This window comes from Phyllostomus discolor, chromosome 13 (genome assembly GCF_004126475.2).
Source record: "Phyllostomus discolor isolate MPI-MPIP mPhyDis1 chromosome 13, mPhyDis1.pri.v3, whole genome shotgun sequence".
In the NCBI taxonomy this organism is placed as follows: Eukaryota; Metazoa; Chordata; class Mammalia; order Chiroptera; family Phyllostomidae; genus Phyllostomus; species Phyllostomus discolor.
Window position 1 is genome coordinate 53,114,834 of NC_040915.2, and position 142,148 is coordinate 53,256,981.

The 142,148-nt window shown below is 54.5% G+C and overlaps 1 protein-coding gene across 1 annotated transcript; it reads right to left on the minus strand.

Moving 5' to 3' along the window:
* Positions 1-12,901: 12,901 nt before the first annotated feature.
* WSCD2 (WSC domain containing 2) lies at positions 12,902-109,822 on the minus strand. Its single transcript, XM_028528332.2, has 9 exons — positions 108,860-109,822; positions 57,111-58,045; positions 48,317-48,431; positions 45,788-45,972; positions 36,774-36,895; positions 33,518-33,692; positions 27,884-28,048; positions 22,459-22,659; positions 12,902-14,980 (listed from the first exon to the last, which is right to left on the minus strand). The coding sequence occupies exons 2-9, from the start codon at positions 57,493-57,495 to the stop codon at positions 14,628-14,630; spliced, it is 1,701 nt and encodes a 566-aa protein (XP_028384133.1). The 5' UTR covers positions 57,496-58,045; positions 108,860-109,822; the 3' UTR covers positions 12,902-14,627.
* Between the last annotated feature and the right edge of the window lie 32,326 nt (positions 109,823-142,148).

The window sequence follows — 142,148 nt, forward strand, 5'->3', positions numbered from 1 at the left end:
CAATCTGGGTGTGTGAAGAAAATGCACTTTCTTTGTCTGGAGCGGATCCGGTGTTTTTGGCGATCCTCTCAACCCCTCCCAACTCCACCCTGCAATGTGCAAAAAAAAAAAGGCCCTGGCTGGCGTAGCTCAGTGGATTGAGTGCAGGCTGCGAACCAGGCATCACAGGTTCGATTCCCAATGAGGGCACATGTCTAGGTTGCAGGCCATGGCCCCCAGCAACCGCACATTGATATCTCTCTCCCTCTCTCTCTTCCTTCCCTCTCTAAAAATAAATAAATAAAATCTTAAAAAAAAGAACAACAAAACCAAAAACAAACAAACAAACAAACAAACCCCCCCCGCAAAAAACCCAATCTAAAAAACAAAAAACAAAAACATTAAGCTTTATCCATGTTACGGGCTGAATGGCGTCTCCCCAGATTCCTATTTTGACATTCTGGCCCCCAGTTCCTCAGATCAGGATCTACGTGTTACAGTGTAATCAGGTTGAGATGAGGTCTCTGGGCTGGGTCCTCTGATACGACTGGTGTCCTCATACACAGAAGTTTGTGTATAGACATGGACAGAGGAGAGAGGATAAGAAGAGACACAGGGGGAAGATGGCCGTCTATACGCCAAGAAGAGAGACCTGGGGCTGATCCCTCCCTCAGAGCCTGCTGACACCTTGAACTTGAACTTCCAGCCTCCAGAACTGAGACAGTACTTTTCTATCGTTTACGCCCCCTAGGCTGCGGCATTTCACTACAGCAGCCTTAGCTGATCTACACAGGCTCATCACTGTAGTCCCAATGTCAGTTTTAACTTGGTTCCTGAGCTTAGGTTCCCCCAGATACATACACAGACTCCACTGCCTCCACGATGCTGCCCTTCCCTGCTCTTCTCCTGGGGTGGTCTTGGGCGTGTGGAGGGTGGGGCCTGGGCGATGGGGAGGTGGGGGAGGTGTCTGTAGCACCTGAGAGCCCTCTGCCCTCCCCAGTGTGGAAAGATGTCTCCCTTCTCCCTGGTCCTGTGTGAGTGAGCGGACAACCGTGGAGAGAGGCCTTTGCTCTGGACTTGATTGATAAGCTTCCCTCAGCTCCCCCAAATATAACCCCCCCCCCCACACACACCTCAGTTGCCCTCTTCCCAGCTAGAATGGGGATGGGGCAACCCAGCTGGTCTGAAGGTCACCCGTGTACCTGGAGCAAAGCTGGGAGAGGGAAGACCAAGCAAACACCTGGCCAGCCCACTCCCCAGAACCCTTCCCCTCTTCTCCTCCTGCAAAAGAGGCCTTTCTCCCCATCCCCACCCCCGCCCTCCCTCCAGGCTATACTCTGCAGTCACCTGGTGGGAGGCACTGGCATTGCAGAGGGGAGAGGTCTGTTCCTCACCCTGGCAGAATCGACGAGCCCGTTTCTGGGCACGGCGTTTGTGTGTTAAAGGAACAGAATAAGGGAAGTTAGAAAACCCGCCCTTAAGACCGAGACTGACTTCAGCCCACAGCCTCGCTGCACAGCCCCACCGCACACGCGAGGGCAGAACGTCCCTTCTCCCTCCCCTTCGCTAACAGACCCTGCGCTCATTTCCAGGAGAGACACCCCGTGCCAGTACTTCCTTCCTGACTGTTTCTGCTGTTTCTGCTGCGACAGGCTTTGGGGCTTAAAAATTGGCATGTGTCCCAGTGATCACCCATAGGGTCAGTACTAACAACCTGCCACAATTACTGGCCATTTTTTGCACATCTCAGAGAGGAGGAAGGCAGGCTCGGGGAGGTGAGTCTGCTTGCCCACGGGGGCCAGGCTGGGGACCCGGTAATGCTGGTGGGAACCAAACCCACCCTTGCCTGACTTCGGGCTGCGTTATGCCCATCGCTGCAGCCCGGGGTCTTGGCGCTGCTGTGGTCCAGCTCCTGTGCGCAGTTGCCTGGGATTTTCCCGCTCACCTACGTGGAGTTGCTTCCCAGATGTCTGAGACCCTGGGGACCGCTGGCACGGTGGGGATGGAGAAGCTCCTCGGAGTGGGTGCTGCTTTCTGCGATCCTATAAGGTTGCTAATGTATCTGTAATAGGATTAGCATTGCCTGGATCTTCTCTCCCTTCCTGAGCTGTGTCCCCCGGGGCTCAGGGCTGCTGGGAACTAGGAGCCTACCCTGGGTCTTCGGATATGTCAAGGACAGATGCTCAGGCCCCTCCCCAAACGTCCCCTGAGCAGTGCTGGCACAGGCAGTCCTGGGTCACAGGGGGCTCTCACTAGCCTGACCTCACTCCACCCCAAATGCTCACTGAGATGAGCCCCCCATTTAAAGAGGCAGAACCAGGTGCTTAGGGAGGTCCAGACACATGCCCAAGCCACATAGCTAAGGATCAGCGGTGCCAAGACCTGAGTCCAGGACACAGTGGCTGCCGAGCTGAGGGACCCTGGCCACTGAGTGCCTTCTACGCATTGTGCCTCAGTTTTCTCATCCGTAAAATGGAGAGGCAGGCAGAGCAGGGCCTGACTCGGGATGCCAGCCTAGGAGGCCGGGGACTTGTCTTTGAGTCCCAGCTCTGTCATGGGATTTCTGTAACCTTGAGGAGGTCACGTTTTTCTTCTGGGTCTCAACCTTCCCTTCTGAAAAACGGGGAGGGGAAGGAGATGGATTTTGACAAGAGTGCCACTGACAGACCTCAGCACCCGACAAGTACCTACAACAGGCCCGTGTGGCCTTAGGCACACGCCATTCCCTGACTCCTCCCCCAGGCCTGCGGGGCTGGCGTGGTGTCGCTTTAAGGATGGGGAGACTCAGGTGTGTGTGTGTTTCCAGAGACTCCCTCTCGGCCAGATGATCCCTCGGGCTCTGACATTCCAAGATTCTCCGCCCAGGGATTAGACAGATCGGGGCTCCAATCCTGCCTCTGCCACTTCCCAGTCGTGAGCCCTTCTGGACAAGGTGCTTGACCTCTCCGAGTCTCAGTTTCTTCATCTATAAAGTGCGTCCAACCATGCCCACCTTCTGGAGTCGCTGAGACAGGTAAGCGATACACTACATTTACCCTGGTCTGGCCCAGGGGGAGTGGTGCCTCTTCTTGCCCTTTTCCTGCCCACACTCCGACTGCTTTCAGAGGAGCCGGCAGGGCAAGATCGGATCTCTCCCCAGCAAAACCCTGCCCTCCCACCTCGCCGCCGCTCTGCGCCGCCACCACACTCCGGTTCCAGCAGCTGCGTTTAATTGGATTTAACTTAATAGCTTTATCGATGCCTTTGGTTCAGGGGATGAAGAGGCCTCTGGGTAATTTACACATTTTTAACAAACCAAATAAAGAGCTGATAACCATAAACAAGTCCGTTTTAATTGGATTAAGGGGAGGCTTGACTTGGGGACGGAAAAATCACAGAGGAGCTGGAGAAAAAAATGGTTCAGAGATTTCAGATTTTCTGCTTCCTTGGGCCCCCAGAGCCCTCGGCACCAGGCGCTGCGCTGGCTGCCTTCTAACAAACTGTGCGCCGGAGTAATGGTGTCCACGTTTCATTTCGTGCAGGAGATGGTAGCATGTCCTTCCCCCGCTCCCCTGCCCCGGAAGTTCAAGTCCTGGCTCTGCCTCTTTCATGCTGGTGTTGAGCAACCCATTTCTTCCCTGAAGCCTCAGTTTCCTCATCTGGGAGAGGAGACTGTAGGGGTTTCTATCCTTTAGGGTTAGTGTGAGAATTGCTTGCTGGTAAATCACCTGCCATTTAATACAGTCACCAAAACAGCGGCCACGAATAACAGCAGTCAAGATGAGGAGTCACAGCACCTGCTCCCTCGGGGGGTTGCCCTCTCTCAGGGGATCCCAGCCAAGTAAAGAGGCAGCAGCCAGAGGGTCACCTCACCCAACCCAGGGGCCCTGGGGCAGCTTCCCAGGGGAGGCAGGGCTGGAAGACGGAGTTGGCCAGGGCTGCACGTCCCACGCTGGACTGCGCATGTAGGTCCCTGGGGTCTTGTTAGGATGTGGGTCCCGATTCCCTGGTGCCATGTGCAGCCTGAGATGATGTGTTTGTAGCCTGCGGGGCCGTGGGGGTGGAGGGAGGATACCGGCCGTCACGAGCCGGAACCAGCTTTGTGGGGAAGCAGTACCGTTCTTCAGCGTGACAGTGAGGGGGGTGGTGTGGCGATGTCACAGCAGTTACATCTCATCCAATTGTATACCCGGCGTTCGCACGTTTTGTGGTGCATAAAACGTGCTTTAATGAAGCTGATCCAGAAGAAAACCCTAAGCGTACAGTGGAGGAAGTGCTCACACTGACAACAACAGCTGAATCTCTCTAGTGGGTCAGGCACTCCGTGAGCTCTCTCCTTTCCCAGACGAGGGACCTGATGCTCAGAGACACGAGGCAACATTTTCCGAGGGCCACGCGTCTGGGAAGTGAACCTGAACTTGAACCTGGGAAGGTGAAGGCACGGCCTTTGCGTTTTCCCCAGGACCCCTCGTCCAGGCTTCGAGACCCACCAGCCTGCCATCCTGTGGCTTGGGAACCAGGCCCATTGCTGGGGGAAGATGCAGCCCTACCGTCTGAGGAGCCCCAGGTTTCTGCTTGAGAATGGGGCGACAACTCCTGAGTCTATGCCCCCACTGAGGCAGAAAATGGCCTGTGGTAACGAGAGCTGGCACGAAACACCACTCTTTACCATTAGCTGAACTATAGTAAAGCTGTGTTTACTATTTTTTAAATGGTATTTTCAATTACAGTGGACTTTCAATGTTTTTTGGTATTAGTTTCAGGTGTGCAGCATAGTGGTTAGATACCTGTGTCCTTTACAGAGAGGCCCTTGGATGTTTCCAGTGCCCACCTGGCCCCAGACAGAGTGACCACGACATCACTGACCGGATTTCCTGTGCTGCGCTTACTGATGGACACGGACTATTTCCAAATCACAGCGATCGTAAGGAACACCGTGGTGAACACGGGGGTGGCTACATTCTTTCAAATGAATGTTCTGCATTTCTTTAGATATACACACAGAAGTGGGTTTGCTGGGTCACAAGGCAGTCCCTTTTTTAATTTTTTGAGGAAACTTCATACTGTTTTTCGCAGTAGCTGCACCCATCTGCACTCCCACCAACAGAGCATAGGGGTTTCCTTTTCTCCACATCCTCACCAACACTTGCTTGTTGATTTATTGATGATAGCCATTCTGACAGGTGTGAGGAGATATCTCGCTGTGGTTTTAATTTATATTTAATTTAATTGGATGGTAGCGATGTTGAACATCTTCTCATTATGTCTATTGGCCATCTGAATGTCCTCTTTGGAGAGGTATCTATTCAGGTCCTTAGCCCATTTATTAATTGGGTCGTTTGTGTTTTTTTGGTGTTGAGTTGTATGAATTATTTGTATGTTTTGGAGATTAACCCCTTATCAAATGTATCATTGGTGAATATCTTCATCCTTTCAGTAGGTTGTCTTTTCATTGTGTTCATGGTTTTCTCTGATGTGCAAAAACTTCAGTTTGATAAAGTCCCATGCGTTTATTTTTTCTTTTGTTTCCCTTGCCCGAGGAGATAGATCCACAAATATACTGCTATGAGAAATGTCAGAGATTTTACTGCTTATGTTTTCTTCTAGGAGTTTTATGGTTTTGAGTCTTATATTTCAATTTTTAATTCATTTCGAGCTTATTCCCATATATGTTGTAGAAAAGTGGTCTAGTTTTTTTTTTTCTTTGCATGTATCTGTTCAGTTTTCCCCAACACCATTTCTTGAATAGACTGTCTTTCCCCCATTGTTTGTTCTTGCCTCCTTTGTCAAATAGTAATTGACCACGTAGACATGGGTTTGCTTCTGGGCTTTCTATTCTCTCCCACTGATCTACATGTCTGTTTTCATGTGAGTACCATGCTGTTTTGACTACTACAGTCTTGTAGTATAGTTTGATATAAGGTCATGTGATACCTCCAACCTTGTTCTTTCTCAAGATTGCTGTGGCTCTTTGGGGTCTTTTGTGGTTCCATATAAATTTTTGGAATATTCGTTCTAGTTCTATGAAATATATAGCATTGGTATTTTGCTAGGAATTGCATTGAATCTACAGATCGCTTTGGGCAGTATGGACATTTTAATGATGTTAACTCTTCTTACCCATGAGCACAGGGTGCCAAGACAGATCTGGTGTCTCTTCCTTTTTTCATAAGGGCCCACCCTCATGATCTAGTCTAATCCTCCTCACCTCCCAAGGCCCACCCCTTGTATCAGCACGTTGGGGATTGGGGCTTCAACATGGGAATTTGGCAGGACAAACCTTCAGTCCACAGCCGTCCCTGATCCCTCTGGCCAGCCAATGGCAGGCACCGTTCTGAGTTATTACAAACTGAGTTTCTCCTTTGCGAAACCCTCCAAGACACCATTAATCAAAACAGTGATGATAATGAAAATAATACCCGTGCTCTTTTTCCCTCCGTGTGTACACAGTGACAGTGCCTAGTATGACCCCCCTCGTTGTTGTCCTCTGTGGTGATCTCCACTCTAGAGACGAGGAATGTGAAGCCCAGACATGTCTGGCCACCGGCCGAGGACCGCACAGCTGAGTGAGTCAGGTTCGTCTGCTGCTGGAGGGGCTCTGTGACTGCTCCCTGCCCGTTTCACTGAATGGATGAGTGAACGAATGAATGAAGAACCGAACCGACAGCCCCCCTTTTACTGCACTGCCCTGGGTCTGTCAGCATTGGCACTGTGGGTATTTGGGGTCAGACCACCCCTTGCTGTGGCAGGTTCATATGTACTTTTTGTGGGGTGTCGAGCAGCATCCTGGGTGTTTCCCTGCTAAATGCGATAGCACTTCCCCCTCCCTCCGTTTAAAGAACCAAACGTACCTCCAGACGCTGTTCAATATCCCTGGGACGGAATCCCCCTCCCCCACCCGGATCGAGAACCGCTGTTTCAGAGATTTGGGTTTCACGTTCGGTTTTGATGGAAGACAAGGTTCTGCTGCCTTAATTTGGAAAACGCTGGATTGGGTGGTTTTTCATTTCCTACTCTTGGTCCCAAGAGGTCTAAATGCTGCTTGTAACTATATGCAAAATTCTGTGTGTGTGTTGGGGGGGGTACGCGTGTGCACACATTTTCCTGGGGAGACAATTCATGGTCTCATGAGATGTGTCAGCGGGTCTGGGAACCCCTTTCTGCGGACCCTCCCGGTCTGATGATCGGACCTTTGAGGTTTGAAGCCCCTCGTTCTCTTCTCTTCCGTCCATCCCCCTCAAATTTCCCTCCCCCGTTGTCATCATAAAAGGGTCTCAGGTCATCTTTTCTCCCCTGGCACAGTCTCTCCTGGGGAAGAAGCTGTCACCTGGCCTCCATCAGCTGGGAGGAGTGGCAGTGCAAGCAAAAAGGAAGGAATTTCTAGAGGCTCAGCGAGCTGCGTGGAGTATGAGATTATGGCTGGGCAGTTGCCATGGGAACCTATAAACCAACCCCCCTTGCGGCTCAGAACCCAAAGTCATCTGGAGCACCCGCTCCCAGCCTGGGAGCGATGGCCTTGTGTCTCCATTTGCACTTCCTCCCGTGAGGCCTCGGCCCCAGAAAGGCCCCCTGTGTGCTCGAGGTTGGGCTCCTTCCCTCACCCTGTGCTGCGGCAGCCTTCTCCATGCTGCCTGGCCAGACCCGCCCCTTCCTTCTTGGCTCTGGGCTCATTTCTCCTCCTGGGAGACGGCGTGCTGGTGAGACAGGTGGACCCTGATGCTAGACCGCCCGAGTTCAAACCCCAGTTTTGTCATTTCCCAGCTGTGTGACATTGGGTGGGTTACTTAACCTCTCTGAGCCTTGGTTTCCCCGTCTGTCACAAGGGAGACTCAGGGTCCCTACCTGCCAGGGTGACGATTCCGTGCTGTTAGACACGGGAAGCTCTGTGCGCAGTACCCAGCGTGTAATTAGTACTCAGGAAACATCAGCTGCAGTCATCACTGTGGGTTGTTTCACGCTCCCCTGTCTTCTCGGCCACTGTCTGGGCAGGTGGGTCCTCCCATCCATCTACCCCAGCGTTTGCAAGAGCTGGGAGAGGGGTGGGTGGTGTTAACTGTAACTGATATATTCATTCTTTGATTGGCTGAACATTTGCTGGCAGGTGGAGATCCAAAGGTGAAGACACGGTTTCTGCCCTCACAGAGCTCATGCCTTGGTCACACACACACACACACACACACAGTGGATTACTGAAGTGGCCACAGCAACGGCCGTGTCCAGAGCTGCGATGGAGAAGGTTAGAGAAGTCGCTGAATTTGGTCCTGGGGCTGGGGGCGGGGCTGCCTGGAAGAGGAAGAGACTGAGCTGAGTCGTCTCGAGGGGGCAGAGCCATCAGCCGGAATGAGCTTTCCAGGTGGAGGGGACGCTGCGAATGAAGGCACAGAGAAGACAGGATACGGCACGGTGTGCGTGTGTCTGTGGGCTCTGGGCAGTTGTGTGCTGGCGAACACTTAACAGCCTGTGTCAGCAGCCACCACCAAACCAGAACAAAAACCCTGCCTGATGTGTAGCATTAGCCAATTTCTGTGGTGTAAATATTCTCACCACAGCCAATTTCGAGCTGCCAAAGTGACGTAACTGAATGTGAATTTGAGCGTCTAGGGGCGTACCTGGCTCCCGCGCCAGCGTGAGTGGGCTGCACCACACCGCGCCTCAGTCTCGGGGCTTCCAGCAGCGGGTGGGGGTGGGGAAACCAGGCCAGGGCCACTGAGGGGAAGACCCAGGGCAGCCAGGGCGTCACTCAGGCTGGCGTCAGCTGATGACTCGTTGCTTTTCTCTGAGCATCCTTCCATATTCCTGACTCGCTTATTCAGGAAATCAGTAAGCATCTCCCAGCACCTACTATGTGCCAGGCACTGTGCTAGGGACGCACTGACCACAGTGCATGGAGAGCCATGGACGTGCTCAGGATATTGACAACTTTGTAGGCCGGTGGTCACCAACGAGGCCATTGGTGGGCCTCCCGGGGCCCCTCCCACCGACTGCTGCCCTTCAGTTATTTTTTTTTAAGTCTGCTTTCGAAGGTCTGGGATAAGCATTGGGCATTCTCTGTTTTGTTTCTTTTAAAAAAGATTTTACTTATTAATTTTTAGAGAGAGAAGGGAGGGAGAGAAACATTAATGTGCGGTTGTGGTTGCTTCTCTTGCGCCCCTACTGGGGACCTGGCCTGCAACCCAGGCGTGTACCCTGACTGGGAATTGAACCAGTGACCCTTTGGTTTGCAGGCCCGTGCTCAATCCATGGAGCTACACCAGCCAGGGCCTGTTTTGGGAGCCCAGGTAACTCTGATTATGGGCTGGGCGGCTAACTCAGCTCTCAGAAGAAATTTTGGTCCCCGGGTTGCCTCCCCCTCCCTCCCGTCCCTCACTTCAGGACACAGCCGTCTCCTCTCCACCGAGACCCACCGTTTCTCTCACTTCTGGCTGATGGTTCGTGCCCCGTAATTGTTTGGGAAATGACTCTGAACACACAAAAGTCATTTTGTTGTAGCACATTCCCTTCCATAATGACCGTTCACTTCAATTAGCTCTCCGCGGCCCAACACAGAGACGCGGGGCCCCGCTCAGGTAAGTCACCGCCTCGGTTTGAAATTGGACTTGAGGCAGCCGGGGTGCCTGCCGGGGGTGGACGGAGGGGGTGAATATTTTATCATTCCCTCCTCCCCGACCTTCCGCCGGTTTGCTCTCGTTTCCATGGCTCTCCCCCTGCGCACGGGCAGATTGCAGACTGTAAATTTGAGGGGAAATTGTAAACGTGCAAACACGATAAATAAACATGTTGCTCTTGCGAGGACGGATGTTATTATCACCCAGATTTACAGCTCGCCTTGCCTGTGCGTTTTGTTGCATTTTGGGAAAAGCTGAGCGAGGTTTTCATGTGTCACATCCACCAACTTTCTACCCTTTGCCCCCCCCAATCCCCCCATCACCCCCTCTGAGTCATTTAAACATCCACCTGAAATGGGGGCGCAGTTTGTCTCCCTGGGAGAGGCGAATGCGTCGTAACAGGTGTTTTCTTTGGGGACAGTTATGCATAGCTGCGAAAGCTACCGTACCATGGGGTGCTTTTGTCTCCTCCCTCCCCCTTCTCATTTCTCTAACACGGAATTTATTTGTGTTTTCCCAGTAGGAAAGGGTACCGAGTCGGTGATGTAAAATAAATCTCTCTCTCTCTCTCTCTCTCTCTCTGCCTCTGTCTCTCCACGTTTCCCACCCTCTTCTGTCTCCCGTCTCTGGGACGGCCCTGGATTGTCCCCTCGTCTGAGTCCAAGGGTTGCCACCAACTCCTGTGCCATCTGAGCGAATGCATCACCTTCTCCGAGCCCCTTAGCACTCTCGGAGCTGGGCTCGATCTCTCGTGTTCCTCCTTACCGGTTTATATCTTATTATTTTTTTTTATCCTCACCTGGGGACATTTTTTCATTACTTTTAGGGAGAGGATGGGAGAGAGGAAGGAAGAAGGAGGAACATCGATGTGAGGGAGAAACACTGGTGGGTTGCCTTCCAGACACACCCAGACCGGGGATTGAACCTGCAACCTGGCTATACACCCTGACCAGGAATTGAACCTGCAACCCTTTGGTTATGAACAACTCTCTAACCAACTGAGCCACACTGGCCAGGGCCCTCCTGACCAGTTCACAGGGAGAACTGAATGAGATATTTCCGTCTGTCTCCGCCTTCCACCCCCGCCCCCCGTGCCTCCCCTACTAGACGGTGAACTCCTAGGGACTGGGAGCTAGGCTGGCTCACTGCCTTTTCTCCCCCGCCCCCACTCTCCGTCTGTCCAAGGGCCTCCTCCCAGGAGCTGCACAGGCAGAACCTCGGTGGCCTCTTTGCCTTGTCACCTCCTCCTGCCCACATCCAGTCTGTCATTAAGTCCTGTGGATTCTTCCCTCAGCTGTCTCCATGCTGTCTGACTCTCTCTGACCCACCAGCCTCTCTGGGTTTTGTGTCCACAACGCCAGGTATGGAGCTGGTCTCTGACCACTGTCCCCTGTGAAGGGATCACTACACAATGTCATGACTGACTTCCCCGTCTCCAGGCATGCCCGCCCCACCCGCCCAGGATGTACTGTAATAGCTAAGGGATGGGGCAGTGAAGCACGTGCCTGCAGATTCTGTTGCTAAGGAAACCACTTCCTTGGTTACTGGCCTGGGTAGCATTTGTTTCTCTGTGTCTGCATCCCACTGAGTTGCTCCCACTCTCCAGGAAGAGGAGGAGGAGGAGGAGGACTGGGGAGAGGACATTAGGGGTGGTGAGGAAGGAAAGAAGGGAGGGAGCCAGAGACAGGCGGAGAGACAGAGAGCTCAGACATCAAGAGAGAGAGAGAGAGATGCTGGTGCACACCGAAGCGGAAATCAAGAAAGAAATAATGACAGAATGAGGGAGAGAGAGAGAGAAGGACAAGAAAAAGGTTTATGACTAGCTGGAGGAAAGAACTGAGACCACAGAAGGGGAAGTTGAGAGACGGAGGCAGTGTCAAGGAACAGGGAGAAAGGGGGCGGGTGGGGAGAGGACAGACCAGTGCAAGAGCAGCAGGACCTCTGGGAGGAGATGGGCCCCCGAAGGACCTTCCAGCCCCCGCCTGCCTCCCCATCCTCCCCCTCCCACATTGCCCACTGGAAACACATCAGCAGCAGCCTCCAGGGTTACTGGAGGGAGAAATCAGGGGGAAATCCCAGCTGTTAGCAGATGCTGGGCCCTGCCTGCCCGTCTTGCATGCTGCAGCCTTGGCAGGAGGGCGCCCAGGCGTCCCAGGCCTGTCCCTGCACTGGAAGGCAAAGCTTTCCTTTCTCCTCAGGTGCAAGGGTGCTTCACAGCACCCTTGTGAGTGTGGACTGGGTGTTTGGGAGGTGGTCCCGGCCGGGGTCCCGGCCCCAGTTCTGTGGTGGGCCTCTGTGGGACTTGGGCCAGCGTCCTGCTGAGTAACGGGGTTGATTTCCCCCTGGGGTCGGTCAGGAGCCGCCCAGGTCCTCCTCCTCCTTTGCGCCATCTCCCCCTGAGCTTCCCGACCGCCGTCCAGTATCTGCTCAGTGCTCGGTGAGCATGAACTCTGCAGGGATGTATGCTCCGTCTCGGCAACCTTACACTCCTCTTTCTGGGGGCTTTAGTGGCCCAGGACTGGGGAAAAGACCTCCCCCCACCCCCAGGCCTCCTGAGCTCTCCGCTGGGTGAGGAGAAGCCCCTCCCTCCCCCCACCCTCGTCCCCTGCCTGTCCCAGCTGTTCCTAGCCCCTCTCCCCCTTACCATCCACTTGGCAGGACCTGCACCCATGTCCCTCCCTTGGGCAGGGACAGTCCCTGAGCACCAGCGCCTTTCCACAGAAAGCCCCTCTGTCTTGTGCAGAGAGAGGACATAGGGTCCTCCTTCAGGGTATTTGGAGGTTTGAGACTCACTCCACCCACCAGGGAATGGAGGGGCCTTCTCTGTCCCTTTGTACTCTCGGTGGCTTCCAAGCAGGAACACTTACACCTCACTCTAGTAATCCCTCCCCACTGGCACCCCCTCCTCACACACACACTCACACACACACACACACACACACACCAAGGACAAAAGGCACGTGCAGAAGACAAGACATCCCTCCACAGGACACAGGCCCCTGCTCATGCCCAGGGCTCACGCTCACCAGCCGTCTCCTCCTCTGCACATGCATGACTCCACACGCGGAAACCTACACAGTCACATCAGAAACAGGACGGTGTCACACCAGTGTGGGGGACACAGACTCGGGACATAGACTCGGGACACAGGGGGTAGGTGACCTCAGAGACTGTTTCACACCCAGAGGCACGCCGTTCCTCACGGGCGGCCCCCGCGGCACCCGGGCACAAACACGGTTGCGCATTGCAGGGCGTTCTGTCCCTCACACACGCGGACGCACCCGAAAGCCACCCCGCTTGTGAACGCGCCCGACACAGCACTCCACCACAGGAGAGAATTACCAACAAAACTTACTTTTAATGATGGTGTTGACCTGAGGAATCTTCAGACAGGGGCTTGGGGCCTGAGTTGGCCGCTGGCAAAGAACCGGCCCCGGGTCTCGGCCCAAGAGGCTCCCAGAGAGAGCTGGCCTTGGAGGGACGGGGGGCTAGGCCCTCTCCTCTTTGCAAAAGAAGACTAGAAACTAGCCTGCGGCCGGGGGAGGGAGGGAGAAACACGGTACAAAATACATTCCGAGCCCCCCTGGCTGGGCCCTGGGGGAGCCCACCTCCCACGGATGAGGCGGTCCATCCGGGAGACCATGGCGGGTCCCACTCCCTGGCCCCTCCTCTTGCACGGCCAGGCTCCCAGGGGCGAAATGTATGAGTCATATTCCTCTTAAAAAAATAGATCTCTTCACACTCGCCTTCTCCATAGTGTCTTGGCTGTTTGGGAAGGAGCCTTTGCTTGCAACCCAAGGCTTCAGAGGGGCTGCCTGGGGGCAGGGGTGGCTCCAGGCAGAAGAGTAAAGAGCGGAGGCCTATGGCTTTGCATCTACACGGTGGGGCAGAGCAGGCGTGCAGGTGGCCGGTGTGCAGCCTCCGGTCTCCGGCGGCGGCGGGGGAAGCGGAGGGATCCTGCACCGATGCTGTCTGCCGCCGAGGATCGGGGACCCAGGCCCTCGGGAACCCTTTGGTTTGCTGTCTCAGCCTCGGGGCAGCAGCATTTGCGTGGCAACGGAGGGCCACCCCATCTGTCTCACTGTCCCTTAAAGGACTCCCAAGAGAAGCTGCCACTTCTGAACTGTGGTCACAGGAGGGTGATGGTCTGTGAAGGCAGCGCGGGGGGGTCTCTTTTGGGTTTGGATCCGCCTGATCGAGAGCACCCTGGCTCTGCCCTCTCACCTGGCCAGCGAAGGGCCCACCGGTGGGGGCAGAAGGCAGTGTAAGATCGATGTGTCGGCCCCCCCACCCATGGAATGATGCATTCCTAGGGCCCTCGTTCCTACTTGGATTCTGCAGGCGGCGCACGGCCATCCTAGTGGAGTCCCTGTCGGTGCCTGACGCGCCCACGGCCACCTCCTGGGCCCCATGGGGGAGGAAAAGGGCAGAATTCTGACCCTAGAGGTGAACAGGCAACTGACCTTTTCTCAGGAGCAGTGTGACCTGGGGGCGGGCAGCAGCCCCCCATGGTGGTGACCGTTAACCTGCCGTGAGCACCAGGGCTCCCCCACCCCACCGGGTGTCAGAAACCTAAGGCTACAGAGAAAACTTCCCTGCAATCCGTGGCCTGCACACACGAGCAGCCTGGGGAACCCGGGTGCCCCTTGGGTGCAGAGACGGGGAGGCTCCGGAAGCCCAGCCCCGGAGGGCAGAGCAGCCGGGGTTACCTCCCTCCTCCTGCCCCTTCGGCTCCTGTGTCTCAGCACCTGGGTGAGGTGCCCATGCCTCCAGGACCCCCACGAGCCCTCCCTCCCACAGCGGAACCCGGAGTGGGGGGACAGGGAGAGACGGAAGAGGGTCTGTGTGGTGGGAACGCCCCCACCGGCGGCCTCCTGCTTCTGTAAAGGGGACTGTGAGCAGGTGAGGGTCGTGCCTGGAACCTCCTCCCTGGAGGCTCCTTGGTCATGCAGGAAACTCATCGAAGGCCAGCAGCAGCCAAGGGGATGTCCCCATGCCAGAGAGAGGACAGAGGGGCAGGGGTCCCCGGGGGCTCGGTCGGGGCCCCCTTCCCCAGCCGACCCATCATCTGGGGTAGTAGTCATCGGGCACGCCCGTGAGGTTCCTGCCTTTCAGGGCCGCGTCTACCATCTTGATGTAGGCGGAGATGGCCTTCTGCATGTCCGCCGTGTAGGGGTCGTACTCCAGCTTCCGGAGCCCCGAGCGCTTGAAGTTGCCGTCCTTCTGGCTCTCCACGCAGAGCAGCCGGTCCTCCCGGACGGCCACGCCCAGCAGGCCCACCATCCGGCCCAGCTGGACGAACAGGTCCTGCTTCAGGTCCTCGAAGTGCACCACCAGCACCTTCCTGCCGAACTTGAGCCAGTCCAGCGTGTGAGTGGCCCACCACGGCGCGTAGTTCCTCACGAACTCCGGCCACTCTGCGGAGAGAGGAGGGCGGGCTGAGTCCGAGGGGGCGGGGCACGCGGAGAGAGGAGGGCGGGCTGAGTCCGAGGGGGGCGGGGCACGCGGAGAGAGGGGGGCGGGCTGAGTCCGAGGGGGGCGGGGCATGAGGAGAGCGGAGGGCGGGCTGAGGCCGAGGGGGGCGGGGCACGGGGAGAGAGGAGGGCGGGCTGAGTCCGAGGGGGGCGGGGCATGAGGAGAGAGGAGGGCGGGCTGAGTCCGAGGGGGCGGGGCACGGGGAGAGAGGAGGGCGGGCTGAGTCCGAGGGGGGCGGGGCACGCGGAGAGAGGAGGGCGGGCTGAGTCCGAGGGGGGCGGGGCGTGCAGGATGCAGGCCGGGCGCCGCTGGCCGAGGTCGCCGATTGATTTGCGGCAACAATAACACCGCGGACTCCTTTTCTCTGCAGTCGCTGCTGATACCCCCCCGCCCAGTGCTGCTTCTGCTTCTGCCTGGGACAGTCTCAGCCCTCCCTTCCCTTCGGGGACAACATTTGTTGGGTGCTTGCTACACGCCAGGCACAGATGCACATATAATATCGGCTACTGTCTCTTTATATCTTAGCATATATTTATGTTAATATATAAAAGTATATGATTATAGCTATTAATTCACTTATTCTGCACAACAACTCTAGGAGGCAGGTGTCACCATTTTTTTCCTCCTTCAACAGAAGAGGAAACTGAGGCACAGAGAGGGCAAGGAGCTTGCCCAAGGGCACATCGTTAATAACTGGCAGAGCCTGGACTTGAACCCACACATTCTGGTTTCAAAGTCTGGGTTTTTGACTACCAGACTGTCCTGGGCAGTAACAGTTGTTCTGGGTAGTAACCGTCACCCTGTGTGGTGAGAGTATCTGCTCACGGGGTAATAATAGGGCTGTTGTACGAAGTAAGTGGAAACGCATGTGAAGTTGTCAGCATGGGGCCCTGTACCCAGTAAACGCTGTTACTGTCACTGTCACTGTCACCATTACTGTCACTGTCACTGTTACTGTTATTGTCACTATTACTATCACTGTCACTATTACTGTTACGATTACTGTTACTATCACAGTTACTATTACTGTTACGATTGCTGTGCTGTCACTGTTACGATGGCTGTTCCTGTTACTATTACTGTCACTGTCACTGTTGTCGTTCTGGTCCCAGGCATGATGTTCTCTTTTCTGACCCCCCAGGCTCAGGCAGGTGTCCTGCTGGGCCTCACGGCCCCTTCACACCCTCCGTGTACATGTACCCTCCGTCTGCCCAGCGCTGTGGCCCGTCAGATTATTGTTACCTTTTATCCTGTCTGTCCCACCTTCCTTTCTTTACTTTGCATTACAGAATTGTGTGCCATTTGTTTTGGCTATTCATCTGTTACCTTGCTGTGGTAAATGACAGGACGGAGTGCCACCAACGTGCGAGGGTATGTTTGGGGCTGGCTGCCTTGAAAGTCAGGCCCCAACACAGTGCAGGGAATTCCCCGGGGAGCCCTGGAGAGGACCTCGCAGAGCCAGCCTGCCAGCCCCCAGGGCTCCCAAGGGGAGCCGGGGAGGAGTCTGGGGACAGAGGCAGGGACTCCAGTCTCCGCTCCAGCTCCGAGCCCGGCTGCAGAGTCACTGCACCGGCTCTCCGACACCCTGAAGCCAGACCTGCTGCTCTTCCCAGGGGCAGGGCCCCGGGCGCCCTCCTGAAGGGCCTGTTACTGCACCAGTGTCGGTGCGTCTCCCAGGCCAGTCTGGGGAGCCCAGCTGGTTCTTAAGAGCTAAATCCTCCTCCCTGGCTGGGTGATGGGTACCCATGATCTCACTTAATGTTAACGACCACCCCGAAAAGAAAGGACCACTATTCACTTATCACCACGGAGGAAACTGAGGCTCAGGGAGGCGAGGGGACTGGCCCAAGGTCTCACAGCCGGGAAGCACTGTCAAGACCAGGCTTACCAGGTTCCAGGTTCCAGTCTACCCCAGGTACCAGCAGCCTCGCCCACACTGCCTCCCACTGCCGCCCACCCAGCAGGGGCTCCATAAGTAGTTGTTGAATGTAATTGAAATCCCCAGCCACCACGTGGCCACGTGATAAAGGACTCCTCCTTCTGTGCAGAAGACATCGGAATCGGTGGTGGGGCTCCTGCTCCCCCAGAGCCCCCCGCTGGGTCTGCTGGGGAAATATTTATGCTGGGGATAAGGACATTTTTGATCCTTAAGACAGATTATTTACAATGTATCCGGCTAATTGGGCCCATACTGTTATAATGGGTTAAGACCAGATGTATCTGGGTGATTAGAAAAAATTTAGCATGTGTATAGTCTGTTTTGCTTTTTTTTAAAAAAAGGATTTCCCCATTCCTGAGTCATCTCCCAGCGTCTCTGGTGACTCAGGGCAACTGCTGTTTCTGTGGCAGAAGACCCGATGGGTGGAGGTGACGCTCTGTCACCTGGAGACACACAGATCCGAACTTCCAGGCTTGGCCACCGCTGGCCACCTCAAGTAGTTGCTGGAAGGGGGCTGCAGGGTGGTACCCAAAGAAAGGGAAGGGGCCATTCTGTAGGGTGGTCGGGGTCCCCCCCGCTGGAGCCCTAGCCTTGGACGCAGAGGGGATAGAGATGACAGGGCATCCTTGTCGATTGCAGAGCTTCCTGGGATGGGAGCTTGCGTTTCCTAAGCACCTACTGTGTGTCCGGGCCGTGTGGGGCGATTTGCATGCGTTATCTCCCGCAGGGCCCACAAGAAGCCTCGAGGGCAGGAATGACCGGCCCCATTTGACACACAGGGGCAGGGGCAGGAGGTCCCTCGCCCAAGGCCCCTGAAGGGATCGAGACCCAGCCACTCCTTTCAAAACAGAAACGAAAACAGAATCTAAAGCGAAGACAAAGTTCAAACACATGAGCAATCTCAAACTAAATCCTCTGAAAGGAGGGACAGGGACGCCAGCCTTAGGATTGTATCTCACACCCACTGGCAGCACAGATAATCCTGCCGAGGTCCAGATGGCGGAGACAGAAGTTTCCAGAGCGCAAAAGATGGCAATGACCGGACCCAGCCCCCCCGGAAGATAAGAAAGCGAGCAAAGAACAGCTGGAACCAAAGGTTTGTTTCAGACAGACAGGAGAAGCCTGCTGGATCCCTCCGGAATGCAAAAACACTTCACGAGTGAGTGTTGTTTCCATGGCAATGTATTTGTTTGTGTGGATCCGAGAGGAATCTGATTTTCCCCCGACAGGACCCAAAAAGCCAGTTTCCAGTTGCGGGAAACAGGACACAGAGATCAAGGGGAGGGGGTTGGAAAGTTCTCTGTGTGCAGATCAGCCCTGTGCATTCTGCTAAGGACCTGGGAATGGGTCCATGGATGGTCTGGGGTGTGTCATCCTGGCTTTACGGCTGAAAGTCAGCGAATGTCCCGGAGCTGCCGGGATGACTGAAGGTCGGAGCCTGTATCTTTTGAAGCTGGTTCCTAAAATTCTTACACAAACATGCTGTTTATCTACAAGCGACTTATCAGTCCGAGTCCACACTTACAGAAACAGTGTGAAAAGAATGGCGGGTGGGTGACAAGGCCCCGCTGCTACATATCCAAGGCAGGATTCGAACTCATGTCTACGCTGGACTGAGCCTGGCTCCTGTTCTCCTAGCAAAGCCTTGGAGGGCTCCTGATCTGGTCAGCTCTGACATTCTCCTCTCCGGACACTAAGACACGTGATCTGTTCACAGATGACTTGGGAGTCAGGTGACCTGCGTTCAAAACCCAGCTCCGCCCCACATTAGTGGTGTGATGTTAGGGACATGGGTCGATCTCCTCGAGCCTCAGTTTACCCATCTGCAAAATGGTGACCGTGCTAGACCTGCATCCCAGCTGCTGTGCAGATGAAATGGGAGGAGATTCGCCAAGGCCCCGGTAGGGGGCGTGGGATACGGGAGAGGCCTGAGAAGTGTGGCTCCTGGTACAATTCTTCTTAGGCTGTGCCTGCCCCACCCCGCCCCCGCCCCCGCCCCCAGCATCTCTGAGGTGCCAGCGCTCTGGTCAGGGCTCCCCCCACCCCTGCTACACCTCGTCGGGCACCCAGGCTGTTCCAGCAGCAGGAGTGCCCCCCTGCTCCCCCTGCCCCCCTGCCCCCCCACCCCCCGCACGGCACAGATCCCTTGCCTGAAGCTTCTCTATCGCTAGTTGGGAAGGAGAATAAAACTTAAAAACAAAAGCCTTTGATTAGCTCAGGATTTCCGGTACGTGCTCGCTGCCGTCAAAGTGGGTAACGGAGGCACACTGAGCCACGGGCACAGGGCTGGTTCCCTCTTCTCGTCGCCGGCAGGAACTGGGGTCTGATTAATAGCTTAACTGTTCTTAATTCCCCACGGAATCATTAAACACAGCCTCTGTTTCATTAAACAGATCCAGGACAATTCACCTTGTGTAATCATATCACATAAAACTTTGCTTTGGACCCACTCCAGGGACATTGTAAAATCAGCGTTACGGAACCAAGTATGTGTGTGTGTGTGTGTGTGTGTGTGTGTGTGTGTGTGTCGGGGGGGTGGGCATTACAGGAGCCTCCACCCAGCTATCGCTGAGAGGGGGCCACGGGCAGGGTGGGGCAGACATGCTCCACAGCTGGGTGACCTCTGCTCTGAGGGGGGTGACCTCATATTCTAGGCTGAGGACAACTGAAAGCTGAGATTCTCAAACGTTCAAGGGCACATGAAGCTTGTTCAAATGCAGATGCTGACCCAGTGAGCCCAGGAAGGGTGGGGGGAGGTTTGCTTTTCTAAGAATCTCCCCGGGGGGGTTGGGGGGGGGGAATCGATGCAGCGGTTGGTCCCCAGGCTGCCCCTGGAGCAGCACGGATCTGTAGCAGCGTTTCTGCAACTGGAGGGCGTGTCAGAAACAGCTTGGGGATCGCTGCCACACGGAAGGACGGAGGGACAGACGGACAGACGGCTGGGCTCTCCCTCGGGTTTCTGATTCTTCTGCAGGTCTGGGGAGGGGGGCCTTAAACTTGCGTTTCCAACCAGTTCCCAAGTGAAACGGACGTGGCTGGTGTCCAGGCCCGCAGGGAGGTTAACGCAAATGAGCAGGAAGGGCTGGGTGGGGGTGGGGGACTTGGGTTCTTTGGGGAAGGCGCTCAGCCAGAGCTCCTGAAGACCTGGGCCAGGCTTGGGAGGGGACACTGGGAGAAGCTTCCCTACCCAATTCCAGACTCATGTGGGGCCCCCAGACTCCCAACGTGAGGTGTGTGCTGGAACCCCCACTCTCCCCTCCCTGAAGTCTCTTGGTGGTTGACTCTCCCTTCTCTGTTTTTAAAGCTCCCAGCTGTCCTGAATAAGAGAAGAGAGGCTCCCGGGCATTAAAGTGGTCTGAGCCTGAACCTGAGACAAGGCTGTGCCAGCAGAGGAGAACCTCCGGAGGCACGGGAAGGTCAGCAACGCTGCCAGGTAAGAGAGAGCCCGGTGGCTGATGCCTGGGTTAGAGCCCAGCTCGGTCCACACCTGGGGCCCCCGCCACAGGACCCACTCCCTCCCGGGGCTGCAGTTCTCACCGTGAAATGGAATTTAACAATGATTGCAGCGGCCTTTATCTCCTCCGAAACTGGATGGATTAATGAGGTAATGAAGGCTAGGTGTCTGTTTCCCCCTGAGCTCCCCAAGTGAGTCCCTCCATTTTCACTCGGGGCACCGGATGCCTGGGGCGTGGACAGCTGGGTTCTAGTCCCGCCACCGTGTGCCTGAGGGACCGTGGCAGGTTCCTGCCGTTCTGGGCCTCGGTTTCCCCACTAAGAAAGAGAGGGCCAATCAGCCTCTCTCAGTCCGGCCTGTGCCCTGGAAGCCTCTGGGAGCTTTAAAGGGGCTGATGCCCAGGCTCCGCTCCAGGAACGGCCCGGGGTGTGGCCTGAGCACCGGGGTCTTCCCACACTCCTCTGGGGATCCTGATGGGCAGCCGGGGCTGAGGCAGGCCCACGGCATTCAGTGACCTCACGGGTCCCTTCCAGCCCGGCAAGCAGAGGGTCTGTTCCCGGGAGGGGCTCCTCAGCCTGGCCCTGACAGGGGCTCACTTTCAGTTGTTCTACAAATAAATAATTCAGAGGCCTCATTCCTCCCGGGAATAAGAGAACAAATGCCGCCACCTGTCCAAGGGCTCGCCCCCTCCCTGAGAGGGGAAGCGAGGCAGAGGGAGGCACAGATGGGCGAACAGGAGCCCGGCGCACAGTTGCTGAGGCAGGCCCGAGGGTTTTCAATCAAGGACATCAACGTGGTGGAGGCCGAGGCCGTGATTGGTGGACCGCTGAGTTACCGCATCCAGCCTGCGCTCCGGGCCTCTCTGGGCGGGGACCAGAGCTTGGGAGCAGCTGGGAGCCAGGGGGAGGGTGGGGAGGAGTGGGAAGCACTGCCCACCCCCCCCCCCCACCCCCACCTGGCTTGGGGCTGGAGCAGCCTGGCTCCTAGGTGGAGTGGGGAGGAGCTCACGTTAACAGATACTTGAAACTGGGTGATTCTTGCTCACAGACGGTCCACCTAACCCGTTACCATGGGATAGCACCGTGGTTAAGAGCAGGAGCTCTGGTGGAAGGCTGGCTGGGATCAAACCCCAGCTCTCCCAACTTCCTGAGAAAGCTGCTTCACGCCCCCAACCCCGATCTTAGCTCGTCCCATTTATAAAATGAGTTCATTGTGGGACGTTAAAGTGCTTGCTGATGTGATTCCTTTACCGTGATGGAGGTACAGGTGATCGTTGATAATGGGCTTTTGAGACCCAGTAGGGTCAAAGGTACTCAGGATGCCAGAACTTGGGCCAGACTTCAAAGTTCCCGCCGCTACCCCAAGCTGCCACCTGCTTGTAAGTGTCACAGTCGAGTCTCAAACCCAGATGGTCTTAATGCAGTTCAGCGGTTAGGGGCCAATGCAGTCACTTTCCAGCGGTGACTGGGGACAAGGTGTGTATGGTCTCTGAGCCTCTGACCCAGAGTTGTTGGGATTGTTCATTAAAGGGATCTCCTGGGGCCTCCTAGCCACTCAGGGCCACTCAGCTGTTGGCCTGGGTCTGGATGCAGGTCCCCTAACTCCCAGGAAAGAGCTCTTGAACCTGCTCCAATCAATTCATTTCAACTTGAGGACCTCCATTTCCATCATGCATCATGGGTCACAGCTACTGAGTGGCTTAAAGGGTTAAATTCTATAGAGCTGCACTTACAGATGGGATGACCTACATTCAGGGAGGTTAAGAAGCTTTACCCGGGAAGTGATGGAGCTGGGACTTGAACCAGGCAGGTCTTGCTCCACAACCCATGTCCTTAACCACTTAGCTGACTCACAGAGGATCACGTGATGCCAGTGAGAGGTGGGATGTAGGAAGTGCATGCGCCATGGAGGATGTGCTCCTGGATTCCTTGCAGGAGACAGCAGGGGCCCAGCGCACTGTGCCCTGCAACCCAGAACCCCTCCGCTCCCTTCCCTTCTCTCCTTCCCCCTTCCCGCCCCAGCCGTACCTTTGCCCTTCCAGTGGGCATGCGCAGCAAAGCCGATGTGGCCACCGTACTTGCGGTTGAACTCGGCCATGAGAGCCTTGTAGGGGTTACGGATGAGCAGGATGGCGGCGTCGAAGGCCTGGATCTCCTTCTGGCCGCTCTCGTGTGTCTTGATGCAGATGGTCCTCCCGCTGCGCCAGTGGTCCCGCTCACCTTTAAACCCTTCCCGCAACCGGGGGGCGGGAGACAGGACAGGTGAGCTGGGGGAGGCAAGCCATCCCCGCCACCCCTTGCTGGGCCTCTCTGGGAGTCCTCATACATTAACTCCCACATTTACGCCATAGTGTTTATTGAGCATTTACTATGTGCGAGGCACGGTGATGGGAACCAGGGATAAAGTGATTTGCAAAAAGATCCATGGGTCTTACTGTTACTTTTTTTCTTTAGATAATATTTGTTTCCCCCATACCATCTGCCCAGTTCTTAACCTGGGCTATCCAAACACCTGAGCTGTGGGCTCCCCAGAGGCTGAGAAGGGCCCTGCCCAATCTGGGCTGTTGTCTCAGCCCCTCCTTCCTCTGCCTGGCCTCCCTCAGAGGCCCGGGCTCTGGGTCCCGGCAGCCCACAGAGCTTGAGCCCGCACTTGGGGCTGCAGAGATCGGAGAGGGGCAGGGGGACAGCAAGGGAAAGACGAAGACCGGGGAGAGGGAAGAGAAGGACAGAAACCGACAGGTGTCTGACAGAAAGGTGGTTGCGACAGAGGGAGGGAGAAAAGGGGGCGGAAAAACAGACCTAGAAACAAAATAGAGAACAAAGACACGAGGAGAGGAACAGAGAGATACAACGAGGCAGAGAGACATGGAGAAAGACAGGAACAGAGAAAAAAAATCAAGAAAAAGACACAGACAGGCAGATGGACAGCGTCACAGAGAAAACCGTGCTCAAGTGGGACAGACGCTTGGATTCTGGGAGGGAAGCTCGTTCGCTTGTTCACCGAGTCCCTCCATCCTGGACTGGACAGCCCTTTGCAGGGGGTGCGCCTGTCGCCAGGACGAGGGAAGAACAGGTTGCAGAGCAAGTGGAGGCAGAGGAGAGAATGTCAGGCAGCCTGCAGACTCAGGAGGGTGCTGGGGGATCCCTGCACGGCCTGTGCTTGTCACAGAGGAGGAATAGGGTCTCTGGTGGAGGCGGGGACGTGCCCCCAGTTAGTCGAAGGGATGAGGGAGGAACTCTGAAGGACTTAAATAAAGCACCGAGAGGCACGGCAGATCAGCTCATATAGAAATCAGCCCCTCCTGGCCCATCACTGAGGCCCCTTTCTAACTACTGACCCCTAAATGTCCCTCCCCACTGCCCCCTTCTCCCCACCATTGCTGCTCCCTCCCCCCATGATCCTGCAGGCTAAATGTCCCCCACCCAACCTCTGTGGCCAGAGAGGTGTATCACCCGTTTGCACACCACTTCTTGGCCAGGACTCCTCTACACCCCGCTCCCCCACCCTGCCCACCCAGTGCCCCCTGGATACTGTGCACGACTCTCAGATGGGCGTTTCAAGGGCTTTGCAGTGTCCAGTCCTGGCTGCCCCTCCTGCCGCACGCCCCCAGCCCTCACCCCCCACCCCCTTCACGGTCAGACAGCCTTCAAACTGTTTCCATTCGCCAGTCACGCTGCGGCACTCTCCTTGCCTAGGCTCCGCCCACTCCGTGCCCTCTGCCTGGAACTCCCTCCTCTCCTTTTGGGTAAGTCTTCCCCACCTTCTGCACGCACCCCGCAAAACATATAAATCACCGGTCACAGCGCTGGGCCCATGGTAGACATCCAATAAATGCCCACGATTATTAGTATTATTAGCAGTGACATGAATACATGAATAATAATAAGGGCCGTGATGAAGGAGTGCCCTGGGTACAGGGAAGATAAAGGAGAAGGACACCTAAGTCCGTCAGAGACCTTGTGGGGGACTGTGCCCTGCGGCTGGGGGTGCAGGTGTCCAGGCAGGTGAGTGAGGACAGGGTGGCGTCAGGGCTGATGTCCCAGGAACAGTAGACAGCGTGTGCCGTGTCTTCCAACTACAAATCGCTCTTTCTGCCCGGAGTCTGATGCGAGAGAGAGGGGCGGCTGAACTGCCACCCCCTGGGAGCCAACCCGGGCACAGCGAGTTACTCCCACCTCTGGTCCCGGGTCCCCTCCCCGCCCCACCCCAGGCTCCAGGGCCCCGGGGGTGTGGTTTCATTAAGGGAGGCATCTGTCAACCACAGAGGTGATGCAGGAGCGAGTTGGGGGTTTGCCAGATTGACCAATGCTTCTGCTTGCACCCCACTGCCAGCCCTGAACTCCCAGGGAGAGAGCTCATTGTCACCTGCGAGAGCTCAGGCCACAGGAAGTATTTTTAAGCCCCTAGTGAAAAGGCAGCTGCACTCAAAGCGCCAGGCGCCTGTGACCAGCCCACAGACCTCCGCCTTCCTCGGTGGGAAGGACATCCCACAGCTGGGGCTCGGGGACCGCCGGGGAGGGCTCATGCTCGCTTGCTCTGTATCTCTTCTGTGTTCCATTTCTTCCTCTCGCCTTTCCTCCCTCCCTCCCTCCCTCCCTCTCTCTCTCTCTTCCTCTCTTCCTTTCTTTCTTTTTTCTCCCTCTCTCTAGCTAAGGTTTTAGGGACAGCTCTATTAATTCTCAACTGTTGACATTCCCCAGGACTTGAGTATAAAAGCCATAGAACCAGGACCAATTCTGGGAATATTGTGGGTCTGGTCGTGAGAATACCGGGCTCCTGGCCCAGGGCCAGGGGTCTCTCACTCTGACTTTGCGTGGGAATCATTTGGGAGCTTTTTGTGTTTTTTTTTTAAAATTCTCACCCAAGGATATGTTTATTGATTTTCTTGATATTTTAGAGAGAGAGAGAGACAGAGACAGAGACAGGCAAACAGAGAGAGAAATGTCGATCGTTTGCCTCCTGCACACATTCTGGCCGGCCAGGGGCAGAACCTGCAACCTAGGTGTGCGGCCCGACTGGGGACCCAGCCCGCAGCCTTTCAGTGCATGAGGGCGATGCTCCAGCTGACTGAGCCACCCGGCCAGGGCTCACTTGGGAGCTTTAAAGAATTACTGATGTCCTGGCCACTCCCGAGAGTCCGATGGAAATGGCCCTGGTGCAGCTCAGGCACCAGGATGTTGAAAGCTCCCTGGTGATTCTGATGCGTCGTGAGAAACCAACCCCTGTTGCCTTGGACGGAAGAGTGGACTGTACCGGTCACACGTCACTTAAAAAATAGCGTCCGTATTATACCACAGCCTCACACATACTATTTCACACGCATTATCTTGCATTTTGTTCGAAACCCCTGTGGGTTCAGCATTGACATCCCCAGATTAGAGATGAGGACATAGTAGCCTCATAGAGAGGACCACTTTGCCCCAAGTCTCACGGCTGATCAGCAACAGAGTTCAGGTGGACGATTCCATGTCCAGGTTGCACCTGGAGATCCAGCCTCCCTCTCTCCACAGTCAGGAGGCTGGGGTGGAGGGAGACGGTAAATACGTGGCCTGTGGACCATTCTGCCCCTACACCCTCAGCGGGCATCACTGCTAGGTGAAGGCACTGCATTTCTCAGGGAGAACAGAACCTCAGAGGCCTTCTTCACACGTCATCCTAAAGCAGGGATTCGCTGGAACTGACTCGTGGAGTGAAACCTCTTCGGATCCCTGAACAAAATGATGCTCAGGGGCCCTTCTACCTGTGACCTTCTGGGGCTCCCTGAGCAGGGCTGCCGCTGCAGCCAGGAGGGTCAGAATGCGGGCCAGCCCCGGGATGCTTTCTGAGCCCGCTTCCCCCAGCCACTGCCCCAGAGATTCCAGAATGTGCTTGGCTCCTCCCAGCAGCTCCCATAAGGCAGTGCGGCTTAGTGGTTAAAAGCAGAGGTGCTGGTGACAGCCAGGTGTGGGCTCAATTTCTGGGATAAGTTTGCAAAACACTCGGTTTGCAGCCTTGTACATAACAGGTGCCCAACAAATGGCCGCTGAAGCCAAAAAATGAATTAATAGAAATTAATAAGTATACAAAAAAGCAGGCCCCGAAGGCAGGCCGCTTACACCAGCCCTCGCCAGCCCCACCCTTTGACACGTCTCTCTTCACTCTTCCTGCCTTTTCTCCCCCACTCTCCACCTCCCTCCTGCTTCTTACACGTAGATGGACCTGCCCCTGGCTCTCCCTGAGCTGGGATTCAGGGGTGGCTCTCTGTCAACACCAGGCTGTGCTTGGTCAGTGCCTGGTACCCAGACCGAAGGATTCACAGCCTTTATTGAAGAGTTATTATGTGCTGAGCATGTGGCAGAGATCAACCCGTGAACCTTCAGAACCACCTTACCAGGCGCATGCTGTTATCTCTACTTTGTGCATGATGACACAGGACCAGAGAGGTGTAGTAACTTGCCCAAAGTCACACAGCCATGAAGTGGTCATCGTTTTGGTTAGCAGACACAGAGACCCACGGACAAGGGCTGTTTCACACGGAAACTCAGAGCCCTTCCCAGGCAGAGCTACGGCCTCCCCGATACCCCCGCCGTGCCTGGAAGAGGGCTTCACCCCCCATGGGCACCTCACCTGAGACTTGCAAAACCCCAGGGACTTCTTGCCTGCGTGGTGAGATGATGGATGTGGGCTTCAAAGCGAGAAAACCCTGGGCTGTGACCCCCGATCAGCCCACTGAAAAAGATCTGTGTGACCTCGGGCAAGTGATGTCTCTCCTGTCCCAGCCCCGGTTTTCCTACCCGGGAAAAGGTATCAACAACCTCCCTCGCTGGGTGGCTGCGTAGGGTTAAACAGACATGGAGCACCTGGCACAGCTCCGGGTGGGTGGCCAAGAGAACGTCTGTGGCCACCGGAACCTCCACCAAGTCCCTGGCCCACAGACGGCACTCCACACATGCTTGCTGGGAAAGTGAGCTTGGGAAGTGCGTTAGGACGTGGCACTGTTCCGCCAACGTCTGTGGACAGAGTGAAAACAAAGCAGCCATGGAACCGATGCCATTGATGTAAATGCAGATGAGACACTGACAAACAGCAGTCGATACTCGAAAAACGTCTTCAGAGTGAACCTAGTTATCGGACCTCTGTGTACAGCAGAGTTGCTGGTCAGTGAGGGTCTGTGGTGAGGTTCCTGCACAGAGTCAGTGTTCAAGGAAGGCTTGCAGTGATCTAAATGGAGGGAAGGTACCAAGCACATAGTAGGTACTTGATAAATGCCCATTACTGAATAGAGACAAGTGTGATACTCAGGACATGAGGCTCTGGAAACGTTTGTGGGATATAAGCAAAAGGAAGGTACCGAGCACATAGTAGGTCTCAATAAACATGGCTGGGTGGGCGGAGCAGCACATAGTAGGTGCTCAGGAAGGGTATTCCCATGCCCTCCCAGGGTGCCCTTTTGAGCCCAGGCAGCCTCCTCACCTTTGTTGTAGAGGGAGCCATCGAAGTAGTAGCTGCCGGTGTAGAAGCCAGTGGCCAGCTCGATGAGGTGGCGAGCCCATGTGTTGCCGGCCCCTGGGAAGCTGGCCAGAGCGATGAGCTGCTTGGACTTGGCCGGGAGGAACCTTCTGTCCATGCAGCGGTTGTCTGCAAAGGGTAGGGCACGGTCAGGGTCAGGGTCAGACAAAACCTGGGTGTGAGTCTCGAGCATGCTGCTTCTCGGCCTTTCAACCCAGTGCACGTGATGGAACCTCTTCTGGGCCTCAGTTTCCCCATCTGTAAAATGGGGGAAATGGTTCCTCCCTTATGGGGTTGACGTAAGGTAAGGATGGGATGATGGGATTAGCACATAGTAGGGATTCAATAAAACTCAGCTAGGAGAATGAGTCCTCTCTACTGCCTCAGTTTCCCCCATTGCTGTAAGTCACTTTCTCCCGTCCCCAACTTTCCTCCAGATTAACCCCTTGACATGGCGTCCATCTACATATGAGCCAGCCCAAGGTTCCTGCCTCGGCCTCCAGGCCCTGTGTGGCCCGGCCCTTGCATCCTCCCAGGCTCATCCCATTCATTCACCCGCTCCCCCTCCCGCCCCCCACCTGCCAGCCCCCTGCTGTCCCCTCCCTTCCCCACCCGTGCTCTGCTCCTTCCCCACTCAGCGCCTTCAGGCAGCTGTGCCCTTGCCTGCCCTCACCAGGGGGACTGCTTCCCATCCTCCCACTCTCTGCTGAGTTGGTGCCCCTTCCTCCCCCGACCCCCGGGCTATCATTAGTGGACTGTGTCCATCCCCTTCCTGTCGCTTATCACAGCAGTAATTCAAAAATTATTTGTTTGGTCAGAAACCCCGCCATACTGTGCTTTGATGACTCCCCAGTACTTTCCACAGTAGCCGGCATATAGCAGAGATAGTGAGTGTTTCCTGGATGGATGGATGGATGGATGGACAGATGGATGGATGGAGAGATGGGTACATGGATAGATGGGGTGGTGAATGGGTGGTTAGATGGATGGATGGATAGGTGGATGGATGGACAGACAGACGGATGGATGAGTACATGGATAGATGGGGTGGTGAATGGGTGGTTGGATGGATGGATAGGTGGGTGGATGAATGGGCAGGTGACAGCTGGGTGGGTAGCTGGATGCAACAGTGATTGGATGGATAGGTGGGTAAGAATAATGTCTACATTGTACGGATCTTGTAAGAATTCAATGGAATAATGCATGTAATGTATTCACACACTACAGTGCTCAAAAGGGGTGGTAGTTATTTCTATCTGGCCCTCAACTTCCACATCTGTAAAATGGGTTGGGACGGGTGAGCACCATTCTGCATTCTGATCCTCTTGATTCTCCGCCTGTGCTGTCAGAGCCCGGGGGAAGGGTGCACCTCAGCACCCCCCGGGCAGCCCCTCCTGGAGCTAGAAGGCACAGGGGTGGTCAGCTGACGGGGCGGCCAGCGTAGGGGGCTTTGCGGTGGACAAGGAACAGGAGAGAATCCTGGAGTTTCAGTCTCAGTCCTGCTTTTTCACTCTGGGCCACTGACCTCCGTCCTTACTGAGCATGAGGGGGATGCAGGCAAATATCCCTCCCCTGCCCCGGCTTCCACACCCCTGAGCTCACAAGACTGCTCTGCCCCACCTTCTCTTCCTCCCCTGATCCTCACATGCAAGAGGGGGCTGTACCCTGCTCTAGCATCCCCACTCCATCTTCATCCCCTCCCTGGTCTCCTTGCTCCACTGGTTCCCCCCATCTCCTTTCCCTCCCTCTCAGTGGGCCCCATCACGTGAGCGGGCAGACACGAGCAAAGGGCTCCATCACCGAAAACCCTGTCCTAGCAATCATCCTCCCCTCGCCCCATTCCCACTCACACCGCTAGCCGAGCTGTCCACGCCTCCACTCCGTTTCCTGCCATAGTCACCAGTGGCCTTCAGTCTGTCCCCCCCTCGCTGGGCCACTCAGCACATCTAATAGCACCCATCACTCTGCCCTTCTTACAGTTCCTTCCAAGGTGGTACCCCGGTACTTCCTGCTCTGTGTCGTCTGTCGCTACTGGAATCCTACTTTGATTATGCCGATTTCTCACGGCAGCCTTTCAGGGGAGCAGTTAGAACTCCTAGATTTAATTTCCAATACTACCACTATTTGCTGGGAGACCTCAGAAGCAGGATGGGTCTGAGCCTCAGTTTCCTCACCTGTGAAATGGGACTATGGAACGATCAGTGTCCTGGGGCTCTTAGGGTTACATGCGAGACAGCGCGTTGAGCGTTAGCACGGGGCTCCCAGTGGGAGCGCCAAGTGACAGCAGCCGCCCACCAGGGGCCCTGGCCCCCTCCCACTGTGCCCCCTGTCTGCTCGGGGGAGAACAGGCTTCGGGAGAAGTAAACCAAGTCCTCTCTGTCGGAGGCAAGTGGGCGTGCGGGGCTGGCGTTGACGGGAACACGCCTCGAGAAGGAGCCTAGATGCGCAGCGTCCTGGGGGACGGATCTGGTGAGCGTTTGATGAGGCCGCGGATTACTCAGATGTCACTGAACAACGCAGCTCAAATCCGAGCAGCCGGCTCTGCGTAAATGCGACTTCAGAAAGTCATAGGCGAATAGTGAATGATAATTAACGGCACGTTCACAACTTACTTCGAAGCGCTGCCCAAGAGTGAGGACGGAGAAACGGAGGGACAGGAAAGGGAATGTAGCAAAACGCTGACAAATGTCAGATCTATGGGACAAGCACGCGAGTGGTCGCTGTGTAATTCTTTCTGATTTTTCTGGAGGTTTCGTGTTTTGTCATAGTCACATGCTGGGAAGGAGGAAGATGCTGGGCCCTCAATGTCCCTGGAACACAGGATTCTCCTTCCCAACACTGCCCGGGAGGCCAAAGCCAACTCCAGGGTAAAAGCTGTTGTTCTCAACACTAAAAAAAGAAAGTTAAGTTGGCTCTTAAGCTCCGCAAACCAAAGCAGTGCCAGAGGCAGTATTTTGTGTAGCTTTGGCATCAGACAGACCCGGGTTTCAGTCCAGGGTTGTCACGGCCTCACTGTGTGGCATTGGGCAAGGCACTTCACCTCTCTGAGCCTCAGTTTCCTCGCCTGTACAATGGGGCTAGTAAACTTTACGGGATTAAATGAGTAATGCATGGGAGGTATTTGCAATGTATGTTGACATGCTGTGGTTACGAGTGAAACCTTGGGTCCCAGATTGCCTGGATCTGAATCCCAATTCTGCCCTACCTTTGCTGTGTGACGCTGGCTGAGCTGCTTAACCTCTCTGTGCCGTGCTGCCTCGTTTGTAACATGATAACAATAACGGCCCCTCTCTCACTGGACTATCGTGAAGATTAGATGAGTTAATTCAGTCTAAGTAGTTTAGACAGTACATGGCACACAGTAGGTGCTCCATAATTATTTTGTTTCCCCCAAGAACATCAGGGAATGTTCTTGGTAAAAGCACTTTTTTTAGTGTTCTCAGCACTAAAAAAAGAAAGTTAAGTTGGCTCTTAAGCTCTGCAAATCAAAACAGCGCCAGAGGCAGTATTTTGATACACAGTGCCAGTGCCAGAGGACTTAGCACACAGGAGGTGCTCAATAAAGGCAGCCACGGTGCACCAGGCTCTTGCAGTCTGATGACGTCACATGACCCCCAAATCTCCCAGTGCGAGGCCCTGGCCGGGTAGCTCAGGGGGTAGAGTGTAGTCCCCACTACTAAGGGTGCGGGTTAGATCCCCCGCCAGGGCACATACAAGAATCAGCCACCACCAAATGCACCAATAAGCAAAATAGCAAATCGAAGTTTCTCCCTCTCTCTCTCTCCTCCCCCACCCCCTCCACATCCCCAGTGCAAGGCCTGACACAGAAAAACTGAAGGTCAGCGATGACCTGGGGGCAGGGCCCTGGGAACGAGCAGACCCACTGATGAGGGCCTGGTTCTCCGCCACTGACAGGGCTGCAGTGTCTGTTTTATCCACATCAAACGGGTCATGGGATAATTACTCTGTGCGGGACCCTCCCCCCAGGCTGGGACAACCCAGTTCCCAGCCGCACAGGCCCGGCGACACTTCTGGAAGCTAGGGACACCGCTGCTTCCTCGCCGCAGGGGGAACAGAGCCCTGGGCCGTGCCTGCTAAATAAGCCCTCACCGCTCAGCGGGATCGTGGCCACATGGGAAGCAGCCACGAGGGCCCATCACTGGGACCCCCCTCAGGCCAAACAGGGGATGGACTATGGGGGCGGTCTCTAGGTCTTACAGCACATTTGGTTTGTGAGAATCAGAAGGCGCTGCCTCCTTCCCTGGGCGGATGTGCTCCTGTGTCTAGGGTGCCCCCAGTGACGGGCAGAGCAAGTCCGGCCTTTGGGCGCCTCTTTCCCTGCAGGCTGTGCCTGTGCGGTGCTCGGCCTGCCCAGCCGTGTGCACGGCCACCTGGTTCCTGGGGGTGAGGAGGCAGTCTAGCCCCGTGGGGTTTTGCTGGCTCTCCGGGCTTCAGAGGGCGTGGGGAGTGTCCTCTGGGCAGGGGTCGGTAGCAGGGGCGGTGGAGCCGGAGACCTGAAGGCGAATCGCCCTCATGGATGTGCTACTGTGGCCGGTGCCACCGCCGCTGAGCTGTGGTCCTACCCCCTGTGAACGGGAGCGACATCGCCCCGGTCCTAGGCTGACTGTGGGCTTCGGAGCACCGGTGAGGCGAGGCTGGGCATGGGCCCGGGGCACAGTCCATGGTCAGTGTGTTCAGATACTGGGGTGCTCCTTTGGGGTTCCCTTTGGGCTGAGGGTGCCGACAAGGCACCTCCAAAGGGCCCCCCACTTTTTGTGATGCCTCCGTCAGGAGAGAAGGGTTTCATCTAGACATCGTATAAACAGCCTGACCTCAGGCATGTCCCTTAACTGTTCGGGGCCTCAGTTTCCCTCCCCGTAAAGTGGGCATAACGGTGGCTCCCACCCAATAGGAGGGCCGAGGGGGAAAAAGCAAACAGAGGGCTCCACACATGCTCGGTGTGAACGGAGAGCCTCAGAGACAGCCCTTGAGAAACCCAGATGCCACCACCGCCACCAGTGCCAGCGCCATCATTATCGCGGCCTGGTGGCCCCAAGAGACGGAGGAGGAGATGGGCAGTGAGTGTGGGTTCCACTAGCAAAGGAAGGACAGAAGCGGGAAGAGTGACCGAGAGAGAGAAAGAGAAAAAGAACTTACAGGTGCATTTACAGAATCCTAGAATTGCAAGGGCCCTTGGAAGTCAACAATTCACAGGCACAATTCACACAGGGAGACATTGAGGTCCGGAGAGGGGAAGCGACCTGCCCAGGACGGTGCAGTGGGTGCGTCTGTGCTGGAGACCCAGGTCCCCCCCTCCCAGCCCAGATGTCTTCCCACGCAGTGTCACCGCCTCCATTTCAAGAAAAGAGCCACCAAGGGGGCCTCAGTATGAGGGGGACTGTTGAGGGTCCTTAGAACCCACACCCTCTTGCCTGGGACCCTCTGTCGCGCATCCAGGGTCTCTAAGTCTGGCCAAGGTCGCTGGCTCAACCCTCCGCCCTCCGGCCTGCGCGGTCTGGGCGGTGTGACATGGACTGACCAGGGCACCTCTGGGCGGGAGGGGAGCACCTGGGGGCCTGCGCGGGCGGCCTGGCCTACCTTGGACCTGCGTCTGGTACACCACGAAGTAGCTGGCGGTCCCGCAGCTCTCGAACTCCTCCGCGCTGCACTTCTGGGCACAGAGCTGCTCGTCCTCCCTCTCGTGCAGGGGGAACCGCGTGGTGGGGAACCCACAGTGGCAGGCGGTGCCCGCCAGCGCCGCCAGCGGGTACTCCTGGGGGCGGACGGGGCGAGGAGGAGGAAGAGGAAGGAGAGGAAGAACACCGCTCAGTCCCCAGACGGCCAGACGGTGACCGTAGGGCAGCAGCTGTATTATTCCCTTCCCTGTCGCTCTCCCCAACCTGAGGGTCCCCAGACTTCACCAGCGAACCCAGCTTTCACCATTTGGCCCCATCGCCGTAGCTTCTGCATTATTGTATGCTTCCTGTTTCAGCGAGGTATAACTGACAACCAAAAATTGTGTACGTTTAAGGCAGGGGTGTCAAACTCATTGTCACCGGGGGCCACATCAGCCCGAGGTTGCCTTCAAAGGGCCGCATGTAGCGTTCCCTGCCCCTAGTTAAGGAGTAGTTGCATTGATACAGTCCTGAAATTACGTTCGGCCCTTTGAAGGCAACCTCAGGCTGATGTGGCCCCCGGTGACAATGAGTTTGACACCCCTGACTTAAGGTGTACAACTTGCATTCTTGATGAATGTATACACGGCAAATTAAGCAGCACCATTAAGCTAATTAACATACACATCACCTCACGCAGTGACCGTCTCCTTTTCTGTCCCCTGTGCTACATTCATTGACTTGTTTCCTCTAAGTCCACTCGCCTTTTGGGACTTCACATTCCGAGGAAACTTTGTGTCGCTCCCACAGGGAGCACCTGGGGACAAGCATTGCACCTCCCTCATTTCCATAGTATCCATGCAAACACTATAGACACACAACAGCGTAATTAAATTCTAACTAAGGCACTCCGCCTGCCAAGACCGAGCCCCGTGTCAGCTCCTTTCTTCCTGCGAGAGGGAGATTAGTTGCGGGAGGAGAGGTGTTAAAGACACTTTGGCACCGAGATGAGCTTTCCGCTGGAGGACTTGAAAGAAACTGGAAAGCGAATGCCTTTCTCACGGTGTGTGACCCCCACGGTCAACGCCCCCGGTCTGACAGCGAGACGAAACCCACGCCTTGGGAAGAGCTGTCTGAAACCATTCTTTCAGGCTAAAGAGGATGCAGGGACCTTGGCGCACCGCCGTCTCTGTTGGGAGAGAGGCTCCTAATTGCTTTATTTGTTCTGTGGAACAGCTAAGTGGCAGCAGGAGGGACCTGGGATCTGGAGGGCGGGGGACAGTCCTTGGTCCAGCCTGCCTCTAGCCAAGACCCACAGCCCTGCATTTCCCCCAGAAGCTGCTCCGGGAATAATCTGGTAACAAGCCAAGGTCACTCTCATATGGCCAGGCCCTGTGAGTTTTGCCAGAGTAGGTTTGGTGTCTTGTTTAGCAGGTGTTAAATATGAACTGTAGCTCCTAGCTGAAGAGGAGGGGAGGGGGGGTGGAGGGAGGGGGTGAGGGGGAGTGGAAGGCATGGAGGAGGGGAGGGGAGGGGAGGGGGGAGGAGGAGGGTCAGCTTGGGCCCCAACCAAGGATGCTTTCTTACTGCTGCAACACACTGGAGTCTCCTGTGACTCTGTAATCCTCGGACCCTCCACCCTGGGCACAGCAGCCCTGCTCCCCCACCCACATTCGGTGGACTGACCACTCCACGTCTCTCTTTGCCCTTAAGGAGACCGGAGAAAGCTGGAAGGGGGCGCTCTGCAGAGGGGCCTTCCTGCCCGCCCACAGCCCCTCCGGTCCTGCACGCGGCAGGGCCTTCTGACCCTTCGTTACACTGGTCTGCCCTGTGACCTCACTGTCCCACGTGTGTTTGTCCCCCACCTCCGGCTGATCTGTAGGGTTCTTCAGGGCCTCAGGGACAAGGGATGCCCAGCAGGGGGCGGGAGGGGGATGCCGTGGTGGGTGGTAGAGGAATTCCTGCCCAAGAGAGTGAGCTGGACCTTATGATGGTCAAACCTTTAATCTCATGAACTTCGTCCCCACCTTCCAGGGCGCCTCTTAGGAGCAGAGCAAGTGCTCAGGAGATGCTTGGTGGCCTGATGTCACCGGCTGCCCCTGAATGGCTCTTGGAGCCTCTCTGCGGGTCTCTGGGGTAGCTCAGGAATGAAGAGCATGGATCTGGTCCCAGGAGGCGGTCCCAGCCCTGCCCCTCGCTGGTGCTGTGAGCTTGGGCGAGTGACTTCACCTGTCTGAGCCCTGGTGTTGCCAACTGCCACATGGGGATGAACACACCCAGCCCCTGGTCTTGTTGTGAGAAAACAGTGACCCGTGGGGCAGAGGGTGTGCTGAGCAGGTGCTCAGTGCACAGCCGCCTCTGAGACACCACGGCCTCTCCGTCTTCTCAAGAGGGGCTTTGTGGGGTGGGAGCCTCCGGGACAGTGACAACTCGGAACAGGTGGGGGCGTTCAGGAGTCGGGGTGTGGGCTCAGCACCCAGGAGGGGCCACAGGCAGACCCCCAGCACATGCCAGCATCCTGAGGATAGAGGCCGCAACCTGGTTGACTCTGCATCTCCAGCGCTGAGCACGGGGTCTGTGACAAAGTAGGTCCTCATTCAACACTTGCTGAGTGAGTGAATGAAATGGGCCATCGTGTGGTGGGGGAGGGGCTGCTCTCCTTTGGACCCTCCTGCACTTAGCTCATCTTGAGCGAGGAAGGGGGCTCCTCAGACATCATGGCGGGTGACGTGCCCTGCTCTGTGCTGGGAATTAGGGGGTGGGGCACAAGGTGTTTAAGGCCCCGCCCCCACTCCCCGTGGAGTTCACTGTCTGGCAAGGGAGGAAGAGCACACAGTTGACCATCAGAGATCTTCAACTGAGAAAGACCCCACAGATCATCCAGGCCAACCACTCTCCAGTGCTCAAAGTTCTGGGCACCATGCCTGCCCTGCCCGGCTTGCACACCCCCAGTGACGGGGACCTCACTCTGATCCAAGATGGGATGGTCTTTGCCTTTACCTGGCCATCTTCTACTCATGCTTTTAGACCCAGTTCAAATGTCACCTTCATTCCTGGGTGTTCCTCACCATTGGAACAAACGCACCTCCTCAGAGGGCGAGAACTCCTACCCATTGGACCTACAGGACATGAGCACGCCCCTCTCCCATGTCACGGATCTCAGCCGTGACCTCCCTGTCCAGCCAGGCACCCTGCTCTTCCAGCCATCCCACACTGCGCCCCTGGGGTCCCCGTCTCACCTTCTCCGTGCAGAAGTCCACGCACTTGTCCACGGACATGTTCGGCATGGCGGCCGTCACGGGCAAGGCCAGGGACAGGTTGTCGGGCCTGTGGAAGCAGCCTCGGAAGATGGCGCTTCCATCTGGAGGGCCAGAGGGAGAGGGCGTCATCAGATCTCGGCTGGGAGAGCCACCTTCCGACGGCGGCACTTTACACTCAGGCCCAGATAAGGCAAGAGTCTTGCCCAGGATCACACAGTGAATGAAATGGAGGCACGTGAGTGAGCTGAGTCAACGTTCTCCTCCATCCTGGCGTCTCTGTCGGCAGCCCGGGCCCCTGAGCTGCTGGGCCACAGTGTCCCCCATTCGGGGAGCCGAGAGGTGCCTGGAGGACTGATGTGATCTCATCAGGAGAGGGTGGAGCACCTGACGACGGAGGGAAGCCCAAGCCTGGCCTGCCCCTGCTTGCAGCCCCAGGGTGGCCCTCCGCTCCCCTCATCCTAGGCTTTCGGGGGCACCCTTGGGGCCTCGGGAGTCTGCTGAGCACCTGCAGGCTCCCAGGGACTGATGGGTGGGAGGGACTCCCTTTGAAATAACCCAAGCTGGAAATATGCCAATTGGTTGACTTTATGGAGATTTCCTTCAAAGAGGTGGGTGGGCCTCACCCAATCAGTTGAAGGCCCTAGGAGCCAAAGTGGAGGTTTCCCAGAGCAGAAGGGTTTCTGCGTCTGGACTGCGGTGTCCACCCCTGCCCGTGTGGCCAGCCCGCTAACCGGCCCTACAGCTTCCGGGCCTGCCAGCCCCCCGTCATGTGAGTCTGCTCCTTAAATAAATGTAAACCTCTCCACTGTCTCTCCCTCTGTCTGTCTGTCCTTCTACCTAATGTCCTTCTGGTTCTGCTTCTCTGGAAAACCGCCAACTGGCAAGAGTAGGATTATAGGTGATTTTCATTCTCATCATTTTCTGAAGCTTTTCTTTTTCTACAGTGAACATGTATTTTTTAATGTAATAAAGACAAACTGCAAAAAAAGGGGCCCTCCTGTCAAATTTATGGAAAGGCTCATGAGGCCCATTTGAAACGGGCTCCATTGTTCTCAGAGGGGAGTCGTACCTACCTCTCCAGAGGCACAGCTTTCGCGTAAAACAGCGGGCGCTGTTGGCGCAGCGTGCATCAAAACTAGGAGCACTAAACAGGTGTGTTTATTGAGCACCTACTATGCGTGACCCACTCTGCTGAGACCTTACCAAACATCACTGACCCTCCTGAGAACGCTGCAAGGTCTGCAGTCCACTCTCGCTTTACAGACGAGAGAAGCGGGGCTTCGAGAGGGGACGTTATGTGACAAACCTGAGTCCCTGCCACTTGCAAAAAACCCTCTGGACAAACTGTTAACCCTCGGAAACAACTGCAGTGAATTGCAAAACCATATACCTCTCTCCATCCTGTGTCTGGGTGCCTCTGTAGTGTAAAACACGTTTTTAGCATGTGCATTCCATTATATGCGTGTGCAGAGTAAAGGATAAGGGATTTCTAAGAAATTACTGCCCTGGGCAGAAAGATCGGGGAGGAGAGGGAGTTTAGGAAGGATAATTTTAAACTCCAGCTGTCAAAGGCATCCTAGCGATTATTCCTACCACCTGGCCCCCAGTAGCCTGAAATGGTTCATTGTGGAGGCCAATCTAGCAAAGACATCTGGAACTGGGGTAAGCGGCTGATTTCCAGAACATGCTGGAGGCTTCGCACATCCAGAGCTATCTCCTCCACTTTCCCCACGCCCACCCAGCTCCAGGCTGGTGAGAGGTGGGGGCGGTGGAGGCTGTGGCTGGAGTGGTCAGGGCATGGCTGACTCAGTTTCCCACATATGAATGGCAGGGCGTGGGGGTTGGGCTGCACAGGGATTCTCTCCCGTACAGGACAGCTCTCCACTCTCCCCCAGATGAAGAACTGTCACACCCAGAATGCCACTCATGCCCCGGGGGCGGGACAAGGGACAAGTCTCCTGTCTCATGGCCTGGGGTGCTCAGAGGGAGGCCCCGTATGTTCATCAGTCACCCCGAGGATCAGTCCCCTTGAGGAAGAGGTAAGGCTGCTCAGAGAAGGCACCACACAGAGTGAGGGCGGGGAGGTGGGAAGCCCGAAGCAGCGCTGGTGAACCTCGACAAAGCCCCAAGTCTCAGCTGGATGCCAACAATGGCCACTGGGTAACGTGACACCAGCTTTGCTCTCAGAAGACCAGCCTCCGGCAGACAGGAGCTCTGGTCCCTCCCTGGCTTCTCGTCCCGGAACGCAGCATCTAGTCTACCCCTCCCAGTGTCCACAGCGGCAGCCCCTCCCTTCCTCACATTTCGACCTTGGGCACCGGTTTTCTCTGCTTTTGGAGCTTTGGTGTTCTCATCTCTAGAATGGAGCCGTGAACACAGAACGGTATGCTCGGAGATGGACTTGAATGGGCCTTGGGGGCTGCGAGCACAGCGGAGGGGCAGGCAAAGGTCTGTGACCCTGTCCCCTGGCCTGCTGCCCTCAGACTCCAAGGAAAAGGAAGGGGAGGAGGAAGTGAGTCCCTGCTCCAGCCTCTCCTCTCCCCACGGGACTTCTCTCCTGCCCGCCCGGACAGCAGAGGCCAGGCTGCCAGGGTGGGGAGGAAGGAAGTCTCTTAGGCCCGGCTCTGCTGTGGTGGGTCCTCCTCCGGCATTTAAGCGTCTGCTGAGGAGCCCCTGACCCTCCCAGGTTAGAGAAGAGGGCTGAGCGGAGTGCTCTGAGTACCAAATAAGGCGAGGTTTTCAGAAGTCTTAAAGGGCCGGAGATGGGGAGGAGGGATCCAGAGCTACGGCTGTGGAGTCTCTCTCTGGTCAAGGTGTGTGCTGGGGCTGGGGTGGGGAGGGGAACAGGTTTGGGAAGCTGGTTCCAGGAGCGGTTAACCTGTTGGCTGTGGGACCTTCCTACAGTCCCTCCCGCGTCTGCCGTTGGGAGGAAACCGCCTGATTGCGGAGGCTTCAGGGTGTCCAGCAGAAAGGCTGGACTCCAGGGGACTGGGGCAACACGGTGAAGGCCATTTCTCTCTGCAGGTCACCCTCCGTTATGGCTTGGTGGTCAGGACACGGAGCATATGCATGGCGGTTAGGATGCTGAATCCTCCTTCTCCCCTCGCTTCCTCCATCTATAAAGTGGGTCTCCTGGTTCTCCCCACCAGTGTGAGAGGCCCCCTCATCTCTTGTGGTGGCAAACAAAGGAGAAGCGGCCAGCCTGGATCCCTTGACCTTCCCAACTAACACTGTCTGTGATAGAATGTTGAATTTCCACTGCAGTGAGCAGACGGCTTGCTGTTGGCAACAGCTCTGCTGCCCAGCGGAAAGGGCGTTGGTTTTAAATTCAGACCGACCCTGGGTGGGCCACTTACTCAGCTCTGTGTCCCTGGCAGGTGTCTTCACCTCGCACCTCCTGAGCCTCGGTTTCCTCATCTGTAAACGGGGATCATCATATCTACCCTGCACAGCGGGGCTGGAAGGACATCGCTCGGACCCAACCAGGACTCAGTCAGCACCTCTTCCTACTTCTTTCTCCACGGCTTGTTCGTGACGTGTGGAGGGCGGCCAGCTCCTACGCAGCAGACACCAGCAGTGCCCCAGCAGCATGCCCCTGGCACTCACCACCCCTGTGCAGGCTGACAGAGACCCTCAGCACCCACCCAGGACCCGGCCTTGGGGCCTGTAGAAAGTCGATCACCCTGGCAGCCACCCTCAGCCGGTGACGACAAAGAGAAGATAAATACCTCGGGCTTCTGCTCCCCACAAGGGATACTTCTGGAGCACAGCCTCCACCATCTGCCAGGGTTTCCCAGTGGGCCGAAGCTTCGGTTGTCTTTAGCAGTGACCTTGAATTGGCTTCTTCCCTCCCCTGTCTCACTTCCCCGCTCCCCTACCGGTGCGTCCTGGGGTCACCTCTCAAGCAAACCAAGGTCCGCATCCTTGCCTCCAGGGCAGCCCAACCAACAACATCTTGGGTCTTCGAGCATTTTTTAACCCACGAGGGAAATCCTGCACGGAAGCCGGGGCCACTGTTCTCCACGGCCCCCCAGTCTGTCCGGCTGTGCAGTGCACAGCCCTTGGGCAATAACAGTGACCCTGAGTATTGTCTTCCTACTGACCAACACTCACTAAAGAATAACAGCACTAGTTAAAATAGCAGCTGTTCACCATGTGCCCTTCATGCTAAGTGCGTTCCACACACCGTATCTCAGCTAATCCTCACCACAGCCTACCCTGGTTTGCAGGCAGAGACCCTGGGATGGAACAGGACTCATTCACTTTTCCGGGTCACACAGCCAGTGAGGAACAGAGTTGGGGTTTGACCCCAGTCTTGCTGGACATCATATCCCCGTTTCCCACCTCTCTGCTCTTCTGCAGGGGCCAGCCCAACTCTGCCATGCTTGAGCTCCAGAGATCCCATGCCAGCTGCCTGAATTTCCCAGAAACCCTGTGCCCCGCCCCCCCCCCCCCCCCCCCCGCCACAGGAGAGGCCCATGGATCACGAAAGGCCATGCCCCACATTCTGACAATGTCACCGCTTCATGGCCAGCAGCTTGGGTTTTTTATTAGCAAGAGGTGAGCAGAGCAACTGTTTATCAACTCTCTTTGCTGGGGACAGATAAAGAATGGCCCAGAATCAGCTGCAAGTGTCTCTGAAGTCCTATCATCTCTTTGTTCTGGGTTTAAAAAAAAATGAAGTAAATGTCATCAGGCATTGGCTCAAAGGCGGGTGTGGAAGAGTTCTCCTTGGTGTGAAAGAGGCCACCACCCCCCAGGTAATTAGGCCAAGCTCAACTGGATTAAAGATGTAGGTGAGGAAGAAAGGCAGCGAGCTGGGAGCTGCTAACAGCTCCCTATAATCAGAGACAGACTGAATTACACAAAGAGCCTGTCTGAGGAGAATTCAAACCAGCCATTTTTAGGCACCGCCAAAGGCTCCTGTGGGCTTGTGGGAGTTCAGATAGCTTGAATTGGGTGCTGCTCAGAGTGAATTGAGTTTTCATTTTAGGAAGAAGCAGCGGGATAGGTCATGACTACTCCACATCAGGTACTGCACTAGCCGCTTTCTCCATGGCACCTCACTGGGTGGGCACAGCGGTCTTTAAAGGTCAGAACTGTCCCCATTTTACAGATGAGGCCTTTGAGGCTCCAAGAGAATACACGGCTTGGCCAAAGCCAGCACAGCAAGTATGTGAGACAGCTGACATAGAAGCAATGCCTCATGTCAGATTGTTCTCACAGCCCCCCTGGGTTTTGCTTAGAGGGGGGAGAACAGCTGACCAATTCTCCCCCATCATGAGGGAACAGGAGAAAAAAAACTTCTAGAACTCCTCGTTGTCATCTCCTTGGTTCTACACAGCACAATTCATGAAGGCCCATGTGAATGATAAAACTCCGGAGTCCCAGACATACATCAAGGGCAAGGAGAGGCCTCCAGGCCTTGCAGGGGAGGAGCTAGACTGGGTCTATTCATCAAACTGTGACTTTCCGTGGTCATCAGAGGCTCCCCTCAGCAGCAATGGTTAGCATGGAGTATCAGGGAGCATAAATCTCAAGCACTGAACAAAATTGCCCCTTCTAACTTTGGAAGACAAAAAAAAATTAAAATAAAACCCTGCCAGAACTAACAATGGCACACAAAATCCACTATTGTGAATTGTGAACCATAGGTCAAGGATCTATTTCTTCCCATGATAGTGTAAGCTTCATAATACTTTCACCAAGATAGAAAAGAAAAAAAACACAAACAACAACAACAACAAAAAACAAGAGGAGAAAGGGCTGAGCCCTGGGAGAGGCTGGTCTGCAGTCCTGGGGGCCTCAGGCAATCCCGAAGGGTGGTCAGCACCATGGACAGCCACCCCCGCAGGCCTGACATATCGGGGTTCTGCATAGTGCTAGCGAGCCTTGCAACCCAAGTCTTGCAAGAATCTTTCAGGCAAATGATATTTCTTGCAACCTCCTATAAAGCCATAATGTTCTCAAAGCACCAGCAGGCCTCTGCCCCCGGGAGGAAAGCTACACTTGCTGACACATTTAGCAAACTGCTGTGAAAAATGTAATCCAACCAAGAAGGAAGTCCATTTCTCGGTTCCTTTGTAACAAGGGCAAAGAGTCCACGTGCCCCAGAGGCTGTGTCGAGGCAGAGCAGCAGGGTGTCTCCAGGCATTCGCGCCGCTGGCCTTTTCATTCTCTGGCTGCTGCGGGAGCACTCCGGCCCCTCCCCACGGAGGAGGGCTGTCCCCCACCCGCCCGAGCGGTGCTTGGGAGACACCCAGAATTCCTTCGAATCCTCACAATCATGAAGGGTTCTGTGCCACTGCTCAGGGGTGCACAATTACAACCCAGGGCTAAAACCAGCTAATGACCCTACAAGCTGAATCTGGTTTCCCTCCTACTTGCTTCCTGCGGTGCCTGCTCGTTCCTTTGACTGATGGATTACAAGCCGGTGTCACGTGCCAGTGACTCGGAAGCCTCCCTTTCTCATTTATTTGTGTATAGATCAGACCCCAGGAACAGGAAGCCTGGGGTGCCCCTGGGTCAGAGCAAACACATTGGAGATTCCGTATTGTTTAGAGTCAGGAAACAAGGCAGAGGAGAAATCAGGGGTCAGGGGGAAAAGGGGGTTAAACTGGAGCAAGAAATCCCCCCCCAAGACAACAGTGTGGTGATGGTGGGGGGAAGGGCTGGGTGGGGGTGGAGGAGGGGGTAGGGGAGATAAATGGTGATGGGAAAAAGTAAATAAATAGATTTAAAAAGATATTCTCCCAAAAGAGAATCCAATGCAAGAGGCCCAGGGGTCTACAGGCCTGTTGTGAGTGAGCTCCCAGCCAGAAGTCAGAGACCAGGGTTCCAGCCCATACTCAGCCTCTAAGAGGCACCGTGGCCTCCAAAAAGACACGCCTACCCGTCACTTCCAGAAATCACCCCTAGACTTTGCACACTCTGTTTTCTTTGCCTAGTCTGTCTCCTACCCCTGGTAACTTGTCTGGAGTCCGGATATCCTCCTTCTCTCCATCAGGCAAAATCTTAAGTGTCTTTCAAGGCTCTAATCAAACAGCCGTCCTGTGGGAGCCTTCCCCAAGGAGGCTCAGTTTAGCCACTTCTGCTCTCTGGGCCTCAGTTTCCAAAATGGTGAAATGGGACATCAGCAAGGAAGGTGCTTCCAACACGGCATTCAACACCTGATCTTAGCTGACCCTGGACTTTTTTGCTCAGGACTAGAGTGCATGGCTCCCCCCTTTCACCTTGACACCTCCTTAGTGTAAGGCTTGCCTCCTGCAGAGTGCATCCCCGCAAACCCCTGTGCGTACCCTCTCTGCCCGAACAGAGCCCAGTGGTCCTGGGCCTGTCTCCACTGGACACTTTAGGGGCTGCTCGCCAGCAACCACCTAGCTCTTTGCATGTCGACATATTTCAGCTTATTGAAAAATCTCGGATGCTCAACGAGCATGTTATAATTACAGGTGATCTTAGTAGTTCAGCCAATCTGAACGCTAACCAGAGGGACGTCTGGCTAATATCTGGCGAGTGGCACACACAGCTCCGATCTTGTTATCTGGCTCAGCCTCATCCACTAGGACGTTTCAGTGGTGGCCGCCTTCCCTCTGAATACCCACGAAGCCAAGGCCATCTCTTCAGATGGTCAAGGTCACCGTCAAAACAACATACATATTGGCATAGAGTCCAGTGATGAGGATGATAAATCTGCCATCAAATTAAAATCTCGTTACACGAGTGGCCAAACCAGGAACTTGCTGTGTGAACATTCTCCAGCCTGGATGTACATGCCACCTCTGCCAGCTGGGCTTTCAGGCCCGTGGGGAGGTGGGCGGGGCCTCCGTTTGCAGAAACGGCATGTACTGGCCCCTTGGCAAACTGGCAGCCTGCTTGACCCTGCTGCAGAGCAAAGCTCGAACGGGCTTCAGAAACACGGCGCTTGAGAAACAGAACACATTACCGAGCACACCAGCGATGGAGTTTCATACACTATGGCATTCACAGGGAAGAGACCTCTCTGCGTGCAGGCGGATGTGAAGTTCTGCCAAGCCCGAGCCCACCTTCCGGGCAGGCCTTGTCGACTCCACTGGGGCCTGAGGCCTTACTATTGATGGAAGTGTGGTCCCTGGACCAGCAGCCTGGCATCACCCGGGAGCTCCTTAAACATGCAGAGTCCCACCTGGACCCGCTGAATCACAACCTGCATTTTCACAAGATCCCTGTGGGGTTCATCGGCAACCTTCAAGCCTGGGAAGCGCTGGCCCCAGGGTTAGCGATGGGTCGTGGATTCCTGTGCCTCTCCTGGCAGCATCAGAAGGGCGACCAGGAAGATCCTCCAACGCTCTTTTTATAGCTCTGAAGGTCACCTTTAATTAGACTGTGGCCTTGGGCAGGTTTACTTAAATCCACGAAGCCTCAGTTCCCTCACTGCAAAATTTGCAATGGGATGTTGCAAACATGGGACGTTACCCTGCCTGGAAAGGCTGCAGGGAAGGTAAATGAGGCAGATCCTGCAGTGGGCTCAGCATCAAAGACATAGGCTCTGGGGTTGGTTTACATCCTCTGCTATTTACACAACATTGAACCCTGGTTTCCTCATCTGTGAAATGGGAGTGGGTGGCCAACAGTGCCTATTGCCAGCATCAGTGTGCGAATCAGGTGCACTGTTCTATATAAGGCACTTAGAAAAGATGCACTGTTGGCTGTTGGCACTGTTACCATCATTGTCATCATCGTTAGAGGCCATCTGTTCTCACAAAATCGGGATGGACAGGCCACGCTCAGGCTCTGGCCTGGTTTGTTAAGGAGGAAGATGGGTGCGGATGCGGGGTGCCGTGGTCCAGGAGGCAGCTCAGGATGGGAGAGAAGAGGGCAGGTGGAGACATTCCACGTAACTGGAGCAAAGGGCTCTGCACAAGGTGGGGTGGGAGGCTCGGGGCAGACGTACAGGTAGGTGGGCGAGGGGCGAGGAAGGAGCCGCAGCGAGGGGCAGGGGCCGACTCACGTACACCTGCGGGCCGACTCCTGGGCCAGCTGCAGCCGGTAGACGGAGAGGCGGTTGGCGCCGCCGCACAGGCTGCCGCGCTCGCCCTTGCACTCCATGTCGCACTCCGCCTCGCTCGCGTTCGCCGCCTGGATCTTGTGGCCGCAGTAGCACTCGGCGCCAAACTCCAGCCCAGCATACAGGTAACCCCTGGGGGAGGCTGCAGTCAGGCAGGCCAGGGCAGCTGCCACCATGGAGACCTCGGGGACAGGGATACTCACCCAGTGTGGACACCTGGGGGACAGGGGCCCATGACCCCTAGGGACCACCAGCCTGCCTTCATCCCTGCCCGATGTCTTACACTCCCATACACCTGTGCTCACAGGCACACCACGTCCATATCGACACCCACCTGTATACACCTTCAGCACGTGGCGCACACACACAACACACACACACACACAGCACACACACACACACACCCTCACATCCTGGGGCCCGCTGCCCCGCCCCACTCTCTTGCTCCTCCCTGTCTGCAGCAATGAGCCAAATAAATCGCAAAGTCCAGCCCCTTGATTCCAGGAAACACCCCCCAGGAATGATGCACTATGTCCTTCGGGAGGAGCTGGAGCGAGGGGAGGAGGCAGGGACGCACGCATCCCTTTGGAAGAGGGCAAAACCGAAGTTGCTTATCCAGCCAAGTGAAAAATTCCTTCCCCTAAAACAAAAAAATCCAGGCACTGCAAGGGTTTCATCTTTTTTTTTTTTTTCATAATCATGGAATCTTTTCCTAAAAAGGGCTCTTCGTGGGCACCCATTCTGTAGACAGATGAGTAGGGTGTCGCTGGCTCTGGCTGCAGGGGGCAGGGTGGGAGGGGCATAGGACGAGCCCTGTTCTGCTGTGTCACCCACGGTGGCCTCCGAGCCTTTCTCCAGAGCCACGAGGGCTCCTCAGGGAGCAGCAGGCAGAGCACCGGTCACACGAGGTGGAACCCGTGGGAACTGCCAGCTCACGCCCTCCCTCTGAACTCCAGGGGGCCAGCTGCAGAGAGAGACCCTCCCAGACTCGTACCTCTGCATGCCCCTGGTCTGTTGACCCTGACCTCACTGCTGTCGCTTCGGCTGGAAGGACCTCTCAACAATGAAAACAGACCACACCTCTTCACTGCCCAAAGCCCCCCGGTGGCTCCCACTGCACTCGGAAACGTCTAGGTGACTTAGCTGGCCAGGCCTGGAAACCCTCCTGTGGTTGCTCTTGAAATGGGATGCCACATCTAGGTCCCCTTCCCTGAGGGGCTAATTTCATTGGTCCAGGTGGGACCTGAGCAGCAAGAGGTTTTAAAGTTTCATAGGTGATCCTGGCCAGTGGCTCAGTTGGTTGGAGCATCATCCCATATACCAAAGTGTTGCTGGTTCAGTTCCCAGTCAGGGCACATACCTAGGCTGTGCATTCGATCCCTGGTTGGGGTATATAGAGGAGACAACTGATCGATGTTTCTCTCTCACATTGGTGTTCCTCTCTCTTTCTCTCTCCCCCTTACTCTTTAAAAAATCAATTTAAAAATTTCCTCCAATAAGGATTAACATTTTATGTTTTAAATAATAAAGTGTCCTAGGTGAGGCTTCCGGTCAAGATGGCGGCGCAGGTAAATGCGGTACTCACATCCTCCTGCAATCGCATCAAAATTACAGCTCGACTACAGGACCGCCACCCTTGAGAGCCCCCTGAAATCTAGCTGAAGAGCAGCCCTCTAACTACGGGTATACAGAAGAAGCCACATGGGGACTGGCAGGGGCCGGAGCCAGCTGGTCCCACACCCACGTGTGGTGGAGGACAATCGGGGGAGACATCTCGGTTGCAGAGGTTCCCCTGAGGATCGAGGGTCCCATCCTTGCTCGCCAGCCCTTTGGGGGCTCATCCACTCTCGGAAAGTCAGCTCCCTTCTCCAGCGCATGTTCTAACCCCAAATATCACTCTCTTCTTCTGTTAAAAACATGGTCCGCACAGGTGAGGGTCTCTCCCCGGGAGAAAAACCAGGGGTTTCTCTGCAGGGAAATCATGAATCACCCCGGAAGCCTAGGTTCCTGCTCACCTTCCCCAGGACACCTCACATACCTCCTGCTCACAGATTCACACCTGCATGCACCACTCGTGCTTCCCCACGCACAAGCACAGTTCTGGACCCTTGCCCACGTATTCACTAGGACTCCAGCACGCACAGCCATTTGCATGTAAAGATGGCTATGTGTTGGCATTAAGCTTACAAACACAACCAAGCCCGTACACTGGACCCTGCAAATTCACTCCTTGGCGCAGTCTTACACAACTGCACAACCGCAAACCCCCACAGACCAATTCCCAAACAATCCCGCTCATTTGCACGCATGTGTACACACACACACTTATGCACACACACCCTGGCAGCGCCCTTTCCTGGGGCCACCCGCTCCCCCTCCATCACACCCTCCCACGGGAAGGGAAAGAACACCACGGGCAGGAGCCTGAGAAGGAAGGGCTGTGGGATGAACGGAGCCTGGGACGTCGGGGCCCTACCGTTCTGCACAGTTGTCTTGGCAACGGAAGACGGTCATCTTTTTGTAGTCGAAGAAGGACACGCCTCGCAGGGCCCGACTCTGGGTGTCATCCAGGTAGCAGCCGATGTACTTGGCTTTGGGGAGAGGGGAAAAGTCAGATGTGGCTGGGGTCAAGGCCGAAAGGGTTACGGGAGGATGCAGTGTGCCTCGGCTATGAGACCACCTTGACTTTTGGGTAGCAATTTCTCCCTCTGAGCAGAAAAGCAGGCAAGAGAGAATAAAAGTTGTGTGCATCGGTAGAACCTGGTCCCTAAGGGCAGTGGAGGCCAGCGGAGCACGGGGGGTGGGGCCCTTCTGTGGCCAGGGTGAAGGTTAAAGCCCTTGGGCTCTACTGGTGACAAGTGGGCACGCAGGACTCCAAGCCACGGGCATTCCGTAAGCACCCAGCAGAGGGGACCCACGGTAGGGCAGCTCTGAAGAGCCTGACATTTGAGGCGTGTTATTATTTCTATAAGAAGACGCCTTCAGATATTTTTCCTTAGGAAGAATGCTAGGCTCCAGGTCCTGGTCTCAGCTCACTTTTGTCCCAGGCTGGCACTGGCCTGGCGAGATGGGGCCGGTTCACCTCCCCAAGGCCTGGTCGTCTCCGTAGTGGGGGCGAACATGCCCGCCCGACGAGGTTCCAGGGGCAGGGTTTGCGTGGGTGTTTCCCCCACAGTCTCGCATCAGACAGGCGCGGAGCTGAGGGGAGTGGAATAGGGCGCTGGCCATTCGCAGTGCTGTGTGCGGACTTCACGGTTTGCCGCGGTTGTGGGCCAAGTGGATGCTTCTATCCAGAGGGAAACTTAAGATTATGTAAAACAACCATCTGATGTCAAGCCAGGCACTTCATTTCCTTAAAGCAGTAAATGTGTTTCCCGGGCCTCGTGGCAAATAGTAATTCTCACACATGAAAATGGCACTTTATTATTTATAAAGTCCTTGCCCGTGTGTTCTTACGATTCTTATTATTAACTTGGACAGAGTTTGCTAAATGCTGTACACAATGAACCTCCACAATGGTCCTACGAGATGAGTACTAACATCCCCATTCTATACAGGAGAGGAAACCGAGACCCAGAGAGGTTAAGCCACTTGCCTGGGGAAACACAGCTTGCACGTGTGGAGCCAGGGTCGGACCCACACGCTCTGGCCTACATTTTGAGCTACTGTTTGCTGCTTCTTGACTCCTGGGGTGTTTGCAATGACCCATGTGAAGGCAGAGAGCCCAAGACCTGTAGCTGGCTGGTGGCAGAACAAAGGCTTAACTCCAGGTCCGTGGGACCCCACCCAGGGCTCTTCCCCCTGATCCTCTTGGAGGTAAGTGGAGGTTGGGCAGAGGACCCAGCTGGCCCTGGACTTCCACGGCCCTCCCAGGGAATGAGGCCGATACCACACGCCGCTTGACCGCTTTCCCTGGCTGCATGCCACCCGCTCACACTGCGGGCTGCTGGCCCCTCACACGGGGTGCGGAGCAGGGTCGAGCAAAGCTGCAGGCCCGTGACCCCGTGCCCCTCAGTGCCGCCCTGCTCAGTGCAGAGTCTGTCAGCTCTGCTGGAGATGCGCCTCGACCTCCACCACCTTGGATTTCCTGTGACAGACAGAGGTGACTTGGTCGACTAAGAACAGTCTGTTTTTGAAAGGAAGATCGCTGCCCCGGAGAGGCCACCTCAGAGGGTGACAGCTCTGGAGAAGCCCACGTCTTGTCACTGTGCTTGTTCCACAAGGTGTGTTCCTCCCATCACAGATGGAATCATGCCCTGGGACCGGGGGCATGGGTGAAGTTCACACCCGAGCTGGGAGGAGGCCCACGGGAGGTGCTGGGGAGGGGGTCTCACTGGTTTTGGCTCAATAGTGCCCTAGGGGACAGAGTGTGCAAGGGTGCATTGGCGGATGGCGGGGGAGGAAAGAGAGAGGGAGCAGCAGGGAGGGAGGCAAAGGAGAACGGGAGGGAGGGAGGGAGGAAGGGGAAAAAGGTTATTTTGGCAACGTGGGATCCTTATCATAGATTGACAGTTGTGTGTGTGTGTGTGTGTGTGTGTGTGTGTGTGTACAAGAGAGAGAGAGAGAGACAGAGAGAGAGAGAGAAAGGGAGATAAAAATCATCATGTTTCAAGCACCTACTACGTGCTGTGTACGTTACCATGGGCCATGCCTAATTTTTTTAAATGCCACACTAAAACTATTCCTATTAACCCATTTTGTGGATGAGGAAACTGATCCCAGTGACTATTACAACTGTCTCCCGTGCGGCCATCTCAGTTTTGGCCTATGGTATATGTTCTGATGGGTAACCACTCACGTGACTCCTCCCTGAATGGAATCAGAAGCTATGCGGTCTGCCCACGTTCCGACACTCGAGTCTCACTGGAAGGCAGGCTCAGGTCCCCCTTCCCAGCACTTTACATCGGGGGAGGCTTCACCTCCCCCTGGACCACGGGCTTCAGGATCGTGAACAGCCGCACCGACACCTGGTGCTTGGAGGGCGCTTGCGGCCCGGACATGCTGGGCTTGGACTTGGATGCGCTGTGATTTGGGGAGCAGGGGGTCTTGCCTTACAGTGGAGGCAGGTGTGTTTGGCTACGGGGTGGGGGGAAGTAGATTGTGTTAGATGAGACTTTTTATGATCCAATGAACAGGAGTGTGAGTGCATGTCACAGGCGTGCTCACTGTGGAGCAAAGGGGCTGACTGCAGTATGCTGTCCATACCTGCAAAGCACCTGCTTCCTATTTTTCTATTAACTGACCTTACCTTGACCATGGGAAGACACTGACCTCGGCTGGGCCAATCATTCTTGTCCCTCCCACTAGCCAGTGATTGATTGCTCTGGGGAAGGACACATGCCCATTCTTTGGATTCTCATAAATGACAGCCAGGGCAGGGGGCGGGGGATCTGATTTCCTTGGGACAGGACACTGGCGTGCTGGAAGCCCAGAGCTACCCGCAGCCACACTCCCTGGCGCCGGGTCATTCTGTGTGGAAGCAGCAGCCGGCGGAGGCAGACGCAAGCGGAGAAGAGGGTTAGAAATCATTCATCTAGAAATCCAGCCCCTTCCACAGTTTGGAGATAAGTCTCCATACATCTTCTTTAGCTTAAGCTGGTTCAAGACCCGTTTTGGTCCCTGGATTGCAGTGCTGATTCCCAGGCTGAGTTGCCTGGGTCTGTCCAGCCCTGAGGGTCTAGACCAAATCCACGCCCGGGCCTGTCTACCGCCCTTTGTTTCCCCCACCACACTGGGTCCCGGCCTGGTAGGAGGGCATCTCCATCCTCCCCAGAGAGACCTTCCTGGAGGCAGAATGGGGGAGGGGTGATCCCTGGGGACAGCAGCTGGGATTCAACTGTAGGTCCATGTGCCCCAAAGCCCGGGCTTTTTGATGCTGCTCCACCCCCTTGCTAACACTCCCCCCAGGCCAGGCATTGGGGTGACATGTCCCATGTAACAGGTGCTCAAAGATGTGTTGCGTAGCCAGATGACCCCGTTTCCTCACGTAAGAGTGGGAGGGATAAAAAGATACGTGGCCCTTCATTATGCTCTGGAGACACAGGGCACGTTACACGCCGTGACCCGCTGCCTGTGCTGACCTCTCCTGGATGGGTAATGGGTGTTGAGGCAGTTTCCTCCATGTCCTGGGCAAGGCCCGGTGACTCCCTGCTGACCCTCCAGTGTGGCTGTGACAAACACAACCGCCATCCCTGTCCCTGGAGTTCTACCTCCTGCTGAGCTCGCCAGTGTGGTGACCGCCAACCCACTTGGGCCACCTTCCTGGAGCCCCGCCCTGAGATCCTGCCCCGGTGGCAGCGTCCCTCCGGCAAGGAGGGGAGGCCAGGCGGGTCAACCAGGCACAATCACAGGCCACGTGAGGGCGGACGAGTGGCTGAGTCCACACGATCTATCAGCTTGTCTCCGCAGTTACCCAACGACCGCTGAGACGGTCACGTCGCCCCAGCCGGACTGCTCACCTCAAGCACCTGCGAGAATGCCACCCCCACCCCCGGTGGTGCTGTTTTCTTTCCTTTCCTTTTTTTCTTTTGCTTCAATGAATCTTCCCTTCCAAGAAAGTGGGCTCTCTTCGATAAAGGTAGTTTGTTAAAAGGGTAGCTAAACACGCCTAATGTGTATTCCTTTTATTTCCCGTTTGCGAGCAGACTCATAAACAGGACGCAGTAGCGTCTACTAGAAGAACAGTCTGGGAGTCAGCCGGACCTGGGTTCCAATTCCGACACAGCAGGGGCCTTGCACTGTTACTCAAGCTGCTGGAGATGCTAAACGTGGGAATATAAATAGAGCTGTTATGGGTTGAATTGTGTCCCCTCCAAAAAAAAAAAGAAATACGTTGTAGTCCTAAATCCAGGAGCTCGGAATGTGACCTCATTTGGAAATGGGGTCATTGAAGATATAATTTGTTAAGTTGTGAGGTCCTGCTGGAGTCCGGGGGGCCCCGGTCCAATGTGACTGGTGTCCTACCTGTAAGAAGAGTCCCCAAAGACACAAGGAGAGCGCCACGTGAAAACAGAGGCAGACCCTGAAGAAGGTACAGGCTGCAAGCCAAGGAATTTCAAGGGTTGCTGGCGACCCCAGAAGCTAGGGGAGAGGCGTGGACCGGAACCTATCACAGTGCACACCCCGCCAGCACCTTGGTGCTGGACTGCTGGCTCTCAGAACTGGGAGAGAACGAATTTCTGTTGTTTGAAGCCACCTGGCTCACGGGACTCTGCAATGGCGGCCCTCAGACACTCAGACAAGGGAGGGCGCTGCTGAGCCTGGGTCTGCGGCAGAACAATAAACGCACTGAGTCTCGCGCCTGGCCTGGCAAGGAGTGGAGACTGGGGAAATAGTTATTTTCCTGCTGGGGACTCTCGGCCATCTGGAAGGTGGCCCTTTAAGAGGCCCACCCCAGCGCGGTGTCCCCTTGGGCGAGTTGCACCACCCCTGAGCTCCTCTGCGTTCTCCCGCAGAATTACAAGTTAATGATAACAACGGCTGGCACTTACTAGGTTCTTACTTCTCTCCAGACTCTGCGCTGAGCACCCTCTGTGCCCTGAGAAGTGAGGTGAGGTAGGTTCCGACACTGGTTTACCCTCCTCCTCCAGCTGGATAACCTTGGGCAGCTTACTTGCCCTCTCTGTGCCTGCGTGTCCTCCCTGTAAGATGGAGCCAATAACACTGTCTACCTCGTGGGGTTGCTCTGAAAATCATCTGCAGCAAAAAATGCAAAGGGCTTAAAAAAGTACCTGATGGTCAGGGAGCATGCAATGGATTTGCCCTATGTAATCGTCACGACGGCCATCTAATGGTAAGTCAGTTCTTTTCTGCGAGAGGAAACTGAGGCTCAGAGAGGGAAGGTGACCTGCCCAAGGCTGCACAGCCAGCAAGCTGCAGAACTGGGAGGCGAACCCTGATTCAACAGTTCAAAGCACAGGTCTCTTTCAAGGCTGGGGGATGGGGTGAAGGACCTAGCGAGGGGACTGACACACTGCAGGGGCCAGCTCCACCCATGGAGTCGGACTTCCTGCCCAGCCCCAGCCCAGCCCCGAGCCGCCCGGCCTTCCCCCTCCTGCCCCGTGACGGGCTGTGCATGCTCTGCAGCTGCAGTCCTGCACCAGCATCACCGCGCCAGGCAGCGCTGAGCCAGCACAGAGGAAAACCGAACGTGTTTAGCGGCAGGTCGGAGAAGCGTCTCGTTTCTATTAGCGTTAATCTAATATGTTGTCTTTGCGCGCTGAACTCTGAATAAGTTAATCAAGGACAGGCTGGGTTTGCGTTTTCTTAATAACGGCAGCTGATTCCAGAGACTGCCTGCTGAGAGCTCTGGGCTGCGGGCTCCTTTCTTATTTCCTCTCCCTTCTTTCTCTTTACATTTGATAAAATATGTAAGATTTCCAGGGACGGGCGGGTTATCTTGGTATAGAAGGCAGCTCACAGGCTTTGGAGTCAAACAAACCTTGTTTCAAACCTCAGTCCCTCCAGCTGCTGCCTGTGCAACCTGGGGCGAGTGACTTTTCTCTGAGTTTTAATTTTTTTCTGTCTGCGAAATAGGATCACAACAAGTCTGACTTTCTGAGTTGCTGTGGTTGTTGAATAAGGCAATGAAACACAGTCATTCAGTAGATATTAGCTATTATTACTACAACTAATAAAAACAGCAACTATTAAGTGACCAGTCATTATGAGCCAGGAGGTGTGATGAGCCCTTGGCACGCACCGTCACATTGGAACAACATGTACAAAGCAAATGGGACAGTGGCCGGTGAAATGAGTGATCACGAAATGGCGATAATCATGCTGGTGGTGGCACTGGCATCTCATCCTCCTAACAAGTGTGGGGGGGTGTTATTAGTGTCATATGCTGTGACAGGTACCCTACATGCCAGGAGGAATCCGTGCTGTATCAGGGGACCGTGACAAACCACAGGCCATCACCGTTCCCATAAAGGCCCCGACAGGGAGCCCAGGGGAGGAGCATTTGATCAAGTCTCGGGGTGGGGGAGGGGGCCGGGGGCAATTTCCCGCAGGTGAGCTAAGTGAGGGTGGCGCTGACCCTTGGAGGTGCTCTGGGCTGAGGGATGGTCATTCCTTCATCTGCCCACTCGGCCACTCATTCGCCCACAAGCAGGCACTGAGCACTACCTTCGTGACAGGGCTGTGCCCGGGGCTGGTGGAACAGGCAACCTGGACAGGCGGCTCCCCGGCCCTTGTGGAGCTGACGGTCTGGTGCGGGAGGCGGACTCTGAACAAGGGAGGGGATGCTGCCCGCAGACGGGGAGACGCGCGGGGACAAACACAAACCCAGAGACATGGCTGTGGCAAGGTTTGAGGTGGGGCTCCTTCAGTTCGGACGGCCCGGGAAGGCCCCCATGGGGAGCCGAGGTTTGACGGGGGACCTGAAGGGAGGGAGCAAGGGAGCCATGCAGAGCTCCAGCGGGAGAGCATTCTGGAGGAGAGGACCTGCCTACACAAAGATCCCGAGGTGCAGGGGGGCTGGGTGCGCTCAGTGAACAGCAGGAGGACCAGTGGGGCAGGGTGCAGTGAGGGGCATGGGGGCATTACCAGGTGAGTTAGAGAGCTGGGCCGAGGCAGGGGCTCTGGGGTTTATCCTGAACACGATGGGAGCACACGCTAAGGGGCGGGCTTGCGACCACCCCTGGGGCCTGCAAAGTGCCAGAGGAGGTTCAGAGTGGCTGGGCACGACGGAGCTCGGCGAGTGGAGGTGGTGGAGAGGGAGAAGCCACGTCACACTTTTTCCACCCACGTAGCTCCTCACACCTCCCTAGTGTCCACAGGACAGGTAACTTCCCAGGGTGGACCCTGGAGACCTTCCTGATCACCTCTAAGAACCTACTAGGCGCCAGGTGTCGTGCTAGGTATTTGCGTAACCATGGTCTTCCTGAACTTGCGGGAGGCTCCTGGAAGAAAAGAGCCGTTATTCCCATTTCACAGATGACAAAACAGGCTGGATGAGGTGAAGCCACTCGCCTGGGCCACACGGCTGGCTGCAGTGGAGCTGGAGTGTGAATCAAAGTCCCCTAATACGTTTTCTGCCACTTCCCACCCCGCCGTCGCCTCCCTGTGAACACTGGGTTCTGGGAGTGGCCGAATTCTAGGCGATTCCTGAGGGCGGAAGCAAGAGCTTGTGGGCGGCTCCTGAGCCAGGAGCAAGGTGGGACTGAAGCAGGTGAGCGTGCTCCCCAGCTGGAGTCCCCTCCGTTAGCCCCGCTTCTCTCCACGACGGGAGAAGGGGTTTGCCACGAAAGGAGTTGCATCACAGCAGAAGAGTGACATGTGGCAGGGAGCCCCGAGGCTCGAGAGGTTCCCCTTCTGTCCTGATTGCCGGTGGGTCCTCCCAAGCCCTCTGGCCCTGACTCTGGAAATGTCCATTCATGTGAATCTCACGAACTGCAGGGGTCAGGCTGGGGTCCTCCCCCGCGTGCTGGTCACACAGGCAGATGTCAGTGGACTCTGGGAGACAGCGCTCAGGCCAAGTTTTCCGGCCAGACGGGTCTGATCTCAACTCCAGTGCTGCCACTTAGCAGCCGTGTGGCCTTGGGCAACTGCCTTCACTTTTTCAGGCCTCAGTTTCCACATCCGTTAACTGGGCCTAGGATGACACCCCTCGCTCAAGTCCATGAAGTGTAGTGAAAGTCAAATAAGCTAACACACAAAGAAAAGCCCTTTCGGACTGTGAAAGGCTAAGAAAATGAAAGGCAATACGCTCACGACAACGCTGTCCCCTAAGTGCCATCCCCAAGGGAGCCGGTAGGGGGCGTTCAGAGGCAGGGAGGTGGAGCCGAAGCTCTGCCACGTGCTAGCTATTAACCTTGGGCTCTTGGTGCCTCAGTTTCCCCATCTTTACAAGGGGAAAAACAGCACCTTCCACAGAGAGCGGTGGCCACAATCCAGTACACAGAAAGTGCTTGGAGCGGTACCTGGCACGTAGTGAGTGCCGAATGGATGCCAGCTGCTGTTATGTTCTTGTGTATTTAACACGGGCTGGAAGCGGCTGCAGCGGAGGGTCAGACTTTGCACTCGGACAGATGTGAGGTTCAAATCCATGCTTACTGGTTTGCAAACTGCCGCGACCTCCGGCAAGCTACTTAAATCTCTGAGGGCCAGCCTTCTCCTCCGAAATGGGGGTGATAAAGAAACCTACTGTGTGTCTACAGCAGTAACTATTTGCTGGCTGGTTCCTCTAAAGCGCGGAGAACCACCCGTTGGCTGTCGCGATCATTATTATCATCCTCCCTCCCTTCGCCGTAGCCACGCCTCTTACTTACCTCGCTCCTCCTCCTTCTCCCGGACAACCCGCCCCTTGAGGGCTCGGCTCCACGCTCCTCCTCCGTAGTCGCCCAGCTTGGCTCTCTCATTCCCATCTTTGCCCTTGAACCAGGGTCCGTACCGGCGGGCGATGCTCGCGGCCTCGCCCGTGTCCCGGAAGCCTCTGCCCAGATGCAAGTCGCCCAGGAAGGGCAGCTCGGCGCTCTCGGCCGGGGCCCCGGCGGCGGCCGGGTTGGCCTGGTTTTGGGACACGGCGGGCTGGCCCACGAAGCCGGAGTGGAGGAAGACGAGGCTCCCTGCCGTCAGGTAGAGCACCAGAAAGGTAAAGAAGCGCACAGGTTTCCTGCGGAAGTACCGCTGGAACTTGAACCAGAGCTTGGCCATAGCCGGATCATTCCGGACTGGCGTGCTGGGACTTGGCTGGAGGCGGCACACAGGGAGGGGACAGGGGGGCCTCCTTTCCCAAGCTCCCCCTAGAGACGGACCCCCTGGGGGTCCGCGGGCGTGTTCCGTCTGTGAAGGTGATCGCCAGGACCAGAGCTGGAGGACAGGTCGAGCACTTGGCCTAGGCAGAGAGAACCGAGGGCGGAGCTCCCCAGCCGTCCGGAGGTCAAGGTGAGCTTCCTTGGGCCGCAGAAGGAGTTCTGAGGCCCGGGACACCCAGGAGTAGGTCCCATTTTCCTACATCTTGTTCCTTGCCTCAGAGAGTTCCCAAAGAGCTTTGAAAATGCAACCTGGAGCACTCTGCAGGCCCCGCCGCGGGAGCACCCTTCCTGCCCTTCCTCGGGCCCTGGGGCCTGTCGGGCGGGATCACTTCCCCGAGGCGCGCTCTGGCTTCTCCCCCAGCGGGGGGCTGAGTCCGACGTGTCCACCTTCTGGAAGCAGAAGCCGGCCGGCGTCCATCCCGTCCTGCACTAGGGCTCAGGGCTGCCACCTGCAGAACAGCACAGACACAAGTGTGAGAAGCTTCCTCGCAGAGGTCACGGCTCGAAGGTTCTGGAACATTGTCAAGGGGCCATGCGGAGCGCAGAGAAGGGAGTAAACCGATGATGGCCCGAAACACCCAGCGGTGCTGGACAGAAGCCCAGTCCAGATCACCTGCCTTTTCCTTTAAACCGCATGGGGAGTTGGGGGGCTTGAACCCTACTGGGCGCTGGTCTGGAGACGACAAGCTTTACCTGGGACAGCCACAGGCGCCTGTGCCCCACGCTTCCTGCGTCTTTGTCACGCACACACGGGTTTGTGGGTTCCCTGAAGTCCAGAAAGCACTGCCTGGGCCCTTGCTGAACTGTCCATTGGACCAGTCTGATACTGAACCTGATCCAATTCATTCATTTTTTTCCTAACAAAACTTTAGTGAGCAGCTGCTATATGCAGCAGGCACTGTCCTGGGTGCTGGAGAGAAAGCTGTGGGTGAGAGACACAAAGTCCCTCCCTCACAGGGCGCACATATTAGGAGGAGGAGGAGGTCAGGTCCAGCCCGGCCCCTTTAGCCAAGGAAGAAGGAAGCCAGGATCACTTAGCAATGTATTCATGCATTGCGGTATGTCTTATGTTGTGACAAGCCCTCTGCTGGAATTACCTCATGTATTCTCCCCCAGTTTCCTATGGGAGGTAACTGTTGCCCCATTGTACCTATGAAGAAACTGAGGCCGCAGATGGTGCGTGGTGGCACTGGGGTTTGAACCCTGGATGGTCCAGATGCAAACCCGTTGCTCTTCACCGCTGCGTTTTCGAGTCTGCCCTTCCCCCACGTGGTCTGGGCTTCACTCGGGAATTCAGAGATGGCCCCTGCAGCAGTCCCTCCCAGTGACCCTCGGTGGCTGGGACCTCACCCTTTGGCGGGGTCCCTCAGAGTGTGGTCCGAGAAGCATCGGATTCAGAGTTGCCTGGTTAAAGATTCCTGACTTCTCCGACCAGAATCTCTGCTTGAGGGGAAACTTAGAGGTGTAACAAGGTGCCCCTGGGTGATGGTACTGTGCGCCAAGGTTTGAGAATCACTGCTGTAAGAGTAAACGTTCAGGATCACCAGCAGGAGAAAAACAGAACAGAAATGAGAAAATAGACAACTCCCACTGGCTGATGTTCTTCCACATGACCACCAGCAGGGGGCCTCGTGACAACCTTGGTCAATTCATGGATTCAACCATTAGCCAGTGGGCCACCTGAATGACTAACAGCCCCTCCTAATCCAGACGGTAGACAGTCTAACTATGGTTCAAGGTGGCGTCCGCCGGTCCTCCATATGCTTTCCCATTCACTCAGGAACTAAGTGCTGAGCACCTGCGATGCACTAGCGATTGTTCAGGCCACTGGAAATAGATCAGTGAACAAAACAGCCCCCCATCTGTGTTCCTGTGGGGTCGAACTCTCTGTTTATCCATTGATCCATCCACCTAGGCATCACTCTTTAATTCATCCATCAATCCACCTACCTATCCATCCATTAAGCCACAGGCTGTCCACCCATCCATCAATCTACCTAACTCTCCATCCATCCACCATCAGCCAACCCACCCACCCATCCATCCATCTGAACTGCAACAGTCCATTCATCCCTCTGCCTCTCCACCCACCCATTCATCTGCCCGTCCTTCCATCCACTTAAAAACATGTGTTTCTTGCCGACTGTGTGTTTGCCTGGGATGCAGAAGTAAATAATTCAGGGTCCCTGGCTCTCAGAGAATTCAGTGCACACTCTGGGAGACAGCAGTGTAAATAATCACTATACTAAATCATTGTACGAGATCGTGATAAACCCTGTAGTAGATGTATGTATAAGAGACAGAACAGCAATTAATAGTAATAACTCTTGTTCATTGTGCACTTACTATGTGCTAGACATCACTCTAAACGCACCATACTCTGATTTAATCCTCATAATAATTCTGTGAGGGAGATCTGTGTCAGTTTCAGAGAGGAGAGGTCAAGTGACTTGTCCGGGGTCACACAGCTGGTGAGCGGCAGCTGGGCTGTGAACCCAGGGTCACTGGACTTCACAGATTGTATTCCTAACCTTGCATCTCGCCTGGTCTCGTATCCCTTTGAGAATCTGATGAAAATTAAAGAAAAGAGCCCTAGACCATACGCTCTCAGACTTGGCATTACAATGTCAGGAGGTTTGTGGACCCGGGGGGCGAGAAGTCCCGGAATGTGGGAGCCCAGGATGGTAAAGGTCTGAAAAGTAAGGGCCTTTGAGCTGGCAGATCTCTCAAGAGGGGTCGGTTTTGGGGAGAAGGAAGAGCAGAAGGTCGCTCAGGGAGGAGGGACAGTGCACGTGCAAGGCAGGTCACTGCAGTGGAAGGACCAAGGAGCTCAGGGTGTGATGGGGACACAGTTGGGTGGGCGGTGGGCAGGGCCGGACTGTGGGGATTCTCAGACGCCAAGCTCTGGAGTCTGAATTGTGCTCTAACAGGACACATGGGGGTCCACGGAAGTTTCCTGGTCACACCGTCACTGTGGAAAGACCAGTTTCTAATTAGCTTGAAAACCTCCGGCAGGAGGTGGTGTCCCATGGTATCCTCTGTGCAAAAACGTGCAACTTTCTTTGTGACTGGGCCAGGGCGAGAGGAGGCCAGCAGCCCTCACAGGGATGGGCAGGGGCTCACCAACCCTCCGGTGGCATTCCGGGAAGAGTGTGGACTCTGGAGGCAGGCCGGCCTGGGTTCAAATCCTGCCCCTCCCCCCTCCAGCTGCGTGACTGGGACAAGACACCTCTTTGCACCGACTGAGGTGCCTCAGCTGTGAAGTAAACATAAGCATCTTGGTACCCCAGACGTATATTGCTGGGAGGGTTGAATTAAAAATTGCAGAAAGAGGCCTGGCCGGTGTGGCTCAGTTGGTTGGAATGTCACCCTGTAGACCAAAAGATCATGGGTTCGATCTCCATTTGGGTTGGGGTGCATACAAGAGGTGATTGATCAATGTTTCTTTTTCACACTGATGTTTCTCCCCCCACCTTCCTTCCCGTCTCTCTCTAAAAAACAAACAAACAACTCAATAAACATGACCGTGGGTGAGGATAAAAAAAATTGTAGGAAGAGTGCCTGGCACATAGTAGGTGCTCAAGAAAGCCCCCTTCCCTGCAAGCACATGCGAGCAGCCTGTAAAGCATGTGGCTTCTGTGGAGGCGGCAACAATTTCGGCTGCCTTATTCTCCGTGTCTTTTTGTCTCTCTGAGGATATTTTTGGGTCTAGTCCCCTTTTGTTGTTCCCTTCTCATTCTTTTCTATTTCAACACATCTTTTCTCTAAGTGGGCGCCAAATGGGTTTTAAGAGGATAACGAGCTCATTAGGAGCTGGCAGGGAACAGAAAGAGACTGAGGCTTTGGGGGCATGGGGAGGGACGGGGGCCCTCCCAGGAAAGGGCTGTGAGGCGGGGGCTCCTCCAGGGAAGGGGGCACTGGGTGAGCCTCCCACACCATCCTGCCAGTGCTGGGAGGGGGTGCATCTGGAGGGAGGGCACCCTGGAATCTGAGCCCCACAGGGGTGGGACTGTGTCCGCTCCCTCACTGCTCTAGCCCCAGCCTGTGGCATGCTGTGGGTCCCCGGCAAACACCCGTGGAGGAGATGAAAGCAAAGAATCAGGGGACCGGCCTCCCCCCCAGGGCGTGACCTTGAAACCATGACTCCGTGCCATGTGCCAGGACACTGGGGACAGCCTGGGAGAACTGTCCATCTGGGACTCTGCGGAGGGGACATCTTGCCTTCCTCAGCTCTGGATGGTGCGGGGGTCCGGGGCCCTTGCTGAGCCGTAGTCTTACCTCCCCAAGGGAACCCCCAAATCTCCTCTGTCTCTCATGTCCACCCCTCATTCTCTCCCCACACAAGTCTCTCTCTTTTCTCTCTCCAGACAGAAATTCTTCCCCAGAGAGCAGGGAGAAATAAAGCTCTCTGCCACTTGTTGAACACCTACTACATGCCAGACACGGTTTCAGGGTTTTGCAAACACATTTCGGCAAAATCCTGCCTCCTGGCCATCCGGGAGGCGGGTATGAAGTTTCTCCCCAGTCCACAGACTCTGGTGGGGTCTCCGGTCGGCCTTCCGCAAGCCCCTCGCCTCTCGGTCTCCATTGGCTCGTTAGGTGTGGGAAGCCGTGACTGCACCCACGTCCTCTCCTGTCACTTGCAGCCACGAGGCCCTGGCATGGGCCACGGCCTCCCGGAGCTGCGGTTTTCTCTCCATAAAGTGGGGGTTGACCACAGAATATGCCTCCTGGGGCTCTGGGGCGGAGTCAGCGGGAGAGTCCGTAAGCCTGGATGGAGTTGCTGCTTGCTAAGAGCTGGCTGTCATCCGAGCCTCAGTTTCCCCATCTGGTGACTGTAGCCGAGGACACCCAGCTCGCTTCTCTCTGGGGGCCAGCGGGAGTTTCTACAAGGCCTAGGCCCGGGGAGGGTGGGGGCCCTCTTCTCGGGAGTGGTGGCATTTGGTTACTGCAGTCCGGGTTTCCAGGCGGAGCCTCGGAGTGTCTGAACGCGGCCTATTTTTAGCGCCGCAATGAACCTCTGCTGTGGCGCTGCCAAGAAAATGAGTGGCGGGCAGAGCGGCCCTGCGGGAAGGGAAAACAGAAGGCGCGGCAGGCCCCGCCCTCCCTGCCCCCCTCCCCTCCCCTCCCCTCCTCCCCTGAAAGGAGCCTCAGTGCTCCCGCCTCCGCGTTCGGGGGCGAGCAACTCTGGCTGGAAGCCCATGAGGCCAGGCAGGAGGCCAGCCCTCCCTCCACAGCCCCCTGAACTCTGCTTGAGGGCAGAGGCTCCGGGACCAGCCGACCCCCCGACCAACCACGCTGGGCCAAGAACTAGCTCCTGAGAAAGCGGGTTTGTGAAGGTTTGAGAGCTTCGCAGTTCTAGCTGCGAGAGCCGGAGGTGGGGGCGGGGCGGGGGGCGTGGTCTCCGAGGCAACAGGAGGCTTGGCCGGAGGTGAAAGTGTCGTCTGGTCTAATGATACAAATATCAGAAGTCACCGGGGTTGCTGAGCATTTACTATGTGCCAGGCACTGTGCTGAGCATCTTATTGCCGCTGAGCCATTTAATCCTCGCTGGAACCCTCTGAGGTAGCTGGCAATCTCTCCGTGCCTCAGTTTCCCCACCCATAAAATGGGGAAACAATAGCGCTTACAGGGTTGGTGTGAGGACTGCATGAGTTCATAGATGGAAATGCCACCTCGGTGTTTCCTTTTTTGATAATAATTTGTGGAGAACATATGTGGTTTTGCCTGCCCAGCGCTCCTGTATTCTGGTAGAAGGACCCCGTTTTCCTCCTCGGAGGTTTGGGCAGGATGGAATCCATCCCTCACTCGTCGCTGTAAGCCCGTCTCCAGCACACGCACGGGATAACGCGGGGTGTGTATGTACCCAGGAGTGAAATCGCCAGGTCCTACTGTGTGCACATCTTACGACCGTCCTCACAGATGCTGGCTTGTTTCCCAGGGCGGCTGCAGCGACCACCCCCTTCAGGAGCCTGTTGCTGTAGCTCCATGTCAACACAATGTGGCCAAGCCGTTCTGTGTCTGCGAGCCCCGTGGATCCGTCGTGGGAGCTCTGTGTGCCCCTCCCCGTCCCCCCACCAGGATTAACTTCCAGATGCCTTACGAAGGCCTAGGCCAGCTGCTGTGTACGCTCCCCGGCCCACTCACGCCTCCCCCAGACTCCCTCCGAGGCTGCATTTACCCTGGGGCTCCCCAGCTTCCCCGGAGGGGCGGGGCCTCAGGCACCCTCCGTGGGAGCGGACTTGGCAGCAGGCGCCTTAGTGGTTACCTCCTCCCCGGTCTCCCTGCCCGATGCAGGGGAGGAGAGGGGCCTGCGTGCTCCTCGCCTTCTAAATAAGTGGCTAATCGATGATATCGATGACTTGGGAGTACACCAGGGTTTGTTTAGCCCTGCTCGTGTCACTAGAGGTGTGAAGTGTTTCTCCAGTCTCCCTGATGTGCAAGGAACCCCGTTGGGAGATCTTGGTCCTGATCCCTGGGAGGTGAGGCGGGACCTCTCCACACGGATACGCTGTAGGCCCTTTGGTACCCACTCCACAGACGAGGAATCTGAGGCCCGTGGAGATCGTGTAGCTTGTGTAAGCACACAGCCAGCAAGAAGCAGAGCACAGATTCGAGTGCAGAACTGTCTCAGCCTCCCTGTCCTGAAGCAGTGGCCAGGACACCTAGCACCCTCGCTCACCTGCTGTGTCTCTCGGTTAAATCCCAGCCTCAACTCAGGGGCCCTTCTTAAGCCTGTAGACGTGGAGCGCCATCCCTCAGACACTTCTCTAGGTAGGTGGACCCCCCTCCCCCACTCTGCCAGCTCATCTCCTTTAATCAAAGTCCCTTCTCATCCTTCTCCCTCCCGGACCAGCCCCTTGGCAAGTGAAAGAAGGGATAAAGTCGTCTGAGAAATACCGTTACCAAAACCTACCCTGTGGCTGTCACCCACAGTCTTTAGGAACCCAGAATTGTGTGGACTCAGCTAACCCTGGGGAAGAACGTCACACCTCCTCACGGTGTGTGGGCCCCGGCCGTGTTGTTTTCTCGGTTTGTGGTCGGTCTTTGCAAAGACCGCGATGGGCACTTGTGTACATACAGACTCATCTCCTGGGTCCCAGTGGTGGGATCGCTGCGTCCCAGATTCTGCATATTTGCGTGCGCACACAGGGGAAGCCTGTGCCAGGCTCCCAGCCACAGGATGTGTGTCCTCACGCACCCTCGGGCGCCCTCCCACGCCGCCTAGGAAGGGTCCCCGGGACCCCCACGCTTCCTTCTCTCTGTTGCTGGGCCGGGGACTTACCCGCCACCGCCCAGCCCTCAGAGCTCACCGTCCATGTCCATTTCCATTCACCCTTCCAAAACTCGGGGAAATAAATGGGAAGGCAAAGGGCCATTAGCTAAATGGCCGTTAACACCCAGCCATCTGCCATGATGTAATTAAATAAAAAAATCAGAGGGAGCATATGGTGCCCATTATAAATAAATATTAAAATTTTGTTTCCCTGGGTAATGGCTCCAGTGCCTCTTGCTCAAACTTTATGGCCATTGTCACTTACTGCAGGGAAGCGGGCTGGGCCACAGTGAGTGGAAATGACCACCTGGAGGGAACAGGCAAAGCGGCCCGATCCCGGGATAGACATTCCTAGCGCGAACCTGCTTCGGCCATGTGGCGGCTGTGTGACCGTCAGCACGTGGCCTCCCTGAGACTCAGTTTCCTCACCTGAAAAATAGGACCAACCCGCCCTGCCTCGTTGGGAAGGTATGCAGGCTAAATGAGTGAATGTGTTTAAAACATGTAACACCATAATGCTGTATGTACTAGTATTTACTGAGCACCTACTAGGTGTTATCTTATTTAATTTTGACAACAGTCCTATATGAACTGTCTCATTTGTTAGCCCCCTTTCACAGATGAGAAAACTGAGATTCAGAGGAGTTAAGTCACTTGTGCAAGGTCACACAGCCAGGAATGGTAGAGCACAGTTCAAACCCAGGCAGCGTGGCTCCGGAGCCTTCCCTCTGCTAGGCCTGACACAACAGTTTCTCAGTAAACTGTTATTCTCTGCCCAAGCTTTGGTCAACAAACAAACAAACCATCTCCTTCCTTCTCATAATAACACCACTTGCCCAGAATTCATCTCAATAAAAGGTGAAGATTCGGTAACTTGCGGTGATTAGAGGCCACCCAAGGTACCCCCCTGCACACAGGGGCAGGTCCCAGTGGCCGTGTTTGTACCACATGACCCTGCTCACTGGCATTGCCGCACAACCACAGGTGAACTCGGATATAAAACTAGTCAACCAATGCTTGCCTTCCGGAATATGGAGTTGGGGTTTGAGACAGTCTAGTCTCTGCCGGCCATCTGGACTAAGGACCTGCAGCCTCAGGGGCCATAACCGCAAGCCCAAAGAAACAGCAAACGTTAGTCTGCCAGAGAAGAAAAAGAAAGCAAATGAGCAGAAGAGCGACTGAGACAGAGACGCTGAGAAAACCCTGGGTACCCGAGTTGGGGAGAGCCCGGGACCAGCCTGCCGGGGCGACGGGCCGCACCGGACAAGAAAATACGGGCGCTTTTCCTGCCGAAGCTCGGAAGGAAGCCCTTCGGTAGGAGAATGGGCAAATGAACTTCGGGACAGCCGGACAATGAAATATTATTCATTGTTAAAAAGAAATGAGCTCTCAAGCCACGAAAAGACACGGAGGAACCTTAAATGCATATTATTAAGTGAAAGAAGCCAGTCTGAAAAGGCTGCCTACCGGATGATTCCAACTGTGTGACATTCTAGAAAAGGCAAAACTATGGAGACAGTGAAAAGACGAGTGGTTGCCAGGGGCTCAGGGGGTGAGTAAGCGGAGGAGGGCACAGGGGAATTTTAGGGCAGTGAAACTGGTCCGTGTGAGACTGCGGTGGTGGATGCGTGCTGTTGTTCACTTGGCCAAACGCACTGGATGTGCACCACCAAGAGTGAACCGAGATGGAAACTATGCACTTGATTTGGTAACAATGTGTCAGTGGAGGCGCCTCTGCTGTAGCAGATGCACCGCGCTGGTGGGGATGCTGATAACGAGAGGGAGGCCGTGTGCAGCTGGGGGCGCGGGATCTGTGGGAAATCTCTGTGCTTTCTGCTCAGTTTTTCTGTCAGCCTAAAACTGCCCTGAAAGTAAAGCCTATTTTAAAAATTAAGAAAGGGGCAATCATATACTTGAAAAGGCAGGACCCCGCTGGAGGAGCAGGTGTCGCCGAACCATCCAAGCGCTGGGCTGGGGGGTCGGGGAGGGGCTGATTTGCAGGAAGGGATGGGGTGCTCCCGGGGGTTGATGAGCAGGCCCCTGGTGCAGGTCAGCCAACCCGCTGGCCTCCCCCGTTAGGCAGCCGGCAGCCCGTCCCTGAGCGTAGATCGCTGTCCCCAAGAGGGACTGGGACAGGAAGGCCCTCAATCCCTGTTACGAAGCCATGCAAAGTCCTCCCTGTCCTCCGGGAGCTGCTGTGGTGTGGCCGAGGTCACTGGGTGCGCATTTGCATCGCTTCCTCCTTCTTTACTAATTGTCTGAGGAGATAATGGACGGTCTGCCGGTTCTAGGCGGAATGCTTACCCACAGGGGCAGACCTCCAGGGGCCGGTGGAGCCCCGGGAGGGCGGGGAAGGGGCCCAGGGAACTGCTGCTGACTCCCGTGTGCCGGGAAGGAGTGTTCAGTGAGCCTCTTGCCTTAGATGCGCGCGTGCACCGGTGACCACGTCTAACGCCTTTCTCACTGGGGGTCCGTTGCAGCCATCTGAAAGCCCCAGTGAGGGAGCGGAGTACAGTAGGAGGGAGCTGCTTTGGGTCGTGGAAGGACCCACTGAGAAGACATTTCAGAAACCCGAATGGGGGCACGGTCAACCTGGAAGAATGGGGGCTGCAGAGTGGGGGACCCTCCCCTGCAGGGGCGCGCTGATTCTGCTCAGGGTTCTTTCCTACCATGCACAATGAGGAGGTGGGGGAGACGGGGGCCACTCAGGGCCCTTCCTGTCCCAGGGGGCCATGGCCGCACCTCAGTGGCTCTCGGAGGCTGAGCTGGGGTTGTTGAGAAATGTTTGTTGATCAAAGGAGCTGAGAACAGGCCATGGCCCGGGCCCTTGGCAGGGCTCAGTCGTGGCTCCAGAGTTAATTTCTGGGCAAGGCCCAGGGGGAAAGTCTGGCAGGAAAGACAGGCTCGAGGCTCAGCCTGATGCTGCAAAGGATGCCGGGCACTGACATGAGGCGAGACCACTCATCGCTACCAGAGGCTGGCGGGCTGTGAGCTTGGCCGAGCCGGCCTGCAGCCTGCATTCACGGCCCTGGAGCTAAGAGCAGTTTTTATATTTTTTCAAAGCAACAAAGAAGAAGAAGGATAAGGTGTAGCAGCCCAGCAGCAGCCTGCACATGGCCCTCAAAGCCTGAAATATTTACTACCTGGCCCTTTACAGAAGGGTTTGCCACCATGATCTTTATCAGCAATGGAGGCTGAGGGTGGAGGTCACAGGGGAGGCTGTGCCGTCCACCCTCAACGACCACCCCCTGGTCTCTCCGCAACTTCCTTGCATGTGGCAAAAGAGCCGGAAGGAAGCCTGGAGAGCCACTGCCTAGCGAAACAGCCTCCTTCTACAGAAGGGGAAACTGAGGCACAGGGATCCTCAAGCGTAACACCCACCATCCATGTGGAATGCCTTGCATGGCCCAGGATTCCAGTAAGGGGTCAGCAGGTTTTAGCCGTTGCTGTCACTGTTACTACCCCACAGAACGGAAGGGTCCACACGGCCCTCGGAAACCAGCCAGGACAAGTGTGTTACCTTACGGATAGATGGGGGGTCGGGGGCTCAGAGAGGCTGAACGCGTGGCCCCGGGTCCCATGGCCAGACCAGGGCTGAGCTCGGTCCAGGACCAGCCTGCTGCCCTGCAGGTTTCTTCCCCGGACACATGCTTCTCCCTGGCAGCCCCCATCACTCCCGGGCCCAGGCACAACCAGGTTACCCCCCGCGGGCTTCTTGCTGGCAGATTGGACTCTCACGTAGGCACAGTGACAGCTCCCGTTAGCAGCTCTTCCCAGAGAGGAAATTTCCACCAGGAGTTTCCCCAGCGAGAGCAGCTGTCCCCATTTCCAGCTCACCCAAGCCCCGCCTTCCTGTCTGTGCCCGTGGGTGTGTTTGCACTTTATTTATTTATTGTGTGTACATGTGGTCTCTGCACAAGTTCAAGTTCTCTTTCCTCATGGGGCACCCGGTGTCCTCAGACACCCAGACATGGTCTCTTCACCATCCCCAGGCCAGTTTCCTCATGCGGTTTCCCCAGATGGGGAAACTGAGGCCCAGAGGGAAGGAGGAGAGACTCCCCCTGGCCAAGCAGGGATTCTACCCAGACCTGGGCCTCCTGAACTCCAGCCTGAAACCTTGGTGCCCTCCCTGGGACGGAAAGAAAACGGACACACTACTATCTTTTGCACACCTACTGTGTGCCAGGCCCTCCACTTACACCATGTCAGTGACTCTCCCCAGTGGCTTTGCCCGGCAGGCTGGCTTTACTCTCACTTTACCGATGAGGCAGGAAGGGGTGGGGGGTGGGTGCCAACTTGCTGGAGGGCGGAGGTGGTGAGTGGTGCAGCAGAACTCGAACCCGGGCCCGTCTGCCTCCAGAACCTTGATTATAACCTGTGACATCACCTTGTGCTGGCCTCTGCAGGGTGAGTGGGGTGCTCTGAGGTCCCCCACACCCAGGAGCATCTCCCAGGGAGACCGTTCAGCAAGCCAGGGCCCCTCAGCTGGGACTGGGGGTAATGAACCCCTTCTGGAAGGCACAGGGTCCTCAGTGCCCTGTAGTATCTCCACCATGTCCTTCAGTGGCCCAAGGAGTTCCGCCGGCATCCGACAGAGGGGTCCCCTCTCACGACGGCAAACACTGCCCCTGGGCTCACACCTGGACACCGTGGAGAAGGTGGCCGGGGACCACACACACACACACACACATGTTCAGTGTGGCCGGTAAAACGAGAGCTGCGGCTTTCCGCTCCGAGCAAACGTGGTTTCCTGTTGCCTGCGATCGTCAAAAGGATAAAGCAGCACATGTCTTCGATAGTCCAGACCAGGGTTTCCCAGCCTCGGCAGCCCTGACTCTCTGAACTGGGTAATCCTCTGTCAGCAGTGGCCGGGGTGGGGTGACATCCTGAGCATTGCCAGATGTCGAAGCAGCATCCCTGGCTTCCGCCCGGCAGATGCCACTATGGTCTCCCCAGTCGTGACAATGAAAAACGTCTCTAGACTTCGCTCTAGACCTTGCTTTGTGAATACGCAGAAGAGTGGGTCGCAGCATCTCCCTGGGACCCATCTGAGTCCCGATTTACGTCTTCGCCTCTGATTGCATAGCTCAGTTCTAGATCTAACCCCAGTGCCCTCTGACAAGGTTCCACTGTGAGGTCCCTTGCAAGGGTCCCCGACTCCCAGCATTCTGTGCGGGGCCCGAGGGCCCGTCTCAACTCACCAGCGAGTTCTCTGACTCCGAATTTCTGTTCTAAGCTCCTGAACACCATCTCCTCCCGGGTCAAGGTTGAACTTCTCCCCGGGAGACGGCCACGCCTCGCTGCCTCCCAGGGACCAGGATCAAAGATGCGCCCATGAATTATATATTTCAAGTCATCTCTAAATTGCTCGGCAATTACAGAACACCAAGGGTCAGTGGCCGGGAGCAAGAGCCTCCCTTCAGGAGGAAAGACAGTGGGGTGGAAACAGGCCAGGGCACACGACACGTTTCCTCTTGCAGGGGAGGTTTAGGAGTGGGCTTTTTTTCCCCATTTTGCACATCTGTATTTTCCTTGTCCACAGTGTCTGTGTATAAAGAGAGGGAGAGATGCAGAGCGCCTGAGTTTTGACGCCAGACAGGCTCGAGTTGGAGCCTTGGCCCCACCGCTTGCTAATGGAGACATGAGGAAGCCGCTTGCCCTCTCGGAGCTGCGGGTGCCTTGCCCGTAAAATGAGATGAGAATGACGGCACCCGCCGCACGGGCGGGCTGGTGAGAGGCGGGCACAAGTAATGTGTGTACAGTGCTGAGCACAGGGCCGGCACCCTTGTGGGCCTTGACACGGGCACCACGGTTAGTGACTTCCTGGGTGAGTCAGCCCGAGCAGCCTCGGCCTGGCTGAAGGCACGTGTCCCCTCTCTGGGCCTCTGTTTCCCTGACTCATGAAATGGGTCCAGAGCTGCCACTTCTCAAGGTCCCTCACAGGCGTCTGGCACCCACGGGCATGCCTTACTATTATTACCCCACGCGAGAGGGCTGGCAGGCGGGGACTGGGCAGAAGTTAGAACCGGAGGCGGGCCCTTACCTCGCCACTTCTTTGTGATGCTTCTCGAAGGAGGCCTCGCCAGCCCCAACATTAATAGGTTGCTGCTGTCACGGTGTCTTTAAATTTAGATGAACACCCCCCACTCACAAACACACGTCCACCCACACATCCCCAGGAATAAACCCGGCAGGGTGGGCGGGAGGGAGAGGGAGACGGGAGCTGGCTCGGTGCTGCAGGCTGCCGCAGCCAGATAGGTGCCTGGGGACAGGGACGCTGCTCCCGGTCTGCGCAGGACACTCCACGCCCAGGGCACGGGACCAGGAGTCAGAGCCCTTGCATACTCAGCTGGTGTGAGTGACGGGGTGGCCTCACCGGCAAGGCTAGTGCCACAGAGGGGTGGACTGGAGGACAGCTAGGGTTCACAGGTTCGAATCCGATGTCCCTAAGGACAGGTTTGGTGTCCTGGGTGAAATCTGCAGACTCTCTGATTGGGAGTTCCCTCATCTGTAAATAGGTTGTGGGACCCCTGTCATGGCTGCCCTTGATGTAATGCTCTGCTGTGCCCAGGTTGACCATCTTAACAACCTTGGCACGAGGGGCGTTTTCATTTTGCACTGGGCTCTGCAAATGATGCTGTGGGTCCTGGGGAGTTGGGAGGGCTGAAGGGGGCTCCTGATTGTGAAAGGCCCAGCACCCAGTGGGGCATCCTATGGAGACGCTAGCCGGGTCTCTCACACCTTTCCTCGTCCTGCCCAGCTTTTCAAGTAGTTTCATGACTGTGCCCGAGACAGGTGGGTGACCCTCGCTATGTCTCCAGTTTCTCTTGTAAAACACAAACACAAAAAGTACTTCAGAATGTCTTCTGGTTCCCACGAACTGGCCCCCCACCATTCAGACTACAGTTCGTTCATTCATTCATTCATTCATTCAGCAAACATTCATGCAGTGTCGGCCGCCTGCCAAGCCTGGTCTGAACCCGGGGATCTATCCACAGGGGAGAGTTTACCCGTACAAACCTCACCAGTGCATCGTCTCTGGACGAAACTCCTCTTTCCTCACTGAGAAGGCCTCTGCTCCCATCCCCAGGAGCCCAGTATTCCCCCTTCAACCCCAGCCTGGGGCGGCAGCCTGTTTTTTATCTCTTCATTCAACAGATATTTATTGAGTACCTAGTGTATGCCAGGTGCTGTGGCTACACAGATGTGGCCTATGGCAGCAGGGAAATGACACCCTTATTTTGTGACTCTTAAAATCTGGGGGCTGGGTTGGTCTTAAGCGTGAACAGTGACAGTTGCACTTGCTGAGCTTCCAGACCTAGAAATGCATCTTGTTTCATGTTGGCCATGACCTTCATAAGGTGGGTCCTGTTCTCTGTACTATACAGGCGAGAAACTGAAGCTCAGGCAAGCCAAGGACTCACTGTCAAGGTCAAGATTCCAACCCAGGGCCGTGTGGCTCCGACCGGCTCTCTGGTGACAGCTCTCCCTCTTGGTACAGAAGTGTATCTCCCCGAAGGCAGTGTGTGCTCCCGGGGCGGGGGGGTGGGAGGCTCCACTCTGAGTGTTGGCCCCATCTCCGTAGCTCCCTACAGCTTGGACTTGGTGTCTTCGAGCAAGTCCCGTTGGAGTGCCTGGAGCACACCGTTCCTGAAGGAATCCGAGTGCAAGTGCCAGCCCCATCAGACAAAGGGGCGGCCTTTCCTGTGCTCCTCCCGCAGCAAGCTGGTCCCTGGAGTCTCCGAGTCAGAGAGAGGAAACACCCAGAGGAAACATTCGAGGCCAGAGAAAGCCGCTGGCCATGAGCCACTTGAGTTTGAAGCTTTAGGTTCCGGCTGAGATCTGAGGTGGCCTTTTGATCTGGATCCTGTCACGCAACTCAGTGCCTGCCTGTGATCTTCCGGAGGGTGTGCAGCGGGCGTTCGCAGACTGCAGCCTGCAGCCTGCATGGAACCTGCCGGAAGTGGCTGGGCCCCGCCCCAGAGTCCTGAGTCTGCAGGTCCGGGGTGGGCCCGACTGTGCGCATTTCTCACCAGCTAGCAGGTGAGGTGCTGCTCCTGGGGTGGGGACCCAGACTTTGGAAACTCCCACAGGGAGGTGACTGCCACAGGCTGGGAGAAGTCGGGACAGCATCCCCTCGAAGGGAGCGGACCTTGATTTAAACCCCAAGGGGCACTGGGTACCTCCAGGAGCCTTTCTGAGCCTCAGTGTCCACCCGTTAAGTGGACGGCAACCCCCTTGAAGGTTGTGGTAGGGATTAGATGAGTGATCCTTATCATATTAATAATGAGCTAATACCCAGAGTGGACTTCTGGGTGCTCTTACGGGTTGAACTGTGTCTCCCCCAAATTGATGTTCAAGTCCTAACCCCCAGGGCCTGGGAATGGGATCTGACTTGGAGGTGTCCGGCAGAGGTGGTCCAGTTAAAACGAGGTCATGAGGGTGGGCCCTCGTCCAACAGGACCGGTGACCTGATGGAAGGGGCACTTCCTATGCAGACAGGCGCAGGGGGAAGACGCCATGAAGACGCAAGGAGAAGGTGGCCAGCGGCAAGCCAAGGAGAGAGACCGAAACGGATCCTTCCCTCGCAGCCCCCAGAAGGAACCAGCCCTCCCAACACCTTGGTTTTGGCCTTCCTGCCTCCAGAACTGTGAAGACAATAACTTTCCGTGGTCGCAGCCATTTTTACAGCTTTCAGGACAAAGCCAAGGGAAACCAGACCAGTGGTTGCCCGGGGCCCAGGGGCTAGGACGGGGTGGGGGAGCGATTCCCTGCAAAGGGGGACCCTGGGGGCTGGCGGAAATGTTGTGTGTCTCCATTCTGGCGGGGGCGGGTGAACACATTTGTTAAGGATAGCAGAACTATAAATGACAATGGGTGAATTTTACTATGGATAAATTATGCTAAAAAATGTTTTTTAAACCCACTGTGTTTTTTCTTGCTGCCCTGGCTGAGCCCCAAAGGCAGGGATGCTTCCAGAAGAATCAGCACCTGCTCCCTTCTGGTGCCCCGGACCCCTAGGGTGCTCACCTGGAGGGAGGGGGCGGCTCGTCCCAGGCAGGGACAGCTCCCATGAGCACCTGGGTTCCCACGTGACCTGCGTCTCCTTGCCTGCTCTGTTCCAGGAGCAGGAACACGGGGTTATTTTTGCTCTGAGAAGCGCCAGCCACAGGGTACTTGCTCCACAGGCAGCTGCCACCCCCTGCCGTGTTTACATAAAAACACGTTTGCACTGCGTTTTGTTTTCACATTTGCCTCAGCTGCCTGGATTCCATTAAACCTGAGGAGGCCTGACTCTGGCGGGGAGCGGCTGCGGGAGGGGGCGGGCTAAGGAAGGTGGTGCGGGCACACGGCCCCTCCCAGTCCTGTGGAACCCTGGGGTCTCTGAAAGTCATCGCTGAGCTCCTCTCTCAACCTCGGCACCACCGACATGTTGGGCTCGAGGGTTCGTTGTTGAGGGGGGTGGTCCAGGGCGTTGCAGGTGGTTTAGAAGCATCCCTCGCTTCTGCCTCCCAGCACCCACCCGCCGGCACCTGCCCACCAACTGTAACGATCACCAGTGTCTCCAGACATCGTCCAATGTCTCCAGGGGGCAAACGTGCGCCTGTGTAAGAACCACTGGCACGGACACACACATGCACTCACGCAGGCTCAGTATGGCCCCCCTCTGCCGTTCCAGACCCTCCGAAGGAGACAGCTGACTCTGTCGTCCTCACCTCTCTGCCTGGCACACGCACAGAGCAGAGGTCCAAGACGTTGTGTGCAACGGGAGGACCACAAAGCTGCTGGCCCCTTCGAAACTGCAAAGCCCAGTTCAGCATTCCTTGTCCCCTTCTCCACAGACTTGCAGACCATCGGCAGCAAAGGAACACTGATGGTCCTCAGCTGCCCTGGTTTGGGGGACACTGTCTAGTGATCCAGCTCTGGCCACCGTGTGTGGATTCATATCGCATGTTGGGCTGTCCCCATATCTCCTCACCCAGGGCCCAGGTCAAGGTCCACGATTATCCCCATGTTACACAGGTGAGGAAACGGAGGCACCCTACCCCTGGGCGGCAGAGGTGGGGTTTGAGTCTGGACACCTCTGATGCTGTAGCTCAGTTCCTTGATGATCACGCTGGACTTCAGACGGCTGCCTTTTGTAAGGGCAAGATGGGAATGAATAGCGACAAAGATTCTCTCCCCAACCAAACTCAGCTAAGGTGCCTCTGAACCCTTCTTTACATAGGAGTCCCTGCCTTGGCGGGTTTAGCGAGAATCCCCACACTCCCTATCTGATCGCCCTTGGCACCTAACTGGGTTTCTGGTCCTCCACCACCCTCCAGGTGACGTCGGATCTCCCGGCCCACCTTCAGCGAGGATCCTGTTAGGTCGGGTTAGCCAGAACCCTACCCTGTCCTTGATGTTTCTCTTCCTGATTTTCTACTCACATAACTCCCCCCGCACCCTGCTCCATGGCTACAAATGCCCCTGCTAGACTCAGAGTAGAGCTGGTTCTGTCCTGAGGTCTCTTTTCCCCTATCGCAACAGTCCTGAAAAAATCTGTTGTTTTTTTTTTTTTTTATCACTGTAACCACTGTCCAGCTTTGATTTGTCTTTAACAACAGATCCAGACCCCTGTACCCACACACGTGGGGAGGGACGCTGCTCCACAAGCAGGGCCCCTGTCAAGTTCAATGTGGTAAGGGGTGTGGACTTTGGGGCAAGACAGGCCAGCATCGAAATACCGCTTGGCCACTTACCAGCGCTGTGAACTTGGGCAAGAGCCTGGGCCTTTATTTTGTCATCTGTGAAGTGGGGACACTGGCCCATAATACGGCAGAGGATTTTTGTAGAGATGAAATGAGATAATGCTGTCAAGTGCTTACTGTAGGTGGGGAATAGCCCCCGCTCAGTAGACGCTGATTGGATGGGTGCAGGCAATACGCTCTGGGCAGAGTGGCCCCCGCTGAGGTGGGAGCCAGAGGTGGAGGTGTGTTTCCATGAAATTACCCAGCAAGGCTGGGCTGCTGGAATCCCGGAGGGTCCTCACTACACACACACGTCAAGAGCCCGGAGCTGGCTCTTCCTCAATGGCCTCCTGCTCTCTGATTGGACCCGGGAAAGGCCCACTGTGCATGCTGACCAATGACAGGCCTTTGGGCTGGGTCTCTTACCCACTCAGGCCCCTCTGCTGTAGTGTCGGAAGGCTGCCGGCCTCTTCAAAACTGCAAAGCCCCATTCAGCGTCCCTAGAGCCCTTCTCAACAGCCATGCGGAACACAGGCGACTTTGACCTGGCCTCGGCTGAGAACTGCCCTTGAGAGGACGGCCGAGAGGCCCCCGCTGTCCCTGCCAGGCCTGACTGAGGGACAAGACAGAGGGGGGCCTCGGCCATCAGCCATAGAAGGTTCCACTTCTCCATGTTAATTCAAGAGCATCCACGTCTCCTGCTGAGCAGCTGAAGAGCCCTCTGGAGCCTCTTTTCAACTGAAAACGGTAATTTGCAAGAACTCACAATGCTGGGAACAGGCAGGATGGCACGGTCGAACCACAGTAGGCCTTTCTCACAGCCCAGAGCCCACGGGGCCACTTGGAGGCTCGGCGGTGGCGGCTACTGGCTGATAGGAGGGTCTGGGGACGGGAGGGGGGCACCTCTCCGCAGCTCCCTGGGACCAGCTGGGCTTGTACAGCCAACAGACAGCAAGCGTGTCCTGCCTGGTGTATTAGCTTTCCAGAGCTGCCAAATTTCGAAACAACAAACATACCCTCTCATAGTCTGGAGGTCAGAAGCCCCAAATCGAGGTGTGTGTGGGGCCAGCTCCTGCTGCAGTCTCGGAGGGAGGGTCTGCCCTGGGCCTCGCTCCCAGCTCCTGGTGGTGGCAGCCACTGCTGGTAGTGAATTTGTCGGCTTGTAAATGCTGCCCTCCCATCTCAGCCTCTGTCTCCACATGGTGTTCTCTCTTGTCTCTGTGTATCCGTTTTCTTTTCTTGTGAGACACTAATCATCGGATTAGGTCCCACTGGAATCCAGCGCATCCTCCTCTTAACTCATCACATTTATTGCCAAATAAGGTTCGATTCTGAGGTTCAGGGTAGACACAAAATTTTTTTTAGGGGGGACACTCCCTGGTATCGAATCCAGCGTCTGCTATTGGCAGCTGGGCAATGGTGCAAATGACTTAGCGTGTCTGACCCTGTTTCCTCATTTTTAAATAAGGGTCATGGTGATGGTTGGCCGTGATGATACAGGAGACCAAGTGGCCCTGGGCACAGACCCCGGGCCAGATGACCTGCCACCTCCTTGCCATGTGACCTTGATCAGGCTGCCTAACTGCTCTGGTCATCTGTTCTCCCGTCCATACGAAGAGGAGGCGGCAGGAGATCATGGACCTCCTCCCCTTCCCATGGCCCCAGGTTCTGAAAGGTCCCCGAAGGCACCATAGGGGCCATGGGGCCTCTCAGGGTTTCCAAAACCCGAGAAGTTGGGCATCAACCCTCAACAACAGCGGGCCTCTGTGCTTTGTGGCCGGAATGGTATTGGCTCAGTGCTAGGGAGCCTTTTCTCAAGACGGGAGGGCGGAATTCCTCATTAACAATCACCAGTGTCTCTGAGAGTTTTCTTTGTAATTTAGTCAGGGGGAGGGGGAAGGAATTCTTATTTAAAACCATGCAGTTTGTTTTGCAATTTGTTCGAGAGACAAACATCTTTCTGAACGTAGAAAGAATGAATAATAAGACAGTTCTTGGGGCTGGGGAGGCTTGGAGCCTTGAGGTGAGCTGGTCTCAGCTGAAATAAATAACGATCACAGCTCTCAGTCATGGAGTGCAAACCTCCTGCCCAGCGCGGGTGTTTACCACTGTCTGCGTCCTCTTTCATTTATCCACAAAACAGCCCTCCGGGTACTCTTATTACCGTCATTTTACAATTGAGGAAGCCGAGGCCCAGAGAGGGGGAGTGGCTTGCCCAAGGTCACGCAGCTGGTCAGTGAGTTAAAGGGGATTTGAATTCAGGTCTATCTGACAGTAAGCCTGAAACTCTTAAGCAAGCTGTTGTTGACTGGCCTCAGTTGACTGTAAGTTCTAGAGCTGAGAATTAGAATGTGAGTCATAGGTAGAACTTAAAATGTACTAATGGCCACATTAAAAAAAGTAAAAACAGGTGAAATTGGCTTTAATAATATACTTAATTTAACCTGGCATACTTAAAATATTGTTTCAACATGAAATAGAAAATATTGTCATTCATGAGATATTTTGTAGTCTTTTTTCACACCAAGACTTAAATCTAGAATGTATTTGAAACCTGGAGCGCACCACAATTTGGATTAGCCCCACGTGAAGTGCACGTAGCCACGTGGGGCCAGTGGAGGTTGTGGCTGAGAAGACCCGGATGTGAGTCTGTGGATTTGCAGAGTTGGAAAGAACATCTAGCTCCTTCTGACTCTCACCCAAGAAGCATCATTCCTGCCATTCCGTGGCCTCCTTCCGCGGGAGGTGAAGGGCCTGAACCACTTGTATCTTTGGCATCCAGACTAGATCGGTCTGAGGTGACTTGTCCCTTGTGCCCAGGAGCTCCAGCCTCTCCTGCCTTAGCCCCGCCCCCCACTCTGTGAGCAGCCCCAGGCCACCCTGACCAAGGGTCCTGCTGGGGGTGACTGAACCCACCTTGCTCTGGGACCTGTTGGTTCCTGTGCAGACCTCTGAGCCCTGCCTTAGGCTGGGGACCCCAGGGATCAGAAACAGCCCTGCAGGGGCAGCTCAGACAGTTCCTGCAAGCCAACGGGACAGAGGCCATGCCTGGCTTTGAACCCCAGCTCAGCCATTCCTAGTGGGGAGAACCTGCCCACCGTTCTGTAGAATCGGGGTCAAAATACTACTTCCTCCTTCACAGGGCTGACGAGAGGATCAAATGAGGAACTGTAAGAGTCACTTTTATCTCTTCAACACGTATTCAACCATTAAGTATGCTACAGAGAAGTGCTACTTTTACCCCTATTTTATGGATAGGTAAACTGAGGCTCTGAGAGATGAAATAATTGAATCCAGTATCACACAACTAGCAAATGATGGACTTAACTGCAATAGACACTTTCCCACAGGGTGGTTGTAAGGATAGAAAAAATTAGTAAATTAAATAAAAACACTTAGAAGACTGCTGGGCACATAGCGTGTGCTCAGTGGGTTTTTGCTCCCATCCTCCTTGCCATCATCCTCACGGTCTTCATCATCCACCTCAACATCTGCATCATTGTTGTTGTCACTGCCACCATCATTGTTGGCATCACCACCACCGTGCTCAACACGGACATTCTCATCATGGTTGTCCCCGTCATTGTTTTTGTCATCGTCATCACTGATGCTATTGACGTCACCATCCTCATCACCGTCATCATCATCATCATCATCATCAGCTGCCCCCATGTGCGTTTTGTGAATGCCGAGCACAGTGCTGGCCACAGAGTTCCCGAGCTCACCTTGGGCTCAGGAATGAATTGTGTGCAGTTCAGCCAACAACACAAGCATGTAAAGGCAAGGCTGAAAGGCGGTTCTTGTTTGGAACACACACACACACACACACACACACACACACACACAGGACATTTTCCTTGGCCACAGAACACTGCCAGCACACAGCTCGGAGAATGCCTTTAGGGACAGAAAAAGAAGTCACGGGGCCACAGGTCCTGCGAAGTTGACTTTCTCCTTCCCGGTACGAGAAGGCCCAGGGAGCAGTGTGTCCACCCTGGGCTTCTCGGCTGCCTGGGAGGAAGCTGCCAAGTGAAATAACCTCCCTCAGGTCTGACTGGGCTGCTCCAACAGAGGGGGCCTTGTTCAGGGCATTCTGTTTATTTATTGTTAGCACTAATGCCAACCACGTTTATAGAGAGTCGCCGTGGGTCAAGCCCTGGGCAGAACCAAAGACGCGTCCTGGCTACCTTCCCTCTCACCCGGGGAGGTTTCTCTCTACGCGTCTTCATTCCTTCATCCCTGACCCTGCAAACCTTACCAGACGAACGAACCCTCCCCCACCAGTGACAGAGGGTGCTCGTGGATCTCGATGCAGATATTTGCACGTTAGCAGGGTTTTCCTGAACCTCAAGGCTCTGGGGTGGGGCTGTGGCGGGGGCAGGGGGCTGGAGAAACTGGAAAATGTCATTTCAAAGAAGGGAAGCGATGTGAGCGCCGTTCGGTCTAGGGAGCCTCCCACCCCAGTTCACAATGGCTTTGCAAGCTTGACATTTCTGGCGAGAGCCGTGGACAACCCCATTGTGCGATTCTGGGCTCTCAACAGAGCTAGGGAATTCCCTAGAACATGCTGAACTGAGACATTTAATCAACATATTTCATTTAGCGTCTGCTACGTGCCGGGCACAGTTCTAGACAATGAGGGAGAGAAGAGCATGATGGGAAATCCCAGGTATATGTATTTTTACAATGGGGGAGTAGAAGCCTCATTTCACTCGCTTGATGTTCCACCCAGACCTCAGAACCATCAGCCCTGTGTTAAGTGCTTACAAAACTTACCCGGTGTGATTGCATAAATTATCCAATGCAACAACCCTGAGAGACAGGTCCTGCTTACATTACCCCCCATTTGACAGATGAGAAAACTGAGGCACAGCGAGGTTGGTAAATTTGTCCCAAGTCACTCACTGAGAAACGGGGAGAATTAAACTGGGGAACTTAAAACTATAGAGGAACATGGAGGGGCATCCAACCCAGTCCTGGGGCGAGAAGTCAGGCTGTGACCCCAGAGATGGGCAGGGGGTGCCTAGTGGAGGAGGCAAGGGCACTGGGGCAGGGTAAGCCCCCCTTGAGGGCTCCAGGTCCGAGGTGGCACAGTGTGATCAGGACCCAGGCCTTCTGCCTCCGAGCCCGTGTTTCTGCTCCCTTTTCTTCATACCCTTGACCCGTGAGCCCTGCTCTCTAGCCAGCTAAGCCAAACCAGGGCTCAGCAGGAGCCCAAAATAGCTACGGCTTCCAGGCAAAATTAGTGCCGAGTCAATCTTGCCCCATTCATCACTCTGTCTCCAACCTTGTTATTTGCAGGCAACAGGGCAGTGGGAAGAAGGGAAGGGGGCAGGGGAGATGCTCCTTCAATCTTGCAGCATCCCTGGGTTTCTAAAGGAAAGCCTGTCATTTCCTTGAGCAAGGTGTCAGCACATGGGATGACTGCAGCCCCAGCAGCCCTGCGCCCCCGTCCCTGCCTCCAGCACCAAGCACCCTGTGGCATCTCTATCTGCTCCAGCCAATGTGGGTCGAGTAGCGTTAACACAACATTCAGCTCCAGAAGAGGGTCCTCACTGGCCTCAGCCAATCAGCATAGCCCATCTCCCTCTCCCATGTGGTAACTGGTCCAGGAACAGACAGATAATCTTATTAGAACCAACAGATTGGCCAAGAGGGAGAGGTGCTGGTTTCTTAGGGACTGAGGCAACTAGAAGAAGTGGGCCTGAGTTCCTGGGAGTATCTGGCTTCTATCGGGGCAGCCAACGACTGGGGCAAGGTAGCAGCGCAGAGCAACTAAGACCTGATGGGCTTTGTTGGAACCTGGATCAAGCCACAAATTTGATGAATTTGGTGTCTGTGAGCCAGAATAAGTGATTCTCTTTTTAGAAAGTCCACTTGAATTGTGTCTGTGCCACGTTCCACATAAAAACAGTTTTACACGCATGAGAGCTGTCTGGAAGAGTCTCACCCAGGTTGTTTGTGAATCCCCGAGGTCTGGGCTGGAGGGGTAGGGGCAGAAGCCCGGAGGGGAGTTGAATTTGGGTGTGGGGGCTCTCTGAGACAAAGACCTGGGGTGATCGTGAGTTCAAGAGGCAGAATCAGCTCTGCACAGAATTAAAATGCAGCCCCTGGCTCCTTCAAGAAAAGGACAACTATAATAATGGGCCTTGCCTATTAACTATCTGGCCAGTGCTTTGTGTGTTATCTCATCCATTCCTCCTTACCACCGAGGAGGCGGGGCTGAATATTCCCACTGACAGACGAGTAAACTGAGGCAGAGAGAAGCGGCACAACCAAGGGCACGGGGACTGGACAGCGGACCTGGGCTTGGAGCCCCCGTGGGCCTGACTGGGGAACCCCCACCCCTAACCGATCACCGCCCGCCTGAGAGCAGGTGTGCTGGGGAGATCCTGCCGACGCTCCAGCGGCTGGGATTTAATGTCTGCGCCTGCAAGCGAATGACAAAGTATGTGAATTGCACCAGGACCATTTCCTCCACTTAACCTTGGCAGGATCCCAGGGGCATAAACATTCCCCGGTAACGGCCGAGAACGGCGCTGAAGCTAACGGATGACTCCGCTCGGGAGTAGGAGCCCCGGCAGAACCGCAGTGCGGAAGTGGGTGTTCGCTCCCATCACGGTCATTACCAACACCAAGACCAGGGTCGCTGAACGGCCACCTCGCAGGCCCTCAAGGCAGGCGCTCTGAGGATCCCATTGTACCAGCGAGGCAGCGGAGGCCCAGAGTGGGGAGGTGGCAGATCCAACATTACAGAGCAAATACAGGACTTGGAGATCTCACCCCCAGACCTGGAGACTTTTCAATATCCCAGTATTTGCCAAAGTGTCAGACCAGCCTTGGCTACAGAGAAGATTCCAGCATTAAATAGCATTCAAATACACAGTGAGGAAATGATGATTCCTTTTCGATTGTCTTTCAGTCCTCTGATGACATCATTAAAAAGTCTCACTTTGGTGCGAACAGCTCTTTAACACCTTCTCCCAGTCAACACCTTCTCCCAGTCCGCCTTGGTGACAGAGAGAGGCTTCCGCTCCTGGCCCCAGGCCGGTCACAGTGATTGGCTACCATTGATCGACCCGGTTCTGTTTTTTGTAGTGCTTGTAGTGATTAACCTCTCTTTAGGAAAAGTCATATTGATTTCATATTTGCAGGTAAATTAGCTTCTTAAATAAACGATCTTCAGTAAAAAAAAAAAAAGTCAATTCAAAGAAAAATAAGCAACCCAACAAAAACCATGGAGGTGGAGGGCTGATGAGTTCCGTTGGGGAGATGTCTCCACCACGCTCTGAACTGAACCCCAAACTTCCGCCTCGTCCACTTGGCAGATGGGAGGGTCCAGTGTGAAGAGAACGGGGCCCAAGCGAAAAGAAGAGTGGGTCCCCTTTCCTCTCCGTCCTGGCTCTTGTCCCGCACCCCAAACCACCAGCTCGGATGATGCTGTCCTAGGCCAGGAGGTGGGGGATGCCCTGTGACTGGTGTCCTTATAAAAAGGGGAAATTTGGACACGGGCATGCACATGGGGAGAACGCCATCCAAAGATGAAGGCAGAGATCAAGGTGCTGCTTCCAGAAGCTGAGGAACCTGCCAGCAGCCCAGCAGAAGCTAGAGGGGAGGAAGGAGGAGGAGGCCCACCCAACGCCAGCATGACCTCCTCTCACTGCATGAATGACATCCGCAGCAACCCCAGTTCCAAACAAGGTCACAGCCTGCGGTACTTGGTTGGGGGGGGGGGGAGGTTAGGACTTCACCATATGAACACGATGCAACCCCTAACAGTGCCTAAGTGCATTATGTGTGGCATTGTCTTATAACAGCTCTACAAGGTTGATTAGAATCCGTATTTCACTTTGCAGGTGAAGAGAGTGAAGACTCACCGGGAGTCGCACGTGTGCGGTGAGCGGCACCACCGCAGACCCTGCCCCTGTACCGCACACCCCACTGCCTCCCCGTGCCAGCATTCGGGCTTCCGAGTAACACCCCAGGGAGGCGGGCTCCGTTACCATCAGCGCTTCACAGGCAAGGAAACCGAGGCTCCGGGAGGTAAGGCAGTGAAGCCAAGGGTCGCACAGCTTATCGGTGGCAGAGCTGGGATTCGAACCTAGGCATCCGTCTGCCTCTTAAGTGTGTGCTCTTGGGCATTCCGCCACTCTGCTGCTGATTGGGTAGTGTGATATTGCATGTTGTATTGTATGTCATATCATCTCAACTCCTATGTCACGTCACGTCACGTCACGTCATCCTCTCTCGCTACAGAGTAACCAGGAAGGGATGTAAAGCAAGCTCTGTCCACCCCAGACCTCAGGCTCTAAACTCATCTTTAGAACAGCCCAGCCCTTCCCACCGGTAATCCTCCTGCAGAACCAGAGCGGTTCACCGTCACTTGGAGTCTCGAAAGCAGCTAACACTCAGTGGCCTGCAAACGCCCAGCAGCCCTCTCCCCATGCCAGGCCAAGCCCCTGAAGTAGTAACTAGCAGGCTGTAAGGAGCCTTAGCTCTCACGTGGCCACGCCCACGTCTCCTACCTCTCCTACCTCTAGTAAGTACCCCCTACCCACAGAGCCCCAGCCAAGCGAGTGCCCTGTGTCTCGGTGTGGAGGGAAACCTCAGGAGTCCTCACAGCCAGAACTGCCTCCATAGCACGGACTCCCTGGCTTCCCCTGCCTGCCAGGGCAGCTCGTGCTGGAAGCCAGTCCACACCGAGAAAAACAAACGATGGCAAGGACCTTCCCTCCACGCCCATGTTCCCTGGCAGCCGACGCTTCCGTGGGCGCCAGGGGCTCTCTGGAGCCAGGGGACGGCTTCCTCCCTTGGCTGAGCCAGCGTAGAGACCAAGAGGAATAACGAGAATCCTTTACGCTCAGGCAGTTTGCAACATGAGTAGGCTTTCACTATCATTGATCCTTTTTCAGAAAGACAGCTATTGATCAGTCGGTGAGTTTGTTGAGCACCTACTATGTGCCTGTGTGTTACAGAGGCAGAGACAAGTAAGAGAGAGTCCCTGCTCCATGGGACTCAGGCTGCAGTGGCCAGGGGCAACTGTAGTATATTATGGAATTCCAGCCTAGCCACTAGCCTCTTGGTGCCTTGGTTCTCTCATCTGTGAAATGGGCACAAAGTAGTGAGGACCAACGACGGTAATATGTGTGAGAGGCTTAGGACAGAGCCTGACACGCAGAAAGCATTATATGCATGTCGGCTGTTATCAGCAGGGCTTGGTGGGGAGACAGAGAGGGCTAAGGAGGGCTGGCGGAGAACGAGGCAGCAAGAGTGATGCCTGAGAAGATGATGCTGTGTTAAGAAAAGGAACCCAGGTGGCGGGAACAGCCAGGGCAGACATTCGGAGACAGGAAAGGGCTCCTTCAGCTGCAGGGGCAGAAAAGACTGGCCGGTGCATGGTGAGTTTCGATTTTATTCTAGGGGCAACGGGAAGCCACAGACGGTCTCTGGTGATCAGATGTGTGTTTCAGGATGCACGCTGGCTGCAGCGTGGAGTGGAGGGTGTCCCTGGAATCTAGGCAGCAGGCAGAGGTGGCCTGGCTCGGAGGGGTGGGAGGTGAGGCCGCAGGCATGAGAGACACGGAGACAGTGACTGATGGGATGTTGATCGGACCAGGGCAGAGACGGGGTCTGTCCTGCTCACTGCTGTGTCCCCAGTGCCCAGAACCGTGCCCAGCACAGTGTAGCTGCTCAGTGAATATTTATGGATTGAATGAATATGGCGAGGAAGAGGGGGGACTTGAGGGTGATGACTCGGGGACGCTGGTGCTGTGGGGAAGGACACCAGACTGGGACAGGAGATACAGAGGAACCCCCTGGGGTATGACAACCCCACTTATTCACCTGTGAGGAAAACATGATTGCCACCTTCTCCTTCTCTTCTTTCTCCTTCTTCTCCTCCCCCTTCTTCTTCTCCTCTCCTCCTCCTTCTTCTTCTCCTCCTCCTCCTCCCCCTCCTCCTTCTTCTCCTTCTCCCCCTCCCTCCTCTTCTTCTCCTTCTTCTTCTCTCCTTCTTCTTCTCCTCCTCCTCCTTCTTTTCTCCTCCTCCTCCTTCTCCTCCTCTTCTTCCTCTTCCTCTTCTTCTTCCTCTTCCTCTTCTCCTTCTTCTTCTCCTTTTTCTCCTTCTCCTTCTCCTCCTCTTCTTCCTCTTCCTCTTCTTCTTCTTCTCCTTCTCCTCCTCCTCCTCCTCCTTCTCCTTCTTGTCTCTCTGGGTCTCCAATCCAGAGATGGAAATGGAGACCCAGAGAGACCAAGCGACTTGCCAAGACCACACGGCACAGAAGAGGAAGATACTGGACTTGCACCTGGTGCTATTTTGACTGCCTCCAGCCTGTCCCGGATGCCCTGAGCCCACAGGAGGCCTGTTAGGCAGAAGGATCGGGGTATATACTCACGTCATGCCAGGTAGCATTTCACTGCTTAGGGACTCAGGTTTTTCTCCAGAGTAAAACCTTGCCGCCTAATTAAGGGACCGTCTTCATTTCTGGCTGTGCCTGGATGGGTGACGCTCTGGCCTTGAACCTTCCACAGTGTCCCTGTACACCTGCCACTCCAGGGGCAATTTAATCTCTGGGTGTCCAGTTGCCTGACACGTTCCAGGAAGGAGGTCAGCAGGGTGAATGGCAGCGTTAGCATCAATTATTGACCCAGAGCTGTGGCAGCCACGGAAGGGCTTGGTGTGCAGCCCATGCTGGGCCCACAGCCTCAGACAGCTGGTTGGTTCGGGCTGTGCAGAAAACCCAGAAGAAATGGGCGAATGTGGGGTACCGGCCGATCTTGTTCCAGCCTCAGACGGGCCTGCTGCTGGGGGCTGGCGTGGCCTCAGAGGAGCCTCCCAGGGGGTGCGGGGTGATTTTCAGAGGAACCAATGTGTGTGTGTGTGATTTCCTTATATGCTTCTCTCATCCCCATTTGCAGCCGGTGGCTAGGCTTGCTGTGGCACATGGCCTCAAGGATATAATTCCTGCAGAGCAGGGACGAGAAGCGATCCACCAAAGGCTGCTCTGGTCACTGTAGGACACCAGAGCAGGATTGAAAACTCCAGTGCCTATGAGGGGAGGAGCGGGGTCAGAGGTACCTCGACCAGGAAGACAGGAGGGCAGAGGCCACGCCCCTCGGAGAGGGCAGCACCTGGTTCTAGCCTTACCTGAGATACGCCAATTTTTCAACGGATGTTGGACAACTGGGTTTTCATAGAAAACATCCCACTTTTTAAAGCGTGGAAGATAAATTAATGAATTTAAAAAACATGGGAAAGAGAAAAGTATGGAGTCAGTATAAAGATCAGTGGCTGCCAGGGGTTAGAGGGGAGGCAGGAAGGGGGCCCAGGGGACTTTTAGGGAATGAAAACTATGCCCGTGGAGTATAGTGATGGTGGACACATGTCCCTACACATTTGTCAAAGCCCACAGAATGTACATCCCAGAGTGGACTCTAAGGTAAACTGTGGACTTCAGGTCAATATTGGCTTATTAGTTGTAATGAATAACCACACTGATATAAAATATCAATCATAGAAGAGCCGGGGGAGGGGCAGGGAGTAAGCGTGAAAGGGGTTATGGAAATTTTCCCTGCTGTGCTGCTTGTTTCTGTAAGCCTGACATGCCGGCCCCTCCCCAATGAAGCCTATCAAACAAAGCAACCCAGCAGGCAAAGGGAAATATCGGGCGTGCGGGGGTGGGGTGGGGGGGGCGGCCTCCTTCAGTCTCATTCACAAACTCTGCTGAAAGGTCATCAATGAGCCTGCCAGGCGGTCTTGGGAAGGACGTTGGCACTCAGGAAGTGATTTCTCTGTGGGGAGGACCTGGCTAGAGGTTGGAAGCAGGTCCTGGCCATGCCCGAGGGGAGCGATGGTGTCCCTGGTGCCGGAAACAGCACCTCGGGCACAGGTTCCTGTGCTCCAAGCTGGCCAGAGGTGGCAGCGTTTCCAGACCGGTAAGAAACAGGCAGCATAAGAGAATGGGGTTTGATGGTGACCAGGACGGCGGGCAGGAGGGGTGTCCATCCATCCTGGCGTGAGCGAGCCCCGGCAATGACAGACATTAAGTTTCTTGCAACCCAGTAGAGACTAATTTGAATTCACTTAAAGGTACTTAATAAAGTTGCTATTTTGGGCACACCAGAATTTGTGGGCTTCAGTAAGGTTCCTTGACACCCGGCACCCACACCTGTCCGCCTCAGCGGAACTCGGCGATCTGTCAAACCAGAATCTCAAACGCGCTGGCTCTTAAAATAGGCCGAGCGAGCTGAACGTCACCCCATTCTTAGAAAGGCTCTGCTCAGACCTAACCGAAATTCACCCACAGATCCCCCTTCCCAGGTTCGGGGAAACATCTACAAAGCTCCTGCTACGTGCCAGCACTTCCCAAGTTTTGTTTGGAACAGTTTTAGCAGCTCCTATTGGTGGGGCTTAGCAGGTGCTGCGTTAACCTGATTGGTTAGCCTGTGCGTGACTCGTGTGTGGCCCAGAGGAGGAAACAGCCCAGAGATGCTAAAAGGCTGTCTCTGAGGTCACTGGGCTGCAAGGGGCAGAGCGGAGTGTGCACCCTCCACAGGCCCCCCCCCCCACCCCATGATGCATTGAATCTAACGCCTCCATTTTCTCTCCATCCGACAATCTATCCACATGGTAAAAAGCCAATGAACAGTTATATATTTTTTTGTGGGATTTTGAGAGTTTTGGCAAGCATGTCAGAACTATCTAAAAACCAGTTTCAAAATATTCCATTTGAACAATGTTTCGAACTGCACCACATGGCCTGTTGGGGGAGGGTTGATCTCGTGGCGTGGGGGGGGGTCAAGGTGTATTTCAAAGAAGCCCATGTGTACCCTCAGATGTGGGGGCATCTCCAGCAGTCACCTAGCCGCTCTGCACGGGCCCGGAGAGGCATGGGGTGTTATTGGATGTCTCCATCTTCGCCAGACAACCCGGGCGGGGGGGGGGGGGGGGGGGGGGGCGGGCAAGAGGATAACAATAACAACAGCCATGGGGGGCTGTTAACACTCATGAAGCGCTAACAATGTGCCACCCACTGGGCTGTGAACTTCGCATAGATGATCTCATTTAAATCTCAGCACGGACTTACTTACGAAGTTGGTTCTATTATTATCCCCATTGCACAGGTGAAACCACTGAGGCTCAGGCAGGCGAAATAACTTGCCCAAGGTCAGGCAGCTCCTAAGTGGCGGTTCTGGGATTTGAACCCACATTGGACTCAGGGCTCACATGCTTCCTCACTACTAAGTGTTCTGAGGTGTCCAGTCCTTTGAGGGGCCTTTCAGTAAGCACTGATCTCCTGGGACTACCAGGTGCATTGTACTGCCTTTTCTTCTGTCAGTCAACTGGTCATTCAACAAGCAGATAATATACTCAGCCCTTACTCTAGACCTGGCGTGGTGGCTACAAGGCTCAGGAACCCCCGGTCTCCCTCCAGGGCCACGGTTGATGTGTGCATGACTGTGACGATCCATGAGGCCCAACCAGATCAGGCAATGCTGGTCCCGGGGCGGGCAGACCCTTCTGATATCTCTAGCAGCACCCCGTGCTCCAGCCGTCCAGGCTAGCACCCACCTGTCCCGTGGTCCAGCCTCTCGTCACCACAGTGCCAGTGAGCCAGCACAGAGGCATAGTGTGTCTGCACTCGGGAGAACCAGAGGACTCGTCCCTACCGAGGACACTGGGACCCCAGGAGACAGGGAAGCTTGGCCAGTGCCCCTGAGCAGACCCAGAACCAAACCCGGGTCTCATCACTCCCCTCTCAGAGCTCTTTCCGCAACACCCCATTTTGTGTGTCCACTCGACTGGGCCATGGGGGGCCCGGACATTTGGTCCAACATTACTCTCTGGAGGTTTCTGGGTGAAATGAACGAACGTTTAAATGGGAGGGCCGAGGAAAGCCAACACCGCTCCCCAGGGTGTGGGTGGGGCTGGTCCAACCCTTTGGAGGGGGTCTGGACAGAACAAAACGGTGGAGCGAGGAAGGACTTGCTGTCTGCCTCACTGTGTTCAAGACATCGGTCTTCTTCTGCCTTTGCACTTGGGTTCGAACCGGAACTTAGACTGTCAGCTCCGCCTGGGCCTCCAGCTTGCTGTCTGTGTAACTGTGTGAGCCAGTTGTAAACCTCTCTCTCTCTCTCTGTGTATCTTCTGTGGGCTCTGATCCTCCGGGGGGCTCTGACTCGTGCAGCCGCTGTGCAGGGAGCAGGCTGGGATATCTACGTGACATCCGGGCAACTGTGTGCCTTTCCACGCGGCGACACAGAGCTCCCCGCCGCGTGGCGGCATGCGCAGGCACGGTGCTCCACGAGGCACTGTCAGGGGGTTCCCGTGTCAACTTGTCTTCAAACGTCAGCAGTTACGTAATTATTTTGACGGGACGAGTTAGAAAGATTGTACGTGAACACCAGATCTTGATGTTACATATGTTCCCACTAAGGGCGAAGCGAGTAAGACAGTGAGTTGGTGGAGGATCCATTTAAAGACAAGCGTGCAGCTCTGGGAAAATCCTGGAAGGGAGACGAAGACGGGTGGGAGTCTGGGACCATCATTAATTCTAAGAAAGAGGCATTAACTCGGTGGGGGGCACTCTGGATTCTTGGGCGCGGTAGCAGGAGGTTACTTCTCCTCGGAGAAGCTTCCCAGAATTCCTCTGTGGCAAACCCAATGACAGCGCCCCAGAGATGTCTCCGCGCTAATCCTCAGAACCAGCAAATCTGTCCTCTTCCCTACCAAAGAGACTTTGCAGACGGGCGAAGTTTAGGGTGTGGCTGGGGGAGGTTATCCCGGATTATCCAGCAGGCACAAGGTCTCACAAGCATCCTCGGTAAGAGGAAGGCAGGAGGGTCCGAGTGAGAAGCCGGTGGGACAACAGGAGTGCAGACCAGAGGGCCCAAGATGCTGGCTTTGAACTTGGAAGGGGGCCCCGAGCCCAGGAAGGCGGGCAGCCTCTAGAAGCTGCAAAAGGCAATGAAACGATTCGAGGGTCTCCCAAAGGACCTCCGCTGGGCGGACACCTTGATATTTGCCCGGAGAGGCCCGTTTTGGCCTTCGACGATCAGAACGGTAAGAGAATGAACGTGTGCTGTTTTAAGCCATCGGGTTGGCAGTAATTTGTTGCAGCAGCCGTGGGAAACTGGTGTACTCTTCAGCGCCTCTCGGGGGCCAGTTAGGCACTCTGAGGACATGCGGGGGGGGCGGGGCTCACTCGCACTGCCTCTGCCTTCCCTTCAGTAACAACGAGAATGCCTTCAACCCCGCGCCTCGGCAGTGTGCTGAGCATCACACTTCAGCCAGACTGAGGCAAGCCTTCCGAATCCAGGCAGTGGTGGCATCACGGGTCTTCCACTTGCCCCTGAACACCTATGGCTACCCTTCTCCATCATGCTCCCTATTGTGGGGTGGTCTGCATGGACCCCATCTGTCTGGGGGTGGTCTGCATGGGCCACAGCAACAGGCTCTCTGGTTCTCTGGCTTCTGCTTGAATCCGGCCAGTGGGAGCGCACCAGCAGGAGCCGGGAAGGTGGGTAGGATCCTTCCCCCAGCCCCTCTCTCTCTGAGGGGCCACCAGGGCTGGCAAGGCCCCTCGACTGAAGACCACCATTCCTCCAGGCAGCCCTCTTCACACGGGTCCCTCCTCCTGCTTCCTGTCACTGCTCCTGCCCTTCGTCTTTCCAGGGCGAGGGGCGGTCACAGCTCCCCTCTGTAACGAAGCCTGAGTGCTGCACAGCCCCTTGCGATTTCCCCACATCACGCCCCCACCGTTATTAAACTTTCCCCCCCGCCACCGCCCGATTTCAGTGAGTCATCACCTCCTGCCAGGCCCCCAACTGACGCCTCGAGACGCAAACACGACACAGACAGGTCAGGTCACGTGTTAAGCCTGTGTCTCCCCAAAACCCTCGGCCAGAGGTTGCCAGTCCCACCCGCGGGCTGTGGTCTGCAGCGAGCCCAGGCCAAGCTTGCATTTACTCACTTTTCTATTTGGGTTCATGGCCAACAGTGAATGATTTGGAGCCTCTGATCACAAACCCAGAGTTCCCGCTTCTCTTCAGAGATAAAAGTGAACCAGCACTGGTCTACGAGCTTTTGTGAGTTAACTCCTTGAATCCTCCTGCTAACCCCACAGGGTAAGGAATAGCACTAACTCAATATGGGGAAACCGAGGCACGGAGCTCCACCGGCTTGCGTGAGGTGACTCAGCTAGTGGGTGGAGGAGCTGGCTCTGGCCTAGCTCATCAATTAACTTGGGGAACAGAGCCCTCGAGTATGGCGGGGGCTCCCCATTTGCCACGGTCTGCGACATACCTGCCTTTGGTCACCTGCCCAGCTCCCGAGGCCACTGGAGTTTGCGACCCCTTCCCCGAGCTCTTCCCTGTCTCCAGTAGAAGGAACCCCAAGCCCTCCCCTTGGGGTCCTGAGACGGGCCCGCCTCATTCCTGAGAGCCGTCTTCACCCCAAAGCAGCAGGCTTGGCCTCTGAGAGGGGACTTCGCCATCCTCCCCATTGCGGCTGGCTCTGCAGCTGCTCTGCTTGCAGCTCGGTTACATGGCATCAGTGCAGTCCTGATCCCCAGTCCCCCGGCCACGCTGCGGATTTCTGATCGCACGCCGGGCCGGGCTGCGGGGGAGCCCGGGGCTCACATCTCTGTGCCCGAGAGCACACAGAGCCCTTGTTCTCCCGGCCCCCGCCCCGCCCCGCTCCTGTTGGACCCTCGCCTCGCTTTGCCTGAATGGGGCCTCTAACTCTGTCCTTCCTCGGGCACGGTCCCCGGTCAGCCCACCAACGGGGGAAACGAGCCACGCAGAGGCGCTTTCTAAAGCATCTCTGAAATCAGAGCCGCCTGGGCCTCCTTCTCCCAGCCCCGTCGCCTTCGCAGTGGGTGGTTTTGCTGGGTTCTGGGGCCTCTCTCTCTCCTCTCTGCTCTTCCTCCGGTTTCTGCCACTGAGCACCCCGGGGGAGGAGAGCTGGGCTAAATGCCCTCATTGTGAGGGTAACCGAAGCATCTCAGACGCCAGAGATGGGTCCGGCGGGGCGGTGATGACCGTGAAAGGGGATCGATAGCCCTCTTATCGCGGAGCAGCGCTCCTGTCTGGCCCCAGCGTGGGTAGCGGAGGGCGTGGAGAGGATGGGCGGGGGGAACTACTAGAAAAAGCTGGCTGGATCTCAGGGGAGGCCAACACAATTTCTAGAAGAATAGAAGGAGAAACACTATCTGGCCGAAGAGAGCCATTAATTGGCCATTAGCCTGTGGAGTGGGGTTTCCTCTCCAGTACTCCCAGAGATTAGAGCGAGAACTGGGTTAGTCCCCGGGAGCACCTCAGTGGAGTCCCCAGTCCCCAGCGGTCACTCAATATTTGTGTGGTACTTTTGTGTGCAAGGAATTCTGGGACATGCCTGGGAGGGCCACTTGGCCGGGGGCAGCTGGGCAGCGTGAGGCCAGGATTCTCATCTTGACTTTGATTCTAACTGGCTGTGGACCTCAGCGGGTCCCTTTCCCTCTGGGCATCAGTTTCCCCAGATCAGAACTGCGAGCGTGGGTCCGGACGATCTCAGCGCCCCCACCTTCGATGAAGAAGCCCTCACGAAAAGAGTTCTGGGGGTGGGTGGCGGTCACAGTGGCACAGGATACGAGTGTATTTAATACTACTGAACTGTCCACTTAAAAACTGTTAAGGTGGCAAGTTTTATGTGTGTTTTACCAAGAGGAAAAATAAGGGCAGAAAGGTTGAAAAGAATGGAGTTATTGTCTGTTATGTGGCTCACAACACACAGAGAAGGTGGCAGACGGACCGGGCAGCTCCCGCCTTAAAGGAAGCGTTTTATCTCAGGAAGGAGAGGTTGGTTGGTTGGTTGTTTTTTTTTCTCCCCCAAGAGTCTGCAACTACACCCAAAGGGCCAAATCCCAGATCAGGCTGCCCGTGTTTGTACACAATGTAAATAAAGTTTTCTCGGAAGGAGGGGAGGGAGGTAGGGAGGGAGGGAAGAGGGAGGGAAGGAAAGAAGACAGGAAAGGACTCCGTGTGGCAGTGTCTGGCACGCACTGTTCGTCACGGACCCTACGCACCCCCTTCCCTCTGCTTAGCTCACAGGACCCGTGTCTTGGGGGGGGGGGCAGTTTGAGCATTCCCAGGGAACGGGTCATGACTGGTCCAGGTGGCAATTTGCCTCCCTCCCCCGACCCCAGCAGGCATGTGGCCACGTCTGGCGACGGTTCTGCTTGTCGCAGTGGAGGGGGAAGTGCTCCTGGAATCAGACCTGCTCGCCGTCCTACCCGCCTAGTGCTGCCCCACCACCACACGGAACCATCCGGTCCGAAACGCCAAGGGCGCCAAGGCTGAGAAGCCCTGTTCAGAGGGAAGAAGCAGAGAGTGAACGAAGTGGGTCAGCTGCGTGTGGATCAGAAGTGATCAGTGCCGGGGACCGAGAGCAGAGAAGGGGGAATGCCTGGGGTGGGGCCGGGGTGGGGCCGGGGTGGGGCTGGAGGTGGTGATCCGGCGCTGGAGTGACTGAAGAGCTTATGTGGGGTCCCAGAGGAAGACGGGAGTCAAAGATGACTCCGGGCTTCTGGTCAGAGCAGCTGTAAGGATTCATGAGTGGCCTGACCCAATGGTCTCTTCATGTCCACTCTTAACTCTCCCTCCCCCGCCAGTCCCTCCTCGACTCTATAGAGCAGCCACAGCCATCTTCATATAGAAATTTGGTGCCTCCCTTCTTGAATCCCTAGGGCTACCAAAAGCCCAGTGGGTGCCCTCCCTGAGCCAAAAGGTCTACCATGACCTGACCCCTCCTCACCCCCTTCCCAATCACAGTTCACCCCATTCACCTCCTCAAACCTAGCAGGCTCTCACCTCTCCCACCCTCCCTTCACTCCTGCCTGACCCTTCTCCTCTAGAAGGGCTTGGGTCCTCTAGATACCACCTCCTCCAGGAAGCCTTCTTAGATACCCTCCTCTGGGTGAGGGGCCTCCTCTGGGCTTTCAAGGCGCCCTGCCCTTCCCTTCATCAAAGCACTGATGGGCTGGTTTGTATTTCCTGCCTTTTCCACTGGGTGAGCATCAGAAGAGTCTTGTGCACCAGGGTCCAACTGTCCAGGCTTGCCTGGGACCGAGGGGCTCCCGGGCTACCTCGACTTTCCGTGCTGCAGCTGGGGAATTCCGGGAAAACCCAAACCGGCTGGTCCCTCTGCTGCATCCCTGACGCCTAGCAGAGTCCAGTGTATGATGAGCCCAACACATTGTTGCATGAAAGGTGGGTGGGAGATTTACACATTTTTTTTTAGTAGATGGATGAGTAAAGTTCCTCATCAAGCAGTTAATAATCCAAAACCATTAACTGCACTTCTGGAAGCCCCTGGAAGCCCCCAATCCCAGCCCACCCTGACTTGGGCTCCATGGACCTAGTCAAGTCATGGTGGTTTTGTGCTCCAGGCAGAGGGCGTGGTTTGCAGGGCAGGGTCCAGGCCCACCCTTCTGTCTGCACAGACAGGGAGGTCGGGCTGTGCGAGAAGGACTGTGGCACTGAGTCCAATGACCTAATTGTCCTGGACCCTCGGCTGCCCCCCTCTGGAGCCCATGTCCGCACGTGGATCCCCGCGCCAGCCCTGCTATCTGACCCTCCATCCGGGACAGCTTATCTCCCCGGCTTCTGGTAGCTTGCAAAAAAAAAAAAAGCATGCAAAACTAGAAACTTGAAAATGTTTCTCGGGTTTTGTTTTTCTCTTTCTTCTTTATTTTCTCCTAGGGCAATCAACCCTCCCATCTCTATCATGTTCTGAAAAAGAAGCTAATTGTATCCTCTGACTAGGTGGCCAGACAAAAGTAGCTTGGGTTGTTTGTACACCTGTGAGTCTAGGTCCCTGAGGGCTTGCAAGACAGAGAGGACCACGGCCCCTCTCTGCTAAGGAGACAGTAACTTGGCTTAAGACAGGATGGCCTGGGATGTCCTCTGAGCATAAGGCTGAGTGATATGGTCTGGGTGGGGTCCCCCCCAGGGGTAAGTACCTGGGGGGACACAGGGGTCATTTCATGGGACCCATGACCCACATACAAAAGAAAACACAAAATAAAGTGCATAATTTGATGAATTCAGTAACACACACTCAAGCAACCACCTCCCAGGGCAAGAAACGGAATAAGGTCAGCTCGCCAAAGCCCCTCCTCTGCTCCTTCCCACCCGAGGTAGCCACCACCGTGACCGCCACGGTCATTTCCTCCACGTTGCCCTCTGTGACGCCCCCACCTAAGCACGCATGCATCCCCAAACACTCCAGTTGAGCTTCTACTTTGAGCTGCGTGTCATTAACATTCTGTATAGCGCATGCTCTTTTGCATCTGGCGTTGCTTTTACACGACTGATCCTTTCGCAGCACGGAGCTGCAGGTTGCTCGTCCTCCCTGCCTTATGCTATCACGGCACGAAGGAGCCTCACGTCACTTGTGTGTTACACCACCGCGGGTATTCGGCACTTGGCTGCCCCACCTCAAAGTTTTTCACTATTGTGACTATTGTATATATAGCCTCTCTCTCGAGGCTCCGTCTCCAAGTGGAAGAGTGTCGTGCTGCTTTAGTAAATACTGCAAGGTGGTTTTCCAGAGCAGCTGCACTGACTCCCACTCCTGCCAGCAGTGTGTGAGCATCCTCAAGCCTCCTTCTAATTTCCAGTTAATAACCACCCCTTTGTGTTGTTTGCATGTGGCAGGCTTAGCGTGTGAGCACGGGAAGGGAGCTAAATGGCTCCTCGACCCCCTCGACGTGACGGACTGGTAGAAGAGACACAGGTTGGTTAAATCAGCGCAGCAGTGCTGTAATCACAAACCCCCGTGGAACGGTGTGGAGTGTGGAGAGTGCACGGCAGGGAGCTCTGACCTGGTCCAGGGGAGCTGCAGAGGAATCTCAGAAGTAATGCTCTACCCAGGATGGGAAGGAGCTGCGATTGGCCGAGGGAAGTGTTCTAGGCAGATGGCACAGCATGGGCAAAGGCCCTGAGGTGGGAGGGAGCAAGGTTGGTTTAAGGAGCGGGGCGGGGGAGGGGTGCGGGGAAAGGCCCAGAGAGGTCAAGAAAGCCTCCCGAGGCGACACAGCAAGTCGGTAGCAGAGCTGAGTCTGAGACTCTACTGCTATGGGGCCCTTGGCACCCACAGGTTTGTGTGGCTGCAACTGATTCCTTTAGAAGACGGGGCCCTTCACAAGAGGCAGGACCCCTGCATTCAGGCATGCTGGGGTTCAAACCTCAGCTCTGCCGAGTCTAGCTGTGTGACCTCAGCAGATCCCTTCACTGCTGAGAGCCTCAGTGTATCAAAAATGAAGACAGCGATGGTAAAACCACTACTCTCTGGGCCTATGTGTGAAGAAGAAGAGGGGGCCGTGCTCGGAAAGGGCTTGGCACCAAGTGAGCGCTCAGTACGTACGTGGAGTATGATCATCACTCCCCCTCTGCCCAGGCTGCTGGCACTGGAGTTTTAAGGTAGCTAAAGCTTTATTGAGTTCCTACTATGTGCCCAACGGCTCCTCAGGACGCAAGAGCAACGAGGATCCCACGGTGCAGGTAAGGAAACCGAGGCTCGGAGAGGCGAAGTGACTTGCCCTCAGCCACGCAACAGAGAGTGGCAGAGCCGGGGTCGAGCCCCCCTCGCCAGGGAGGATGGGAGCTGAGTCACCTTCTCAGCCTTGGCAGAAGTTCTATCCCAGAAACCAACAGTGCAAAGCAGGAAGGCAGGGAGAACGCTAATGGTCTCAGGCAGCAAAATGAACTGCTCTGAAGCAACTGTTCTTGCTGAATCCTGTCCACGGAGCCTGTTAAACATGGTGCAGCTCATGGGGCCGTCCAAGAGGATGCTGACAACATAGGACAACATACGGCACGCAACGGAGGCTTCTAGAACAATGGACTGGGTGTCTTCCAAGGTCGTCCACAGCACGAGTTCTCCAGGGTTCAGACAGACAGGCTCTGTGCCCCTTACGCCGGTGAGACCTGCCCTTACAGCGCCGGTCCACTGCACCCACAGACACGCTGGTTCGGTCTGTCCTGCAGTTTTATAATGGCCTGGTTGGTGGCCAACACTTACAATCAAGGGGACTCCGCAACAAGACGTGGAATTCTCTTGGAAAAAACTATCAAGAGACATGGTCGCCCTGGGCTTGCATTTGCATGGAGTGACAGAGGGCTGGGGACTGGAGCAGGGATCCCCCTGTGCTCCCCCAAATGAGGCACTTGGTCTCGGGTTCACTCCTGTCCCTCTGCTCTGCCTCCCTCCTCTGGGACCTTCCAGGGCAAAGCATCTAGATGTGCAGCCCTCTCTGCTTCCTTGCAGCCACCATGGCTTTTAGCTGGTGAAGTGGCCCTTGAGGTAGGAGCACAGTGGCTTTCGGCAGCCAAAGCTGGAGGGGAAGGGACAGGTCCAAGACTCGCAGGCATCCATCTGTGTGACGTCTCAGCCGAGACTTCTGGATGCAAGTGTCCCCCATTGCCCTGAATACTCGCAGGTCCCCTGCCTGGCCTCTATGATCACCATGCCGATAATAGTCCTCAGCGGAGCAGTAATAATAGGTAGCACTTACTGAGTACATTGCATGCTGGGGTCAGTGCTAAAAACCTTGCATGCCTCTGCTCATTGCATCTCCGTAACCACCCTCTGAGTGAGGACTAGACAGCCTGCTGATTCATCACTTTAGTGTGACCAGCATTCACCTTCCCTCCTTCTGTTCTCTGCGTCCTGATTTTCCTTCACAAGCCCAGCCCTCTCCCACTGTTGGTCTTTGTGACTCAGGAAGCAGCAAAAGGCCATTCGCCCCCCCCATGAGGCTCTAGGGTTGGTCACATTACCTCGATCTGGCCCGACAACATGGCCCATTCCCTGGCTATGGTGACTGGTTCCAGGGGGCCCCGGGGCTCAATTCCAGGACCTGCTGGAACGGAGCTTGCAGCTGGCACGGTGTAGGCATGGAGCTGCTGATGGGCATCTGAACCCAGAAGAAGAGAGCCAGAGCCAATATGAGAAGGAAACCCACAGAGAAAAGGAGAGTCCAAAAAACTCAGAGGAAGGCAGGGAGTGCAGGCAGGAGCAAAAGAGAAAGACAGCTATAGCATTGTCAAGCTCCTGGATCCAGCCAAGCCTGAAGGTCTTGCTAGTTACATGAGCCAATCTATTCCTTTTTATGTCTCAGACTAAGGGTGTATTGATATCTACCTTGGATTTTCTGTCTCTTAGAACCAAAAGACTCCTGGTGACTGTAAAGACTACCATGATTTCCATTTTACATGAGTAACTGGAGGCTAAGGAGGTTGAAGTGAATACCAAGGTCACACAGCTGTGAGCTGGTAGCACCTGGATTTGAGCAAGATTTGCCCTAAACCTAAAGTGGTTAAGTCAGCAATCCTGGTGTCCTATAGGGCTGTCCTTCTTTCTCCAGGAGCTGAGGGGCAGGGAGTTGAGAAACAGCACGTGTTCAAGCTGCCGGTGCGTTGCGGTGTGGTGTGGTACGGTGTGTCAGGGGAGGCCAGGAAGGGAGAAGGGGAGGCGGCACGGTGATGCCAGAAGGAGAGAGATCGAAGCTTCCTGTGGCATTTCCCCAGCATGATTGTTAAATTGTTTTATCGAACCCAGCTGGCATTTTTCAGAAAAAAAATAATAAACTCCTCTAATTAAAAAAAATCTCCAATAAAACTTAAAACAGCACACAGGCCATCAGGTGACAATGGAAGTAAGAGAGGGGCGTGTCAGCAACCTCAAGCACATTAAACAACTCACTGGTCAGCTCCTTTTCCCAAAGCTCACCTCTCCCTCGGAAGGCTGTGTGTTTTGCATAACGAGGCCGAAACCCTGATATTGTTGATGCCCACTCCGCTCCCTCTTTGTTAGGGTTTCAATGGGCTCCCACCTCATGTGAGCGCAAGGTTTCTTCTAGTTGCCCTGGCCAGGGTTTAACGGAACCGTTTCCCTCCTTGTACTTAAAATCTTTATAAGGCTCCCCACTGCTGGAAGGGTACAGAGCAGAACACTTACGGGGCCCGCAAGGCCCTGAGAGTTGCCCGTTTCATCACGTACCAGCTCATCCCCACCCCAAAGCTCTGGTGTCTGTGTCCTTGGTTCCTGCCACGCTTCCTCCCACCTCAGGACCTTTGCATGTGCTGTTTCGTCTATCTCCCCACTCCTCCCACCTGTTAGTCCCACCATCCTTCAGATTCCAGCTCATTTTTCCCTTCCTTTTCAATGCCCTAATTCGTGCCTCCTTCACCCACTGCAGATACTTTTCTTCCTGGCAGTTATTTGGAGATGTAATTATATGATGCATCTCAGGGTCCCCTCTAGACTGGTTTCTGCAATGACCAGCCTGGGCGTGAATTATGGAAGCGAACATCACGAGCCCGAAGCCCAAGGTCACGCACAGACAGGTGGTTTGGTTCACAGCAGCAGTGCCAGCTCATCACCCACAGCTGTCCTCACTTTACAGATGGGAACACTGAGGCCCGCGGTGGCTCCCTGGGCTGTGGGTCAGCGGCCCGCGTCTGAACCCCTGGTCTGATTGCCAAGAATGTTGACTTCTCAAGCGCCTGCCCGATCCTTTTCTCGGTGCAGAAAGATGTTGCTTACACAACACTGAAAAATGAGGGGCTCCGTGTAAGTGGATTTTCCAGGCACCCAGGGCATCATGCACAGAAACACTGTTAACCACGGGATCAAAATGTTTCCTACGATGAATTATTCTTTGCCCTTCCCCCTGCCTATTGAATGGGGAGTGACTGTGTCTTCCCGGGCTGGGCCACCCCGGAAGCTGCTCCGCAACGCAGCGCCCTGCGTGGCAGCGGCCCCGCCTCATCTGCGGCTTCGCTTGCCCGGCTTTCAGGTGCCCGCGGTCAACGGCGGTACATTTAGACTGGTCGTTTCAGAAGTACGCCATTCCGAAGTTTTCAGGGGCACACCACCTGAGTAGCGGGATGAAATCTGGCGCCTCCTGCTCCTCCCAGCCCAGGACATGAACCACCCCTTAGTCCAGCGGCTCCAGGCTCTACAGGCGCCTTGCCCGTGAGTCACGTATCGGATCGGCAGCGCTTGCGCTCAGGTCACCCTGTTTGACATGTCTGTGCCCCCGAAGAACAAGAGTAGTGACGCCGGCCATTCCGATATGCCCAAGAGAAGTCATCAAGTGTTTTCTTTAAGTTGAAAGGTGAACGTTCTCGACATAATAATGTAGGAAAGAAAATCGAACACCAAGGTTGCTAAGATCTACAGTGCAGAATGAATCTTCTATCGGTGAAATTGCCTAATTTATAAATTAAACTTTATCATAGATACGTATTACCGGAAAAACAGAATATATAGGGTTCTCAGTTGCAGGCATGCACCGGGGATCTTGGGAAGCATCCCCCATGGAGAAGGGGGGACTACTGTACATTGTTCTCTGATTGGTTACGTTGTTTGGTAACCCTGAAATGAAAGCCAGCTACCCAGATGAGGGGGCCATTTGACGACCCCTGCATTAAATACCCCCCACCCCGCGCACTGTGATTCCTCATTTTCATGCTTATTTTTACCATCTCTTCACCTCTGCTCCTGTTCTCAAGCCGCCAGCTGTTGCTTCGGGCTGCTCCCTGTGCGTTCCCCTCCATCCCGCACACTCCTGATGTGGTCCTTCTCCGGGCTACACACTGGGAATCAGGTCACCGCGCTGACTGGAACGGGGCTCAATGTAAGGGTAAGCAGCGTCTGCGTGAAGGCACGTTGGCCCTTTTCTGACACGGGCGCTGGGACGATTCAATGGGATGACTGTCTGTTCCTGCCTTACGTGCAGCTGAGTCTCCGGGACAAACAAACTGTCTGCCGCATGGCGATACACCTAAGAGCTTTGTGGAAGTGAAAGCCAGTCTGATTGCTTCCAACTCTGAATCTTCTCCTCGCCCCACAAGGTGGGCACCGAAGCGGCAAAGGGCCCGGGCCAAGGACTTGTAAATGGACATCTGTGAGGGAGACATTGGGGCCATCTCGGCAAAGGGGGAACTCACCTTGGGGACAACCCAAGGGACAGGGAAACAGGAGAGATCTGCCCTCTCCAGAAACCTCCACACAGTTCATCACGGCAAACGGTGTGTGGCTCCCGCTTCCTGGAGGTCCAGGGATTGTCTGTGAAACTTCGAAGCCAGAGCCTGGTGCCCCCTCACCTCTTGAGTCATCAGCTATTTGCTGTCCTTGAGGGAACCCCTCAGCCACCCGCAGTCCCTCATGCCTACCCAGACTGCAGCCGATACACCCATGAACGCTGTCACCAGGCCTGTGACGAGGGACCCTGGCTGGGCTCATGTCACTCCCATGTTAACAAATGAGGCGGAGAGGAATGGGTTCCTCTCTGAGGGGTCCCGAAAACAGCTCATCGCCTCCACCTGGGAGAGACAGTGGCGACACCACGGGAGACAGGGGGGCAGACGGGAGGAGGGGCTGAGCGCAGAGCCTAGCCCTGCCACTTACGGACGGGGTGACCCTGGACACGGGACTGAACCTCCATGAGCCTCTGTGTCCTGATGTGTACAGTGGAGACAGAGGTCCCCTAACGCGTAGGGACTGGGCGAGAGGATGGAAGGGAAGCTCTGGTGACTGTGCCTGGCACTGGAACACCCACAGACGGAGGCCACAAGGGTGATGGCGATTGTCATCATCAGGAGCACCTTGCTGCAGAGGCCAACATGTATTATGAAGGTTTGGGGGTGACTCCAATTAGAAAAGAAATCGGACCATAAAAGGTCAGACTGGAAACGTCCTTAGCGATTATATATAACTCCTCTCCCGTTCTACAGGTGGGAACACCGAGGACCCAAGAGGGACAGAGACTCGCTCAAGACCGCTCCGTCGGCCAACGGGTAGCAGAGTGAGGACCCTTCGCATCCCACCCAGGGGCTCTTCTCTTCACCCTGCACTCAGGACAACGCGGAGAATTTCAAGGCACCAGCAAATGCCATATTTGGAAGCCGAGGTAGAAACTCGCGCACATCAGGACTTGAGAAGTGTGCTGGGTTTCCAGGATGCACTTGCTGGAGGTGGGGCTGGGAGGGGCCCACAGCCGTCCTCCTAGATCTCCAGGTATTCAGACCAGCGTCACCTGCCCCTGCACTGGCTGGGCAGCCTTGGGATGTCTCTTTCCTTCTCCGGGTCTCCAGCTCCCCGTCTAAGAATTCTCCCAGCTCACAAAGTCTCCGGAGTTGCTGCGCCTTTCCTGACCCCCTAGACGCCCCACCTGGGGACAGACGTGAGCCTCATCCACAGTGACTGACCCAGGGACATCAAATGCTGGCCTCACCTCTCTTGGCCAAGGCCCAGGACCCCGGCTGGGCTTTTTTAGGTCAGAGGCCAGCAAATGCTTTCTGCAAAGGGCCAGGTAGTGGCCATTTTAGGCTTGGCTGGCCACGTGGTCTCTGTCACAACTGCCCAGCTCTGCAGTTGCAGCTGAGAAGCAGACAATCTATGAACAAGCGGGTGTAGCTGTGTCCCAGTAAAGCTGCACTTACAAACCCAGGAAGGGAGCCGGGTTTGGCCTGTGAGCCCCAGTCTGTCGAGCCCTGTCCTCCATCATTCAGTCATTCCAAGCTGGGTCCGACACCTCCCCGGGGCCCTCGAGCCACCACTTTCACTGGTTTGCACAGGACCCAGCTGGTGTCAGCACGGAAACGCGCATTCCGGAGAACCGCTCAGCTTCAGACAAAGCCAGAGGACGGTCGGAAGCCCCGTCTGAGGTGCCGCGGCCTCTGGTTCCTTCCACGTCAGTGTTGCTCTGGCTGTGACATTCCAGCGTTTCCTCCGTAAGAAGGAAAAAGGAAGAGAAAGAATAGGAGGAAGGAGGGCTACTGCTTCCGACCTGCCGGGCACAGTGTGAAGGGCCCGGTCAACACGCTCTCATTGGATCGTCCTGGTGACCTGGTTGGGGTGGGTGGCGGAGATGTTCCCGGGGGTGGCGGGGGGTGGGGCGGGGGGCAGAGGTGGTCATGGCTCCCAGCCTCATCTGCCCCTAGAGCCCAAGTTCTCTGGCCTCCTCTCCAGGCTGTAAGCCCCTTGAAGAGAGAAAGGGGGTCTCTCATCTCTGTGTTTTCACAGCCCAGCACAGAGTTGTGACCCTTAGAAGATTCTGAGCAAATACCAAGTGTCAGCAAATACGGATGCTCCGTGAGTGAACACACGAATGAATGAGCACATGCCTCACCACGCACCCTCCCCAAAGAGACCCTTCCCGCTTCCATGGAACCGTCATTCCTGCCGACCTAACCTCCAGGCGAGTAAAGGGGGGAATGCAGAATGTGTGCTAGGGTGTCAGTGTGTCGGGCAGGCCTGCTGGCACGGGGACAGGGGGTGTTTGCAAAGTGGCATCACGGTTAAAAACATGGTCTCCGACGGGCTGTGATCTGGGTACAAATCCCAGGTATGCGTCTTCTGGGCTGTGCGACCTGTGCAAGCACGTGCACCTCTCTGAGCCTCGCAGGTGATAACAGAAGGTTGTAAGAGAAACGACCTCAAAGGGTTGCTATGAGTAAGTGATGGGAGATCTATAAAGCCTCAGGCATAGGGGGTGGTAGCTGGTAAACACTCCACAAACATCTATTATTATCACTATTATTATCACCGCTAATGTCAGGATGAGCAGAAAGCAAGGTAGGGATGGGACAGCCACGGCGGGACAGTACAGGTGGTCATTGTGCAGCTCTGAGTGAGCACCACTCAGAGGACGAGAAGACACAGACTGCCCGTGACTGCATCGGTCAGCTGTAACCACGATAAGGGCGCGTAACAAACAACCACCACGCCCCGGTGACGTGCAGTGAGAGGCGCGTGTTTAGCGAACCTGACTGTGGCTGAGCTGGGCTCTGCGCTGAGGTTTGGGCTCAGGGTCATTCTGGGCCGGGCTGAGGTGGGTGATGGCCACCTTGGAGGAGCTCTCCTCCCAGCCACGGCGGAAGCACGCAAGGTTTCCTGAGCCCTAGCCTTGGAATGAGCACACTGTCACCTCCACCTGACCCTCGTGGCCAAAGCTGGCCACGTGGCCAAACCCAACGTGAAGGGCCAGGGACATAAACCCTGCCTGTCCCTTGGGTGGGAAGAACAGCGAAGTTGTCTGGCTGAAAGACTGGGCCCAGGGAGAAAGGAGGAGCTGGTGCCGTTGATGCGTGTATCCCAATAACCAAACACCAGCCGAACCCCGCAAAGGGGCCTCACATTGCCCAGACCTCCCTGCCTCACCAGCTTCCTCCTCAGACCCTGCCTCATCAGCTCTTGGTCAAAATGTGGAAGATACCCTTAGCAGTAACATGTGTAGACCCCACCCCCATCTTCCGAACATCCGGACCTGCTCCAGGGAGCCATTAATCTTGGGCAATTTCTTTCCTCACTTGATTTGTTTATTTAAGGAAAACAAGTTGTTCCTAATTAGAAACAGTGCCACGGAGATGCTCCGTGCCTCATCCCAGGCTGCCGGTGCGCAACCTCCTGCCTAGAATGATACCTGCGTTCCTAACATCTGTGAGTGTTTGTTTAGCAACAGTCCGAAAGCGCAGGCTTCTGGAGACAGGGACTTGGGCTGTTCTGGGGGTCGAGGGAGCCGGGGGCAGGGGAATGCACGGGCTTCGATCTAAGGCACACGGGAAACAAACACGCAACACCCCCCGGCACGCAGCCCAGAGCTGCCCCGATCACGGCACCGACCCTCGGCAGGTGCACAGCACGAGCCCGTTCAAACCTGAAGAGCAGGCAGGAGAGAAGTTCTAAAGGTTTGGAAGAGTTTTCTGTTTGAAGCCTCTCAGCAGTGTTTACACACTCACACACACACCTGTACACCCCTATGGACACTCAGACCCTTGGAGATGTGCATCTCAGAAATACACACAGAGCAGGAAACTCACACAAAAGTGAGCTGGCCCCACAGACGAGCAAACACGCTCAGAAGCACACAATGCACACCCAGAGATGTGCGGGGAAGCGCAGTGCTACACCCCAGGCACACGCACTGACACTCACACGTACACATGCAACATGTCCAAAGTCACACTGCAACACCCCAGCACACACATTTACAGACACTCACAGACACACGGAGACACTCAAAGGCACACTGTAACCAACACACCTGGATACCGGCACTAGGAAACACAAACACTCAGAGTTGCAACCATGCATGTAACATGATACACAGACACACACACTCAGCAGCATACATGTAGATACCAGTGCACAAAAAGTTTGCCCAGAATACACATATGTGCATACCCACAGAAGCACATGTACACACAGAGATGCAATCAAAAGTGTGTCCAACACTTACAGGTGCACACGTACACACAGAGACACAAGTTCGCACTTGCATCATCACTGCACACATGTGTACGCTCACAGACGCCCGACAGGCGTGTGCAGACAGTGCGGGCAGCCAGCCCAGCATCAGCCCCTCAGAGTGCGCACACGCACCTGTGCGGTGGTGCACAGGCTGGTCACAGAGGCGCATCCGACTCACATGCAAACAAGTGCATAAGCTCACAAGTGCATTCAGTCCCCGCACTTGCACTGACTCACGCCGGCACGCGTGCTCTCGTAGGCCACGTACACGTACACATAAACCCACGCAGACTCACTCTCACAGCACACGCGCCCAAGCCTGTGTGAGAATACATACACTCACACACATACGTCCACACACACCCACACACACCCACGTCTTACTCCACCAGGAGAGCAAACTGTTCACTTCCTCAGCCAGTTGCTCGGACCGAGCAAGCCCGCGGCAGCCCGGCCCCTGCCCCCGTCCCTGCCCCCGTCCCTCTGCACACCCGCTAGCTCGCTCCGCGTCAGCAGAGGTGAGGTCTGCCTTCCCCACGGCGGTTGCAGCGTGGAGCCCGGACAGCCCCGGTGTGGAGGGGGACGCAGCTGTCCCAAGCCTCGGAACCTCTCAGAGAGACATAAGACTGACCAACCTACTGCCTTCCCCCACGATCTCAGCAACACCCCGTGCCCCCACCTCCACACACACGTACACACGCAAGGCACTTTCCCAAGCGTGGCTGTTCCTGCCGGGGACAGCAGCCTCGCCGGCTCAGACAGCCTCTCCGCAGACCGAGTCCCGACACCCGGACACACGGAACTTCTCTGCCCTGGGTCCCCAGAAAGCTGCAGAGTTGAAGCAGTGCACACAGCTCACCTCCACTTCCTCCACCTCCTGTTGTCATGGTGACATAACAGCTGGATGCCTCCGTGCCTCCCCAGATGGCCCCGGGCTCCCCACTAGAAGCTGCTGGTCCAGCCCTGCTTTTAGGTGGAAGCGGCCAAGGGGCAGGGACTGCAGGTGCCAGGTGATGGCAGAGAATGGGGGCCCTGCCCCCCAGCCAAGGATCACCTGGTGCTCACGTGGGACAGGGCCAGCCTCCCTGGGGAAGACGGCAGCCAGATGTCCACGCGCAACACCCGAAAACAGACAGCTCTGCCGCTGTGTCTGCGAAGCTCCACTCCCGTCTCCACGGGATCCGTTGTGTGGTGCTTTCATGCACCATCTCGGCCCTCCCAACAGCCTTCTGAGGTCGCAACTAGGAGCTCCCTGTTGTGTGGTGGAGGGAACACAGTTTGGAGGGTGACGGGTGGTCAAACTCAGATGTGCCTCAGTCCCAAGCCCCTGAAACACGAGATAACCCCTACTCCTGGGATTTAGAAAAAAATCTCTTCTGTGATCATTGCTCAGGGTCATAGAGTGTCTGAACTGGGACCTCGGAGGATACATGAAATCTCTTCCTTTTATACAAGCTGCAACTGGGACCAGAGAGGTCTAATGATTTTCCCAAAGTCACACAGCAAACTAAAGGCAGACTTGAAACTGAACCTCCTGACCCAGAGATGGGGTTCCCCCAGGGTAGCGAGAACGGGTCTCTGACGCCCTGGAGGGATGTGTGGGTCTCGGCAGCCTAGGGAAGAGACTCCTAGCCTGGCTTCCGGTCAGGCTCCCAAAGAAGAACAGGAGGACCTCGGACCCCCACCTCATGCCTCAAATGCTGTCCGAGACCCACACAGCAATGCTCTTGCCCAGAGGCAGCCTCCAGCCTGAGCAGGCAATTACAGGGCCAGGGAAATACATCCCACCTTCGGGCTGTGGCTGGAAGCGCCTCCCCTGCCTGCCTCACAGACCAGCCCGTCCATTCACATGACCCCAGCCCCAGGCCGAACCCCCAGCGAGGAAGCACAATGACTTCCAGAGGGCTGTGGCCACAGGGCTAGCTCCAAAATGAGCCTTGGAGACAAGGTGGCCTCTTTGAATCATGCTTTTCATTAGGAGGAAGAATAATCCGGCCAAACTCATGAGCTGTGTGCTGGCCTCCTCAGAGCCTCTTGGGGCCTGCGGTGTGGGGGACCACCCACGTCCTCGGAGCTGGGGGCGAGAACGGCAGGGGCCCCCATCCGACGGTCCAGTCCAGCTCCTTCTCTGCAAAACCTTTGCACCTCCCGAGCTCCTCTGACCTGAATGGTCTCATTGAGCGGCCCAGGAAACTTCCCCCAATCTTGGGGTCCTCTCGGGAGCTGCAAGGAAGGGAAGGTGATCCCCACCTCTCCTGGGGTCGCCGCCAGGGAGGCGAGTCCTCTCCTGCTATGGCACTTGGGGCTGCTGGAAGGGCTTGGATGGAGGTGGTCCAGCTGAATGGGTCCCCCTGCCCCTCAGTTCTCTCCCTCTCTTTACACACACACACACACACACACACACACACACACCGGCATGAGCATAAGCAAGCCTGCAAGGCGCTGGACACAATGCCCATCACCTGGGCAGCCCTGGGTGCTGGTTGCAGACAACAGGGAGCCTCATCTAGCAGAGTGTCACCCCCAGCAAATCCCTTGCAAAACCAACTTGAAAATAGAACGCGCTTCTCCCTCAGAACTCTGAACTCACCAACAAAAGGGTGATACATCCATCCAATTAAAAGGGTCCCCTGCCTTGCCCCTGGTCAGCTCAGCCCGGGGAAGCCTGTGAGCGCCTGCCTTTGGGGACCCAGCAGGATGTCCAAAAGAAGGATGCCATGGATGAGCCAGAACGTCCCATCCTCTGCCAGAGGAAAGTTTGTCATTTACCCAGAGCCCGGCTGTCACCACTGTAGGTTCTTTACTCACCGGGCTCTGGACACTGAACCCCCAGCCTGCGGAGAAGTGGCTAGAACTGGAAGCCCGGGCGTGGGGCAAGAAGAATCGTTTCGCAGTAGCAGCTCAGCGCCCCGCTCGCGTAGGGAACCCTCTTACCCGGTTCAGCCCGCGCCACCCTTACCTGAGAGGGTCTCAGCCACTTGCAAACTCCGCCCGCGGAGCCCCGCGGGCGTCCAGGATTCCTCTCGGAGACTCCCTCGCCCCGCTTGCTCGGCGTGCCACTCCGCGGGCGCCTTCCCGGCTGGCAGCCGCTGCAGTGGTATTAAGGGAAGCGGAGCTGGGTTTCCTTTCTGGCCACCGAGGCTCCTCCAGCCGGGCCCGGGCGTTACTTCTCCGGGTCTGGTGCAAGGGGCATCCTCTGCCTCCAGCGGGAAAGTGGAAGTGTGGGTCCTGGATTGCAGCAGGGGCGACAGCGGTGGCCGGGGACGAGGAGGCGGTGGCGACGCCAGCCGGCGAGCCGGGGAGACGGGCGGAGGCAGAGGAAGTGAAAGCCGGGCTCCTGCGAGCCTGGCGCTCGGGCGGGCGGCACTGCGGGGACCCCGCGCCACCGCGAGGCCCCCGCTCCACGGCGAGGCCCCGCGCGCACACCCGTCCCGGGGATGCCCGGGCCCGGGGCGCGCGGGGCGCAGGCTGCGACTGGACTCGAGCCCCCACCGCCTCGCCTCTCGCTCGTTTGCCTCCTTCCTGCCGCGATCGTCGCTACCTTGGACTTAATGTCTCCAGCCCCTGCTCCCCGCGCCGCTGCCGCCGCTGCCGCCGCCGCTGCCGCCAGCAGAGCCTCGGCCCGGCGCGCTCCTCACACGGAACCACAGCACTGCCTACCGCTTAACTCCTTGCATGCCACCTGGCCCTCCCGCAGCCTCCCGGGGAGCTGGGCAGACCCGGTGCCAGGCCTGCTGCGGAGCTCGGGCCAGGGCCTCTGCCTCCCAGCCTCAGTGTACTCGGCTGAAAAAACGGGCTGCAGAAACCCCGTCCTAGGAGCGTCTGGAGAATTAACTGAGACTATTACACCAAGTGCCAAGCTGCCTGGCATTGAGCAAGCGCTCGGTAAATGGCAGAGTTTTCGTTGCTGCCGCTGCCGCTGCTGTTGTTCATGAGACTTAACAGGGCACCTCACAGATGGCAACCACCCAACAGAGGGCAGTTTGGCTTTTGGTCTTTAGTTTGTTGTTTTCGGAGGCAGTAGGTTTAGGCTGTGTGACCTCAGGCCGATCACTTACCCTCTCTGAGCCGGTTTCAGAAGACTCTTTCCCGGCTCTGGGGCTGTGGGTATGTCTCAGCACCCACTCTGAACCTCTGTATCTGCATCGGTCAAGTGGAAGCAATAAAGAAGGATAGATACTCGGATCTACAAAGGACCCACAACAAAGCTCTGGGAAAGGAACCCACCTTCTGATGTGGCACGCGACAAGGCCCACCTTTGACAGCGCTCCCTAGGTGCCAGACACCTAGTTAGGCGTTTCAAGCACGCTGCCTCATTAAATCCTCTAAACAACCCAGGAGGCAGCTAGTTCCGTCTCCGTTTCTCAGACGGGAGAACCGAGGCCCACGGGCATCCAGCGGCTCACCTTTGGTGGGCAGAGCTAGAAAGTAGCAGAGCTGGGGTTTGAACCCTGCCCTCGCTGACTCTGAACCAGAGTCTGCTAAGCTTGGGACTCAAGGAAAGGCTCTCACGTGGCCATGAGCTGACTATTCTTTGTCGGGGCTAGCGATAAGAATTGGCATCTGCACTTATTTCATGAAAGCGTATTGTTTTTCTAATGAATTCTTCTTTCATGTAGATAATTCGAAAATGCTGAAAAGTAGGAAGAAGCACTAGCCAAGTCTGTTCCCACCACCAGAGATCATGGTTATTAACACCTTGATATATTTCCATTCAGTCTTCCTTATGCCTGCACATAAAAGCTGTCGACACAAAGAGAATCTCCCTAATAGCCCCCCGGGGATGGGAATGGGGCTCCCCAAGAAGTAGAAGAGCCCCAGGGTTGGACTCGGGCAGGTGGGGCTCCAGCGCTGGGCAGGTGTCCCAGGGCTGGTCACGTGGGACCCCAGCTTACGCTCCAGCACCTGTGCAAGGACGAACACCATCTTCCCCGCCCGCTTGACGGGGTTGTTGGGGGAAATGATAGATTCTAAGACGCCTTGAGAATGGCAAAAGCTATAAAAGTATAATGGTGATATTACAATCATCACCATCATCACCATAAAAATATAAAAGAACAGAACACCGTGGCATTTGGTGGCGGTTAGAAGTGGGCGCTCTGGACACGGGTCGTTTTCTCCCATGTGGATGGCCACTTGCCCCGCTACAATTTCCTGCAAGACCTGTCTCTCTGTCACCGCTCCATGAGGCCAGCGTTGTCATAAAGCCCATGTCCCTCCCTGTGTGTGCAGGGGCCAGGCCAGTTCCCCTGGTCAATCTGGTTATCTTTGTGCCCTATTTGGTCATCTTTATCACACGGTCTCAACCACTACAGTTTTATAAGAGTCTTGATATCAATAAAACACATTCTTCCTTTTTTTTTTCGCCTGCAAGGTTACCTCTGGCCTTTTGCACTTGCCTATATGCGTCTGAGAATCCGTGAGTCAGATCCTTCACGCCATGGCGACGGCAAGAAAGGACCTGTTAGGTTTGGGTTGGGACGGCATGGAGCCCACGGGTCAGGGAGAGGAACTCGCCATCTTTCTAAGACTGAGTTTTCCCATCCCCTACCTCACACCACACACACAAATCGATCTGGTGGGGCTGTGCATCTAAATGTCAAAGGCAGAACAACAAAGCTTCCAGAAGCTTATAGATGGGACAATCTTTATGTTCTTGCGGTAAAAAATGATTTCCTGAAGGAAGCAAAAAGCATTCTCCATAAAGAAACACACTGATATAGGTCATTCCATTAAAACCAGAAGACCCTCTCTTTATGAAAAGACACCGTTAAAAAGAGCATAAAAAGTCAAACCACAGAAAAACAGATATTTTCAACATGCATAACTCAACAGGGGCTCCAATCCAGAATTTGCAAAGAATTTCTATAAATCGGTAAGTAAAAGGCAGAAAGCCCAACCACATGTCAGGAAGCCGGGGCAGACATTTCACCAAAGAGGATGTTCAAAGAGCTAATAAAGTCCCTACAAGGTGCTCGACCTAGTTACAAATCCAGGACACACCTGTTAAAACGGTAAGGAGACACAGCTACATTAAAACTGCGAAGATGGGCGATCCCAAGTGCGGGTGAGAATGTGGGACAACTGGAAATGGAGTGTGCTGCTGGCAGGGGTGTGACCTGGAACAAATGCCCTGAAAAACCGTGTGGCCTTACCTGTGAGAGATGCCCTCCCTACGGCCTGCATTTCCACTCCCAGGATGCAGCTGACAGAAATGAGTGCTACGTCCATCCAAAGACAAGCACAGGGCTGTTCACAGCAGCAATTTTCCCAGCTCCCAACAACTGAAATGTGTGCCAGCAGTAGACTAGGCTAAGTGTGTGTGTGTGTGTGTGTGTAGTCATACGATGAAAACTATACAGCAATGAACATGACCAACTCCCAGCCACACACAACTACACAGGTGAATCTGACGAGCGTAATGTTGAGTGATAGAAATGACACCAAAGAGTACTCGCTGTATGTTTACTCTTTTAAATTATATTTTATTGATTTTGCTATTACAGTTGACCTGATTTTTTCCCCTTTGCCCCCTCCACCTAGCAGCCCCTGCTCCCTCAGGCAATAAATACCCCCAGCATTGTTCATGTCCACGGGTTATGCATGTAAGTTCTTTGGCTACTCCATTTCCTGTATGTCCCCATGTCTATTCTGTAACTACCTATTTATACTTTGTAATCCCCTCACTGCCTCACCCACTCCCCCACACCTCCCTCCCATCTGGCAACCATCAAAACACTCTCCGTATCCATGATTCTGTCTGTTCCTGTTTGCTTAGTTTGTTTTTTAGATTCAATTGTTGATAGATACGGGGTGGGTTTTTTTGCCATTTTATTGCTCATACTTCTGATTTTCTTTTTCTTGAATAAGTCCCTTTAACATTTCGTATAATAATGATTTGGTGATGATGAACTGCTTTATTTTTTTCTTGTCTGGGAAGTTCTTTATCTGCCCTTTTATTTTAAATGACAGCTTTGCTGGGTAGAGCATCTTGGCTTTAGGTTCCTGCTTTTCATGACTTTGAATATTTCTTGCTAATCCCTTCTAGCCTGCATAGTTTCTTTTTGTTTTTTGGGTTTTGTTTTTTTTTTGAGAAATCAGTTAGTAGTCTTATGGGAACTTCCCTATAGGTAACTAACTGCTTTTCTCTTGCTGCTTTTAAGATTCTCTCTTTATCACTAACCTTTGGAATTTTAAGATTCCCCCACCCCCCACTTTTTTCAATGTGTGGTTGCCTCTTTAGCACCCCCTACTGGGGACCTGGCCTGCAACCCAGGCATGTGTCCTAACTGGGAATTGAATCGGTGACCCTTTGCTTTGCAGTCCGGTGCTCAGTCCACTGAGCCACACCAGCCAGGTAACCTTTGGCATTTTAATTATGATGTGTCTTGGAGTGGGCCTCTTTGTATTCACCTTGTTTGGGACTCTGTGCTTCCTGGACTTGTGTGTCTATTTCCTTCACCAAATTAGGGAGGTTTTTCTTCATTATTTTTTCAGATCTATTTCCCATCTCTTGCTCTTTCTCTTCTCCTTCTGGTACCCATATGATGCAAATGTTGGACCTCTTGAAGTTGTTCCAGAGGCTACTTACACTATCCTCATTTTTTTTATTCTTTTTTCTTCTTGTTGTTCTGGTTGGTTGTTTTTTTTTTTTGCTTCCTTAAGTTCCAAATCATTGATGTGATTCTCAGTTTCATCCACTCTCAGCATCCCCTTGTTTGTTTCTATATATTAGGTAGAGCTGCTTTGACTCCGTGTCTTGGTCGTGTGTCCTAATGGAGTAGAGGTCCTGAAGGGTTGAGTGGCACAACCTCCCCTCTCACCCAAGCTGGGTACTCAAGGAGCGCTCTGAGTACACCCTCCTCCTGTAGTTGAGCCTTGGTTGCTGTTGGCAGGTCAGTGGGAGGGATTTACCCAGGCCAGTCAGCTGCAAGGATTAGTTGTGGAGGACACCGACCTCTGCCCTCCGTGGAGGGTCAGCTGTGCAGGGACAGGGTGCTGGTGCTCCAACATGGCCTGTGGCTGTCCCCTGGGTGCACAGGCTCTGGGGTTTCCTGAGTGGTGCAGGTCAAGGTCAGCCCCGACCTGTGTTTGTCCGGGGCCTCCCTGCCTGCGCTATAACACAGTCTGAGATGGCTGCTACTTGTGCTGGGCTTGGAGAGTCCCAGGTGAAGCCAAGTGGTGAATCTAGCCAGCTTGTTTGCGAGGATTTAGGAAGTCGTGTAGCATAAGCCAACGCCAGACATTCATATGGAAAAGCAGCTGGGGTGGGCCCGTGATTTGGGAGGGGCGGAGTCTCTGGGGATCTCCAAGGCAGGTCAAACAGTGTTAGCCAGGTTGAGGGAGTCTCAGACCTGGCACCAGTCTGCGGGCTCTGCGGGGGAGAGTGTAGAAAAGGGACAATGGCCTCTGCTCGCCTTGACGCCAGACACTTCAGTTTCACCTATGTGCCACCAGTACCCCTCAAGTCACCACCTCGTCGCAGGAGCCCAGAGGGAGTGAGTCTGAGTAGGTGAGTCCGTGTGTGGGTTCTTTAAGAGGAACTTCTTGGGGCTCCAGCAGTTTCTTCCATGGACTCAATCCCCACTGGTTTTGCCGCTAGAAGTTGTGGGGACTGATCTTCCCGGCACTGGAACCCTGGGCTGGGGGGCCTGGTGTGGGGCTGGGACTCCTCGCTCCCGAGGTATCCGTCCTGAATCTTTATTCGCCACACGTGGGTGTGGGGCCAGCCCGTTCCAAGTCTCCGTCCCTCCCACCGGTCTGGATGGATGTGGTTCCTTCAGTTTCGTAGTTGTCAGACTCGCATTCGACTCGATTCCTGACGGTTCTGAGTGGTGGTTGTTCTCTATTTTAGTTGTAGTTTTGATGCGGTTGTGCGAAGACGTGAGCCATGTCGTCTCGGCTGCACGTTTTCACTTGCATAACGTTCGAGGCAGAGTGAGGCTGAGGCAGAACTCGATTTCAGCGTCAGAAGCCAGGGTGGCGGGACCCCTGAGGCGGACGCGAGCGGTAGCTGGGGGGAGCATGTGCGGCTTCTGGCCCGCCGGGAGTCTTTTCTTCCCCGACTTGCCTGGTAACTGCACCAGTGTTTGTGAAAAGTGGTCGATCCGTGCGTTTACCTATCGAGCACTTTTCTGGACACGCGTGAAATCTTAACTTTCAAAAAAGCTGTGTTTTCGGTGAGAATTCTTGAGCAAAATAGAGCCGGGTTCAAACATGAGCTTGGTTATTCTCCGGCTGCGGGACCCTGGTCCGGTTACGGCATCCCACTGAGCCTCGGTTTCCTCATCCATAACATGGGAACAATAGCAGTACCTGCTTGATGGGGTGGAGTGAGGATGAAAGGGCTTTGAGAGAAACAGCAGACGCAAAGCGTGAGGCCTGCCCACCAATAATACCGGCTGGAGATGATTGCAGACCATGTTCTACAGCATCACACCTGTCTCCTGGCAAAGGCGTGTCTTAGAGATAACTGAAAAAAAACTGAGTGTGAGCCTCAGCAAGCGTTGCCAGGTCAAACAGAAGATGCCCCATTACATTTGTAGTAGAAGCCTATTATTTTACATGGGATCTGCTTATACCAAATGTTTTCTCATTGTTTAATCTGAGATTCACATGTAAGTGAGGGTCCTGTACTTTCATTTGTTAAATCTTGCCACCCTAACCTCACGGTTGCCAGCTGTGTGTCCTGGGGTGAGTTGCACAACCTCTCTGACCTTGGTTGCCCATAGTCAGTGTTGACAAGAGAAGGAAACGGGTTGAAGTAGATGGGCATTTCTGTATTTGTGCCTTTCACTTCCCGTTGTCTCCCTCCCTCCTCTTCTTCTGTTCTTTTCTCTTTCCTTGCCTATGTCTTGGGGTCCCCGGAGCGCCTCACAAACACTGTTTAGTCCCGTGGCTGGCCTTGGCAAAGAAGAGGTTGTGATTAGCTATAAAAAAGTAGGTAGTGAAGTTGTGGGATTTTTGTCTAACACACACACACACACACACACACAGTCACCTTTGGCAGGAAGCGATGAGGTCACCTTCCCCTGGACCCAACCACTGGATACAATCTTACCTTTGGCTAAGGGTTTGCACCGCTCTCTGCTACTCCCAGGCATGATTTGTGTTTCCGGCGTCTGAGAGGAACCTCAGCTCCTCTCCATGCCTTCCATTTCAGCTCAGAATTTTGTTATTTCTAGCCAAAGTCTATTGCAGGACTCACAGAGGAGAGAGGAGAGACACAGCGATCTTTGAAATAAATCATGGAGATTAAAGCAGGGTGATGTAAGAGAGTTTCCAAGCATAAGATCAAGTAACACCTCTGAGCCACATTCATAACACGAGTCACTGACCGATACATCACTGCCGTTCGAGCCAAAGCGTCTAAAAATAGGATTTGCTTTCATTTCCTGGAGTACCCGATGGTGGGGTAGTGAGTGGGCTGTGTGGGGTGGTAAGTAACTCCCTTCTGATGACGTGTTCCCGAGGCGGGAAGCTGGGGACTTGCCTCCAGGTGTGTCGGGCGAACCCTGGCAGGGCTCAGGGGGCTGAGATGAGGACTCTGGAGTCAGCAGGACCTGGGGTGGGGCCCCAGCTCGGCCACCTCCTACCTGAGTGGCCTTGGGTGAATCATTTAACCCCTCTGGGTCTCATCTTTAAAAAGCCAGAGAAGAGTAGATGACAGACACACAGTGACAGTTCACCGCAGTGCCTGCTGCACGTGTGGTGTGTTACGCACACCCAGAATTCCAGCACGCGTGGGTTGCCCACTGACAGGGTTCCAGGCACGAAACCCTGACTCACACGTCACTGTGAGGGTGTAGGGGAGAGACTAGGTTCGAGAGGGAGGAAGGGCGAAGGTCGCTGTGACATTGTCCTGGGTGCACATACATGATGGAGGAGGTTCTTTAACGGCGAGGAGTTTGGGTACCACGCCCAGGTGGGCTGGCCACTCCCACCTGCATCTATGCTTCCCCCGAGGCCCCTCTGTCTGCTCCCTGGGCCGTCCACTCGGCCTGACCGTGAGTTCTCAGCAACCCCCTGTCCCATCAGGTCATGGCTGGCCTCGGTCTGCCATGCAAAGCCCCGGACACCAAGAGCTGTGTCTTTTAACCACTCTCCTGCCCAGCGCTCAGCGTGGTCCTTGGCACACGGTAGGTTGTCTCAGCCTGTTCAGGCTGCCATGGCAAAAACAGCATGAACCAAGCGGCTTATCGACAATGGAAATTCCTCTCTCACGGTTCTGGAGGCGGGACGTCCAAGTCAGGGCCCCAGCAGATGCAGTGTCCAGTGAGGACCCCCTTCTGGTTCACCAATGGCCGTATTCTTGCTGGGTCCGCACATGGTGGAGGGGGAGGAGCTCTCTGGGGTCCCTTTGTGAGGGACTCATCCCACCCATCAGGACTCTGTCCTCATGACCTCATCGCCGCCCACGGGCCTTACCTCCAAATACCATGCCATGGGCTAGGGGTCAGCATACGACTATTGGCAGGACAAATGTTCAGTCTATCGTGTAGATGCTCAGCAGAAAATCAGTGAACCACTGAAACTGCCCGGTATTACCGCAGTTACACGGATGCAAAGAAAACCTGGTATGATGAGGGAAGTTCGCCCGTGAGAGTCCCGGAGAGACACGCAACGGTACCCAGCACGTGTACTGTGGCCCATGTTAATGGCAGGAAAGTGAGAGAATCCAAGGGCCCATCAGCAAGAGTAGATGGATCAGTTCAGAAATATCCCTAACGGGGAGCCCCTGGGCAGCAGTGAAAATTAATGAACGAGAACTCTGTCATCATGCATAAAGCTCAAAAGTACAGCCGAGTGGGAGAAAAGGGCTTTAGTTGTAAAAGGACAGATACAGAAGAATGCCACCGAATAAGGTTAAAAAACCTGAAAAACAATTCAGTATCTTGTTATGAGTACGCACACACGTACAGTAAAAGTGTGGACACGTACGTGGGCATGATGGACGTGCAGTTCAAGGGAGGTCATCGCTTCTTGGGGAGGGCGCGGAGTAGGGAGGAGAACGGGGAGTTTTAACCGTGTCTTTAATGTTTCATATCGAAGGCCATGTGGTAGATAGGTAGAAGTTCTATTGTTCTCTGCATGTTTTTTGGTATGCCCAAAATAGTTCATTAAAGGAAACGATAACAAAAAACTGAGGCATCAATTGAGAGTGAAGGCTCGAGGAGCACTGGCCTAATTCTCACTCCTGTTCTGACGTTTGCTGTGTGTCTTCAGGAAGGGATTTAACCTCTCTGAGCTTCAGTTTTCTCAACATTTACAACGGGGCTAATAAATCCTGGAAAAATGAAATGAGATAATGTGCACAATTATTTAAAGCACTCAATGAATGATAGCTGTTCTCATAATGAATTATGGACAATAGTCCATTTCAAATTATTTGAGAACGGGAACCATCCAAGAAGACCACCCATGTGTAGCCTTCTTTATGGATGAAACCGCTGGGGCTGGAGGGGTGAAATGAACGGTTTCAGGTCACGGGGTGTGTGCAGGCAGAACGGAGGACCCGGGGGGTGTGGAAGGGCCCTGCTGGGGAAGGTGCTGCATGGAGAGGCCCTCTCCTCGGAGCTCTTCCCGCAAAACCTACAGAAACCCTCATCCCTCCCGGGAGCCCGTGCTGGTCATACGGGGAGCATGCCAACATTGGGACACGGATCCCAAAGGTGCAGGACACCTCTGATGTGGCTGCACCCTTTCTATCTGAGCCCCAAAGCCCATTTGCATCATCATGACACAGGCTGAAAATAATGTTATAAGCTCATCCATTTCTAATTTAGATTTTTAAATGGTAAAAACATCTGACGCCTCACAGCGATATGCCTCTGTGATCACAAAAATATGCACGGCACAATGCACTCTTTGTAATAGTCCCAGACTGGAGACAATTCGAATGTCCATCAACGGAAGAATGGATAAATATTGTTGCATTCGACAGAATACTATCCAGCCGTGGGAATAAAAGAACCACCTCTCCCATGACCACACAGATAAGTCACATATGATGAACAAAAGAAGCCAGACCCAGCCCTGGCTGGTGTGGCTCAGTTGCTTGGAGCATCGTTCCAAAACTGAAAGGCTGAGGGTTCGATTCCCGGTCAGGGTACTTATCTAGGTTGCGGGTGTGATCCCCAGTCCGGGCACATATGGAAGGCAACTGGTCAATGTTTCTTTCTCAGATTGAAGTTTTCCTCTTTCTCTCCCTCTCTCCTTCCCTCTCTCTCTCTAAATGCAATGAAAAATGTCCTCAGGTGATTATTTCTAAAAAGAAGAAGAATCCAGACCTAAAGGTGCTGTTAGAAATCAGAGCACTGGGGGTGCTTCCGTGAGAGGCCGCTGCTGGAGGGGCTTGGAGGTGCGTTGTGGGGCTGATGATGCTTCTCTATTGATCTGGGTGCTGGTACATGCACACTTATTATTTGCACTCTTATAGCCCTGTATTACTCTTCAAATGTTTTTTTAATGTGAAAACGAGCCAGTTCCGGTCATTTCAACCTTTATGAGTTACCGATACCTATGCGCCATCACGAATCAAGCCATGCAATAAAGAGGGGAGATGTAGGCCTCTAAATTAGCATCTTTTCCTAAGCCTTGACCTTGAACACACCCGCCGAAACCAGCTTTCATTTCAGGCTCACTGAAAGGGGGATTGTCTACCCAGGACCCAGCCAGATGGAGATAAGGGCCATTACTCAGGACACCCGATCCAGGGAGACAGGCGAACCACCCAGATTATCTGATTTGGCAGTTTCCTGGCATCAAATGACCCAGATAATGGTCAGACTGCCATGGTGACACCGCGTATTCCGGCCAAAACACCCACGAGGTGGACCCTGTCTCTGGAGCCATATTTGTGGGCAGAGCGGAGAGAGGCCGTGCCGCTCTCGGGTCTAATTTCTGCAAGAGGAGCTGTGGCAGCTCTTGGGGAGTCTGCAGAGGCCCCAGAAAGCTAAGACAGCCCCGGCCTCCCCCGGGGCCCCAGGCGGGCGCCCCTGCCAGTTTTGCACGAGGGCTGGCTCTCCCGTGGCCTCCTCGGGATGCAGACTGAGCCACTGAGCAAGGAGCTCTTTTAATCTGACGGCTGGAGCAAGAAGGTGATCTCCCTGGTGTTACTGCTGTCTTTCAGGGGATGAAACTGAGGCACGGAGGGGCTAAATGCGTCACCCAAGCGGGGACACCAGACAGGAGCGGACTTGGTAGTTTGTGAGCTTACCCTGTCACCGCCACACCCTCTCCCACCGTCCATCTTCCGGGAGCACTGTTCCCATCTGCTACCCGAGCTCCTCCTGCATCAGGCCTCCGAGGCTCAGTGAGTTCAGCACCTCTGCAAAGCCGGCATCGAAAAGGGGTTAAAAGTGCATGGATGGACTTATTGGAGGAAACCTCTGTGGAGGCTGAAGGGAGAGGAAGCAGGGCTGAGTAGGCAGAGCCTTGAGACCAGGACGCGGGTCTGACACCTGGGAAAGAAGGGGAAGGAAGCCGGGGCCGGAAGAGCCTCAGAGCACAGCCCAGCTCTGGGAGAGGCTGGGCCAGCCCGGCAGGAGCCCCGAGCAGGGGCTGTCCATCAGTGGAGTCCCAGGCTGGGCAGGGATGGCCCAGGCTGCTGGTCTTTAGTACATGGAGGGATCCGTCAGCATGTTTTACAGAAGGCAGAGGGAGCATCCGTTGATTTGATATGTGGGTGATGAGCAGGGCAGCAGTGTCTCTTAAAAATACCAGAACTATTACCGCATGGCTATCTTCCCCTCTGTAAGCTGCACAGCGTGGGAGTCAGCCCCTGCAGACAGCAGGCCTGGAATGTAGTAGATGCTCAGTTAGTACCTGTGGACTGACAAACTCCTGACCAGCTCCTCAGTGTTCAGTGATTGCCATACATTTCCTGAGGATGTTCCGTGCAGTATATTCTAGTGACGAGGATGAGGGGTTGACTGTCGGGTTTGGGTGTAGGTCTTAGACCCAGCTCTTCCGATCTGTGTGACCTTAGGCAAGTCGTCTGACCTCACTGAGCCTTTGTTTACTCATCTGCAGAACAGGACAGTATCTACCCATTGGATATTACTTGTCTGTTTTGAGTTCCAATGAGATGCTGCTATCACAGTACTTTTATCATCATTATTACATCAGCAGATTTACGTGTAAATAGTTACTTTCAGGGTTTGTGATGATTTAAATAAACTGTAGGGCCCCTGCACCCCAAAGCATGAATACTACCTCAAAGTATATCATTACTTCCATAGAAAACTCCTAGCCCACATACACTGGCACACCTGATATGCAGAGGAATCGTACTGAACATAGACCGTCTCATATCACCTGTGGCGTGTTCAGTTATCTGTACCCCAAGCCTGCCCTTGAAGCCAGTGCCCATATCTTACTTGCCTGTGTATCGTTAGCACTTAGCAAAGGTCTTTTGCATCATAGGGACCAATAGATGCTCATCCCTGCTGCCAAAGTGGAGACACAGCCACGAGACCATGTGCCATAGGCACTAGTTAACAGTCCCCACAATGGGCCCACGTGGACAGTAATGCACCCATCCTCTGAATGGAGAAACCGAAGCCCACCGAGGCGAAGCGACTTGCCTGCCCTTGCAAACTTGCAGTTTCGGGCCTGGCTCACCCTGGCTCCACGCTGGGGTTTTTCCACAGGGACACGTGGCTGTCAGGACTGCCAATCGGGTCACACTAAGGTGCTGTCCAAACTGCAGCACGGTGCCCGCAGTTCTCCTCGAAGACTCCAGCCTGGCCTTCAGGGAAATGCTCTTGGAAACCAGCCTCTTCTGGCACATTCTAATTTATAGATGCACGAGTCTCCTGGGAGAAGAGAGAACCATGGGTTTGTGGGCTGGAGGATTTTTATGCTGGTGTTAAGGAGAAGTCAGCCTGACCCGGTTACTGAGCGGCTCCAAGAAGCTCCCGTAATTCGAATGTCATCTCCCCGTCCTCCTTCCCCCCATGTCTTCACCGTTCAAACTTCTTGCCTGCAAACACACTCGGGAGCAACAGTCCATTAATAACAGCAGGCGCCGCCCCTGGGCCCTCACTGCGTGCAGGTCCGGGGTTTACTGGTCTGGGGCCATCACAGCCACGTCAGCCTTGTCAGTCTCACAGCTGCCGTGTCCAGCAGGTATTCCTGCCCCCATTTTCCAGGTGGAGAAACCGAGGCTCGGGGAACTAAGGCAACCTGCCCAACATCACAGAGCGGGTAAGGGGCACAATGGAGAATCTCAGGATCTGTGTGATCGGCGTCTGAATGTGAAATGACAGGACACCAGCAGCCAGAACAGAGCTTGGAGTTCCACCGCCCACGTCTGAGGCCGCAGTTCCTCAGAGACATACGGGGACAGCCTCGTCCTGGGCACCGTGCCTCCCACCCTCCAGACTCAGACGCGGCAATCTGGCTGCGCCAGCCTCTGCTTGGGATCTCCCAGTGACTTCCTGATTCCCGCCGCCGAGAGCCCGAACTCCTTCACTCAGCTCTCGAGGTCTCCTGCACGCAGCCCGGCCTGGGGTCCACTTCCTGCCCCCTCGCCCCCTGCTTCAGGGCAGACTCCTCACTCCTCCCCGACAGGCAGGGCTCAGCCCACACCCCGCCTCGGCCTGTGCGCTGTCTCCTTCTTGGAATGTTTGTTCCTTCCTCCCACTCCTCCGTCCAACCAACTCCAGCTCAGCTTTCAGCATCAGATGGTGCCTTCCCCTGGGATGCCTTGGTTTCTGGAGCCCCGTGTCCTCACTTACGAAGCAGGGTCAGGGAGAGCAGAGGAAAACCGGTTTGGCCAAAGAGTCTTCTTATTCTCATGACGCCTTTTGACACAATCAGTCTAGCTCAAAGAAGTACATTTCAACAACCATTTACAGAAGCTGGAAACCCTCGCTGCACCCCTCAAACCCTCGCTCCACCCCTCTCCTCACATGTGTTGTTCTATTGGCCCAGAAGAGGATACCCCATCTTTGTGAGAAACATTCCTCCTTGCTTGAAACTTGTGTGTCTGGAGGGAGAAACCCCTACATGCGGAGGAGCATCCTTGAGTCCAGCCGAGCCAGTAGAGTCTATTGCTCCCACCACAGTGATTGGGCTGAGCCAGTAGAGTGTATTGCTCCCACCACAGTGATTGGTCTAGGAATTAGCACATGACCAAAAATTAGCCAATCAGAGAACTTCCCTGGGAATTTTCTGACTGATGTTGGTGAGAAACAGCCCTATTTCATGTGATCCTAGGTCTGAAGGCCCGGAGCTTCCTATGACACTGGTCTAAGTCCAGTGGGCACGACTAGCTTGAGGGAAGGAACCAACATACGGCAAAAGGCTAGAGAAAAAGCTTGTTGTTGAATTAGTTTCTGACTCCACCCCGCCCGCAAGACCATCTATACCCCTGATCTTTATCCAATAAAGTCTTTGGTAGGTTCAAGTTCAAGGTGGGTTTTGGTCCCTTACAACCATAGGGTTCTAACAAATATGGTTTAAAACTCCTTCTCCAATTGTGTTTTGTCATAATGTGGTCCGTAAATATTTATTCGGGACCTGGTATGAACCGGGCACTCTGCTAAGGGATGGGGACTCAAGAGTGAGAGAAAAATATGGCCCCACCCATACAGAGCTCGCTGTCTGGAGCAGTGGGGCCCCAGGCAGTGGCTGTTTGATCCTCAGTTCCTCAGTCTCACTCTCCACATTTCAAGTGTCCAGTAGGCACTATGGCTGGTGGCTGTCGGATCGGGCCACACAGACACAGAACATCGCCATCGGCCCAGAACCTTCTATGGGACAGCGATGGAATGGTCCGGAGGCTTGCTGGTCAGAGTGCTGTTCCCCAGACCCGCAGCCACCGCCTCGGGGATAGAAAAGCAGAAGCTCTGGTTCAGCAGGACCGCTGCGACCTTGTTACAGTCACATTCTAAACTGGGGGAAGGGCGGGGGAGGGGGGAGCCGTGAATGCTGAAACACAGTTAAACAAAGGACTGCTAGGGAAACAGAGGTTTATTACTCACAAGTCCCGGAGGAGGTACCAGCTGATTCAAAGGGTCCCTCGGAGAGGTCAAGGCCGAGTACAAGGGGCACACACCATTATTAGTCTGCGGGCTGAGTGCTTTGGGGTTCCTAGGCTAATACTGGATTGGTCGATTCAAACCAAAAAGGGCAGGGCTTTGGTGAGCTTCCCGGTCCTGTGAGGCAGGGAGCATGCGGATCAGGAGGACCTTTGGGTGGGGGAGGTCACATCAGGAACACGAGTTTCCTTGTGACTCTGCAGACTGTTGTCTGGAGCTGGTGCTAGCGGAAAGGGACTCACGTCCGTTCAAGGACCCTGCAGGCCAGGTGGCTGCAGCAGACGGGTGCTGAGGCAGCACCACTGTGGAGTCGTGTGGCCGAGCTCTCAACGAAGGTGCCCGGTGACCCAGGCGAGCATCACGGCTCAGGAAACCCTCTCCTGACCGCCACTCCTGGTTTAGCCCCGTCTGCCTGACTCCGCCACCGCCACCCTCCCAGGGGCAGCCGAGAGGGCCCCAAAGGTGAGATGGGCCGTTGGCTCCCTGACCTCTCCCTGAGCCACGAAATGCAAAACTGGTGCCTACCCAACTGAGCTAAGGCTTGGAGGGTTTGTGTTAATAAGGACGACGTTTGGGGCTTGGCGGCAATCCCGCCCCAGGGACGGCTTTTCAATAATTTGTTTCTTCGGGGTAAAACCGCTGCAGAGAGCTGGAGTGATGAAGCGTCGGCGCTGCGTTAGTTTTGTACTTTTCCAGGCGGAGGAAGGAGGCCCTCACCGCGGAGCCTTGCCTGTTCCGACGCTGTAAAGCGCGTGCCCACCCCTGCGTGGGTTTGGAAGCTGTCAATCAAACCTGGCCTGATGGAGAATCTCAATGTGCTCTTTGCAAAACCAAATACACACACACTCACTCACACACACACAACTAATTGATGGTACCCAACCATAACCAAGAAAAAGGCAACAAACTCTCCATTTAAATTGCAGATTGTGACCTTTATGCTTGAAATCATTTCAAACATCCTGTTTATAGCTTTGGGGTTCTGGCACTCAATAATCCTCTAAATGATTTTCCTCTGTTGGTTTTTTTTTTTGAATGGTCGTTATTATGCATTGCATTCCCCCAGTTTCTGGGCCGTACCCCTAGTTCATTTCTCCGGAGAGCAGAGGTAATTTGACAAGGCCTGCAGCAAGATTTCTCTCTAAAGTTGCCATTTTTTCCCATTCAGGGGACCCAGCTGTGGAAGCTGGTTTGCAATGCTTGGCCCCCTCCCCTCACAGCCAGAGGTGGGGATGAGTGGGGTGGGGTGTAGTAGGGGGTAAGAGAGACAAGGGGTTTTCCTACAAGCTGCAACACTCCTCTGCCCCAAGATCTTTAATGCATGGGTCTGGGCCAGTATTCCCTAAAGTGTTGGCCCGTTTAGTCGGTGTTACAAGGTAACTCTGTGTCAAACAGAGATGAAAAGATTCCTTAATGCAGGACTGTGCAGGGAAATGCAACGGTGTGTGCGGAGCTCTCTTTTGCACGAGGTGGGGAGGCAGGCTTACCGAGCAGTTGCCCGGGTGTCTTTAACTAACAAGCACCCGTGCCCCTGGAGGGTCTCATAGAAGGCGGTGTGCAGCCCGGCTGGGAGACGCTGCCTGTTCCAGGGACTGCTGCACCAGGTTTCTCACGGCCCGGCTGTGGGCACCCCGGGACAGCACTTCTGCCACATTCCATTGGTTGAGCAAGTCCCCAGGGCCCCCTCAGATTCACAGGAGGAGATACAGCCTGCGCCCTTCTGTAAGACTTGTGGCCTCTTCAATCTGCCCACCCCCCGCCCTTCCAGCCCCCGGCCTCCCAAGTGGGACAGTGAAGGCTCAGAGGCGGAAAGAATGGAGGGCGCCCCACTTCCCAGCATTGCTCACGCATCCACTTGAAGTACCAACTCACCCCTCAACAGCACCCCTAGACCCGGGAGTTGGAGAGGACATCATTATTTCTGCCTTCCCACTCCCTTCTCCTCTTCCTTCTAGAAACAAACCCCACTTTCCTGAGGCATTGCAGATACTTAGAATTAGCCTGCTGAGGGGTTAATAGCACGTTCAATTCTGAGAGCTGATTTCTGAAGACTGCTGAGTAATGCTAGCAAAAACAAATACAAAATAACAATAAAAATAAAAACTCTTATGTGCTTGCTGAGTGCTAGACCCTCCGCTAAGCAGCTTCTAGTCATTTCCTCCATCCTCACTTCAACTCTGCGTAGTGGCCACTATGACGATTAGTCCCATTTCGCAGATGAGTCACTTGCTGTTTGCTTCGCTGCAACCTGAGTCAGAGGCTGATGAGTGACTCAGAGATTCCAGGCCAGACCTGTCTCCCTGCAGATCTGGTGTTCTAGAACACTCCACAAAGGCCTGGGTGGATGAAAGGAAAAGCAAATAACGTAGTGTTTCCTGGACGGCAGGCTCTGTTCTGAGCACCACATTAACTCATTTCACCCTCACGGCAACCTCCTCATGCAGGGGTTAGTACAGTTCAGGAAGCTAAGGGACAGCGACGTAAAATAACCTGTCCGGTGCCTCGAAGCTTGTGAGGGACAGAGCCGGGATCGGAACCCGGGACTCCGAGTCCACAGCCCGTGCTCTTGCCCACTCCGCTGCCCCACAGAAGAGCCTTTGTTCGACCTCAGAGGGCAACTTGGACCAAAAGGCCGAGTCCTAATTGGATCCAGCTCTTCCTGAGCCTTCAAAAGCTGGAGCTTCGGCAAGTGTCCCGCCTGCCTCCCACCTTGGTTTGAGGGGCATGTACATTTGCAAGTTCCTCTTCGACCTCCCGCCAGTCCCTGCATGCATCACGGCATCAGGGCAGGGGAAGGAAAGCTACAGCCCGGCCAGGAGCCCAGACCCAGGGGTCCCACTGGCCAAGCCCCTCTGCCTGAACAGCCCCCGGATGCCTGGCCTGGCCGCTCTGACACCAGAGCTGAGACGTTTTAGTTAAGGGTCTCTGAGGCCCTCAGCAGGCCCACCCTGCATTCCCCACATTCCCCGTTGCCTGGGGCGTGAGGAATTTCCAACCGAACTTGGCCGGCCAGGAAGGGCTGTGGTCTGGCCGCTCCCTCTGGAAGGCGCTCTGCAGCCTGGCAGCCCCAAGTGAGTTTCCTCCCTGAACTCACGGCTAAGAATAACCTAGCGAGGCACCTCCACACCCTCCTTTGAGTCTGCAGCCCTTTGGGAGGCTGCCCTCTGCTCGGTTCGAACCCTTCCTGGCAGGAGAGAGAGTAGACGGTGAGCCCTGGGACCGGCAAAGGGCCTCCGGTTGGCCCGGTTCTGGAGCACCTTCCCTTGCTGCATCGGGGGCACACCCCACGCCCAGGGCGTTGCTGTGGGGCACAGCTGTTCTCCATTCCGACCGCATTAGTGGTGCAGGGGGCAGACCCCCGACTCCCCGAGGGAGGGGCTGTCAGTGCCCCTCCGGGCGGACTTTGCCCCTAGGGGACCTTTGGCAGTATCTGGAGACATTCTTGGTTGTCACAACGGGGGGAGCATTAATAATGGCAGCATTAACGTCCCCTCCACCCAACCCTGCCCCTAGGATTATCCAGCACACAATGTCCACCGTGCTCCTGTTGAGAAATCCCGACCTAAGCCAATCACACAGCCCAGAGTGGGACACCGTGTGGGGGCGGCTCCCGGCACAGCGGGTCCTTTCCATTGTACTGATTGCCAAAACTTCAACCTGATACGGTGATCCTGGGTGGCGCCCATGAGGGAAAAAATCTGAATTAACAAATGGGAGGTGATGGAGAAGAGGTGCCAGGCTAGCGTTTTCCAGCAGAAATGCAATCTGGCCACAGGCAATTTTAAACTTCCTCCTGCAGCCACATTAAGAAAGGACAAGGAAACAGGTGAGCTGTTATACTATTTTAAATATTTTGTTGAACCCAGCCTCTCCAAGATATTATTATTTTAGTATAAAATGTTATCGAGCCCTGAGCAGTGTGGCTCAGTGGGTTGGGCGTCGTCCCATAAAGCCATAGGTTGCCAGTTCGATTCCCGGTCAGGACACATGCCTGGGTTGGGGGTGTGTGAGAAGCAACCGATTGATGTTTCTCTCACACATCAATGTTTCTCTCCCTCTCTTTCCTGCTCTCTAATAATAAGGAAATAAAATATTTTTTAAAAGATTTTATTTTATTTATTTATTTTTTTAGAGAGGGAAGGGAGGGAGAAAGAGAGAGAGAAACATCATGTGCGGTTGCTGGGGGTCATGGCCTGCAACCCAGGCATGTACCCTGACTGGGAATCGAACCTGCGACACTTTGGTTTGCAGCCCACGCTCAATCCACTGAGCTACGCCAGCCAGGGCTAGGAAATAAAATCTTTATATATATATATATATATATATATATATATATATATATAGAGAGAGAGAGAGAGAGAGAGAGAGAGAGAGAGAGAGAGGGAGAGATTTGTTTTCTACTTTGTGTTAAAAAATTTTTTTCGCACTAAATCTGCAAAATCCAGCCGATGTATATGTTACCTTGCTAGACTAAGACCTCTGCACTTCCAGATGCTTGGTGGTGCACAGTGAAGCTGGGAAAGAAAAAAGATGAGGGGAAACAGGAAGAACGGAGGCTAGGACGGGAATCTTTCAGGACATACACGCAGGAAGCAGGACTAACATCTCCAAAAAAGGTCCGGAGCTCTGTTCTCTGCCTCTGCCCACTGGCAGGCGGGGGAGAGCATCTGGCCCCTGTCTCTTCTGTCCAGGTTAACCTTGCTCCCAGGCCCCAGCAGGAGGAGGCTCTCGGGGAGGGGAGGGGGCGGGGTGACGCTGACCGCCCAGCCTGGGGAGCTTGTCCTCTCCCCGCAGCCTACAGTGGGAACCCAAGGCCCCCGGGGAGGGCCACAGGCGCCCCTAATCAAATCAAAGAGACTGTTTGCATAAGCTTCACCCAGGGCTGGCTCTCCCAATATTTTTAGATCACCTTTGGCTTCGGGAGGTTGATTGCCTGCTCGTTTCATCAAGCGACGAGATAATGCCCATTTCCACAGCTAATACGATGGAACATTCGGGGAGTGCTGAATCCATTAGGAGCCAAAGTGGTTTCCCACTGTCCTCCGCTGAAATCGGATGGCAGGACAGCTCAGGGTCCACGGGGTGGGCCCCAGGATGGGCGTGCAGATTCCCGAGACTGGCTGTGAAGTCCAAGCAGCCCAGTGAGGACCACTCATGAAGTAAGGGCGGGCACACGCACTGGGGTCAGACTATCCAAGTCCAAGTCCCAGCTCTGCCACCTGCCAGCTGACAGAGGGCAAGCACATGAATCTCTCTGAGCCCCTTTCTTCAACCAAACAATGGAGTAGTAATTGTCATTCCCTCTGGACAGTCTTCCCCTCGATGTCCACCCGACCTTTTGTCCAAATGCCACCTCCTCAGGAGACCTTTCCTCCGCACTTTGGTAGAAATTGCAGCTCTGCCCCTTGGCCCTCTCCATCGCCTTTTCTGGCTTTCATTTATTTTTTAATAGCATTCATTAACAATAAATTATACCATGGATTTCTACATTTTGTTTATCTTCTCTCCCCAGCAGAATTTTAGCTCCAAGAGGGTCTGGGTTTTGTCTGTTTTTTTTCTCAATGCTGTATTCCCAGCACCTAGAACAATGCCTTGAATGAATTAGATGCTCAAAAAATATTTGTTGAAGTAATTTAAGATTTAATTAAATAAATCCTAACAGGGCCTGGCACATAGTAGTTCGTTATTACTACACAGATGTTGGTCGAAAAGCAGATAAGTGCCACACGGTTCCTACTTTCACTTTATTATTGTATTATTGCTGTGCATAATGTGCATTCTTAAAGAGTGCACATTATACACAGCAATAATACACCCTTATTTTTGAGGGAAAAATAAAGGTGTGCATTATACATGGTTGTAATGATTTCCTACCATGGGTGAGATAATCGCATGTATGATATGCACAAGAAAGTGGGTGCACATTGTACACAGGAGTGCATTATATACAGCAAAATACAGTGATTCACCTAAAAATATTTACTGTGCATGTACTATGTGCCAGACAGTGTTCTGGGCTCTGCTAGTGCTGGGATGGGCAAAAAGACTCCTAGATCAGCAGATGATTTAATAGCACTTCCCTCAGAGGTGGTTGGGAGGTTGAATGAGTGAATGCATGGAAAAGGCTTTGCACAATCCAGAATCAGAGTGTTTGTGTTAGTCAGCTTTTGCTATGATAAAGCTGTGTGACAAACACTCCCCCGCCGAAACCTCAGGTGCTCCAACAAAGTTATTTCTCACTCACATGTCTGAGGGTTAGTTGGGTCAGCATTTGGGTACCCCACATGTCTTCCCATTTGGGGTTCAGGGTAAAAGATCAGCTCCCACCTGGGCAGGCTGTTCTCTGGGGAGAGCAAGAACTGGGAGAAACCAGCCATGCCTGAAGGCCATTGCCGAGACCTGGCACATCCTCACTCCTGCCCACATTCTGTTGGCCAGACCAACCCTCATGGCCAAGCCCAATATCCACAGGGTGAGGAAATACATTCTCCTCCCTTGCCACAGAGGGCAGAGTAAATATTTGCTGGATAATAGTACAGAACACCATATATTTAACAAAAGATCTTTATTATTATTATAAGGGAGAAAAAATGCTTCTTCCATAAAACCCAAGAGAGGTGGTGGTCAATAGTTAAACATTATCCCGAGGACAGACACCTACACGGTGACAGAGTTGGAAACCCACTGGCTTTTGTACGAAGCAGAGAGCATGAGCGTGAGATCAAAGCTGACTCATGATTTGATCCCCTTGGAGTGCCCTCCCACCTCTCTGGGAGTCGTCTACACGATGAAGCAACTCTTGGGGTCGCTGCGAGGGTCAGAGGACCCGGGAGCCGCTGCCAGCCCACCATCGTTGATCATTCAGGGTCGTTTGCGTGGCGATGCGGAGTGGCTGGTGAAGTGTCCTCAGCTCAGTGGGCATCCAGCAGAGCATCCGGCCGTTCCTGATGGAAATCTGCATAAAGGTTCCCTTGAGGGGGACATCGAGATATTTCCCTTAGCACTCCTTCTCCTGCTCTGGTCGACTTCCACTGCGATCAAGGGAGATGTTGGCAAAACAAATGTTTACTGGGCCTCTCGATGGCCCGGTGCCCTGCTAGGCGTTGGGAATACAGCAGTAAGCAAGGTGATGGTGACATACCACTGGCTGTCGTGAAATTCAAGTTCTATGGGGGACTTGGGGTAAGCCATTCCAAGTGTGGGAACTGGGGGGATGGTGTAGCAGACAATGGATGAGAGTGACAGAGCTAAGTCGGAGGACGTGTCTTACCGATAATAATTTTTCATTTTGATTTTCAGAGAGAGAGGGGGAGGGAGAGAGAGAAAGAAACATCAATTTGTTGTTCCACTTACTGATGCATTCCTTGGTCGATTCTCATATGTGCCCTGACTGGGGATCAAACCTACAACCTGGGCATGTGGGGATGATGCTCTAACCACCTGAGCTACCCAGCCAGGGCTGGGGACATCCTACCAATGAAGTGGCCGCTAATAACCCAGGGTGATCGGAGCCGTGCTGGAGGCCGAGTTACAATGCCCAGGCTGTGTTATAGAGTGCGGGCTCTGCACACTGTGAGAGCCCAGGGGAGGCGCCTGGTCCAGCCTGGCCAGTCGGAGGTGGCTTCTTCCCAGGGGAGGTGGATTATGGTCGAGGAGGTGGGCTCGCCCACTTCCTCTCCATCGGAAATGATCAGAAGTGACAAAACCAGTGATTGTGAAGCAACCCTTTCCCCGCCAGCCGCTGGCTCAGGGGAGGGCACGTGACCCAACCCTGGCCAAGGAGACAGGAGGGAGGGCCTGCCCAGAGGGCGCAGAGAAAGGTCTCCTTGGTTCTCAAAAAGACACGAGGGAAAAAAATCTCTGATGTCTCTGCACGTGCCCGGGTCTAGATGTGATTCTCAGTCTCCCGCAGGAACCTTGCACCCTGCCTGGGGCAGAACTTGCAGAACAAAGAAACGGGAGGGCGGGGTCCTTGCGGACCCCATTGGACGGCTGCCTCCATCAAGCCAAGACTCTCCTTCCTGGCTCGCCTCCGGAGCCCCCTTCACGTGGGGTATCAAACTAAATTGTGCTATGGGTTGTGCCGATTTGAACAAGGAGTTGCTAGTTCTTGCTGCAAAAAACTGACAGGGGTGAAACTAAGCTGAGTCTTGAAGGGTGAGTAAAAGTTTTCTGGGTGAAGAAGGAGGGGAGGTCAACCCAGGAAGGGGGACTGCCTTGGGAAAAGGCGTAGATGTTTTTGGAGAAGGGTCAAGAGCGGAAACAGGGGAGCAGGTCACGGAGGGCCTGCCGTGCCAGGCTGGGGAACCTCACCTTGCTCTGAGCACAGCTTCTTTATGGGTGAGTGAGTGCCCTTCCAAGGCCCCAGCTCTGGGGTCAGGCAGAACTGAGTTCCAGTCCTGGTTTCTCCACTTGAAAGCCATTCACAGTGGGTAAACCTTCGTGAACCTCAGCTTCCTCCTCTGTAAAATGAAGAATGATAACAGTTACCATACAGGGCCATTGTGAGAACTGAATTATATGCCTTCACTTGCACGGTCCCTGGAACAGCAAAAGGCAGCTCTCGCCCTTACTACAGTTCTCTGATTTGCATATCATTACCATCACACGCACACCGTATCAGCTAGCTGTGGCTGCCTCACAAGCCACCCCAAGACTCATCGCCTAAAACAATAAACACTGGCCTTGCTCCCTGTCTGGGCTCACGTACTGTCTGCGCACGGCTGGGCTCTGGGGAGTGGCACCGCTGTCCGGGCTGAACCAAGCTTTCCTACATGTTGGCGGGTCACCTGGCTGTAGGTGAATCCAGGCTTGGGGGACGTGACGGCGCCCCTCCATGAGGTCTCTAGCCGACCAGCCTGGGCTGGCTTTCCCTGCAGCTGGGCAGGGCTCCAAAACGGGATAGAGGCATTCTAGTCCCCTTGACTCACGGGCTGGCAACCGTCACAGTGACTTCTGCCACAGTCTCTGAGCCCATAGTCTATGAGTGACGGGGCCAGCCCAAGCTCAAGGGCGTGAGGGAAGCAGACTCCACTTCTCCTTTTTATTGAGCATATTGGAGCAACACTAGCAAACTCAATGATACAGGTTTCAGGTGGAGTGTATGGATCGGGTGACAACACCCGATCTGTACACTGTGTTGTGTGCTCACCACCCCACGCAGGCTCCACTGATTGTATGAATGGGAGCAGCTGCCAAGGCGCGTGGGACAGGAGTGGAGAGAGGGAAGGGTGGAGAACGGTGGCCGTTTCTGCCTCTATGACCTATATAGCTCAGAAGTCAGGAGTTAGGGCTGTCTGTCCCTTCAGGTCCTGCCTGGGTGAGCGTCCCCGGCTAGCACACATCCAGAAGAGACCCTGGTGCTCTCTGAAGGTGTCCCTCGCCAGTCCCCAGGCTGGGTTTGCCTATTCTGATTGGTTCCCCTACTTATCATCTGTCCCAGCAGGAAGAGCCTGTCACCAGCCCCTAGAGAATGATTAAAATCCCACACTATCGTCCAGACCTTAATATGAGATTCCTGGAGGCAGAAACCTGACTTGCCCTAATTTTCCATAATTAACTCATCAAGACACCTGATGTGGCTGCTGCTGTCTTCGGGGCCTCTGGCTTTCCCCTGCGCTGCCCAGGGGGTCCCTGCTCTGCTCCTCTCCTGGGGGAAGGGCAGCTATGTTTAGACCTACTGTGAGCCTGTGCCCGGAGTGAGTTTGCTCTGTGGGGGCTCATTGCTTCTCTCAACGGCCCTGCCACGTGGATGGAAGGGTTCCCATGTTACAGACCAGCTGACTGGGGCTCAGAGAGGTGGCCACGTGCCCAAGGACACCCGAGTTGGTAGTGACTTAGGGACCCACACGTGGGCGGATGCCAGGGAAACTGTGGCTTGAAGCCAAGGCAAGACCCTTTCTCTGCACAAGGCAGGCCTGCTCGGGTGATAAGATTCAACCACGGCTGTCTCTCCTACCGCCCGTCATGGGGTCTGGAACCCCTGCCCGAGTCGTTCCTTTTTCTGGGTGTTTCTTTTTCCAGCACCGTTACCCAATATCAGTACCAGGCAAGGAAGCCCTATTAGAATACAAATACTGTGCCTTTACAATTAGTTAAAAACACGGATTTCAGAATCTCCCTTCAGACTTCTTAACGTGGACTCTTTAGGGACAAGGCCTGGGAATCTGTATGTTGACGTTCTCCTTCCTAGATGGTTTTGGCTGCCCCCTGTGTGGGAGAATACCCTCACGTGGCTGTTGCCAAGTAACAGAAGCACTTCCCATTCGCTGGGTCGAATGTGACCCAGTACCTGGCAGAGAGAAGAGGTCTCAAACGGGCACATGAGAAGGTCTGGGAGGTCGGTTCCCGGTGGGAAGTCCCCGCCCTCTCGGCGTGGGTCGCAGGGCCGGACTGGGGTGACCTGCCCTGCAGGAGCACTGTGAGCTGAGTGTGTGTTCCCTCGTGATCAGAAAACGTAGTAAGGACCTTCTAACGCAAATACCCTTGCAAGAGACAGAGGGCATTAGCAGCTGGAAGGCAGCATCGGAAAGAGATTTCTGGCCGTGAGCTAGCTGGGAACAAAGCCTCCTGGAAAACTGGCTTTGGTTTGGGCACCAAGAGGGGGCAGCTGGGGAGGCGCGCAGATCCCAGCAGGGAGAGGCACCGAAATCCAGCTCTTTCTGGCTCCGTAACATGACGTCTTGATCTCTGTGCCTGACCATTGTGCGGATTGCAATGATGGCCCCAGTTCTCCATCCCTCCCTGCGCCCTTGTCCTTGGCATTATGACCACAGAACTTTCCCTTGCTAACTCAGCTCAACCAGGTGACTTGCTCTGGCCAATGGGATTTTAGCACACACACATTCAAATAACTCCAGAACCCTGCACCCACGCCAAAGCTTGTAAATGATAGAGATACTTTATTGAACTATATACTAGGAATTCTGTTCAGGGTTTTAATCCTCGAAAGACACGCAATGGGCATCACTGTTGTGAGATAAAAAAAGAGCAAAAGACAGGTCTAGAAGAAAGCTGTAATGCAGGTAAAGGTTAAAGTTCCATTACATTAGGACAATGTCCATACTGTACTAAAGAGCCCTCACAAATTAAGAAGAAAGATGACAATCAACACAATAGGAAAATGAGCCAAGGATAAGAATTCATGGAAGAAATCTGATTGGCCAACCAAATACCTATAGGAAACTATGCTTAAATTCTCTAGAAGTTAAGAAATGCAAATTAAAGTAACAATGAAATACTGCTTTGGAGCCATCGAACTGGCAAAAATTTAAAAAGCGTTTTAACACCTCCTGCTGGCAGAGATGAGGGGAAAGGAAATACCCGTGAGTGGCTGGTGGGTGACTGGAAACGGGCCGGGACGTTGCCTGCTTCCCCATCCACTACAGTGACGCCAGAGCCATCGTTTAAATCTGGGTGCACTGAGCTCCACAGTGTGTGCTGTGAACCACTGAATGCATGGCAGTGGGTTATCTAATCTAGAAGTTTTCAAGCCTTAAAAAAATTAAAGCAGCCAAAGCCTCTCTTCAAAGAACATTTTTCATAACCCATGCGTGCACTGTCTACAAGAGACACACCTCAGAATGAAGGTTAACACAGACTCAAGGTAAAGGGATGGAAGAAGACATTTCATGGAGGTGGAAATGAAAAAAAAAACTGGGATAGCAATACTTATATCAAGCAAAATAGACTTAAACCAGAGGCTATGAAAAGAGACACAGAAGGACACGACCTAATGACAAAGGAGGCAATCCAGCGGAGGCTATAACCCTTGTAAACACTTATGCACCCTATACAGCAGTATCTAAATATATAAAGCAAGCCTTGATGGGCATAAAGGGAGAGATGAACAGGAATACCGTATCCGAAGGGGATTTTACCACCCCACGGACATCAGCGGATAGATCTTCTGGGCAGAAAATCAACAAGAAAATAGCAGCCTTAAAAGACACAGTACATCAGATGAATTGACATCTTCAGACCATTTTTCACCCCGAAGCAGCAGAATATACGTGCTTTTCAAGGGCACAGGGAATGTTATTAGGAGAGACCACATGTGAGGACACAAGACAAGTCTTGGTACATTTATGAAGGCTGAAATCTTATCAAGCATCTTCTCTGACCACAAAGGTAGGAACCTAGAAATCAATCACACACACACACACAATGAAAAACACACAAAGACATGGAGGCTCAATACCGTGTTACTAAACAATGAGTGGGTTAACAATGAGATCAAGGAAGAACTCAAAAGATACCTTGAAACAAATGAAAATGAGAATCCACCAACCCAAAATTTATGGTACCCAGAAAAAGTAATCCTAAGAGGGAAATTCATAGCATTCCTAGTCTATCTCAAGAAACAAGATAAATCTCAAGTAAACAATCTAAGTTTACACTGAAAGGCACTAGAAAGAGGACAAAGCCCAAAGTGAATATAAAAAAGGAAACAGTAAAGATCAGAGGAGAAATAAATGAAAGAATCTTTTAAAAAAAAAAGACAATACAAAAGATCAATGAAACCGAGAGCTGGATCTTTGAAAATGTAAACCAGATTAGCAAACCTTTAACCAGACTCATGAAGAAAAAAAAGAGAGAGAGGACCCTGATAAATAAAATCAGAAATAAAAGAGAAGTAACAGTGACACCACAGAAATACAAAGGATTATAAGAAAAATATTACAAATAACTCTATGAGGGGGAAGATGCCCCCCAAAATCAAAATTATCTTTTGGAGTGGGGGCCCCTTGTAGTACAGGCTCCCCCCAGTAGATGAGTGTTCCAGGAACCCATCTGTATCAGTGTACCAGCTGGCGTGGTTGTGAGAGGCTGAAGTTGGCTTCAGTGAATTTTTTTTAAGACTCTTTTAATCCATTTGCCCATTTCGTGATGGATGAATTATGATCCTGCCTGCCCACATCATATTAAATATTTAGCAGTCTTCTACCCCAAAACTACATGACCCCCATGCCCCACCCTCCCTATACTGGATCTTGCCCTGAGCCACATTTTTTTTGTTTCCCTGGATGAAAAAAGTTCTCAAAGGGGAACGTTTTGCAGATGCGAACAGAGGTGAAACAAAAAGTGGCAGAAGCATTAAAAGGCATCAAAATCGATGAGTTCAAAAACTGCTCTGAGCAGTGGGAACAATGTCTCGAAAGGTGCACTGCCTCAAAAAGACAGTACTTTGAAAGTGACTGGAGTTTAAAATGTAAGAATAAATATACAATTTTTAATAAATTAATTCTGTTTGGGGGGGATCCCCTCTCGTATGCTAGCATGTGGAATAATCTGGACAAAATGGATAAATTCCTAGAAACATACGACCTTCCAAAATGGAATCTTGAAGAGTCAGAAAATCTGAACAGACAGATTACATCTAATAAAATTGAGGTAGTAATCAAAAAACTCCCAACAAACAGAAGTTCTGGACCAGATGTCTTCACAGGTGAATTTTACCAAACATTTAAAGAAGAACTAACACCTATCCTTGTCAAACTATCCCCCCCAAAAAAAAATTCAAGAGGAGGGAAGACTCCCAAGATCATTTTATGAGACCAGTGTTATTGTAATTTAAAGCCAGATAAAGACACTACAAAGAAAGACAATTATAGGCCAGTGTCCTTGATGAACATAGATGCTAAAATCTCCAACAAAATATTAGCAAACTGAATACAGAAATACATTAAAAAGATCATATACCATGATCAAGTGGGATTTATTCTGGGGTCGCAAGGTTGGTACAATATCTGCAAATCCATAAAAGCAATATACCACACAGCCAAAATGAAGGATAAAACTCACATGATCATGTCAATAGGTACAGAGACAACCTCTGACAAAATCCAACATCTGTTTCTGATAAAAACTCTCAGCAAGGTGAGAACAGCGGGAACATACCTCAACATAATGAAGGCCATATAGGACACACCCACAGCCAACATCATCCTCAATGGGCAAAAACTCAAAGCATTTCCCTTAAGATCAGGAATGAGGTAGGGATGTATGTATGTGTTCACTCTTATTCAGCATAGTGCTGGAAGTTCTAGCCACAGCAATCAGACAAGAAGATATAAAAGGCATTTAAACTGGGAGGAAGTTCAAATTCAGTCATTTCCCAGCTGTGTGGCCATAGATAAGTTAACCCACTTCTCTGTGCCTGCTCCTTTATAGGCAAGTCAAGGACCTACAACAATAGTGCTGCATTGATTAGGATTCTTTGTTATGCAGATAGCAGAAATCCTAACCTATGCTGGCTGAAACACCCAGGAAATCTATTATCCCGTGAAACAGGAAGTCCAAGGGTCCAGTGGCCTTTGGGGTTAGAGGCTCAGCAGCTCATCAACATCAGTGAGAATGCAGGTCCTCTCATCTTTCCACTCTACCACTGTCAGAGTTCGCTTCATCTTCCATCTTCTGGCTCCCAGCAAGATGGCCACTGAAGTCCGTTCTCACATGGGTGTGTGCTCTAAGCAATAGAGAAGAGTGTCTATTCTTTCCTATAGCTCCTTCTTAGGAATGGGGATAAGTTTTTCAAAGCCACTAATACACTTTTGTTCACTTTTCATTGGGCAGAACTGGGTCACATGATAACCCCTAAACCAATCATTGGTAAGAGAATGGTATGGCTGTGGTTAGCTTAAACCAATCATCTATAGTACAGTGAGTCAACCACCTGCCTTGAAAAGATGCGTTCGAATGAGGACCTGGTGTGGCCAGGACAATGGAACTTCTGCTTCCTCCAGCTTTGAACCCCCAGCCCCTAGGACACTGCCCGACACTCAGCAACTAGGGAGGGAACCTACGAGGGAGGTGAAGGAGTTCCTTCCTTCCCCTACTTCCTCCATTTCCCAACTCATTCATGTCTTAAGGACCTCAGTGTCCAAATGGAGCCACAGAAGAGGGTGTATCTGGAACAAATTAGGAAATAATGCCGACTCTGGAAAGAGCTACTGAGGAAATGCGTGGACCCCGGCCAGGCCCAAGCTGTCCGGATCCAAAAATACTCATCAGCAGGCTCCCTCGGGTCAGGGTGGACGCCACATGACAGATGTGCATTTTGTTGTTGCTGCTGTTATTGTTTTAAATGAACTCTTTCTGGTATTGAGATGATTTTGCAAGCTTTGTTTATCGATATGGTAATGACAGCTACTGGTGTCCAGAAGAAATAGCCAACCTGGTTTTGGCAAGAACAGCTAAAAATCTCAGCCAGAGGAACCTGCATGGGCAGTGTTGGGCCCTGGTCCTGAAATGTCAGTGGTCACTGTCCAACACAGGGCTGTTCTGTTTTTTCCCCTCACACTGGACGCACAGTAGGAGAGGGAGGTTGGTTCTCTTCAGCTTCCAGCAGTAAGTTAGGTTTTTTTTCTGGAAATTCCTGCTAGAAACTACCTCCCCAAACCCCACTGGGAGAAGGCCTACGATGTCCTTGTGGCAACCTGGCAACCCCTAAGCCTCCTGTGACCGGAGACAACCACAGGAAGGGGCCAAAACCCCAGTTTCTGCATCAGGGAGGTGAGGACTGGGATGCACGGCTAAGCCTTGAGAAGCAGGCGGCAATGTCGGGTGGATCATACGGCCATCGTGCTAGGGGTTTTGACGTTTGTGGCCATGGTGCAATGTGCTCACAGTCTTGTTCTGTTCTCCATCCTCACTGTGGTTCATTGCAGGTACACTGTGCCCTCCGACCTAGGGCGCATCGGCTGGGTCATGTGACTTGCTTTGGCTGCGGGGCCAGTTCTGAGCTCAAGCCTTAGGTGGTGCCTGTGTTTTCACTCACTCATCTTGAAATGCCTGTTTGCTGCTTTTAGAAAGGCATGTCCCTTGTGGCCCACTGGTCCCCGAATGAAAGACAAGGGGAACAGGCTTACGCCCAACCTGCGGATCCATCCACAACTGATCCCCGGAACGATGAGAAAAATAAATAAATAAATGCTCTTGGATATCACACAGATTATTGGGCATTGTGGCATCATTACCGCAGCAAAAGCTGACTCATACAGAAATCTGATCACTAATAATAACAAAAATAATAGCCAATCACAAATACATTGGGTGTGTACCACAGAGCAGGCTGTCCTGCGTCATACTGGCCCCATGATGTAGGAATGATCACCCCGGTTTTGTAAATGAGAAAACTCGGGGTCTAGAAATCCGGGCACTTGCCTGAGGTCCCACAACCAGAAAGCTGCAGAGCTGGGACTTGGGTGCCCCGAAGGCTGGGCTCTCCCCACCTTCTCTGCCCACCAACCAAACGATCAGCAATGAAGAGCCATTCTTTCAGGGCGGAAGGACACGGTTCTGCCGTCTCAGCACTGGTGGGAGCATGGAGCCTCTTCTGGAACGGCCCTCTCCAGAGACCCACTGGAGTGGACCCCAAAGCAGAAACTCTTTGGGAGGCCTGGAGGGGTCCCAGGTGGAGGCATCCTTGTCACCTGGGCACGCCCAGGAATTTCCTGAGGGCAGAGACTCTCGCTGGCTCACCTTGTCTCACTCCCCAGCCCAACGTGCCGCATGTCACCAGACCCGGGCAGACAAACAAGTTGTAGAGCACTTTTCATTTTATAAAGAGCTGGCCAGCCAGTCCCATGGTCCAGTCCTGGGCCCTACTCTCCAGCCCTGTGATTGCAGGCCGTTGCTCCCCTATCGGAGACCTGCCTGATAACGTCGTTGGAGGATTCCAGAAGAGCATCCAGGAAAAGCGAGTAGCACAGCCCCTGGCTCACAGTCAATGCTCCAGAAACGCAATCTATCCATAGGATTGTTGCTTCATCTATCACCCTAGGTTCAGGGATGATAAATGATGATCACTCCATATTCTAGAAGCCAGAAAACCCTTTCCCTAAGCATCAGAAAGCACACATCGTAGGCTCTGTGGGCCCTATGGTGTGTGTCACACAACTCAACTGCCTTTTGTAGTGTGAAAGCCGCCATAAAGAATGTGTAATGAGCGAGCGTGATTGTTTGATGATAAAACTTTGTGTATATAAACGGGCAGTGGCCCGGATGTGGACACGGGCTGTGGTTTGCTGATGTGTGTGCTCTAGGAAAGCGGAGAACACCAGAGATGAGACGTCCCCTGTACCTACTCCCGGCTGCAGTTGACTCTGATCTCAAGTGGCTCCCCTCAGGGGTCGGGTCCACTGCGAAGGGACAGGTGGGGCAGGGGAAGGAACCTTCTTCTTTAGTTTTAGAGAAAAAGAGAAGAAGAGGGAGCAAAAGAGGGAGAAACATCCATTTGTTATTCCACTTATTCACGCATGCCTTGGTTGATTTTTGTATGTTCCCTGAGCAGGAATCGAACCTGCAACCCTGGTGAACCAAGATGATAGTCTAACTGAGCTACCTGGCCAGGGCAGAGGGAGCATTCTTGACTTGCCAAGCGGAGGAAGTAATCACAATGCACCAGAGCATGGGCTTTGGATGAAGACAGACGTCACTCCAGAGCCCAGCCGTGTCCCTTGCAGTGCGTGACTTCGGGCAGGGGGCAGCAGGGGTCTTGCTTTGTCCACAATGCCTCTGTTTCCCCATGTACAAAATGGCAACAGCGACAGCCCTCATTTCACAGGCTTTGGGGATGATACATCACATTAGGTGATTAGCTACCTTGCCAGAATTTTTAAGAACATCTTCAAAATGCTGAAGGGAGCACTACCTAGAGCCTGGGCAGCGGGAAGGGAAAAAAAATCGAAATGAAAAATGCTGACCTTCTATTAGTTTCTGGTACATGGAATTTCTCAGCAAGACCTTGTAAACTGCTTAACTTTCAGCAAGGCTGACATTGGGAGGTTGATAAGCTCGGGGGTTACTCTCAGCCAAGAAGCATTTTTTAAGAGGACATGCGGGGTCTCCGCATGATGCCCCCACACCCTTCACCTCACCCCAGGCAGAGAATGGGGTCGAGCCACCTCTGAGTTCAAGGCCCACCCTTCGCCAGGGGACTGGGCACCGGGGTGCCCACCATGGGGCCCGAGAAGCAGCTGGAAACCCCGTGGTGGGTGCTGTTCTCCCAACGATGCCAAATGGAGGGAAATTCAGGGGAAAGAGCTCAGATTAACACTGGCAAGCAAGAGGATTAAAAAGAGATTTAGGAGGGCAGAGAGAAATGAATGCTGACCTATCGGATACTTCTGTACCCGGAGCTCCAGGTTTTCCTTTGATCCCAATAAGCTCTTTAAAAAATGCATGAGGTTTTTTTGTTTC

Excerpts from the sequence above, each read along its gene's own strand:
- WSCD2 (XM_028528332.2), bottom strand. The coding sequence starts at position 57,495 with ATGGCCAAGCTCTGGTTCAAGTTCCAGCGGTACTTCCGCAGGAAACCT. Across the intron at positions 45,973-48,316 it reads CAAGACAACTGTGCAGAACG|GGGTTACCTGTATGCTGGGC; the intron begins GTAGGGCCCCGA and ends AGCCTCCCCCAG. Across the intron at positions 28,049-33,517 it reads GTACCAGACGCAGGTCCAAG|ACAACCGCTGCATGGACAGA; the intron begins GTAGGCCAGGCC and ends TACCCTTTGCAG.